The sequence below is a fragment of the Passer montanus genome, unplaced genomic scaffold (genome assembly GCF_014805655.1).
Source record: "Passer montanus isolate IOZ18808 unplaced genomic scaffold, ASM1480565v1 scaffold27, whole genome shotgun sequence".
Classification (NCBI taxonomy): domain Eukaryota; kingdom Metazoa; phylum Chordata; class Aves; order Passeriformes; family Passeridae; genus Passer; species Passer montanus.
This window is the reverse complement of record NW_024367372.1, coordinates 319,549-461,868: the sequence shown is the minus strand read 5'-3', so window position 1 is coordinate 461,868 and position 142,320 is coordinate 319,549. Positions and strand designations below refer to the sequence as shown.

Genomic DNA, 142,320 nt, shown 5'->3' with positions numbered 1-142,320 from the left:
TCATGCCCCACTGCCATCAGCTGTGTCTCCCCCCTCCCCTCTTGGATGCCCTGCTGCTTTGTCTTGTCACTTTGGTTTCATCTAATCAGCTTGTTTTAATCATATCCTCTTTTTTAATCATCAGTTAAAGCAATTCTGTTTTTCCATGGCACATTATGACCCATCCCTGCAGATGTTGCCTGGTTTCCAAATCCAGCATTGCAGCTTCATTCCAGAGCTCCATCCTGCCACTGATGAAGGTTCATCCATCACCTTTCCTTTTAATAAATCTCCACCACAATCCCCAGACCAGTATGATAATCTGGCTCTGCCAGGGATGGGGGATCCTCAGCTTCTCTGAGCCCTCTGTGCCAGGGCCTCACCACCCTCACAGTCAAGATTTTTTTCCTGATATCTACTCCAAATCTGCACTCTTTCAGCAAAGGAGAGCTGGTTAAAGTGCAGAAAATAAGGAAAAGATTGATTATTTTCAATCAGTCTGTATATACCAAGCAACCTGTCCTGTTCCATTACAGATTTCATCCCTTTCTCTTGCAGGTTGAACTTTTTTTCCCCCAAATGAGACTTGTGAGAACAATTTGGCAGAAATGCTTCGTGCTTCATCTGCTCAGCTCTGACAACTTAATGGCACAAGGGTGCATCTGCTCCTTTCCCTTAAAAAAGCACAATTTTCAATTTACTTACTAGCACAAATAAATAATAAAGAAAATGGCATCTGCCTGGAAGGCAGCATATTTTTAATTCCAGAACAACTACACCTACCTGATGGGAATGCTGATGCATGAATTGCCCAACAGGAGAAGACTTGAACAGCTGGATAATCAAACAAATGTCAAACTGACAATTACCATTTATGTTCTCAGATAAAAATTTTGCTTGGGTGAACTTTGAATTAACCCAGTGAACTTTAACAGCCACCGTGGCACTGTCTGCTCCCTGACCTGCACCATCCACCCCCTTTTCCCTGCCTGGCCAGCTGCAACCCAAGCCTGGTTGCACCCCAAGCCTGCCTCAACCTGCCCAAATCTCTTGGAAAAGAAATGGACATGGGGAGACAACTCAGCACACTCATCCAGAAAGCAGGAACTAAATTTGGCTTCCCAACTCCTTCCCTGACCTTTTGACACTCCTTTCCCCATGGCATTAGGTCTGGTTCCTCCCTTTCCTTTTCCCTTGCACTTTTTAAGCTGTTTTCCACTTTATCTTCCCACAGTGAGTAGCCCCTTGCTGAGGCTGGCAAAGGTACTTGTGCCTTGGCATTTCTCTGTGAACTCATTTCTTCTGTGGGGTCCTCAAAACACATTTTTACATCTGCACACTATTTGTTTCTCCCTCAGTGGCCCCAGGCAGGCACAAGATGTTAAAAGCAAGGCAAGGTACAAAACCTCCCGTTATCCAAAAAGGCATCAGTAGGATGCTGCTGTGAACTGGCTGTCACTGTTTGTTGTATGATTAAATATTTACTGATCACGCTGTGTTCAAAAGCTGTGTCTGCTCTGGGAGAGGAAATGCAAACTTTGTTTATGGAAATGGCAACACCTCTGCTGGAGCACACGTGGGATCAGCTCCTGCCTCTCTCTGCCCTGGCACAGCTCCTGGAGCAGCACAGGGAGCTGCCAGCAGTGAGAACCCACCCTGCCCCAGCTCATGGGCTTCTTGTGTGCTGAAAATGTTCATATTCACCAGCTTTCAGAGGAACACAGGCTGGTCTGGGTTACAGGGACCTTAAAGACAGGCTTGTTCCACCCCCCCCCCTTCCACTATCCCAGATTGCTCCAAACTCCCTCCAGCCTGGCCTTGGACACCTCCAGGGATGGGACAGCCACAGCTTCTCTGGGCACAGAACCTGTGCCAGATCCACCCCTCACAGCCAAGAATTCCTTCCCAAGATCCCATCTAACCCATCCCCCTGGCAGTGTGAAGCTATTCCTTGTGTCCTGTCACTTCATGCCCATGTCTCAAGTCCCTCTCCAGCTCTCCTGGAGCCCCTTGAGGGGGCTCTGAGCTCTCCCTGCAGGCTCCTCAGCAAAGCTGTATCCTGCTGAAGATGAGAAATCTTTCTTTACTCATGGGCCTTGATTTTGCAGTTTCAATAACCTTTTTTAAGGTGGCATTTGTGTGCTGTTTATTTACGTACCCCTACCCAAATGGAACTACCTAGAAGCAGCAGCTGAAGAGGCAGGTTCTGTGAAAGAATGCTCCCAGGCTTTTCCAGAGCCCTGATACACCTCTTCCAGATTTCTTCTGATCCCTGCACTCTCAATTCTAAAACTCTGCTGTACAATTTATTTTTTTTTCTCAGAGGTCTCCAGTAAAAAATCAATTAATGGTTTATTCTTCCTGTCATTCATCCACTGCAGCAGGTGAACCTCAGTCAGTTTTCTTAAAAAGTCTGGGACAAGCACCATGGAAAAATCTTGGTCCAAACAGTAAAAATTTGGTAAAGTTATCAAGAACTAGAATACAACAGAATATAAATCAAACATATTTAATGACTGCCATGCCTTGTGCAGAGTTACAGGGCATTGCCTTGAGGGGAAGCATTACCCTTCCCCAGCCAGGGCAGTCAAGGCCAGGTTGGACAGGGCTGTGGAAGGTGTCCCTGGCCACCACCCTGCAGAGGGCTGTGAACAGAGAGGTCTTCGAGGTCCCTTCCAGTCCCAGCCACTCTGAGATTCCACTATCTCAGCCCTACTGGCTGATTTTTGGAGAAGCTTCGAGGTGCACTGCGATCCTCAGTCTGCAGATCCTTAGATCCTTAATTTCCTGATTTGTACAGGAAATGACACTGCAGCAGCTGAGGATGTGGCCCTGGGAGAGAAATCCTTCCTCCTGCCAGCAGGCTGTGTGTTGTGCTGTCAGTCTGCCCATGTCCCCTGGGGATCAGAGGGAACCAGCAGGTGAAACAGGGCATGGAGCTGCTCGGAATCCACGGGGAAATCTGCACCATCCCATCCCAGCCACCAGAGCTGAGCTGCACAGGCACTGCGGGCATCTCTGCCCCTGTATTTTAGCTATTTCTGGCACCAAGTCCTCCTAAAATCACTGCTGGTTTTGAGGGGTGGCTGGATGTGGGAACTCAGCACATCACTCCGGATGTCCAGAGCTACCGAGACAACCCTTGGGGGGCTCGGAGGCCCTGGAATGTTGCCAAAAGTACCTGGTGGCTTGACTTTGATCCTTTTAAAGAAAGGACACCTGAAGGTGAGGAAATGAGAGAATTTCAGGTCTGAATGGTGAGGGGATGTTATTCACTTGTTAGAACTTAGAATGCACTGTACAGGAGGGTTTTATGTGTTGTACAGGGGGGTCTAGAATTCTGTGCATGGATCAGGAGTCCCAAGATGGAGGAATTTGAGCGTGCCCTGTCCTTCTTCTTTCTTCTCCTTGGCATCCATGTTCAGGATGATGTTGGCACGTGTAGATTGGTTCACAGAGAAAGTACACTTGCCAACAAGGGCAGAAAGTATTGGGAAGTAAAGGTAAATATCTAATACGTAATTTTCACTATAAAAGAAACAACCGCCTCGTGGGCGGGAGAGAGTGCCTTTGGCTGTCTTGCTGATCAGACCTCAGCTGGACAGACAGAAAATCTTTGTAGATAAGAAATAATAAACTCGACTGAAGACCTAAAAGCAAGAGTCCAGACTCCTTCTTCGAGAGCGCGGCCTACCCAGAACCACTTTTTCCCGTGCTGGGGCAGAGACGAGTGACAGCCGACCCTGGCAGCTGGAGAGTTTGACCCTGTAACTTTACAGGAAAAAAGCCCAAGATGGAATTTGCTATCTTTTAAAGCCCATTTTTCTCCAAGCCTGTTTTCTGCTCCATAACCCAGCAGCCACTCCCATAGTCAGGTATAAGACTGAGCACATTCTGGCAAAGACAGGATAGATTTTTGCAAATCAAAACTAAATGACAGGTTGCAGTGAGGGGAGGCATGGAAAAGGTGGAGCAGCTGCAGGTGGAGAGCACCTCATACTTCCCTGTGCTCCAAGAGCACCTCAGTTCAGCTGGAGGACAGCAGCAAAATGGTGATGCCTTGAGAGTCTGCCTGGAACAGAGGCTGGGCAGAGGAATAAAGGAGTATAGGAGGTGTTTATTAAAGGCCCTCAAAGGATCCTCCTTGGGCAGTGCAAGAGCCCAGCTGTGGCTCTGCGACCCCAAGTCATGAGTTTTCACACTTTTATAAGTTCTGGTCCATTTCCAGATTGGGGTTAATTGTCCAATTACAGCTCCAGGTTGTGCAGTCCCATCCTCCCAGTTTGCTCTCCTCAATTCTCTGTTGTTTGCACTTTTTGGGGCTGAAGCTGCAATGGTGTCCTTGGTTCTGGGCTGGAAAAGGATTGTTTTGTGTGACTGAACTGTCAGGAGAACTTGCTAACACTCCATATGAAGTTCAGAGTCACACACTAAGACAGTAGAGAATCTGAAATATATGAAAGCCAAAAGTTAAGGCATCAATTATTTGATTAAATACCTTCCAAATCTTCAGCTGAAGCCACGTGATACTCCCCTATACTGAGAGGAGAGGGCATTTCTCATTGAGCCCTCTCTAAATGCAAACCACAGAGATCTTCCTGCCCTCCTGGCAGAGCTCATGGCCTTACCTACTTTAAAGGATCAGCAGCTACACTGCAAAATTTATTTTTGTGCTTCAGTTTATGTCTGATATCAATCAGGCTTGGAAAAGATTCTTGGTTTGCTTTTTTCCCTTCCATAAAGAACAAAAGTAATTTTCAGAATCCTATTTGCTGGGGACACTGTATGAAGGATTTGCCAGCAGTAAGGGCTGAAATAGGGGATTTTCCATTTTTGTGTTTAAGAAAAAGGATGTATTTTTCTTATTTCAAGTTTTGGCCTTTATTTCATCTGTCAAGATGCAGCACTCCCCATGAAATGACATAAAGATCAATAAAGGACTAAATGGTTGGAAACAAAAATGATGGAATTGACCTTTGAAGGAAAAAACAGGTATTAGACTGTGTTTTCAGCCAACAATTATTCCACTAATTAAACCACAAAGCCCTGAGCATCGATTAGATGCTAAAAATAAGATCTGATTATCACAGAGATTCATTTTCCTGCAAATCCTTGTGAAGAGCAGCATTGTCCTGTGTCAGTCACAAAAGGAAAATGAACATGCTTATGTCTGCTAACAGGACAAGTCCCATCCCACATCCCTCCTGCATCCAGAACTGAGCGACAATTCCCACTGTGATTCTCTTGTGATCAAACACCAAATGGAGCCTTAAAGTTCCTGACACCTGCCCCTGACTTCTTGTGTAACTGTGGGCAAGTAAACTGATCTCTTAGTCCATTTTCCACGCTTGTTATGGGAATATTAAAGATGTAACAGATCACATCTAGTAGGTCACTTATGTTTCTTTCCCTTGTGTCAGAGCCTCTTCCTTCACAGTTTAAGAGCCCCTACTGTAACACCTCCCATCTGGGTGGGATGTGCTGGGAGCTAAGACAGTACACATACTAAATCACAGTAAAATGGGATTTTTTGGAAACAAATATTCTTTAGGATGTCATTATTTTAAGCACCCTGTTCCATCCCAGGAAGTTCCACTACCCCAGGTTGCTCCTGGAACACTGCCAGGGATGGGGCAGCCACAGCTTCTCTGAACTGGAAATTCAGTGCCAACCAAAACAATGGCTCTGCTGTCTTTTGTGTTGTGAGAGTCATGACAAGAAGATGCTGTCCAGAGGGATCTGGGCACCTGGAGCACTGCTGAGTGCTCTGGGAAAGTCACTTCATGTCTCTGAGTTGGCTCCCCAAATGCAGAAGAGGTTCAATGGCATCAGCTGCCTTTGTGCAAGACCTGTTTGGATACTATGACTTGTAGACCCCTCCCTGGAGCTGCACAAGGGGGATAATTATTCATTTCTTCTATTTCTAAACATGCCAGTGCTTCGTGAGCATTGGAAAATGATAGTATCTTGTTTGCCATAAATGCAGTAATTATAGCTAAAACTCTTCATTTACATGGAAATGACAAACAACAAATTAGAATCAAGCATCTACAATTAGGGTAAAAAGCCACGGCAATTTGTTACTCTTTGCAAGAAATCATTTTTCACATCATTTACTGGGAAGGAGGTCTCATTATATAATGATATTTAGCTCTTCAACTACTTTTCAGCTTTGCAGCTTTATTAATTGCACTCACAACAGTTCTCTAATATAAACAAGCATCTTCATCTTCTGGCTGGGAATCCAGAGCTGACAGCACTGACAGGATGTGGAAACCCAGAGCACTGGGAATATTTCTCTGTCTGCTCTGGGGTGTCCTGGCCCCCAGGGGAGCACTGATTCTGACCCTCATTCATGGAGAAAGTTTCCTAGACTTCAAGATAGACTGGAATCCACAGAAGTGTGAAATAGAGAGTAGTGCAGGTGTATCACTTGGTGAGAAATTTATGTTTTGGGATTTTTAGTATGTTGTGGATGGGAGCAAGATGGAGGGCACAGGCTGTTGTCCTGGGTTTCTTCTTCATGCTTCTTCTTCCTTCTTCTTCATGGGTTTGGGTGGCATTTTGTAACTGGGCAGAAAAGTCTGCATTGCAGCTCTGTGGGATCAATTATTGGGTTAAAAGGGAAAATAATCCAGGTGTCAGTTCTTAACTGGATAGTTTAGTCTTAAAAGACCTTGTAACAAGAGATTGTTGGCCATTTTGTGCCTTGCTGCCACACTCATGTTTTACTGATAAGAAATAATAAACACCTGAGTCCAAACATGAATTACTGTCTCACATGCCTTCAATCCAGACCTGGAGAAACCAATAACAGGATGTACCCAGCTCTGGGGTGTCCAGCACAGGAGGGACACTGACCTGCTGGCGTGAGTCCAGAGGAGGCCACCAAGATGATCAGAGCTGAATTTATTTACGGCCGAATGGAGACCTAAAGCCAGCAAAGAAAACAGAGGGAAAACCTGCAAATATCTTCAGCACAGCAGTAATTCCATGGGTATTTCTCAGTAATAATGCCCCAGACACCTGACGATGGCAATCAAACAAAATGGTTTCACTGAGCCTGTGCTGGCTGAGGAGAAAGCAAGTTTGACAGACAAAAATTCTTGCAGGAGGCAGAATGTGACATACACTGGTCTATCCCAATGAAGGAGCTACAAATACAAGGAGCTACTGTCTGTTTGGGCAGATAAAAGGTGGAGAAGGCAGCTCCATTTTTAGCTTGTGTGGGGAAAACTGGCTGATTTCAAAGACTTCAAAAAAACTCTGAAGGGAAGTGCTTTGAAGAAGAGGAGCAATTTTGATAACTGGCTAGATGGGCAGCTTCCAGGTGTGGGTTATGGCAGGACCTCTTTTGATCTGCTCTGCAGAAGAGCACAAGGCCAAATTCAACCCCAGACAAGCAAAGCTGGTTTCATGGGGCTGATGGTGCCAAACTGCACTGGCAGGGCTCAGCAGCAAACTGGAGCAGTGCCTGGACATCACCTGGAGTCTGCAGACCTGCTTCCCCCTCAGATTTTATCCACCCTGAGAGAGGTGGCTTGGGAGGGTAAACACCAAACTAAGTGTTGGAATCTGAAATGCAGGGAATTCTCAGAACTTTGGGCCTGGAAGCCAAAGCTTAGAGTTAAACACAGGATTTGATCTGAGACCTTGGAAGAGGCTTCCCAACTTAGGTGCTAGAAGTGGATTTATGGTTTGAAGCAGAGACATGTTAAGTGGAGGAAAGTTTAGAGTTTTAGAGTTTAAGATACAAAAAAAATAGAAGTAGTTACAAAGGTAAACAAGGAGTTTAGAATGCAACACTGTAAGTTTGTGTGTCATAACAGGACTGGCTAAGAAAGCTTACACTGTAACACGAGTCCATACGAAAAAATACTTAAGGATTGGGTCCAAAACATAAATAACCTGTTGGCAGTGTTTTATTGGTGAATAAATCCTGAAAAGGATTGTAACTAAGGGTCTTGTGACCTTCTGAGCCATGCAGTGAAGATGTGAGCAGAACTCTCCCTCCCTGCCTGTGTAGAAGATAAGAAAAATAAATCGCATCATCTAATGACTCAGAGGTCCTGTCTCTAACTCATTCAAAATTTCATCAAAAATCCCCATAACTAAGCACTAGCTCTATCTCCACATCCCTCTGGTATTGTACCTCCAACCTAGGTCCTCATAAATGAAGTTTGTTTGCAGTGGAGAGGCTGTTCCAGGGACTGCTGTGAAGCAAAACCTCTCTTTTCTCTGCAGCACCTATCAACAGTTATGGGTGAGGATTTGCAGACAAATTAATATCCCAAAATCTTGGTGACGTTTGCTGCCACCCACTGAACTTTATGAAATTACCATCACCTCCCAGACAAGCTCTGCGCAGCCCTGCAGTGAAGAGCTGATTTATCCTCAGATCCTCTGCTCTCCACACTTCCTATTTATTCCACACATGGCACAGAGCACTGCTCCTGTGTGCCTCCAGCCTGTGTAATGCAATACATCCCAAACACACACCCAGAGCTGTGGCATCCTCCCATCCCACTCTTTCCACTCGGAAATGAATAAATCTGGAATTTCTCCAAGCAGATTAAGATAATCAGTAACAATTTGCTTACCCTGAAAAGGCATTACCCTGATTGGAACAGGTCAGAGCCCACTCTCTGATTAGGACAGTGATGTGATGTGATGTGATGTGATGTGGCTCTAAGATATTTTGAGTATCTCTGAGTGAACTCCTGATTTTGCTGCCATCATCTGTTCAAATAATGAAGAAACAATTTGATGCAAGAGAACCTTCACAACATTATCTGGACAAAGCCTCAGAGGCCAATCTGCCTGCAGAGCAGCAGCAAATGTTTATGATCTAAGTGCTGAGGGCCACTTGGTCCTGCTTGCTTTCCAAAGACCACCAAATGGGCCAGAAAATTTTCTGTTGGCTTGGTAAGGGTGGTCTCACACCTCTAGGAAAGCAAATTCTGCAACTCTTTTTTTTTTTTGTAGTGACCTGATTGCACTGTGGTTTTAAAGGAGATATTTAGATTAGATGTCAGGTAGAAATTCCTGATGCTGAGGGTGGTGAGGCACTGGTGGAGCTTGCCCAGAGAAGCTGTGGCTGCCCCACTCCTGGAATGTTAAATCCAGCTTGGATGGGGCTTGGAGTAACCCAGTCTGGAATGTGTCCCTGCCCATGGTAGGGGGTGAAACAAGATGGGAGTCTGTGATTCACAAGTGAACTGCTCTTATTTTAGCCGCAAGACTAACAAATATTAGCAAGGAAAGAGGTTGGCGTTGTCAAAATCTCTCCTTAGTTTTCTAAAGAAGTAGCTGCAATTTTTTTGATTTTAACTGCAAATATTCTGCACAGGGAATTCCCAGGGGGAAAGCTGCCTTTTCCACAGCACAAACAAAACCTCTGAAATCTGAAATTCTTTGTAGGTACAGAAAACAATGAAACTACAGAGCACTTCTGAAATTTAGTCCTAAAGATGAGAAGCAGTTTACTGGCCTCACCCTGTAATACTGTAAATCAGTTGACAGATTTGGGCAATAACTGAATAACCCAGGTACAGATTTGACTGACAGACCCAAAGAACTGTTGACTCAAACCAGTTCTTCACAACATCCTGATTTATCAATCTCACCAGACTGAGAAATGCTATTTGTCCCCTTGAACCCAGAGGGATACAGGAGCTGGGGTCTCATTTTTAAAGTCCATTTCAAAGAGACAAACAGATCCACCAAAACCAAAGGAGCAACAACCCACACATTTCCATGTGAGCTGTTGGACCCATAACCAGCTTTGGGAATCCACAGGTAATTTAAGCATTCAGGAAAAATTCCATTTGGTATCTGGGAACAGCAAACAGGACCCTGGGAAGCTGAGCAGAGCAAACCTGGTGCCTTGCTGGAAATGCAATGACTTTCTGTGCCATTGCACCAGCTTTTCTGCCTTGAAGGCCTGAGATAAAATCATGCAGGAGGGAAATTAACTCAGCCCAACAGCAACAGCAGGGCAGCCTGACCACAAAAGAAAACAGGCAAAATTTTCATCCAGGGAAGGGGATGACACAGACTTCCACTGAAATCTGCACTCAGCTGCCTGTCTTTGGTCCCTCAGTTAAATTATTGACAAGGTCACATCTCTGATTTTTATATAAAAGTGCTTTTTATGTGGAGCCTGGTTGTGGGAAATGGATTTGTAGAGAATTTTTCAAGTCTGACAGAAGGCTTACATAGTATGTATTTGTATGTAAACTTTGAGATAAGAAATGCTGACTTAGAAATGGAATAGGACAGATATTGTTGGGAGAGAAATGGAACTAGAAACAAGTGTCAAAGGATGGCCTTGCAAGTAAGACTGGATACTTTAGAGAAACAGAACTATGAAAGATGCATTGCAGTAGGACCCAGGAGGGGTAATTTTAGATGACTGGCTTTAAAGCATTTACAGCATGGTGTGGCTAAAGCTGATAGGCCAAGAAACACTTATAATGTATTGTAATTAGGAAATAGGTAGCTTCTGTTTGCAATGGCATGATTTATAACATCTGTATTGTCACACCCTTCACATGAGACTGAAAATGGAATAGAAGTTTTTAAAATGCCTCTCAGTTGCTCCATCTCTGGCTCAGAAAAAGGCGTAATCTGACAAAATTGGTGTTTTGTGTGAGGAACAAAATTGGTTAGTTTTGTGTTGTGAAATTGTTTAAAGACATGAAAGCTGGTGAATTCACCTGGTGAATTTGAAAGTGCTTCAGAAGATCCCTTCCCTTCCTGAGTCACAGCTCCCTGCCAGTCTGCAAAACCAGACAGGTTTTGGGTTTTCTGTCCCCAGCACGTGGTTAAGGACTGCAGGGGGAACCTCGTGCCAAAAGAAGGGAAGTTAAGGATGCACTGGATCAGCTGAGCCCCACATCCCATCTCTGAAAGCAGATGCTCCCAGAGAAAGGCAAACAGAGCTGACACTGCCCTTCCTCCCTCTCCTGCCTGCACCAATTCACTGCTGACCCAGGGCTCACAGCTTCCACTTCTGCAGGCTTCAATGCAGATTTTTGTCCCAGCAGCTGTGAACATTTAATGAGCAAAATGTAATACAGGACGGAGAGACTGAATTTCTCGTTACTAATTGCTGTTGTTGTCAGAGCTGAAAAGCCACCTGAGATCACACACACACGTGATAAATGCTCTACAAACAGGTAAAGAAGAGTCAGTGTCTGCCCAAAAGCAGCTGAAAGAATGAGCCCCCCCAGAGCACTGAACCGTCCCATCTGTGAACACCAGGACCCAGGCACAGGGTGGGGAAGTGATTTCCTCCAGGACCCAGATGAAAAAGCAGCTCTGGCTGTGATGAGATGAGGCAGTTTGGGCCAGAGCAAAGGTCAGGCTGGCTCAGTGAGGCTGGCAGTGACCAAGAACATTTTTCCAGGAAAAGTTTGTGGATGGGGACAGTGTTGTATTTGCAGGGATCCCCGTGGCAGGGAGGAATGATGAATCTGACTCCATGTTCTCAGAAGGATAATTTATTATTTTATGATACTATGTTATATTAGTGAGGACTATACTATACTAAAGAACACAGAAAGGATACCTACAGAATGCTAAAAAGATAATAATGAGAATTGGTGACTCTTTCCAGAGTCTTGACAGAGCTTGGCACTGACTGGCCAATGAGCCAAAACAATTCACAGCAGAAACCAATGAAACAATGACCTGTGGGTAAACAATCTCCAAACACATTCCACATGAGCACAACAGAGGCGAAGCAAATGAGATAAGAACTGTTTTCCTTTTCTCTAAGGCTTCTCAGCTTCCCAGGAGAAGAATCCTGGGAGAAGGGATTTTTCCAGAGAATGTGAATGTCACAGGCCAGCACACAGCAACACTCCCCTTGCACACCCTCCTGGCACTCTGGGGCTCTGGACAAGATCTCTGCAGTCACTCCTTGCACAGAATCCCATCTCTCCTCTGGTTATCCATGTTAATTTATCCTCTTGGTTATCCTCCTTCTTCCTCATACTCTCTTCCCATCTCTGCTGTGTTCCTTTCCAGATGCACAGAGGGGCAGAATGGCACAGAGTATTCAGAGATTTTAAAATGCTGGTTGTTATTTTTCTCTGTTCTTTATCCCTCCACATCCCTCCAGGCCAGTGCTCCTACTTTATCATCCTCCCTTTTCTCTCATAAGGATTTGGAGCAGAGGCTTTGCTTTAATTTCTCCTTTTTTACCACAAGTCCCCAGTTTGCCATTCAAATTCACTCTCTTGTGGTTACAGGACTAACAACAAAAACAACTCTCAGCCTAAATTTCCCCCTGGAACTTGACTGTCCCTTGGATTTTCTCCAGAAATTCAGAAACAGTACCAAGGCTTTCCTACTTACCCAGGCATAAATAAGCCCTATTTTCCCCAGGTATTTACCCTGAGCATTAACACCCACCCATCCCAAGCTCAGAGGGACTGTGGGGAACATCTTAGGCAGGGAACATCTCTGCATCCCTGCTCAGGGCTGGGGACAGGGCAGGATGGGTCCAACACTCATCACCTGGGAGCCCTGTAGTGAAATCTGCTTTTAGAACCATAGAACTATTGGATTGTTTGGAAAAGCCATCATCAAGTTCAACCAGCACTGCCAAGCCACCACTAACCCATGTCCCCAAGTGCCACATCCACAACTTTTAAATCCCTCCAGGGATGGGGACATCACCCTTTCCCTGGGCAGCTGTGCCAGTGCTGGACAATACCATGGTTAAAGAATATTTTCATAATATCCAATCAAACTAGAGAGCAGAGGAGGGAAACACCTGAGCTGTCAGGCCATCAGAGGAGACTCCAGCACCCCCAGGAGCAATCCAGGTGGCTGCAGACCTCTCCTGGCTCATCCCAGGGAGATGAGGACAGGGGAACTCTCCTGCCACCCACACTGTGTAATATATCCAGGGGAACTGCTGGCAGCAGCTTGAAGAACATTCAGATTATATTAAAAAATGGAAAATCCCATTGTTTTTAAACCCTCATATTCATCGTCAGAGCCCACACAGAAGTGACTAACCACAGCTTAATAAGTAATCACTGCTGCTGTTAATTAGTGCCACTGAATGTGCTTTTTCTCCTGCAGCTGACTCCAGCTGGGGGCTGCCTGCTCTGCTTTGGAGGAATGGTGCTGCAGCGTCTTACAGAACCAGCAGGGTTGGGAAAGACCTCTAAGACCACCAGTTCCCACTGTCTGTGCCAGGCCATGGCCATGCACTGCCCCAGGAGCTGCCACCAGCTGCAGCCACAGCTCCAGGGACACCCCTGGGGCCAGAATCCCCTGCAGGGCCTTGGGAAGGACTCCTGGAGCTGCATCCCAAGCCCTGCACTGCCCCAAAGGCATTTCTGTCTGCTTGGTGCTGCCAGGGGTGATCTGGCAGGGCTTGAGACATTCAGCCGGCCCAAACAACCACTGTGGCTCTTGCTCTGAGCTTGCCAGGAGGCAAAGGCTGAAATCACACACAAGGAGCCACTGATGGTCCCAGAGAAGATCACAGATCCCTCTGCAGCTCCAAGGCTGTGGGATCAGAGCGTTCACCAGAGTAATGCTGAGTTTTGTCAGCTGATTCTGACTTTGTCTGCTCCATTAAGACCTTAGCAAAACATGCTCCTGGCTGCCTCTGTCTACCCAAAGTTAAATTAACTCCCTGCCTCTCCTGCTCCAGACTGCAATGAAAGAATCACAGGATTGTTTAGGTTGGAAAAGTCCATCCAACTGCACTGGAGCAGGGTGGACCCACCATGGAGTCACTGCAAACTGTGACTGGAAAGGTGAAACAGCACACAGAGGAACATGTTGTGGCTATGGGAGAGCAGATAAAACCAGAAAGCACTGCTTCCCTCAGGATACTCACCAGGTCTAACACGATACTTTACCCTCTACCCAACACTCCTTAAAACCAAAAAATCAAAAGAGACTGAACCAGAAAATTAAATTGTATTTGGCAGAAAATTGCAAAACCCACAAGGAAGTTATTTTCCTGACAGGACATTTATACTGAACCCTACCTTATAATTTTCCTGAATTTTCTTATGGATAGTTGTAAGGAAAGCCAGGATTGAGCAAGGCAAAGAAACTCCCTCACTCCCAGGAAGAAACAGCTTCTGGTGGGACTGGAAGGGCAAACACTGAGAGCTCTCCTCACTCCTACACCAGAGCACACACCAAAGCCATTGAGGGGTCTTGGAAATCCTCTGCAGGTGTCAGACTTGTCCCAAAGTGTGCAGAAGGAAATGCTGCAATAACTGGCACACACACAAAGGCACAGGAGGGTCCCCAGGATGCCACACGTGCCAGGGGTGGCTCCCTGGGCTGCGCTCCTGGCAGGGACCCTGGAGCAGCCTCTGGATCACCTTGGCATGGGCAGCTAAGGTGGTGTGAGGGGAGCAGCAGCACATCCAGCCCAGGGGGACAGTGACAGTGGCACAGCATGTGACACTGCTAAACAAACAGGGACAAGAAACAGAGGAGTGAGCAGCCACTCCTGCAAAGCCAGTCCATTCACACGCCTGAGTGCTCAGAGGGGAAAGGGGGATTTGGGAAAAACAGCCCCAAAAAGGACTCAGGCTGGAGAGCCTCTTGGCTTCACTCACACTGATAAAGCCTCAAGCACAGATGGTGCTGCTGGTATATTAAAATAAATGACAGGCTATCAGTTTCAGCCTGGCTGGAACTCTTTATTACAGCCCAGGCTCGGATGAGGCTGTGATTAGAATTACTCAAAAACAAGGTGGGGGGGAAGAAAAAAGAAAAAAGAAAGCAAAATCCTCCAGTAATTCTCACCATATCGACCCCTGTCTGTGATTCATGTTGATGTTCAGCATCTTTGCAAGGCAACAACTGCTGGGGGTTTGAGGTAATTATTTTATTGTCAGACAAAAATGTGACCAATTTGCTTATTTCCAATATATGTTGCTAACTCACTCTTCAGGTAGAGCAGAACTTCTACACACACATATATATATATAATATTACATATATAAAAATATATACTCTATATATATAATATAATATATATAATATTATATATTAAAGATAATAATATAATTATATAATATATAAAAATATATTTATATTATATAAAATTATTTTATATATTTATATACAGATATATAGATATAATATTTATATTTTATATATTTTTTATATATATATGTGTGTGTGTGCTATATAAAATTATTTTATATATTTATATACAGATATATAGATATAATATTTATATTTTATATATATTATATACATATATATATATGTGTGTGTATATATATATATATATATTCAGAGTTATTTCCAGGAAATAACTTGGATCTCCTTCGATTCTTAAGGGATCTTAATCAGAGTGAACACCAGAGGGGAGACAGGTTTAGCATCAGTCATTTGTGGTTTGCACTGTCCAAGCAGAAAGTGCATCTACATTCTCAATAGGAAGGAACATTGTAAAATTACCCTCTCAATAAATTACTCTCTCTCTCCCTGCTACTTGTTGCAAAAAGCTCTTTTCCTCCATTTTTCTCCCACCAGCTGTGCCATGGGGCCAACATTTTAACCCCAGAGATCAGCCTCTGACGTAAATCCCCAGAAGGACAGAGGCAATTCAAGGCTGATGAACCTTCACACTCCCCTCTCTCCATTTGCTGAATGCCATGAAAACATACAGATTTTTGCACTGCAGTATAGATCACTATTAGAAAATAAATGTGATTTCTCCAGTGTAAGGACAAGCCTCTTTTTACATGGCAAAGGCCACCCAGACAGGCACACAAAGGAAAAACGAGTAACTCACCCAGGGAAGGCACAGCCCTGCCTGTGCTCTTCAATCAAGGTAAGTGACTGCTGAAATCTAAAGGGAGAGAGGGGCTCAAAACCAGCTCCTCTGCCTAAATGGAACCAAGTTTTCTGACATGTAGAAACTGAAGGGTGGCAGAAGGGCACTGAGAAGTGACACGTGTGAGGATGGGATGGGACAGCATTACTGCATCTTGTATCTCCCAAATGAAGTAAGGAATGATGAATCTGACTCCATGTTCTCAGAAGGCTACTTTATTATTTTATGATCTATATTATTATATTAAAGAATACTAAACTATACTAAAGCATACATTCTCAGAAGGCTAATTTATTATTTTATGATCTATATTATATTAAAGAATACTAAACGATACTAAAGCATACAGAAAGTATACAGACAGAAGGCTAAAAAGATACTAATGAAAAACTCCTGACTCCCCCCAGAGCCTCAACACAGCTTGACCCTGATTGGTCATTAAGTCAAAACAATTCACATGAAACCACTGAAACAATCACCTGTTGGATAAACAATCTCCAACCACATTCCAAAGCAGCAAAACACAGGAGAAGCAAATGAGATAATATTGTTTTCCTTTTTCTCTGAAGCTTCTCAGCTTCCCAGGAGGGAAATCCTGGGGAAGGGATTTTTCCAGAAAATATGACTGCCACAACTGCAGACTAAAGAGAGAGCAAAGACACCATGATTTTACATTCCAGTGGGGCCGACAGGCAAGGGGACAGGCAATCCAAGGCAGCTGACAGCCCAGAAGGATTCCTGTCTCCCCGTGCTGTGCAAGAACCCAGATGGTGCTTGGGCAGCAGATGCAGCCCAGCCTTAGGAGCACAGAGCTCTGCTGGCTAATGGACCCTATCCCCGAACCCAGGCAAAAAAAAAACCCCAAGATAAATTACCTGGAGCAGCAAATGCAAAGTCATGCTCCAAGGCACTAACTTTGACACATCCTAACTTTAAAGGATGTGTCAAACAGATGGATAGAGGCAGGCAGCTGGGGAAGGTCAGAAACGCTCACACACGTGCCTGAGTTTTCCAAGATTGCTTTCTTGGGCTGACAAGAGCAACTGGAGGTGCAGCAAAAAGCCTTTTAGGAGTCTTCCTGTGCTGGGAAATCCAGAAGCCTGGTGCTGCTGCAGCTGCCCTTCTGTGCTACCCAGCAAGCCAAGAAGGGAGAATTTCATAGAACCATTAATGCTGAAAAAGGGTTAATGATGACAAAGATTATCAAATACAACCACCAACACAGCATCAACCACCATTTCCATCCCTAAACCATATCCATGAGTTTTTTGAACACTTCCATGAGTTTTTTGAACACAATCATTTCTCTGGGCAGCCTGTTCCAAAGCTTAACAACTTTTGGTGACTCTTTTTTTTAAACCCAGCAAGCCAAGAAGGGAGAATTTCATAGAACCATTAATGCTGAAAAAGGGTTAATGATGACAAAGATTATCAAATACAACCACCAACCCAGCATCAACCACCATTGCCATCACTAAACCATACCCACGAGTTCTCTGAACACTTACAGGGCTGATGACACAATCATTTCCCTGGGCAGCCTGTTCCAAAGCTTGACAACTTTTGGTGAAGGATTCCCCTTAGTAAAGCTTCCCTAACACTGTACACAGATATCACCCAAAACTCCCCTACCTGAGCTGTGCAGGGGAGTCTTCTTCTGAGTTTTGGGGGTTTTTTTGTTAGGGTTGGGATTAAGTGTGTGAGATGGTATTTCTTGTTTGGATTTAGATGTTTATTAGTTCTTATCTATATTACAATTTCACAAACGGTGAGTTCTACAGCACTTCACTGTAACAAACTAAAAATTGAGCTGTATCTTTCTCTTTAAAAGGATTTTTAAGGATCAACTGTCTAATTAAGAAAAGACACAAATTATTTTTACTTTTAACTCAATAACTAATTACTTGTGGCTTGCAATATGGACTTTTTCATCCAATTACACAAAACCACCCAAACCCATGGAGAAGAAATGGAGAAGAAGGATCAGCATCTGCCCTAAAACCTCCATCTTGCTTTATATATTTATTATTATATTCTGAAACCTTAAACTCTAAGTTTTACACCATGTGATATCACACACTTCTATTCAAACTCCACACCCACAATCCCAGCTCTGTCATTCCATTTTGGAAGCTTCTCCTCAGCCTCAGGTCAATGCAGTGTTCTCTTGGGGGTCAGTGGCTGACAGCCCAGAAAGTCTGAAATTCTCAATAACCTGGGTTCCAACAGTCTTCCACAGATGTTTCCACCAGAGAAGCTGCTGAATCCTCCTTGCAGGTATTTCAGGGAATTTGTGCCTAGCAGGGTAGTGGGGATTAGGGCAGGCAGGACTGGCAGAAGCCCTCAGACTTGGATTCATCCATCAGAAACTTTCCCCAGTCACCGGGACCTCTCACACCAACCATAGTGACCAAAATTCCCTCTCTCCTCCCACAGCCTGGCAGATGATTTCTCCATGCCTTCCTGCCAACTCTCTCTGTGGGGATTTTTGAAGGAATTCTGAATTATTTAGAGATGGGACCTCTGAGTTTTTTAGATTATGAGATTTATTTTTCTTATCCTCTACAAAGGCATGAAAGGGGAGCTCGGCTCACATCTTCATGGCTCAGAAGGTCACAAGATTTTTAGTTACAAGACATTTTAAGGATTTTTTTATTCCCCAACAAAACACTGCCAACAAGGATATTTATGTTTTTAACCCAATCCTTAAATATTTCATCTTATGGACTCATGCTACAGTGTAAGCTTTTTTAGCCAATCCTGTTATGATACACAAAATTCCAGTACTGCATTCTAAACTCCTTGTTTACCTTTGTAACTGCTTTTATTTTTAACTACATCCTAAACTCTAAAACTGTAAACTTTCCTCCACTTAATGTGTCTCTGCTTTAAACTATAAATCCACATTCTCACTTCTAGCACCTATGTTTGGAAGCCTCTTCCAAGGTCTCAAACCAAATCCTGTGTTTAACTCTAAGCTTTGGCTTCCGGGCCCAAAGTTCTGAGAATTCCCTGCATTTCAGATTCCAACTCTCTCCACACTGAAGGAAAAGAAGCAGAAATGCTGTGGATGGGCAGGATCTTTTCACTTCTCCTGCTATAGCCAGTAACTTCAGTTTAATACACTGTCTGATGGGGTTCCATCTTCTCTGTGGGCAGGCAGAGCCAAAAATGAGAAAATGCCTCTAAATCCTCCCCCAGCCCCCGGAGGCAGCACTTAAAGGCTGGTAACAAATGGGCTCAGTCTTCCTCTGACACGGGTTTTACTGGATGCATAAACATTGTGGAAGAGCTGGTGTTTCAAAGTAATATATCCAAGGATGTTTTAGTGCTGCTGTTTCCTGATACACTCCAACAAAAACGTCAGGGTAAAATATCAGCCTGATTATTGTGAGCAACAGCTTTGTGTCACCTGTTTCTGATAGCTGAGCTGGGAATCACCAAGACACTCTCCAATCTTCTGATTTACTCTTAGGATCACAGCACTGTTTAGTCTGAAAAGCCCCTCAAAGACCAAGACCAACCATTTCCTCAGCACTGCCAAGCCACCACTAACCCACGTCCCCAAGTGCCACATCCACACAGCTTTCAGATCCCTCCAGGGATGGGGACTCCACCACTTCCCTCATCTCTGTCCCTTCTCTTAGCTTTGATTTCTGCCTTGAGGACAAGAGCTGAGGTGTTGCCAAGAGGAAGGACGTGGCTCCAGCTCATCAGGGGTTCATGCTCCATGGTTGGAATCTCCTCATCCCAGCTCACAGGGCAGACACACTGCTCCTGTCTTCCCTTTGAAACACACTGGCCTCATTCCCAAGGGCACAGCAGTCTTGTGCTGGATGGAAAATGGGAAGAGCACCAAAGGGTGGTAGGTCAGGACTGTCCAAATTCTGTGTCTCCTGGAAGGTCCCACCGACCAAGATCCCAGCACAGGGCTGTGCAGGTTCAAGAAATAAGGAATATTAGAGAGACACGCTCCCCAAACCACCTTGGAATTAGATTTGATGAGGAGCAAAAGGCATCTCAGATGTGAATTGTCCCCTCCTGGGAGCTGCTCTGTTGTTATAGCAGTGAATGTCACCCTGAGCTGGCACAGAGGATCATCACTGCTCACAGACAGCACGCAGAATTCCCTTGGACAAGACAAGCCTGATTAAATATGAGTCTGCTCCAGGATTAAGATGCAAGCATGAACAATCTCTTAAGTAAAAAAGAAGCGATTCCAAAGGGAGTGCACATCCCTCATGAGGGACAGAAACCTGAGTTAGGCACAGATTGATGGTGGGAGCTTCACTGCTGCTTGGGAGAGAGAAGGGGAGCTAGCAAGGAACATATGGAACTGTATAAATTATTTGGAGCACCCAGAAAGACAGGAAGAATAATCATCTCTGTTCCTGAGACTGCTCATTTCTGTCTGCAGCCATCTGGAAGCCAGACCCTGCATGGCCACAGAACTCCCCTAAATACCTGTGATGGGGCAAGGCCAGCGAGGGCAGGATTGCTGCAGGCAGCTCCCCTTGGAACATGTGGGGAAGGAAAATTTGCTGGTTACACTCCTCATCCTGGCTCCTGCCAGCCTCTCCCACCTGGGATCCCTATGGACTGTCAGGATGGTGACTCTGAGGCTCCATTCCAGGCGGAAATGCAGGTGTGCACATCCTGCCTCCAGAAGGGAAAGGCAATGCCCAAGCACTAATTTAATTCCCCTCCTTCAAATCCCCACTCTGCAAAGGCTCCCTTGTGAAACCAGAGGGGTCACTGGGCCTCTCTGTGGTTTTCTCACCACCTTTAAAACACAGATAAGCCTTCCCAGGATGATTAAGGAGATAAATGCATTAAAGATTAAAAACACTCTCATGTTCCAATGCCACGAGCTGTAAGAGTACTTAAAATAGATCCATTTGGGGCAGCAATTAAAGAACATATTACTAATTTCTGAGTCTCAGCTCCTGCCTTCCTAATGCTGGTTATTTTTGCCCATAAAAGCATTAATCCTATCTTCCTGTAAAAAATGACATTTCAAACATTCATCATCTTCCACTACTGTCCTTCTGCTCCTCTGCCTCCCCATCATTAACCAGAGGCATCTGTTATATGGTTTATGCAGTGTCATTTGTGACCACAGATCTGCAATAAAACGAGAGCTATTTTCTCTGTAAGTAGCTGCTCAGAGCTGCAAATATTTTGTATTCATTATATATAATAAAAAAAAAAATCACATTCCAGAAGTGTGTTTATTATGCAAGTGCCTTGTCATTACCTGAGAGAGTTATACAACCTTCCATTATAGTAAGAACTAATATCCTCCCCACAGAAGCACATGAAACACACACATGGTTTCTATTTTGGAAACTACATGTTGAGAATTATATTGTCACACTTCATAACTTCTTCCTAAATTGCTGTTTGTTTGTTTGCTTTTTTTGTTTAATCTCTAAATCCTATCCACAGGGATGGTCCAAACTCCCCTGTGTACAATTCCTCCATGGGCAGATGGAAATCAAAAACAAATGCTGTGGAACCAGGAATCTTCTCACAAGCTACAGCCCTGTAATAATGTGGCATTGCCATGGAGAGGTGGATGCAAAGAACACCCCAATGGGTCAGCTAAAGACAGGCAGATCTGGACTAAAATGGATTTAGGTTGAAACAGAGAATAAAAAATAGCACCTAGAATACACACAAGCCACCACAGAGAGGAAATTCAGATGTAATATGGAACTTCAGGTTGATGAAGACAAAGGTGCAAAGCCAAGTTAGCAAACATAAAAAAATTACATCAAGGGGACCCTAAATGGAGAAAGAATAAAACACCAGCTCCATACATCTTAAATGCACAAAGCAAACAGCTGCATGCCCCAGTGGGGTAAAATTAAAGGCTTGGTAAATTGCCCTAAATCTCCTGCTGCTACCTGCTGTGGAGAGCAGGAGTTACTCACCTTGGGATGTGGAGGATAGGCAAGCACTAAGGCACCAGAAATAGCTTGGAAGTCTGAGGCCATTTTCCTCTTGGCTCATTCTTGTTAAATTAAGAATTCTCACAGAACTGAGATAATAAACACTCTTGAGAACTGGGAGAAGAAGCCACCACCAACAGAAGCAGAGGGGTTTGATCTCCTTGGAGTTGCACAGCAAAGTCCACCTGCTCTAAGATGCATGAGGACCATAAACTATACTAAACTAAAGGACCATAAACTGTTCACCAGCTTTGAACCCACCTCAACCAACTGCAGCTCTCCTGGTAATGCATCACTAAAGAGGGAGCAGGGGAAGATCAGGTATTTTTATTTATTCCCTGAAAATTCCAGTCATCCACCTGGTCTTTGTGCTCCTCTGACACACTCTCCAGGTGTTCAGTGTTTGCCTACCACACACCACCTACACACAAATCAAGAAACAAGTACAGAGACACCAAAGGCACCTCACAGAGACTGCAGACAGGTCCAAAAGTGCTGCTCTGTCCTTCACTGGCAACCTGTGGAAGCAAAGCACTTGAACAGGACACCAAACCAGATCCCAAATCACATTCAGACCTTGCTTCCCCCGAGCTGCAGGGCACCAGGATGGCTTTTGGAGGGTCAAATTCTATTTTATAAATGCACAGATTTTCTCATTTTCTGCTTTACTCTTTGTCTGTACATTGCTGGTTAGAGCCAGTTGATGGGCTGTAAAACTGTCAGCCTCGTTACTGGCACTAATAAATGGCTTTTGCTCAGCTGGAGTTAATGTGGGACCATCTGACTGCCCAGAACTGACATTTTTAATGATTCTGTTCCTCCAGTGCCTTCTCATTGACCACTACAAAAATCCAAACTGTCTCTTGCTCTGCCAAGCTGTTTAGTGGATCAAGTTCCTTGTTCTCCAGGGATCTGCAGTTGTGTCAGCCATCAGAGCAAGCAGACTCAATAATAACTGGCCTGAGAACAGCTATTCCAACACTTCTGGGCTCTTCTGCACCACAGATTTTAGCATTAAATGTCAAATTTCTGAAGGCTAGAGGACAGAAGCATCCCCAGGAGGAAGACACGTGTGCAAAGTGTTTTAAAAATGGAAAATTCCAACTGCAAAAGTTTGGTGCTTGGATGTTGTCCCCTCACCCTGTTCTCTGTTGGGTGCTGTCACCTTCCTTCAGGTCTCCCTTTCCAATGCTGTATCCTAAGTGAAATAGAACAACTTCCCCTTCCAAACCCTGCTTAATTTACACAATAAGGGAAATTCTTCACATCTCAGTGCTTTTAGGGAAGGAAGAGACACACAGAGCTCTTCTGGGGATGTCCAGCAGTTACAAAGCAGTCCCCAAATTAAAAGAACTGGATCTTCAAAGATGAAAATCACCTGGAGAAAAAGGCTTTCAAAGAAAAAATAGCCCAACCAGCAGATCTAAGGCTTTGCAAGTCTTTTACAGAAAGTCTGGTCTCTCCAGGTGCTCCAGCACAGCAATGGGAGCAGCTCCTCCAGCTTCCTGCCAGGTTTGGGGGGATTTCTGCTGTTCTTAACAACCCACTTCGTGCTGACACAAGCTGTGTGCTTTTTCCCACCTTTCCTGTTCTCCCAAACCCACTCCATCAAGAAGGACACAGCCAGGACCAGTATGGACACAGAGATAGCCTGATGTGTGCCCATGAGTCCAGAGCTGGCAGCAGGGCAGAAATTCTCACCTGGCACAAGCTGGAGAGGGGAAGGGCTACACTCCTGCAGAAACATCTTCCATTCCTCACTCACTCCCAGGAAATCAGCTCTCACCCCTGGGTTCAGCTCCTTCCTTGGCCTTAGGTTATCAGTGAGCTCATGCAAGCCCTTGGTTTCCACAGAATCATGCAATGGCTTGGGTTGGAGGGGATCTTAAAGATCATTTAGCTCAAATCTCCTCATCTAGTTTTCCATTCTCTTTGTGCCTCTAAAACATAAATAATTTCCCTTTCTCTTAGGAGTACTGTTGAGCAGCAGCACACTGCAGATGGGGAGGAGCAGTGTCACAGAGCCACTGAGGTCACCCAGACAGGGAAGGAATAAATGGCTCTTTCCATAAGTGTCTGCCTGCTGGAGTCAGAGGGGTGACTCACAAGCAGAGAGGCTGATCCCACTGTGTCCCCTCTTTTTTTGCCAGCACAGCACTGCACAAAAGTCCCACCTAACTCCTAAAAATGATCTCAGCTCAGCCACGGCCTCATCCTCTCTCTCATGGGTGTTGGCACTGGCTGCAGCAGCCTAAAAACAAAAGGCAATCCCAACTGTTGGATCTGGTGACTTCCAGAGAACACCAAAATCCCTGTCTGCCCAGTGCTCCAGGTGCTCAGAGCCATCACTCTGATGCTGACCCAGCTTCACTGGGGCTCCTCCAATGTGCATGGAAGTCAATAGAACATAAGCTGGGGAGAAGAATCCTGCCTTTTACCATCCAGTCTGTTTATTCCTTGTCTGAAACTTGTGCAAAGATGCCCTTTCAGGGGTCAGCCCCTGGCCACTGCTTTCTCACCTGCCTGCTGTACCCGACATGCAACTCCTGCCCTGAGCCTCTTCCTCCAGCAGCTGGAAATGCAGCAGTGACTCCAGTCCAGACCTGCACAAACCATGAGCTGTGTCTGACACAGAGCCTCCTCTGTAACCCCAAAGTTCGTGGCAAACATTGTCACACACAACAGCACCACACACCTCTTTCACCCAGCTTGCCAAAGACAACCAGAAACCCTTAAGGACTCAAATTATTCCCCTCACACAACTCCAGGGGGGACAGCAGGACATGTGAACAGCCCTGACACAGCAGAGTGCTTTCCAAGCAGGATTTAGTGTGACAGGGAGGGATCAGTCCTGCTGCAAACTCAATCTCCCCTTCAAAGGCCAACCCTCCCACAGAGGTCTGGAAATGAAGCCTCCCACACAGTTCTTGAAAGACAATCTTTGATTCAATTAAGGAAGCCAACATCACTAAAGCAGGCTGGAAACTGCATCACAGAGGAGAACCTCCAGGTTAAATCAGAATTATGCTTTCAGGGGAAGTGATAGAAATCACACAGGTATATGTGATGGACAACATATAAAAGACTTGGGGTTTTTTTATTTGATGGGCTTCTCAGAACAGCTCACTCTAATAGTCCCACATAAAGACCTTCTGTCTAGATGTGGTTCAGCTCCCACAAATTCACCTGGAATGCTCCCACTGCGTTTGACAGGGCCTGGCTTGGGAATTGAGTGTGCTGGGAAATTATCCCAGAGCCTTTGCCAAGCTGGACAAGTTCCTTTCTCAGATCTCCCTTGTCCCACACAAGCTCTGACCTGGACTTCACACACACAAACACTCCTAGGTGGAGGAAGTCAGTACAGACATTGAACACACAGCCTGTATTTACAGCAGGAATAAATTTTGTAAACTTTATAGAGGCTGCCAGTATGAAACTTTGTCTTCATACTGGCAGAACAGCTTCCCAAGGCTGGACCATGCACCTCTTAAAATGTCAGAAAAGTGGAACTCAGACAAATGCTGCTGAAGTAGCAAACAGGCTGAAGAGCAAATACCCAACTCCTCTGTCCCCACAGGACAAATATCCCTGCACCAACCCATCTTGGGCAAAGGGAACTGAGATTTGCCCAGGAATCTCACCTGAGAAGTTGGGAATTTTTTTTGTCCAGCCTTGGAGCAAGACAACACTAAGCTCTGGGAATGAATGATCAGGATTGGAATATCCATATTTTCCCCAAAATGACAAATCAAGTCACGCTGTCTGGGACACACCCCAGTTTCACCAGTTGTCCCTGGTGAGCTGGGATTCCTCAAGAATGAACCTGCTCTGTGTTTAGCTTGAGAGCCAGCCCATGGCTGGCAGGAGGGACTGCCCCGTGCAGAGTGAAGAACAGGAGGGGTGAAGGGTGAAGGAAGAAGGGACTTTTCTCTTACCCAGACCCTGGTTCTGCTGCTCCCACTCAATGGTGTCAGGAACCTGGTAGGACAACCCAGCCAGCTGGGCCACAGGGTTCTCCAGGCCAGCCAGGGGCTCCTGGGAGGTCTCTCCTGGAAGTGTGAAGCCTGGCAGATCCGTGTCACCCTCCATGCTTTCATCCATCAGGTCTATGTCTTTGTCCTCCTCATCTTCCTCTTCCTCCTCTTCTTCTTCCTCTTCCTCCTCTTCATCCTCTTCTTCTTCCTCACCCTCTGGCCAGGGAGACAGAAAAGAAATGTCAGGGAACATCTCAGCAGGCAGAAGTTTCACAGATCTCTAGGTGAACACCAGGCTGAGCTCCTCCAGAGGCAGAGCAGCTGCAGGAATTGTGCCTGTTCTCTGGCAGGAAAAACACCCACAGGGGCTCATCTGGAGGAGCTCATCACCACTGGAACTTGCTGGGGAACAAGGAGATGTCAAACTCTCAAATTAGTGGGAAATGCAGTAATTTTTTGCCTCCTAGCAGCAGGGTGCAAACAGAGATGTGCATGTGTACCAACACCTGTGCACCTGCATCTACAGAGCTCCCTGCTCAACCCAACCCAGCCCAAGGGAGAGCTTTTCCCCTGATCTCCAGTCTTGGAGCAGCAATGAGCTGGTTCAATGTTTAACCCTGACTGAATCTTTCCCAGCTCTGGAAAGGGCTCTGTTTTCAAGACCAGGTTGCTCCAGGCCCCATCCCACCTGGCCTTGGAAAGTGCTGGAAAGAAGGCAGCATAGCCAACAGTCCACAGGAGAGCTGGAAAATGTGGCTCTGAGGAAATTCCTGTGAATTCAGTGCAAGGCCTCCCTGCCCATGGAAGGGATTGAAACAAGATGAGCTTTAAGGTCCCCTTTCAACCAAAGCCATTCTGTGATTCCATGAATTCTCTGCTACAGCAGATACTCATTTATTCCAAAACTGTCCGCACTGTTAACATATGGAAAAATAAATATTTAAGCCATAGTTCATCACTGGAATCTAAAATGGCAACACAGAAACCACTGCACTGGATCAAACCAAAGGGTTTTTCCCTATTTTTTCCTATTTCCAGCCACAGCTGGCTGCAGATGCTGAAGGAAGTCCAGAACAGGGCAAATAGAGAGCCACAGTTTCTTTTCCCAAGTTACATTACCAAAGTCTCAGGGACACCCTATCCAGAATTTACATTGGAGCTATTAAATAGCTACTGATGGAGCCACCCACCAGGGGAAGATAATATCTGGAACAATGGCATGCTTTGAATTTCTCACGGTTCTTTTTTCAAGGCTGAGAATTGAAACACAGTATTTATGCACTTTTATCTAATTTACACCAGCTCTGCCCAGCCCCGTAGAAAAATTCTCTCCTGGTGCAGTCAGCCTGGGAGAGCCCATCACCTGCATCCAGGCATTAAAAACTAACACTCCAGCCAAACCACCCTTTGTTACCCAAATCCTTTATTTATTTGTTACCTAAATATCACTTTATTTCTGCTGTAGTTGTACCTCATACAGGTCTGGTGGCAATCCAGCCTGGTTTAAATGGCCTGCAAAGATTGGGATATCACATGAGAGGTGGGAATATGAGAAATCAAGGCATGTTATAAACCCACTGATCCCCTGTGCTGTGCCATGGCATCTCCCTCCCCTGTAATTCAAGGATTTGCTCCCAACCACTGCATGTTTTCCTCAGCTCACCAGACAAGACAATCCCAGTGCTGCCTTTCAGTCCTGCTCCCTGTATTCCATACAAATGAGCTGCTGCTGGGATTTAGCTGCATCACCCTGCTAGAGCCTGGCTTTTGGTACCTGGAAAGATCATTCCTACCACAGAGAGCATCTAATGGAGCTCCCAGGGATGTAGCTGGCCCCTGGAATCCCCAGTGCATTTTACAGGCAGTTTCTGTATTATAATGTGCCCAGCATTTACAATCAAGACAAGAATTTCCTCTGTCAAAATGCAAGTTTTCATGCAAAACACACAGCTGTGAAGCTGAGAGTGGCACCTGGAGAGTGCTCACTGCAAAGACAAGTGAATGTAGGTCTTGTCCCTCTGCTGAGAGCAACACAGCTATCAACAATCCCAAAACTTGCCAGCAGACACTCTGAACAGCCAGAACCAGAGGAGAGGAACATGAACAGAGCTCTTCCCTACACTGGGTGGGAAAACCAGCCAAGAGAGAACAGGCATTGGATTTTTATCTCTGCAAAACTACTCTGGGACAAGGGTTTTAGAAGCTTCTTGTGATTTCTAGCAATCCAAGTGACACACACCTGCCAGGATGGAGGGCTGAAGCACAGATAGCCATCTCCCTGTCTCCAAAACCTCACAGGCAGCCAAGCTGAACACCCAAATTGAAAGTGCTGAGACTACTTATCACATCTGATGATCACCCAGCTTCATCAATCACCAGGCAGGCACAGCAGAGAGCTGTGAATAATGAACCCTTGCAGCACAGCCCCTGCAAGGGGGAAGGAAAAAGCTCTCAGCTTGTTCCCTTCTCCTCTCTGGCTCATTCCTGCACCTGAAATCAGCTTTTTAAGCCCCATCCCGAAATGCCAACAGCGTGCCTAGCTGCAAGGTGCAGTGCAGAGCACCACTTGGTGGTCACAGGGAGGAAGCTGCACTTCCAAAAAAAACCCCACAAACTTCCCAAGTGTGGGATTTCAGCAGAGGGGGCTCAGCAGGCAGCGTGGGCACTCCCATAAACTGGGAAATGGAAGTGAGCAGCACACAGCTGAAGCTCAAGCTGGAGGTTTGTGCTTCACACAAGAGCCTTCTACTAAAGTCACATTTTTTCCTCCTAAACTGGCACCTTTTGGCCTTCAAAAGGCCTCAGCAGCAGCTTGAAAGAAAACTGTTGGGAAAGAGTGAATGCAGCAAGGAGTGAAAGTGCAAAGCCCAGCACATTCAGAAGTAATCCAGAGTTTCATGTGCAGCTCAGTGTGAACTATTTCTGTGTGACATGGAATGGTTTAGGTTTGAAAAGCCCTCTGAGAGTACTGAGTCCAACTGTTAATCCTGTACTAAGCCCCAAGTACCACATCCTCACGTCTTTTAAACCTCTCCAGGGATGGGGACGGGGCAGCCCGGCACAATACCTGAGCATCCTTTTATTAAAGAAATTTTCCCAAATATCCAATCTAAACCTCCTCCCCTGGTGCAGCTTGAGGCTGCTTCTCATTGTCCTATCATTTGTTACCTGGGGAAGCTGCAGGGGAGCCCCAAGGAAAGAAGTCTGAGATAAAATAACACATTTTAAGCAGAGCTTTTGGGGGTTTCCAGCTTTATTAATAGAAACAGGCATCAGCAGCCTTTATCATGAGACTCTGAATAGATCCATTAGTGACAGAGGTGAGATCCAGAGGATGGGATTTGCTATTTCAGGGGGGCAAAAGCACCTTGTGCTTGCTCCAGAAGTGAGGCTTTTCACCACCCAACTACACATCCACGATGATTCCTGGGGCTGAGGCAGGAGAACTGAGACCACCTCACACCTCCCTTGTGAGGCACGTCCCTGGCCCAGCAGGAACCCACAACCTGTGCAATCTGAAGCCAACCAGCAGCATCCAGCAGGTAAAAACCTCAGAATCAATTTTTGGGGATGTGATGGCTTGGAAGAAGCTGGAGTTGAAGCCACTGTGCTCATAACCTTGCTGAAGGCAATGGAGCTACAGCAGGTTTTCAGCTGAAGAAACCTTCAGTGAAGAATGATGTTTCTATATTTAGCTATTTTCCATTAATGTTTGCAAACACTTGGATTGCTCAGGAGAGCCAGGAAAGCATCATTCTGTCAGGCTGAACACACAGCAGAAAGATCTTGCTGTGCCCTGAGCAGTGAGAGGCTCTCAGTGGAAGAGGACAGATTCACTCAGAGGCACAAAGTGAATTCAAAGTGCAACAAAAAATAAAACCCAAGAAACTCCCAAAAAATAAAAAAAAAAAAACTACCAAACCCCCCCAAAAAACCACCAAAAACACCCCATAAAACAAACCAAAAAACCTATTAAAAAACCCAAATAAATTTAAAACAGAAAAAATCCAAACAACCCCCCCCCCCCGCAAAAATACAAACAAACAAAAAAACTCCAAACTAAAAAGGAAAGCAGTTGCAGGGCAAAACCTGGAGCTGTCATTTGCTCTCTCCTTTCCCTGCCCATCCTCCCTCACACCAAACTCAGGGGATGGAGATGTCTAAATGGTACCACAGAGGATTGCTGTGACCCTTGCCAGTTTAAGCTGTGGTTTTATGTGGTGCTCAGTGCTGCAGGCTGACCCCATGTGCTAATACCACTGTGTAAATATGTAAATAATGCTGTGTAAACAACAACAGGATTAGGGATGGGGGGTGTGTGTGGCTCCCATCTCTTGCAGAGCAGGAGGGAGAGGCACTAAGGAGCCTCTGCCAAGTGTTTTCTCCCACTGAGGTTCACTTTCTGCACTGCTTTTGTGATCCCAGCTGATTGTCAAGGCAGGGAGGCCTTTCTAGGACAAATCCTTTATTATTAATGCGTTGCCTTCATGTGATCAGTCAATGTCACCATCCAACAGCCCCAAAATATTGCAAGAGCCTTTGCCAGCCTGGAAGGAGAGCTGCAGGGAAGGTGGACAGGCTCTCACCAAGCAGTGCTCCTGTGCTGGGCCATGGTAGGGCAACAACAAAGGCATAGAAACTCTGCCAAAAATCAAAGTAAAACCCCCTGGGATGAGCTCTGCAAGCCCAGTCACCTGCACTGCAAAGCCATCCAAGGGATTTGCAGGATGTGGTGTTGTCTGTGCTCTGGAAAAATCAATCTTTTGGCAAGTTTCAGCATCTGAGAAATTGCACAGAGACAGGATGCTTGGAGGAAACTTGGTGGGTCAGATCCTACACACAAAGCAGGATGACCTAACCCCAGCCACAGAAGAGATTTACACATCACAGAATCATTAAAGCTGGAAAAGCTCTCAAATCAGAGTCCAACCATTCCCCCAGCACTGCCAAGGCCACCCCTAACCCCTGTCCCCAAGTGCCACCTCCACACATCTCTTAAATCCCTCCAGGGCTGATGACTCCACCACCACCCATTCAGATGATAAATTTTGCTCTATTATCCAATCTAAATCTCCCCTGGTGGAACTTAAGGTTGTTTTCTCTTATCCAAATTCAAGGATTTCCTCCTAAAACAAAAACAAGATGTACCTCCAGCAGCATTCACCTCAAAATTGCTCTCACACTGAGCCAGGCTAGAGACTCAGTTTAGGAACACAAGACTATTTTAAAGGGGAAATTATACCCAAAATGCTGCAGAACACGCTGCATGTGCTACAAAAGGTTTGCTCCCTGGCTTGCTGCAAACAGCTCTTCTGCCCCTGGGTGTACAGGTGTTGAACCAATCAGCATAAAAATCAAGACAAAAAAGTGGTGCTTCATCAAGTGAGGGCAGTCAAATCAGCCCAGATTTAATAACCATGACCTGTGAGTGGACAGGGCAGGACAAGACAGATGAAGGCAGATAAAGAGCTTACAACATCCTTTAACAAAATGCTTCCCCAGGAAAAGGGCTGGGCACATAGGACTTTGTTTTTCCAAACCACAAAAAAGTCCCCAAACAACAACAAAAAAAAACAACAGCAGAGACACTAATTCCATTTTCATTGGAAAAAGCTGTTGCTGTTTTCTTCCAGAAGCATTCAATTCAATCCCACTGCAGGGAACAGAACAACCAACAGGCCAAGAGTTAAGTTCAGCTTCATTTTCTAGACAAAGCCAGCCTGGACCATCACAAATGATGTATTTTGGGGAGTAGGTCTGGTTTTATATGCTACAGTCTCCAGGTTTTAGCTCAGATCCTGAGAGGACTAAGAGGAGCCAAAGAGAACACAACTGAGTCCACTCAATCATTTCTAGTCTGAGCTCCTGCTTCTTCCCCATCCTGATCCCCCTCCTGCAGCACCCCAAAAGCTCCCAAAATAACCCCATGGGTGCCACTCTCCCACCTGCTAAAGGACCCCAGCCATGAGCAACTCCAGCAGAAAATGTTCCTTGCCCTGCTTATCTGCACCCACCTCCCTGGAGCCACGAGGGCAAACTGCTTAATCCTCAGATTAAAACAAACAAACTCATTAAAAACTCTCACTCACACAGCCCAATTACATTTCAATAATAGCAGCTGTGGGGGTTTATCTGTGGTTTTCCTTCAAGCTTGGAGATAAGCATGGGAAAGCTACAACACTGAAGTGATGTTTAAGTGAACTCTCATTTTTTGGGGGGACAAATCTAAACATCTAATTCAGTTCTGTATTAGAAACATCTAATACAGCTCAAAATTCAAACAAAGCCTGGTCAGAACAGGAAACAAGGTGGGTCAGACTAAGAAATACCTGCTGGAGGTAGAACAGTGGCAGAACATCACAAAGAACAGAGGCTGGAGAAGGAAAGGCTCCAGGGAGACCTCAGGGACCCTTCCAGTGCCTAAAGGGGGTCCCAGAGAGCTGGAGGGGGATTTTGGACCAGGGCATGGCAGGAGAAGAGGGATGGCTTCAATGTGACACAGGACAGGGTTAGACTGGAGACTAGGAAGGAATTCTTGCCCATGAGTGGAGTGAGGCCCTGGCTGAGGCTGTACAGGAAAACTGGGGATGTCTGTATCAAACACTTCCAGGACAGAGAGGGGAAAAGAAAAAAAAAAGTTGGGTTTGATCCAAAAAGTTGTCACTTTTTTTCACCATTTTCTGCTACAAAGGAAAAGGAGGGATGAGGCAGCACCTGCTGTGAAGAAGATAGAGGTCAACACAGAGCAGTTCCCATTTCAGTGGGAGCAACAAACAAGATGCAAGAGAAAGGTGTGTACCAAAACCATTTAATAATTCATTCTGCACGTGCTTTAAGGCTTCTGTTCCTTGCCAATTTAGTTGCTATCCAAAGAGCTGGTGAGGAACAATAATATCAGGCTAGTTAACCATGCTGGGTTAAGTGCCTGTTTTATTTACACCTCTGCATCCTAATTTAAATTTTTAACAGGGTTGTAGAGATTTAATGAGGCAGATCTTAATCCATACAGTCAAAGTCCAAATAACAATCCCCTTCAGAGCCTTAATTTCTGAGAAAAATACCCTTCACATAAAAAAAAGAGGTTCCTTGTACTGTGCCACAGCTCAGAAGAAAAATGGGGAATTGAAGCATCTTTTATAAATTGATGTAAGTAGCTACAAGTTCTGAAGTATTCAGGAGGAATTTCTTCTCAGAAAGGGTGATTAAACATTGGAAGGGGCTGCCCAAGGAGGTGTTAGAGTCACCACGGCTGGAGGTGTTTAAGAAAAGACTGGATGTGGTCTGGTTGACACAGAGGTGTTTGGTCAAAAGCTGGACTCAGTGCTGAAGGTTTTTTCCAACATAAGTTGTTCTGTGGTACACAAAATAGTTCACAGCAGGCTGCAAATGCACATGAAACTCCAAATCCAGCCAGCTGAGAGCCATCCTAATTAATTGGGAACACTCCACACTCAAGGGCCACTTGGTTAAGGCCTCCTCCTCGGGAGCCACTGATTTTAAGTTGCCATTGTCAGAGCCTGGCTGCTCCTGACACCACACAACAGGCACAGCAGCTCCTGCTTTAATCAGAGCTCTGAGCACCCTCCTGACCCCTGAACTGTGTGAGCAGCTCTCTCCCAGCAGGAGATCAGAGGGAATTGTTCCCTGGGAAGGTGGGCAGGCCCTGGCACAGGGTGTCCAGAGCAGCTGTGGCTGCCCCTCAGTCCCTGGAAGTGTCCAAGGCCAGGCTGGACAGAGCTTGGGGCACCCTGGGGCAGTGGGAGCTGTTCCTGCCATGGCACAGGGTGGGATGAGAAGGTGTTTGAGGTCACTTCCACCCCAACCCATTCTGTGGTGCCACAATTCTCTGCTGTCCAGGCAGGCTGGTGGCACTCAGGAGAACCAAATCTGGAGTCTGCAGGGCCAGATACACACTCACCCTCACCCACAGCACCAGTCTGGCGTGCTCTGCCAGCAGGTTCCAGCTGGAAGCTGCACAGATTCTGCAGAAGATGGAGCATGACACATGTCCTGCCACCTCAGAAAGTCCCACCTACCAAATGCTGCCAGGCTGGGGATGTGCAGCCACCTCTGCCAACACCGTGGCAGATGTTACAGCACAAGAATCAAGTTGAAAAGCAATGTGGTTTCTTTGCAGAGTCACTTTTTGAAGGGTGTTGGGAGGCTCCCACAGTGGTCCTAAGCCAGCTGAGCCAGTAGCTCTTTGTACCAGAAGCCCTACAGAGAAAGCTGCAGTGCTCAGGTTGCAGGAGAGACAAAAATTCTAGGCACAGAGACAAAATACATAATCAATTCCCCCAGACAAGCAAGCCTTATCCTCTGCTGTGTCCTGTCCCCACATCCTATAATCCCTTTACAGGATTTCCTCTGACTAGGAAGGGCAAGTAGAACCAAGCTCACCAAGGAGTCAAGGCAGGAGGAAATTTGTTACCCAGCTCATCCCTCCAGAGTCCACCAGAGAGGAGGATAAGCTCATCTAGACATATTTTCATTTTGCCTGTGCAATTTGATTTTTAAAACAGTTTTGCATCCAAGCCAGGCAGGTGAATACACAGATGCAATTAACCACAGGCAGTTTGGCACAGATGGTCCCCAAGAAACATAAAATATAAACCCTGAGCAGCAGGGGTTTATATTTAATGATGAGCCAGGCCTTCAGTGAGGCAAGTCAGCAGGACCCCACTGCAGGCAGCAGAGCTCACTCAGCTCCTTGCACTTCTTCCAACAGGGAGCCCCTCCCAAAGGGCCAAGATCCCTCATTAGGGACCCAATCATGTGCCTGCCACAGCATCCCCCAAAAAACTGAGTGTCCTGGGCTGGAGCTCCATATAGCTTTAAGGGAAAACACCCCCAAACATCTTGGATCTGGCAGCATCTAAACATTCTGAAAGTAAACACCAGGATCTGTAATTTTGGGAGCTAAGCTTGCAAATGCCACTCCACCATGAGCATGTGATACCTCCCAATTGCCATTAAGCAAAAAAAAAAAAAAAAAAAAAGATGTTGAGAGAGCAGAGTTGTAGCTCAAAAACCTTCCTTTGTGCTTAACTGGGGCAGCACCATCCCCAGGCAGAAAGCCTTTCCCCAAATGATAACTGTAATTGTCCCATTTCTGGGGCAGCACCATCCCCAGGCAGAAAGCCTTTCCCCAAATGATAATTGTCCCATTCTACAAGATGTGGATTCGTGACCCCCCAGCACCAGGGAACCTTCTGGCTCCCTGCACAAAGGTCGAGGCTGAGCAGAAGAGATTTAGACCACAAAAGCTGTGCCAGCTATCAAATTTACACAGCACAAAGAACCCCATGTCCCTTGGAGAACAGGCACCTGCAGAGCCAAGAAACCCAAATTTCCACTTGAGTCCTCATCATTGAGGGCACCTGGCCCCAGCTACAGCCCACATTTTCCTTCAGAGGAACCCAGAACAGAGAAAACAGTGCAGCATGAATCCAAGAAAGTTGCATCAATCCTGTATTGGAGCAGAAAGATTTTTTTTTTTTAATGCTTGTGCAGAAGGTCTCATTAAATTGAGAGAGACCAATGCCCAGCTGAAACTGAAATCCCTCTTATCTTGCCATGCAGAAACCCAGGCTTCTAAAGGAGATCCCAGAGGGCTATAAAACACTTTAGCCTCCTGCATCACACTGCTCTTGCTAAGCAGAGACCTTATTTCCCAGCCTGAAGGATCAGGTTTTCCCTACACACACGACCTTTCCTTCCCCTGCTGCCACTCTCCCATTAGCCACACATCCCTGCCTTGCCACAGACATCCAAGATTCATCCTGGCAAGGGCAGAATGCTGCAGTTGGAGTCCCAGAGAGCTCAGGGAAGGCTTCAAAGCCAGCAGCAAGCCAGGCACATGCAGTGGGGGAGACTCCCAGCTTCTGCTGCCCTCTAAACTCCACAGGAGTGAGTTATTGCTTCCTGCAGAGAAAAGATGCTGATGAGCTGTAGTCTAGAGCACCCCACCTCTACTCAGAGGAGAAATACCATCTGGCAATGCCACCCCTGGAGAGCTGCCAACCTTTGCAGTAAAATACTAAGGCAAGAGAAGGTCAAGATAAAGGAAGGAGAGCAAAAACAGGCAGAAAGATTAATTCCTGCCAGGTGGTATCAGCCCAGAGACTGGAGCACAGAACTGGATGGATGAGCAAGCAGAGAGGAGTTCAAGTAGGAAAAGGAGCAAGGAGCAGCTCTCTGCAGGAAAATTGTGGGTGAGGTGAACAGGAGGCAGATCAGAGCTGCAGCCCAGCTCCACGGCAGGATCTGCTTTGCCTCAGCACCCTTTGGTGGGTGTTCCCTGGCACAGTGGATTACAGGTGTGCAGAGCCAGACCCAGCAACACCACTGCTGCTCCCTAGCCAGGAGAAAACCCACCCCCACCCACCACAGGCACGGGAATTTCAGAAATCCTCCAGGACACTGCTCACTGCTTGCTTCCTGTGCCTCCTGAGAGAGCACAGGCTGTCCAACACCTTTATTGGGAACAGTGCACACAGGCGTGAGGCAAACAGAGAAGCTGGGGGCTGTCAGGGCAGGGGGGGCCCTGCACAGGAAGCCCCCTGGGGCCCAGGGGTACCTTCAGACTCCAGGCGCTCCAGCCCGTAGGTCCCAGCTGTGCTGGTCCTCCTGGCAGAGGGGACAGATGTTCTCCTGGCTGGGGAGGCCACTGATGCTGGAGTCACCAGGACCACAGTTCTGCTGGCTGGCTCCTCTGTCTGTCCAGCTGGGGTGGAGGACATCCCACCAGGGGCTGGGACAGCTTTCTCACTGGTGACCAGGATCCCATCTGTGAGATCTACAGGAGACAGCAACCATTCAACATTAACAAGATCTTATGAAACCCAAAAAAAATTCCTTAATGAAAACTTAACTCAAATGAAGTCACTAAGCTTTTGCTTCCTTTGAGATGTGACTCTGCTGTAATGAAACCTTCTCCTCAAGGGCAGCCAGCAAAGGAGGTTCCCCTTAATGAGGGGGGAACCCTTCAAGGTTTAATTCCATTGCTTTAAGGACTATTGATCACCACACCCTTGCAAGATCAGAGCACCAAGCCACCAGCTGAGAAGTGAGCCAAGTGACAGTTCTAACAGTTCATTACAAAGATAAAAGTTGGTTGAATTTATAATTAAATCCCAGAAGCAAATTCAATTAGTGCAAACTGCCAGAAGAACCTTCTCCCCCTTACAAACAGACCCTAAATTCAGAGATACAATGCAAACAGCTTTTTTTCTCTTTTTCTCCTGCAACACAAGAATTGCCAGCAAAGCTGCCCAGCACCATTTTCATTACAGTGGTCCCCAGTAATACAGAAACACACTCCAGCTCAAAGCCAGCCTCGTGCTGAGGGAGCCCTTGCTACACTCCTGTCAGAAGACAGGCTCCAACAGGCACTGCCAAGGTGACACCAAACCAGCAGGCAGCAGCTACATGAACATGACTGCTTAAAGCACTTCTGTATGAGCTACAGCAACCTGAAAACATCCCCCACTCCTCAGGGGAGGTGAAATCACTGCAGGCTTCCACACCCAAGGGCTTGCCAGGCTCTGGCAGGAGGGTGTCCTTCCCCCCCCACTGGCTCCCATGGAACCCTGATGCAACATTTTCATCCTCTGGACTGAGCATCAGCAATCTGTGACTGCCTTGGGGTCCAGAAGTAAGAATTCTTCCTTCATAAATCAAAAACTGTTCAAGTGTCTAAAGCTAAATGCAGATTGCTAGCAAGGACAGGTAGGGGGGTTGTTTGGTTAGGGGCATTTTTTTTTTTTTAAGCTCTACTCCACTTATTTGGGGCAAAAAATCCATATGCTGGCAAATTCCAGTGTGGTGGATCTCATGGCATGGGCAGAAAGCAGTGGCAGCCCAGGTTTAGAGGGCAAAAGGCTAGCAAAAAAAGTCACATAAATAAGGATGCTGCATTGAGACTGGAGTGTGACACTGGTTCCAGATGAACCACCCCAACTTGTGTGGGAGGGAGTCCTTGAAGCAGAATCCTACCTTCTGCATCCACAGGGCTCCCTGTGGAGGAAGCTCCAGTTGCCAGCAGCACCTGGGTGGCACTGGGAGCTGTCAGCATCTGGGTGTCCTCCCCGCTGTTCTCCTGAGGAAAGCTGGCAGCCCCTGCTCCCTGGGTGCCACCGGGCACCTCTGGCACAGCTGGCACAGCAGCAGCCTCTGTCACAGCCTCCTGGGCAGCTGTTGTCACCTCCTCAGCAGCACCTACAGCAAGAACACGTGTCAGGGCAGGCTCACAGGACAGCTGACAGCAGCAGAGCACACAAATGAAGCGATATGAAAGGAACAGAACCCCATGCTTTAACAACTCCAGAGCCACAGGGCCAGCAGCAGGTCAAGCTCCCAGCTATGCAGAAGGGTTTATTTTGGAGGCACAAGCCTTAATAGACAGTGCTGTTTCCCCAACATCTGGGAAACAGCAGAGAGGCAGCCTGCTGACAAGTCAAGTGCTTATAAATTAATCGAGAAATTAATCAGTCAGGTTGCAGCACCAGCCTGCAATTAGCTTCCTTTCTTTTACAGCAAAAATTAGGTCTTTTGGATGCAGTGAAAGGAAATCATCCTTTTGCATCTGCAGCCAAAGAGGGAAGAATAAAGATGCCCAGCAATTAAAAAGTCCTCATCAACCTAGAAACATGCCCAACACCTGACCTGCCTTTTTTTTTTTTTTAGCATTTCCTTTACATTTTTAACACCAAGTAGGAATGCTGTCATGAGGCTGAAGGTGCCACCTCTGGACGTAGGTGCAGGGCAAGGTGACACCCTCAGCCTGTGGCAGGCTGTCCAGGAGTTCTGCCTGCAGGTAAGAGTGGGGACAAGCACTGGGCAGCCACAGTCTCACCATGAGGTGAGGGGACAAGCCCAGGAGTTGGTCACAAGGGCCAGGAGCTCTCTGCACAGACCCCTAGACCTGAGCACTCTTGTCAAGGCATTTAAGACATCAGTGGCTCACAGGCTGCTGGCACAGCTCACTTTAAATCCCAGAAATGAGAGGCAAGTGTCTGTAACAGGCAAGTTTTACCTTTCCATGAACTCTCCAGAGTAGGAGAGAGCTCAGGCTGGGTATCTGTCACCACAGCAGCCTCCGGCTGTGACGGAGGGACGCTCCTCTCCTCCTCTGCTGGGACTGCACTTATGTTCTCCAGCAAGCCAAGATCAGCTGTGCCTGCCTCTGACAGGCTCCCAGGGTGGAAAGCAGTGCTGCTGCCTGGGGAAGTTGCTGGCAGCTCCTCCCCTTGCACTGGCACTGTGCAGTTGCTCTCCTTGGCAAGCTCAGGCGCTGGTGGAGGGGACACCGGGGAGGGCACTGCTCTTGTGGCATCCTCTTCCTCACCTTCCTGCGTGGTCTGGGATGGTTCTGTTGTCCCCAGCTCCTCTGTCACCTCCTCATGAAACATGCTTCCCCCTTGAGTGATGTCCCCCAGTTTTGTGTCATCCCAGTCAGGTGGCACAGTGTCCATAGTGGGGATGGTGACAGTGCCAGCCGTAGTGGGCAGCTCCTGTTGTGTGACACCTGTCCCTGCTTCTGGGTGAAGGAAGGCCTCAGTTGCCACAAGGGGATGTTTGGCAGCCACAGATGTTGGTGGAGCCAGGGATTTCAGAGGGCTCCCTGTGTGGGCTCTCAGCATCTCCAGCCCAGAGGTCACACCTGCAGCCTGGGCACTTGGGGTGACAGGGTGGTCACCTTCTGCTTCCCAGCTGGGAGAGCTGGGGCTCAGCATGGGCTGGGGCACAGCTGAGGGCTGTGAGCTGCTCTCTACTTCCTCCTCCACAGTGGTCCCAGAAAGGGGGTTTGCTGAGAGGCCAGCAGAGCTGGGCTCCACTGCCACCCCACCCTCTGTTGTGGCCTCACCAGCGGGGCCACCAGACTCCTCCTGGACTGGAGGGCTCAGCGTGGTCACAGCTGTGGTCAGCATGGCCCTGAGGGCTTCATCCTCATCCAGCTGTGGCTCAGTGGGAGCCAGCTCCTGCTCATGCCCAGCAGAGGGGTGTCCCCCCAGGCCCTGGCTGCTGGGCACAGCACGGCTCGGGCTGGCAGGGAGTGCTTCTCCTGCAGTGACAGCTTCATCCAAGGGTGTCCCAGCTGGCTGCACTGACACTGAACATGGCTCCTCAGAAACTGTCTGCTCAGAAGGGCCCAGATTGTTTTTCAAGTCCACCATGGCTGTCCTTTCACCTTCCAGCCCGTTCCCTGCCCAGGGGCCATGCTGGACCTTGGTCACATCCCCCTCCTCCAAAGGTTGAGCAAGGCATGGCAGGCTGGAGGACAAGAGCAGGATGCTGCAGGTGAGCACACAGATATTAAATCCTTTTGATCTCCTCATGGCTGAGAGGAGATGTGTCCAGAAGCCTCCAAGGCTGACAAATCCAGAGACCTAGAAGGGGAAAAAGGAACCAAGATTTCACATATCCATAACCAACCACAGAGCCAGGGCCTTAAATAAAGGGAGACCAAGTCCATGGTCAGTTGTAAGCAGACCCCTCCCACACATTCCAAGCAATGAATTTCCCCATCTGTTTTACTCTTCTCAGCCTACCCTACCTGAAAATGCCAGACAGAAACCAAATGTTGATCTGAAGCCCAGGACAGACCTTGCCCAGCTCCCACCCCAGCAGCAGAGTGCTATGCTCTACCCAGCAGGCATCAGACCTGCAAGCAGTGGTGTGGATCATCCTGTTTGTCCTGAACCAAGTCCAAAAATGATGCCTGTCAGGGCCATGAAGGCTCAGGTTTCTCCTGGCCAGCCCTGTTGTGTGCATTGGCACAGGAGGAGACCACGGAACAAGGGTCTGTGGGGGACAACACAGCACCAGAGCCACACCAGGAGGCTCTAGGGCTGCATCAAGCCCTGGCTGAGGTCCCTGGCCCCACAGAGGAAGCTCCAGCCCAGAGAGCAGCACTGCAGCACTAGCACAGTGCCCATGCTGCACTGCACCACGGAGGCACTTCCAGAGAGTTTCGTGTCCAGAATCACCGTGCGAGCCGAGGGTTTCCAAGAGAGCCCTGAACCTGGAGGCCAGCAGTGATGCAGCCAGCTGACAGCCTGCCCTTGGCACGCTCTGCTGCCTCCAGGCACACAGCTCCAGACACCTCCCTTGGGCATGTGCCTCAGTCCTGGGCTTGCTTCTCCAACTCCACCACTCCAGAGCAGAGGACCATCCCATCCAAGGTCCCTCTCAGTGGTCACACCAGTGCCATGCACACAACCAACATCCCCCTGTCACAGCAGGGCTGGCAGCTGCTCAGGGGCACAGCCAAGCCCTCCTGCAAGGGCCTCCAGCCATCAGCAGCTTCAAGTGCTTTCTCTCAAGTGTTCCCCCAGTTCTGGGACCCCCAACATGAGAAAGAACTTGACCTGTCAGGATAAGTCCAAAGAAAAGTCACCAAGTAGATCACAGGGCTGGAGCACCTCTGCTACAGACACAGGCTGAGAGAGCTGAAGGTGGAAAAGAGAAGGCTCCAGGGACACACTGGAATACCTTCCAGTGCCTAAAGCAGTTCCAAGATAGCTGGAAAGACACTTTGGACAAGGACATGGAGGGACAGAAGAAAAAGGAACAGCTTTCAACTGCCAAAGAGCAGGTTTAGATTAGATATTAGGAATAAATTGCTGACTGAGGGTGATGAGGCACAGGTTACCCAGAGAAACTGTGACTGCTTCTGGATCCCTGGAAGTGTCCAAGGCCAGGCTGGATGGGGCTGGGAGCAGCCTGGGATAGTGGAAGGTGTCCCTGCCCATGGCAGAGGATGGAATGAGGTGAGATTTTATCATTCCCAAGTGAACTATTCTTCCCTTTGGGCCGCAGGAATAACAAGTATCAGCAAGGGAAGAGGTTGGGGTTGTCAGAACCACCCCTCAGTCTTCCAAAGAAGAGCACAGGTCACCCTGTGCAGTCTCACAGCTAATGGGCACCAGGATAAACCCCTGAACTTGCCACACTCCTCATTTCCCCACCCAGACACCACATCCAGAAGCATCACTCGCATTTGTACCCAGAGAGAGCAGCAGCACAGCTCAATTAACCACTGCAGGCTCCAGCATCTGGCTGAGCCTTCAGGGCACACTGAGTCACTTTTTCCATTCTCCCTGAAGCCTCATCCCAGCAGTTTGAGCTGCTGGAATAATTCCCCATCACAGGCCACACACATGCACCAGGTGCTCAGGGACAAGCAGAAGCCACCAAAAAACTCCTCACCAGCCTAGACACCTTTATTTTTAGCATCTTCTATCTCTGAAGGATGGGTGGCCACCCATCTATTTTCTATATCCTCTCCGTAGAAAAATAGCTGAAAACTGACAATATTTAGCTCTTTTCCCAGGCTAATTCTTTATGCACTTTTGTAATTAAAAAGCACTAAGAATATATTATGCAAGTTAAATTGTTAGTGCCTAACTACACGCATCTGCCTCACCATGCAGATGAATATAAATCATTTCACCTCAACACCCCTTTAGCAAGTGCCTGTTAAGAGCAGGAATATTGAAACATCAAGAAGTTGGGTTTCCTCTATTTAAAAAATAGTTTTGCTTTAAACACAGCTTCTGAAGAAGTCAGGAGCATTTAAGTGGCACAAATGCTTTCAGCAATGCTTAAACATAACACAACTCCAGCTGCACTTGAGAAGCACTTCTCTTGCAGTCATATACATTATACATATGTATATACACATCTGTACAGATATTTTGTAGCTTTCTAGCTCTAGGCTCTCAAACAGCCCATGATATTCAAGACGTGGTTAGCCAAAGAACCAAAATGATCATCTCCTCCCAACAAGCTTATTCCATATTTACCAGAACCTTTCCTCCTTCTGGGAGTAGATAACATGGACACTCAATACCAGGCTGATAAAAGAGTTCCTAGGGTCCTTCAGGGCAGCTTCATGTTGTTTCTACCAATCTGAAAAGCCCTGCTGGTCATAATCCTATATTTCTATAGGGCAAAAATCATATTGGAGAGCTATTTGCTCAGGAAATCCACAACAGGCAGGTGTGAGCTAACCTAGACCTTCAGACTCAGTGAAAGCTGGAGATAGTGGCACAGAGCTTGCTGCAGGATAATGGCACAGGTTCACACTTCAGAGAAGATTAGTCAGGGCTTAACATCTACTTAGCTTTAGGAAGAGGCTGGATTAGAGAGTGTATGAACAGCAGTGACCTGGCTAGCTCCTTAAGCAGAGTTTGACACCTTGCTGAAGCACTTCCACTGAACGCAGAAGATGCAGGTACCTGGCTGCAGAGCAGGCTGTTCCTCAAGCTGCACCGAGCTACATTTATCCTCCCATCTGGCTATTTTTACAGCCAGCCTGCTCTCCAGCCCCAGCCAGGCTGGAACACACTGCCCTGACCAAGCACCTCCTCTGTAGTAAGCCTGAGCTTTCCTGCAGGTAGTAACTCAATATTTCATACCACAGGAACTCCCTGTCCCCAGATTTCACCTGGCATCCTCAGAGCTGAAGCCCTGGAGGCAGCTGCCAAGCACTGGCCAAGCTCTCAGTGGAAAAACTAATCCTTGCTTCCAATGGGAAACACACACTGAGGGCAAGAGACAGTGCCAGCTACTTCCCCTGCACTCGATAACAACAAATCCCAGGAGATGCAGTTCCTCCAGCCGCAAAGGCAGCGCAACTGCAGGCAGCCAGGGAGCTTTATCTTCAGCACAGAAAATAATAACTTTTCTTTTAACACCTGGGAGGCTGGAAAAAAACACACAAAGAACTGCTAGACTGAAAACAGGCCAAAACTGGACATCTCCAGGAGCTACCCACAAGAATAAGAACCATCTACCTCAGTGGGGAAGTCAGGAAGCTGAGGGACAATAAATATAAATTGGTCACCAGCTGAGGCAGTCTCAGACTCAGTTGGATCTTTCTAAGCCAGGCTGCTTGCCTGCTCCATACAATTAGCACTTGCAGTAGTTATTAAACCATTAACCCCTCTGAATTCTGGAGACTTCTTTGAGATCAGCTCTTGGGGGGCCCAACAAAAGCCAGCCCAGAAGGAGCCCCAGCCTGTTACGGCCACTCCAGCAGGGCAGGCTTGCAGGGGACCAGCACAGAGCAGAGCAGATGTCTCTCCTTCAATAGCTGCTCCTTGCATGGACCAGTGGTTTGTGGAGACATGCTGCAAAGGATTAAGCTCCCCCTCTGTCCCAGCTGCGTGCAGTTACTCCCTCCGAGAGCTTTTTAAGAGCTTCACCCAGCCAGCTTACTTAGAGAAAACAACTCCCTTCCCGCCTCCCCCCCCCAAAAAAACAATTAAAAATAGCTATTATTTTCTGTCTTTGACAAGTTATGGCTTTGTTTCTACCCAAGTTGTTGAAACAGTATGGAAAAAAAACAAGTACCAAGTTTTAAACTGAATTAATAACTCTGCTCTAACAATCCCTCTGACACAGAGAGGACACTCTGCATGCATCATAAAGCAGAGAGCAGGAGACGAACAGGTCAGCCCCAGCCAAGGCTGCCTTGCCTTTGAAAAGAGCTTCTCACACCTCCAAGCACAAGCGTGGTGCCAGCCCGGGCTGCCTGAACAGTCCTGGGCGAGCTCAGCTCCGAAATTCACTGACAATTCGTAAGGGAACCGGACAAAAAAAAGCTGCAAATCTTTTAATGGGAAGATTTAGCCAAAACATACAAGTCAAACAACTGCCAGCCGTCAAGTGCTCTGTTAGAGGGTGCTAATGTATGCCATCCAAGCCTCATTACTTGTGCTGAATACAAAAGGCAGCAGATAATACACTGCAGAGCTCCAACTCCTACTTTTGTGCACAAGCCCAGAAAAATGCCATCATCTCATCTGGCTTTATGTCCTTGCCCAGCCCAGCCGAGAGGACTGGGGAGCTGATGCCCTTCCAGAACACACTTCAGGTAAGCAGACCTCGACCAGTTCGACCACCTCCAACAGCTCAGTGAAATCCCAGCAGCGGCACAACTCTACGCCTGCCGCCAACACAAAGTCAGGTGAGAGAAATTATGTCGAGACAAGCACACAGCAGAGGGGCACATCCTCGCCTACCCTTGAGGACGCATCCTTAAAGGCAAACAAATGAGATATTAATATTCTGCATGGCCAGCTTCCCACCAGTCCCAGTGAGGCACCTTAATACATAATACATCACCTCCACTTCCAGCCTCGGCATTCCAGCTGGAGTTCTTTGAGGAGCCAGAGGCATGACATGTTTTAGGCATTATTCCCCCAACCACCAAGCGACCGCTCGCTTTGTTCGGAACGGCACACGGACCACCTATGGAAATCCCTGCTCGCATTTGCCAGCAAAAGCTGCATAGTTCTCCCTGGCTTCTGACCCGTGCCAGGTCCCCGGCACCACAAAAGTCTAAGGTCTGCCGAATTCCTGAGGGATTAAGACGGGGAGGAGGGGGTGTTGAAGAATGGGGCCAAAGGGTGCAGCAGTTTCCAGGCAGCAGAAGGACAGAAACGCCGCTCCCCAGCCTGCCTGCGAGCACGGGGACAGCGCTCGGATGCCAAGCAGCAAGAAACGCTCCACAATTTCAGCGCCTCACCTAACGCCGAGAGAAACACCGCACAGGAGAGCTGGAGGATCGCGAGTGAAGGTTTAAGAGCAGATTAAATGCACCTTGCCGGGCCCTTTGGCTTGGGCAGAAGCTCCCCAGAGAAGGGGATTAGGGCTGGCTCAAGGCTTGATGACACCCAGCACGCCTGGGCACAGCTCCATCTCCCCGTCCTCCTTAGTCATGTTTCCAGGTGACTTTACACCCCAGAACTGCATTCTCTCCCCACCGGGCAGGGGATGAAGTGCGAACAACCACCCGGGAATTCCTCCCGCCCAGGCCCGCAGCAGGACAGAGGGACAGCGGCGGTCACCCCCGAACCACCTCCGCGACAAACACGCACCCACCCCCAAAGACCTCCGGGGGGGGGGGGGGGGAAGCCCACCGGGACCCCCACCCCGGCAGCCCCCGCTGCCCCTTCCCCATCCCCCGGGGCTGCAGGGACCAGCCGCCCGCCGCGAACAAAGAGCCGCGCCGAGGATGCGCTGCCCCGCGGGCAGCCGAGCATCGTCGGAAAAAGCCACAAATCAATTTTTTTTTTAAAAAAAAGCGTAACCCCGGGGCAAACGCGGCTCGGGGGCGCGATGCCGGTGCTGGTGTGTGCGTGTGTGTCCCGGCCTCACCTGGCTGCCGCCGCCGCCCGGTGCCTCGGCGCTGCCCCAGCCCCGCGGCCGCACGGGCGGAGCGGAGCGGGCCCTGCAGGGACCAGCCGCCCGCCGCGAACAAAGAGCCGCGCCGAGGATGCGCTGCCCCGCGGGCAGCCGAGCATCGTCGGAAAAAGCCACAAATCAATTTTTTTTAAAAAAGCGTAACCCCGGGACAAACGCGGCTCGGGGGCGCGATGCCGGTGCTGGTGTGTGTGTGTGTGTGTGTCCCGGCCTCACCTGGCTGCCGCCGCCGCCCGGTGCCTCGGCGCTGCCCCAGCCCCGCGGCCGCACGGGCGAGAAGAGCAAACAGCTTTGCTTGTGCTTTCCTCCTCCCACCTATTTTTTTCCCCAGTAAAACACCCATAACTAACACGAAAACCTTTAGACATCAGGTCCATGGCTCACACATCAAATCACTCTGCCAAAGAGCAGCTCAGAAGCCCTACCTATTTGACCAGTACAGAGAAGAGCAAACAGCTTTGCTTGTGCTTTCCTCCTCCCACCTATTTTTTTTCCCAGTAAAACACCCATAACTAACAAGAAAACCTTTAGACATCAGGTCCTGGCTCACACATCAAATCACTTTGCCAAAGAGCAGCTCAGAAGCCCCTACCTTGACTCCAAACCCCAAAGATGAAAGCAGCTCAGCTTCCTCTCCTTCTCCCAAGCCCAGTGCCAGGGGCAGTACAGGGGCCCTGGTGCACACAGAGGGTTTTATACTCCCTCTCAGGCAGGACTAGCAGGTGCAAGGAGTTTGAGCTGGGCAGGGACAGGTGAGGAGAGACCAAAAACAATGATCTCTCACAGGAGGCAATGACTGGGGTGGGGGAATTTTGGGGGGTGGAATTGCTAGGAAGGAGTAGAGGGAAGGTGTAGGAGAGGAGAGTTAAAATCTTGACTTCTTAATGAACGTGGTCTACCACAAAGCTAATCAGGGAATCTTCCAGTTATGCTAGCAAACTGAAAAATAAACTTTTTTTTTCTACACAAAGGGAGATATAACCTGCTGACACGGGTCACTTAGCTCTCTAAATAAACAACAGCACTTGTGGAAGAAAATGAGACATTCCTTATCAACAAATTGGTCATTATTTTTTCTGTTCACTGTGCTACTGGTAATAACATTTATATTAGTGTCTCTAAACACATCCCAAAGTCTTATTTGTTTAATTTTAGAGGAACAGTGTGTTTTCTACTGGATTCCAAACAAACTGGCTTCAACCCAATTCATTTGGTTGTAGCACTGTGCATCCAATATTAAAACTTTCAAAAGACAGATTTGTTGCAAGTTAGGGCAGTTTTTTTTCAGGGAAATATTGCTAACCCCTGCATGAGTTGAAAATAAAGTGTCAAAGTGCCTGTGTCAGCAATAAAGACAGCCAGTGACAAAAGGCATCAGAAAGAACTTCAGAGTTAGGCTTGGGGGAGGAAATTGTCACTTAAAACCATGGGGAAAGTCCTTTTTGGCTTTGCCTCTCTGAACTGTAAAATCGGGGGAAATTATTCATTAATCAATATTTCTAGTGCTGTGGCATCTTCATAAATAAAATACAAATATGTGAAAAGAAAGGATGTTTCCTCTTGGGGAGATGGGGTGGGAGGGAAGGAAGAGGTAAGAGCTGCATTTTTGATGTGTTTTAAACACCATTAACTCCCGGATTAGGGACTCAAAACTCTTCACAGGTTCAACTTCTGTCCTGGCCAATTCATTTTGGCCAAGGGCTCTGGCTGAGAGGAGGGGGTGGCTCAGCCATGCAGGAGGTGCCACCTCCCAAGTTAATGGGGCAGCCAGATTTTCCAGGAGACCAAAATCAATTCTCAAGAGCAGCACTGCACCTTGTGGTGGCTCTGGGATTGATTCCCAAGATGTTCAGTCATTCGTGTGTGGGGAAAGAGGCAGGAAAACAGGGCCCATTCCAGCAGAAATCAGAGCCCTCGGGGATGAGTCCAGGGGCTGGGCTTCAGCAGCTGCACAATTCCCCCCTAAGAGCTGGCCTGGGATTCAGAACAAGGGATCTTCCAGTGGAAGGTGTCCCTGCCCATGGCAGGGGGTTGGAACAAGATGATTTTTAAGGTTCCTTCCAACACAAAGCACTCTGTGATTCTATGACTGTTTTCAGTCCCATTTCTATCTAACCTTTACAATTATTGGGAAAGTTACTTAAAATGTAAAGCATGTGTAGGGGATGATTTAGTGTTCTCCAAGGATGCAGAGCACTTAATAGACTGGAGAGGTTTTCACTTCCCCCTTGCCATCGACTCCCAACCCAGACTGGCACTGTGTCCTCTCAAGGTTAAATATTTCACTTCTAAGCACTGGAACCAAAATAGCTGGTTATCTGTGGTTTTTTTCCCTGCCTAAAATTGCACATTCCCTGTACGCTGCAAGTTTCTCTTCCCCGCATAACCTGCCAAAATCAGAGGCTTCTGCGTTATCAACAAAAATATCTGCAGACTGAAAGAAAAGGCATGATGAAAGAGGCAGAAATCAGAAATCATCAGAGAGCACTCTTTTGTTATTCCTTTCTATGGTTTGTTAGTTGGAAACACTGATTTCTAACTCAGATCAGTATGCCATGGAGCATACCTGTAACCAAGTAAAACAGGCCCCACTTCCACAGCAAGTTAAGAAACATCCACTCCTCTCCTCTTTCACCCTTGCTCTGGGTTGAGACATTTCAGTACAATCTTCTATTGTAGGTCTTGTCCTTCAGAACTTCTCACCTGAGGTGAAGTCAGAGACTAAATTTGGATGTAAGCAGGCTCATTCTTCCATGCAGGTAGCGTAGCTGGGAAAGAGTGGGACTCATGTCCCATTCCCAGCTCTGCCTTTTTAGAGGATTTTCAAACAGAATTTCACTGCTCTCAGCCTCCACTTCTTCTGTAAAATAACAATACCTAATTTTTGTAAGAGCCTCTTGTAAAATCTGTGTATTATTACAGCAGCTGGCTCTGTTGTACAAAGTAATGTTACATCAGATTTCTTTCACAGGTGATATTCCTGTCACTGCCTTATTGCAGAACCCAAAATGTACCAACAGCATGTCCTAATTAAGAGACTAGGTCACATAAAAATTTATATGAAGATATATTTTGCCTGTATAAAATGAACTAAAAAATCATTGTCCTGACAGCAGAATGCTGCACCTTATGCTGCTACTCCTGGCACCTGTGAGGAGATGTTTCAGCTCTCCTAAGTATGTCAGGACATGCCACAGAAGGTAAAGGCAATTTTAAAATAGTTGCCATTAATTTTGCTGCTGAATGACTTTCCCAAATTGAATATTGGGGACATCCAGCACACAAATCAGTGCACATCTCCATCACAAGACTCACCTTTACACTATCTGTTTCAAGGGGTGTCTCTCTTCCTACTAAACAGCAGTCACTGGAATAGAGTAGCCATGAGTAATTCAGGGAGAGTGAGAACAGCATCCCCTGCCACAGAGAGGGAAGTTTGTTTTAAACAACTCCACTTTGAAAAAGTTTGTGACCAGTGAATTATTTTGAATGTAACCATGTTACGGATGAACAGATTTCTTCTTCCTCCAACTGCAAACCTGATAAATGTCAACTGCAATTGAAACTCAGTCAGGAGAATCTACTTGGATTCCTTTATTCCATGTATCTCGCTGCTGACACTGACAGGAAAGCTGGGCAAGGCCAAGTGGTGCCAGTGCAGCCCCACTGCTGGCTGGGATTTACAGTAATCAATCCTACAAGGAGGCACGGGATCCAGCTTCTGCTTCCCAGCCCTCGTGTTCCTGAACAGGAAAGCCATAAGAACTTATTTTTGTCACCAAAGTCAGCAGATGTGACTTGGAGAGCACACAGAGCCCAGATCTGCTGAGTAGGAAATGCCATTTTTACACACTCACTCTTCAGAGTAGAACCAGGCTTCTGCTGACTGGCCCAAGGTCGCTGGAATCTGTTGCAGTTGCTCTGGGAATAGAGCCCAGGAGGACCAGGGCTCACATCCATAACGGAATCACGGCACAGCCCTCGCTCTTCTTCACATCCTTCAACAAAATCCATGCAGTTAATGCCAAGGTACACCACATATCACAATTTCCCCAGAGATAAAGTGCTGAGGAAGCCCTCCACGTGCATATTGGAGTCTCAGCTAAAACATGAACCATCTGTCAGTTCCCTTGGATATTTCCCCCCCATCCTACAAATTCCACTACAAAATTGGGCTGACAATAAAAAATAGCACTGGATCCATCACTCCAAAGCAGGCTGACTCTAAGCCCTGCTCTGACATTTAACCTTCAGCTTCACAGATTCACAGAAACAGAGAATCAAACACAGATTTCCAGGATCATTGAGTCCAGCCTCCATCATCTGAAATGTGGTTGTTCACACACATAAATAAATATGGTTGTTCACACACATAATACCCAGAGGGACTTCAGGGACTGCAGCTTTCTTTTGCTTTTCAAAACTTGAGGTTAAACTAAACCCTCAAATCCCCAGGTTTTAAAGAAGTGCAGTGCTAGTACTGCCAGTCCATCCCTCCCTGTACAGCCCATTCTGAAATAGCAAAGAGGGGCTGAAAGCTCCCACCACAGAGACTTTTGGGGTCTTTCCCATGGATAACACATGGAATTGGGATGCCTGGGTGGGAAGAGCACTGTGTTTTAGAATGAAACAGCCATGCTCCAGACACCACCAGTGTTTTCATTTTTCTCCTTGAGGATGGTTAAGAGCAGAGAAATACACATTTTTGTTTTGGAAACATTCAAATTAATTAAGCCAAAATCCCACAGCAGGAACCAAATCCAGCTGTTAGCAGAACCCCAAGCAGGGGGTTTTCATCCTTCTTCTCCCTTCAGAGAGCTGATACATGGATCCCCTTGAATCCATGGATGGAAAGAGGTGAGGAAGCACTCTGTGATCTCCAGAAGGTCTAAATCTGGCCCTAAGTATGCAATTCCCTGATTTTGTGAGGAAGGGATGGGCCCGTGCCTCAGTTAGTCTGTAGAGATTAGGGAGACCTAATAAAAGCAAGTACACAAACTAAGCCAGCCAACACAGGGACACAAAAGAGCGCTTATTTTATGACCAATTAAAAATAATAATGCTCTGCCGCTGAAATCTGCCTGGGTGCAGCTGAAATCCCAGTCCCTGCAGGGGTGCAGGCGGGCATTTTGGCTTTCAGGGAGCAGAGCATTAGCCGGGCGCGCTGTGTTTGTGCTGCAGGACACATTCCTTTATGTTCGCAATGTTCGCAAGCGCTCCGCGGGGATTAATTCAGCTGAGAGCTGCCTGTTTCGGGGCGAGCACAGGGAAGTGATTTTCTTTATGAGAAATATTCCCTTTTAACCCTGCGGGCGGGCTGTGCAGCTGGCACCTCGAGGCGGCAGCGCGGAGGAGAGCGCAGCGCTGCGCTGTGACAATGCCCCCAAAGGGGCTTTCTTCTGCCAGCCAGCCGCCTGAATACCAGCAGAATCCCGAAAAAGGGCAGAGGAAAAGGACTGCGTTAGGCAAAAGGAACTGTCCTACAAATTTTGTGGTGTTGGAGCGAGTCTAGAGGAAGCTACCGAGATGAGCAGAGCTGTGCTGTGAGGAAGGGCTGAGATAATTGGGATTGCTCGGCCAGAAAAGAAAGGAGGAGGCTTTGGGGTGACCTAATTGTGGCCTTCCACTGCTTCAAGGCAGCTGAGAGAAAGTCGGAGAGGGACTTTTTACAAGGCCATGGAGTGATGGGACAAGGGGGAATGGCTTCAGACTGAAAGAGAGTAGGTTTAGGTTGGTTATTAGGAAGAAATTCCTGGCTATGAGGGTGGAAAGGCCCTGGCACAGGTTAACCAGAGGAGCTGTGGCTGCTTCTGCATCCCTGGGAGTGTTCCAGGCCAGGCTGGATGGAGCTTGGAGCAACCTGGGATAGTGGAAGGTGTCCCTGCCCATGGCAGAGAGTAGAACTAAATGAGTTTTAAGCTCCCTTCCAACCCAGACCAGTTTATGATTTTATGATATAAGAGTTTTCACTGATTTCAATGGGCTACTGTTAATTTCTTGTATTTTTATGTCCTTATGCGACCTCTTCCTTGCCTGTCAGAGGTAGCACCACTCTCAAGAGTTGCATGAACTGGCTGCACTCAGAGAATAATTTCTTATTATGTTATGGAAATCCTGCTTTTCACTCTGCTGGACATTCTGCTTACGAGCTGGCTTAATTGTCCCACTGTCTCCTTAGACTGTGAATAATTATCTCCATTTATATTGTTATCCTGAATGTATTTATAGCCTGATTCTTTTGGGTTAGCATCACCATCTGTTTCCTCAGCAGTCACATATTCGGGGGAGAGCGAGTGCTCTTCACATTATGCAAGCAGCTTTCTTGATTAAACCAGCCCGGCGTGGATGGATTTTGTTATGAAACCCTGGCACATCTCTAACTCTCAGGCTCCTATTATCAATAACTCTGAAAAGCCCATCCATTAAATTAAGCCACTTTTAAGCTTCAGCTCGCATTTCAGAACTTGTGTTAACGGTGATTGATTAACGTAATTTAAGAGGAGATTTCCAATGGACTATAAAGACGGTGATGTGATTAGCAGGAAACTCTGATCATTCCTAACCCAGGGATAATACGTTCAGGAGGAAGCCATGGGCTGTGGATTTCAAGTAGGGTCCCTGATTTTTGCAGAACATATCAAAGCAGTCATTTTACATAAAACATTATATTAAAAACGTAAGCATAGTGCTGTAAATACGTAATCACAGCATGGAAAAATATCATAAATGGGTGGGATATGGGGATGCAAACAGATCATGCAAACATCACACTTAGATTTTAGTCATATATTATCTAAATTACCCCAATTTTTAGACGCAAAGTATTTCAAGAGCAACAACATTAAGTATAGTATATTATGTCTTTGTAGGACCCCTATTACAGAGACACTCAGGAGGATTTTACAGATTTGAGAGGAGGAATATTCACACTCCAGTGAAAGCATTCTCACCAGGCAGTGACTGCACACCTTCCCTGTGCTATCCTTGAAGAGCGAGGGCAGACAGCACTCCAGAATCATGGAATACCAGGTTGGAAAGAATCTCAAGGATTATCTGACACAACTTTTCTTGGCAAAATCACGGTTGAAATAAGATGGTCCAGCACCCCCTGCAGCTGAATCTTAAAGTGTCCAATGCTGAGGGGTCCAACACTTCCCTGTGGAGACTATTCCAATGGCTGATTGTTCTCATGCTGAAAAATTTACCTTGTGTCTGAAGAGAAACTCTCCAGGAGCACTTGGGAAATACTGGGATTGTTTCCCTGAGAGAAAAACCAAATACAGAAAAGTTTCTTGAATATAATTCTCATCTCAGTCGGGTGTAATTACCACTGCGTGCATGTTCTTGGTGCACTGGGGAATTGCTCAAACATGGCAGAGTTAAGGTTCTGTTGTGGAAATGACATTTGAACATATTTTCATGCCTCGTTGTTTGCATAGCCTTTAAAGTTCAGCTGCATTTCCATGTTCTGGAAGGCCATAAAATACTAACCATAAAAAATAATTTAAAAAGCCATTAAAAACATAAAACCACACGAAATCATAAGGCAAGTTGAAGCCGGTGTCACAATGTTTAATCACTGCAGGGTTTTGTTTGCTTATTTTTTCATGTGTCAGCGTCCTCCACTGCTGCCTTGGCAATGATCCCTCCTCCTCCAGAATTCACGGGGTGTGTGCTGGTCCCATCAGTGTTTCTGTGTCTCACATCACCACTACAGCCTTGTCCTTGCTCCTCAGTTTTCCTCTCCTAGGAGAGGACGGGAAGCTGCTGATGGGTTGTTTAAGAGTGCCTGAGCTCGTATGGAGCTGTGGGATGGTGCCTGAAGGAGAGATAGCAGGGATTTCAGAGGGACTGATTTATTATGATCTCCTTGCTTTGAGAGGAGTCTCCCCTGAGTTTGTCACTGCAAAGTTCCCTTTCTTCACACCCTTCCTGCATTCTCTCTGCACTGCCTGGATTCCCAGTGCGTCCTCCAAGAGCCCCTCCAGGATGCCCCAGCTGCTTCAGCTCCCCCAGTCAGCACTTCTGCTCCACCCACACCGGGACCTCCTCTTCTCAGTGCTGCCTCTTGACCCCGCTTTGTCACCTTGATGACTTCAGGGTGACCAGAAGGGGGGAACACGGCAAGGCTGTGACAGGAGCAGCAAAGAAAGCATTTGTGCAGAGCTGCTAGCCCATGGGCTAGTGAGGGGGCTGGCCCAGGCGACACAGCAGATGGTGGCAGTGACAGCTTTCGGCGTCTCACATCACTCCCACTCGTCACCTGACTCCCACACACCTCCACCTTCAGGGACTGCAAATAGGAAGGAAGTGTGGATGTGGGACACGGCAAAAAGCACAGCTCCACAAGCTGCTCACATGTCAGGGGGTTGGGTTCAGTGACAACAGAGCACAGCAGTGTCACCTCAGCCTTCCCTGAAATCCTCTGCCTTCATTAGCACCCTTGTCCTCCTCTGCACAAACCCTCGGGCTCTCAGCCTGGCCTGGCTGGCAATGAGCAAATGCCTAGACCCAACTCCCCATTTGTTCAATGCTTATTTTGCTTCCGTGAAGAAGAAATGGGTCTGGTGCACTTGGCTGAAATAAATACCCAGGACTCATCTTTTGGGGGTGTGAGCAGGGCCACAGTCACACTCCTGGACATCACAACTGCCTGAAGAGCAGCAGGTTTTACAGGTGTGGTTATTGTGGGGAAGGGGAGTGTGGGTATGAGATGGATGACTATGCAACAGGTGATTATTTTTAAGGGTTAACCCTCTGTTAGTGTGTCCTTTTTCGGGCTTATTTTGCTCAGAAAGAGGTACCTGGACTGTCCATAACTCTCTGTTTTTATTGTATCGTATTGTCCTTATCCTAATTGACCATTTTTTTATTACTCTAATTATATTGCTATTTTTATAACCATTTTATTACTATTAAACTTTTAAAATTTTAAAAACAAGTGATTGGGGTTTTTGACAGGGAGGATTGGCGGGGAAAGAAGATGGTTGTTGGGAGTGGGGCAAATGCTGCCTTTGGAATCTTCCACGAGTAATCCCAAATTTGCATTACACTGACCAAGATCTGTTAGAAATTCCCTTTTCCCAGCCAGGGGATCCAGTCATGGGGAGACACATACCACCAACAATATTCATCAGAACACCTTTTATTGATTAGGTTCTTTCTACTAAGCACAGCTGATCTTCTGCCTCTCTGATCACCTGTCTCAGGCCACCCAGTCTGGAAAGCACGGATTCCTAGAAGGTCCTGAGCTGAAAGGGATCCACAAGGATCACTGTGTCCACCCCTGGCCCTGCACGGGTTGTTACCACCAGGGGGTTTATCATTTCTATCCTCACTGTATTTTGAGCTGCGTGAAAAATGCCAATCACTTGTTTTTAAAGTTTAAAAAGTTTAATAGTAATAAAATTGTTATAAAAATAACAATATAATTAGAGTAATAAAAAATTGGACAATTAGGATTAAGACCATACAAGACAATAAAAACAAAGAGTTACATATAGTTTCAGTATATAATTTTAATATAATATATATCATAATATAATAAATCAGCCTTCTGAAACATGGAGTCAAGATTCAGATCTCTTCCCTCGTCCCGGGAGCCCCGTCGGCTCAGCCATACTGGGGCAGTTTTGGGACAATCACAGAAGGACATTGGGGGGCTGGAGCGTGTCCAGGACAGGGAACAGAGCTGGGGAAGGGTCTGGAGCACTTGAGGGAGCTGGGAAGGGGCTCAGCCTGGAGCAAAGGCGGCTGTGGGGCGAGCTTGTGGCTCTGCACAGCTCCTGACAGGAGGGGACAGCCGGGGGGTCGGGCTCTCTTCCCAGGGAACAGGGACAGGACAAGGAGAAATGGTCTCAAGGTGTCCCATGGGCACTTTAGGTTGAAAAATTGGGGGAAATTTCTCCACAGTGAGGGCTGTGCAGTCCCTGCACCGGCTGCCCAGGGAATGGAGTCCCCATCCCTGGGCGAATTTAAAAGCCATGTGGATGTACCACTTGGGGACACAGTTTAATGGCGCAATGCCTGGACACGATGACCATGAAAGGCTTTTCCAGCCTAAACGGTTCTGTGATTTTTACAATTTTACTGCAGCGGGAGCAGCTCCAGCCGCGCTTCCCCTGCCGCCCTCAGGCCGGCCCCGCCCCGCCGGCCCCAGCATGGCTGCCCGGCCTAACGCCGGAGCGGGGCTGAGGGGAAGCCGCCTCGCACCGCGCCCGCCGCCGGNGGCGGGCGGACAGGCGCGGCGGGCAGCCCGGCGCGCCGGGAGCACGGAGGGCCCGGGTAGCGGCGGCTGAGGGAGGCGGAGCGGGAGGGGAACGGGGAAGGGAACGGGAGGAGGGGAAGGGAGAGAGGGGGAAAGGGAGGCCGCGATGCCGCTGTACGAGGGGCTCGGCAGCGGCGGGGAGAAGACCGCCGTGGTGATCGACCTGGGACAGGCCTTCACCAAGTGAGTGGTGGGGATTTGGGGGTGTCCGATGTGGAGAAGGGGAAGGGGCAGGGAGAACTCAGAGCCTCTTCCTGTGCTTAAAGGGGCTCCAAGAGAGCTGGGGAGGGATGTTGGACACGGGGCTGGAGTGACAGGACTTCACACTGCCGGAGAACAGGCTTAGATGGGATATTGGGAGAAAAATCTTCCCTGTGAGGGTGGGGAGCCCTGGCACAGAGTGCCCAGAGCAGCTGTGGTTCCCCTGGATCCCTGGCAGTGTCCAGGCCAGGCTGGATGGAGCTTGGAGCACCCTGGGACAGTGGAAGGTGTCCCTGCCATGGCAGGGGCTGGAATGAGATGGTTTTTAAGTCCCCATCCCAACGATTATTCCAATAATAATTATGTGAGGTTTCCCCCTTTCTGTGTTGGTCTGTGTGGTGTGGAGCTGGCAATGAACAGCCTACGTTTTTAATCTCACGTTTTAGATTAAAACAAGATTTAGCTCGAGTGCTGGAGCGGGAATGCTCACTGATTTTTCAGTATTTCACCTCGTGGGCCAAAAGCTTGGTTACCTGGGAATGGAGGATTTTACAGAGCCTTCATGGATGGGGACAGGTGATTCCCATGGGTGGCTTTTGTGGATTCACACTGACAGCTTTTCCAAAGTTTGTGGTGTTTGTGCGCTTTTATTCCTTGGGCATTGTTTATCCAATAAAACCCTCTTTTGGAAGTGCTTTTTTCCCTGAATAGTGTGTTTTAAACATTTCCAGCCTTCATTCTGATAGAAGTAATAGCAGCTGAATTGTGTGAGAAATGTTTATTCTGTTCCAAATAAGGCTGAAATTAGCTGAAAGTTCAAGGAAAACTGCCTGTACGCACTGGGACTGCACAAGCATCTGTTTGAGACAAAAGAAGAAAATTCTGAGTTGTGGCTGTTTCAAGATTTTTTTTTGTGAAATGATCCAACATGTTGAAGTTGCCAAATATCAGAATCAAGCATTAATTGACTTTTTGCATTAAAAGTGCTCTAAGTCCAGCAGCTTTATGGAAAACTGTAGTTTTCCTCAGAGATTTGTTGTTACTGGGAGTGACGGGGTGAAACAAATATCAGGCACTGAGACTGAAATAAACCTTGAATTAATTTTGCTTTTAATTTCCTCTATTCAAACCATAGTTCTTGTGAGTTTGAGGAGGACCAGGTGGGTTTCTGAAAAGTTTGGTTTGGGGTTGCTGCTGTTTTTTATCCTTTTGTTGAGGGAGCCAATAAAAAAAGATACAAAACCTTTTAGTCCATCTTTAGATTTATCTCCAAGTGGCTGGAGAGAAGAACTGTGCAAAACCCCTGTCTGCAGTAGATAATTCCCCAATTCATTACTCTAGGCCCAGGGGGTCAAGTGGTGGCTTCAAATAATCAGGTTTTTAACATTTTCTTTCAGGTGTGGGTTTGCAGGAGAAACAGGACCAAGATGCATCATCCCCAGTGAGATCAAGAAACCTGATGTCTCAAAGGTGAGCTGTTTGGTGTGTTGTGGCATGGAAAGAATTTGCTTTTTCTGTCCATCACAAGCCATTTTTCACTGCCTGAATAAAATGTTATGAAGTACTATTATATTTGTCATTATTTTAGCTGCTGCTGTTAAAAACTGTGGGTAGGTGCAGGTAAGTGTGATGTCACTGCTCAGCCCCCATGGAGCTTGTGTTTTGGGGCATTTATTGAGAAATTGCTTTGCCTAGTTATGCTTCTTTCTTTTCATTTAGTAGAGGTTGGACAACTAATTCTAAGTTGCCTGTATGAAAAATTAGCATTAATTAACTGTGGAATTCAGCTAGAGGGTGGGTTTATGTGGTGTTTTAAGGACAAAGAGCAAATCAGACAGGAGTGAGTGTTTATATATCATGTCAGATTGAATATATATTATTTATGTATCTTATATATTTATATATCATGTGTGAATATATATATATGTGTATAAGTAATCACTGCCCAGCATTTGAGCTGACTGTGGATATTTTCCCTTCCCAGCCTGTCAAAGTGGTTCAGTACAACATCAACACAGAGGAGCTGTATTCCTACCTGAAGGAATTTATCCACATGCTGTATTTCAGGTAAGAGACTCCTCTCAGGAATCCAGTCCCTCCCTGAGCACTTCCAGGGCTGTGAGCAGGGCATGGACACTGCCTGGTTAGATAAGAAAACTGAGATAAAGCTTTGCAAGGGGTGTGCTGGTGGTGCTGAGGTCCAGCTTGTCTTACAGAGAGTTCCTGTGCTGCAGTTGCTCTGTAAAAGCAGAAAGTGTTTGATAAATTTCCTTTCAGCTGAGGGATTTGTAAAAGGGAAGGCAGTACCTCAGGAGTTGCATTGATTTTGGTGGGGCTGAAGCTCCTGCAGTGCAGAACTCTCTCCACAGTGGTTTGGAAGGAGGAATCTTTACCTGTGGAATGTTTTTACCTCAGCAATACATCCCTTTATTCTGTTTTTAGTACCCTTAGAGAATAATGAAATTGGGCTTGGTGTTTTTTCTCTGCTTCCAATCCATATTTTTATACAGTGAAAGCCATCACAGGGAAACCAGGATTTAATTTCTGTGCCTCAGATCTGCTGTGGGCTGGGTTGTTTTCTTCTCCTGTCCTGGGCCACCACTTTGCAATTGAAATCAGGACAATTTCATCCTCTTCCACTGAAATCAGAGCATCAGAGTATTATCATTCTTATGTGCTTTATGACACTGGACAAGCCATTGATGACTTATTTTTGTATTACTTCATATTCATTTAGAAATGTATAATGAATTTCCTGACTTCCTTTTAGGAAAGCATTGGGGTTTTTAGATTTGTGAAAATCTTTAGGGTCTGCTGTAGCAAATGCTATCTAAATGCAAATCTTGAGGATTTTTGAGGAAAATGGAATATGACTGTAGGATAGTTCTCATAATATCTCCTTAAACTTTCCAGTTTTATTTTGCATTTCTTGTCTTTTTTTAGGCATCTGCTGGTGAATCCCCGGGACCGGCGTGTTGTGATCATAGAGTCAGTCCTGTGCCCCTCACACTTCAGGGACACCCTCACCAGGGTCCTTTTCAAGCATTTTGAGGTAAGTGTTTGACAGAAATGTGCACATTTGCTCCACTTGCCAGGAAGAATTCTGCTTACAGTCAGTACCAGATGTAGGAAATAAAAATGGAAATAGTGGCAAAAGAGAGAGAGGCATAAAGAAGGAAAATCAGATGAGGAAGTAGGGCATGAAAGTTGGATTAAAGACCATTTTTGTTCCATTCTGACTCTTGATCAGGCCACAAAGCAGCAGCAATTAACAAGGCTCTGCAAGGTTTCCCTGGCTTGTAGATAATACAGCTCACAGTGCACTGTCCCAGACAGATCCAATAATCCCCATTGAGCTCTGCCTGGAGCCAGGATTTATATTTAAACACTTCTTAGTGCCCTGTCAGCAAGTCTCCTGATTTCTGCCACAGTCAATATCTGCCTAGCACTCAGCTGTGCTCATTTAGAGAAGAACTTACCTGAAATCAAATATCTGCTCTGCCTAATCAGTCCTTTTGAAGAAAAGTTGTGGAGGGAAAAAAAAACCCTGTGGCTCTCCCATCCCTGGAAGAGTCCAAGGCCAGGCTGGATGAGGCTTGGAACAACCTGGGATGGTGGAAAGTGTCCCTGGCTGTGGCAGAGCTGAAACTGATGATTCTTAAGGTTCCATCCCCCCCCAGCCAGTCAAGGATTTTGTGAAAAGTCTGAACCTAATTCTTGCTCAGTTGTAGCAGGAAATGTTTTAGAAGGTGACTCCATGTTTCTTCAGTCCAGACAGAAGAAAGTTTAAGGTTTTTCTATAAAAAGTAGTGAAACCAGTTTGACTGCAGTACTTCACTGTCCTTCCACAGCACAGTTTACCAACTAAGCTCAAACTCCTTCATAATTCTTTCTTACTATTGGTAAAATTTTCTGATGACTTCAGTTTGCTGAAAGATTTGAGTTGGTTTTTTTCCTAATCCCTTTTGCAGCAGTGAAATGTCTCAGCTAAAGCACATCCCATGCAAAAGGGTTTGTTGAAAATGGCTCATGTATGCAGTCATATTTTGGTGGAGAGACTTTGTAACGTGTTAAGAAGCCAGTTAATACTGATAGAAATTTAATTATCTCTAGTTTCTATTTTTCTACTTGGTGCAAAGAGTGGTTTATTAATACAGGGTCAATGTTTTACCTTCTGGCTCTGGGTTAACAGTCAGTATGGTTCCTGTAAGTGCAGGATTTATTGAAATTTCTCATTTAATTCACACTTCAAAGTGTTCTTTTAATGGAACTGTTGTTTTCTAGGAAACTTGATTTATGGAATTCTGGGAGAAGAAAGTCATTCTCATGTAATTTCAACTTGAGTTTCCACATTGTTTTTGTGAGAGTGTTTCAAACAGCCTCTTCTGTTTGGGTGCAGCAGTGTTTGTCATAAGGCACACTTTTATGGATTTTCTAGCTCTTTTATTCACATTTCCAAGTTTTTACAGCTTTTGGAGTAGCTGTACTTCAGCTTCTTTCATTTTTTTCCAATAACAATAAGAAACTGGACCTGAGTTTTATAGCTCACAACAAGAAAATTGCTTTTCTTATAAGCCCATTCCAACATCCATCATTACTGAAGTACCTGGTGTGCACCACAAAGATGGACACAGAGTTTGGAATCCTGTTGTATTTTGTTCATTAGATTAGTACTGGAATAATTCAAGATACAGATGTTTGGGTTTTGCTTTTAAAATGCCATTCAGGGAAGGCATCAGTGCTTTGTTTCTTTTTTGTTTCTTTTTTCCCCCTTTTGCCAACTTTGCTTTTGGTTTTTGTGTAGGTACCTTCCGTTCTGTTTGCTCCAAGTCACCTGATGTCTCTCCTGACACTGGGGATCAACTCTGCCATGGTGCTGGACTGTGGATATGCAGAAAGCTTGGTGCTGCCTGTATCCTTTCATTTGCACTGGGGCTGTCATGAAACATGAGATTTTTTTAAACTGAAAATTAATTTTGGACAAAAGCAGTTAGAAGGTGGCTGATGCAATGGATTGTAGAAAGGAAAAGGCATTTAATTCCAGCAGACTGAAAACTAATGAAAAAGAGGAGATTTTCCTGATCTTCCTGTAGATCTATGAGGGAATTCCAATCCTGAGTTGCTGGGGTTCCCTTCCCCTGGGAGGAAAGGCCATCCACAAGTAAGTTCATAGTCATCCATTCCAGGTTACAAATTATTTATTTGTGAAAGTTCCTCTTTGACCATGAGCAAAAAATCCTCTTCTAAGTGTGAACTTGCTGTAGCATCATCCAGTTTTTGGAGTTAAAACTGTGCAGCTGTTGCTGATGTGGTAAAAACTGTGGGAATGGGATCTCCTTAGATTTATATTTAGAAGGATGTAACTGCAAGGAGTGAATCCTGTCCCTGGAGTGTAGTCCAGAGAGCCAGGCTGGTTCATGCTGTCTTTCCCCACCCTCCTGTGCTCTGTTTTAGGGAGCTGGAGTATCAGCTGCTGGAGCAGTGCACGGTGGACACAGGACTGGCCAAAGGACAAAGCCTTCCCTCCGTGATGGGTAAGGACTGGGATGGGGCATCTGTGCTGGGAGCTGCTCAGGGGAAAGGGTGTTCATCCTAACAGAGACTAAAATGGGTTTAGGATTCACTGTGTCTGCTGTGGCCTGCCTGCATGAATTCTTCCTTGGCATCCTGGCCTGGATCAGGAGCAGTGTGGCCAGCAGGAGCAGGAGGTCATTGCTCCCCTGTGCTTGGCACTGCTGTGCCCACACCTGGAGTGCTGTGCCCAGCTCTGGGCCCTCAGCTTGGGAAGGACATTGGGACACTGCAGCATGTCCAGAGGAGGCAGCAAGGCTGGAGAGGGGCTGGGAACACAAACCCTGTGAGGAAACCCTGAGGGAGCTGGGGGTGCTCACCTGGAGAAAAGGAGACTCAGGGGTGCCCTCCTCACTCTGCACAGCTCCTGAAAGGTGCCTGTGCTCAGCTGGGGCTGGGCTCTTTCTCCAGGCAGCACTGACACAACCAGAGCACTCAGCCTCCAGCTGTGCCAAGGGAAATACAGGTTGGATATCAGGAAAAAGCTTTTTCCAGAAAGGGTGATAAAGTTCTGGAATGGCTGCCCAGGGAGGTGGTGCAGTCAGCATCCCTGGGTGTGTTTAGCAAAGCCTGGATGTGGCACTGGGTGCCAGGGTTGAGTTGAGGGCTTGGGGCTGGGTTGGACTCGATGATCCTGAAGGTCTCTTCCAACCCAGTGATTCTGTGATTTCACAAGTGTATTATTTTTATGATAAACCTCTTCTCACAGCAGTTTTTAGTAAAGGCTGAGAAAAAAGTTCTATAGTAATTTTTCAGTCTGTTTTGAGCAAAGACAAACTTATTTCTGTTCTTAACATATTTTCTGCTTTGGAAATCTTTGAAAGCTGCTGTCAGAGTAAAAGTTTAATATATTAAATGTAATTCAAATTTAGAACAAAAGTTATTTCTTAGTAGGAAGATAATTTAAGAATGAAACTAAGTTGTTTTTTTGGTTTTTTTTTATTTCAGGCTCAGTCCCAGAAGACATAGTAGAGGATATAAAAGGTAAATTTGTTTGCTTTGTGTAACTCTGATGTATGAAATTGTGCAGTGTGATAATAACAAGTGTGCAATATTTTGCATTTAGGAGTTTATTTCTCTTCTCTGATGTATTTATTACCTCTTGGATGAGCTTGGGTTGTTCTTCCTCTTTGAAAGCAAAACCAAAACCAGGTTTTGAATTTCTCTTTCACTTTAACCTCTGTGTTGTTGAGTTGCAACCTTTAGATGTATTTAATAGGTGGGCACAGAAAGAGGATTGCACTGTTGTGTAGTCTTGTTTATAGATTAACTAGAAAGGCTCAGTTTGCTTTAAAGTTAAAAGAAAGTATTTATAAAAGATGTTTTAGTGTGTTAAGGTAGGCAAGAGGAGACAAGAACTACATTTACTATATCAGAAAAAGTAGAGTATTTCTTTGGGCAGAACTTGGATGAATTCCCATGTGATTGTTACATGTGCAACAGATAGAAAAAGGTGTTTTCCTAGGAAACAGTAACTAGCATGTGTCCTTTGGGTCAAAATAGGAAGAAATCCTTCAGTCAAATGCAAAATAAATACAGCTGATGCTTTATGAAATGAAAGTTGCTTTTCTGATTCCTGGACTTTCACACCTTTTCTGATGAGTTGTGTTTTCTGTGCAGTCTTTTGGAACCACAGACCCCAGGCTAAGGATGAAATTGTTGCTGTCTGTGTGTTGAAGAGCTGTTTCTTTGTGACAGCAGTTTATGGGAAGATGCTCACCTGTGCCAAATTCAAATAATTAAGTGTATAAGAGCAGTAGCAGCTGGGATACAAATGGGACTGTGCTCTGTCAGTGTTGTCTGGAAGCAGAAAAACCCTCTGGAATTCTCAGGGTGTTGAAGAGTTGCAGTGAGGAAAATGTTGCATGGTAGGAGCTTGTTTAGGAAATGAGCAATGCCTCATTTGAAGCTGTGGTGCAAAGCCTGCAGTGAAGGCAGGATACAACCCCTGGCAGCTCGAGGCACCATTAGGAGCATCCCTCTGGCTTTGAATCTTGTGTGGTTTGTGTGAGAAGGGACAGGCAGGATTTCCAACATAATTTTAGGGTCAGCTTTAACTTGTGATCTAGAGAGCACCTGAACTCTGCTGGAGAGTGGAGACTGCTTCTCTTTGCATTTATTTGATAATATCTTGGACCAGCAAGGGCCTGGAGTGTGTGTTCTTCTCTAACTTAAGAAAATGACTGGTTTTGGTGGTGATGAAAGGATCCAGCCAGGCCTCACGCGTGCCCCTCTCTTCTTCCCCTCTGCACAGTCCGCACTTGCTTTGTGAGTGATCTCCAGCGAGGGCTGAAAATCCAGGCAGCCAAGTTCAACATTGATGGCAGTGCTGAGGTGAGTGGAGGATGAAGCTCTTCCTGCTCTTTTGAGGTGGCTGCAGCCTTTCTGGGCTCTAAAATAATCATACAAGTCTGCTTTTGTTTCCAGCGTCCCTCACCGCCTCCAGACGTGGACTATCCCTTGGATGGAGAAAAGATTCTCCATGTGGTTGGCCCCATCAGGTGAGAAATGCCATGGTAGAGTATTTGTCATTACAATGATACATTTCAACTCTAAAAGCACATGAATTTTCATTAAATTGGATTTTAATGAGATACTTGCATATGCTTTTAATGCCTCTACAATGAAAGCTGTGTGCTGGGCACAGTGCAAGCCCATCGTGGGAGGGGGTGCTTCTCCAGAGCCCCAAGAGGAAGATGAGAGCAGAGAGATTGGAGGGATGAGGGAAGAGAAATGAGTGTCAAAGCCTGGTAATAGGGCAGTGATGTGAACAGGGCATTTGAACCTGGACAAAAGGAGGCTCAGAGGAGACCTCACTCTGCAGCTCTGCCAAGAGGATGCAGCCAGGTTAGGGTTGGGCTCTCCTCCCAGGGAACAAGGGACAGGATAAGATAAAGGACCTCAAGTTGACTTGGGGAGGTTTAGATGGGGGTATTGGGGAGAATGCCTTCACTGAAAGGCTTGCAAAGCACTGGAACAGGCTGCCCAGGGCAGTGGTGGAGTCACCATCCCTGGAAGTGTTCAAAACACATGGGGATGTGGGGATGAGGTTTAGGGGTGCTGATGCTGGGTTGAGGGCTGAATAGGATGACCTTAAAGGTCTTTTCCAAGGGTTCCATGACTGTCCCAAGGAGTCCATGATTGTCCCCTCCCTGCTGGCACTGCTGGGTGCATGGGCTGTGTGACAGGAGTGACAGAGTGTTGGCAGCAGAGGGCTGGAGTTCTCTGCAGCTCTGCTGTGCCTGGGTTCAGCTCAGTGTGTTCTGCTCATTAACACTCCCTTCCTGTGTGTGCCACAGAGACTCCGTGGTGGAAATCCTCTTTGAGCAGGATAATGAGGAGACATCTGTTGCCACTTTGATCTTGGATTCACTGGTTCAGGTATTTTTATATTAGAAACAGTTTGGGGAAAGCCTCCAGCCTTAGACAACCTGCAGTTAAACATGACTCAAGACTTCGAGTCCTGCAGGCTGCTGGTTTACCTGTGCTAGAATAAAATTAATTTGGACATCTTTATTGCAGGCAGTATATTAAATTTATTGCAGAATTTTTTCTTGACTTATACCAATGCTTCACTTCTTATTATATTTAGGAAAAAAAATGCATTAGAAAACCACTATAAATGGAAATTTTCATTATGTGGTGGTGTATATATGTTAATTAAAGTTGGCTCCCTGTAGCTATTGGTGCCATTTAAATAAGTTTGCTGAGATGCAATTTATTGGAGAGCCATGGACTTGGCTGATATGACAAACATTTCAATTAGAATTCTTTATGAAAACAAATTGTTTAAGAAGTTCTGTGCCTGGAGCCTTCACCTCTGCACCTCCAGGCATTTCCCTCCTTATGTTGGTTATTTTCCAGCTAAATATGAGAAAACAGCAATTGAAGGGCATAGAAATGGACTGACTTTCTAAGAGACCTCTGAATGGCTTCAAGCTCAGGCAGCTTGATTTATTTGGGGTTTTTTTATGTCTGTTTGCATTAGTGCCCCATAGACACCAGGAAGCAGCTGGCAGAGAACCTGGTGGTGATCGGGGGCACTGCCATGCTGCCAGGCTTCCTGCACAGGCTCATGGCTGAGATCAGACACCTGGTGGAGAAACCCAAGTACAAGGAAGCTCTTGCCACTAAAACCTTCAGGATTCACACTCCCCCTGCCAAATCCAACTGCGTGGCCTGGCTGGGAGGTGAGAATGGGAACAACTGGGAAGCAGGGGTGGGAAAAAAACCCTTCCGAGTGGGATTTGTGGTGAATAAAACCTTTTATTCTTAGGGTTAGCAAACCAGAACAATTTCTGTGCACCAAATTCTGTGATGCTTTTATTCCCTGGCCAGCTGCTGTGGGCTGAATCTTCTCACAGCTGGTGTGAATTAATTTGTGGTGCAACTTTTTGGGGGTAAAAATTGCCCTGGACACAATGGGGTTTGGTTGAAGTACTTCAAATAAAAACTTTGTTGTAAGAAGTGGGTCAACCAGGCCAGGTTTGCTGTCAGTATAGAGCAGATAATTCCTTGTTTTCAGTTACTTTCCAGGGATATAAATGGAAGCTGTTTGGGACTAGCTGGGCTACTGAGAAAGAAAGCAGCAGTGTCCATTCATCCCTTTAAATTTAGGGGCAGAGCTAAAAAATCCCAGTTGAGATTCTCAATGGGATGAAGTAGAAAGAGAAATTCTATGTGGCATTAATGCAGATTTTTTTTCTTTGGCAGGAGCAATTTTTGGAGCACTCCAGGACATCCTTGGGAGCCGCTCTGTGTCCAAGGAGTATTACAGCCAGACTGGCCGCATTCCCGACTGGTGCTGCCTCAACAACCCCCCCCTGGAAATGATGTTTGATGTTGGAAAAGCACCCCCACCACTGATGAAAAGGGCTTTTTCCACAGAGAAATAAGCACTTAAATGCCACACAAGGATTCTGCCCCATTTCAACTGCATCCATGTGCTTTGGGGTTTGGTTTTTGTTCATTAATTTGTGTGTAACACTATTAAATATGAACAGTGTGGGTGTTGTCAGGGTGTAGGCACTAACACTATTTAAAACCCTGTCCAGTTATAGTTTACAAACCTAACTCTGGCAGCTCCTCTGCTCTCTTGTCTTGTTTTGGAGAAATTCTGTCCCCTCACGAGCTGTTCCCTACTGAGTTGTCTATTATTTATCTGTATAGTAAATGGCATTGCTGAGAGAATTTGGTTTAAGATATTTTCATTTTAAGCATGTTGAGAAGAATGAACAGCACTAGGGAAACATCTCTGGGAATTTTTAGTGCCAAATTCTCTATTAAAATATTCCACCCTTGAGTCACATGTGAAGAAATGGTTTGGGGCTGTTCAGCAAAGGTAGTGGAACATTATTTCCCCTGTTGTAAGAGTTTTAGCAGAGAACTCTTTTGCCTGTAATCCTCTCATCATGCTGAGCTAAAACCTCTCCCTATGTCTCCTCCAAGAAAGATTTCAAAAGTGTAAGATTATAAATAATTATAAATTAATTATAAAACAGGTTTGAGGTCAAACTTGACTCAGTGGCTACATGATGACTGCTAATATCTGCTGGGTACTGAGCTGTAAATCCTACCCTGGGGAGCAATTTTTTGTCTCAAATTTGGGAAGATAAATATAACATTTTCTGGGGTGGTGAAGTCTTTTATTGGCACAAACATGCTGTTTGTGACACATCTCCCTGTGCTGCCTGCTGCCCACCTGCTGTGTGCCTGAAGCACGACTCTGCAAGTCAAACAGATATTTAAAGAAACCCTCTTGTGCTGAACCCTGGCACAGGGAGTGTGCTACAGCACTTGAGTGACTCCTGCATGGTTTTGTCAGTGTGTTTTACCTTAACAGGTGTGCTAGTTTTTATAGCTGTGGGACGAGGTTGGTGTTTCAGGGATCATCTCCTGGTGCTGTTCCAGGCTGGATAAACAGACAGAGTCTCATTGCCAGGCAGAGAGAGGCAGGCTCAGGTGTACAGAGCATGCAGCCCAGGCTGTGCTGCTCATTTTCAGTCACAGTCTGGGTAATTTGGGGTGCAGGTTATGCTGTACCTCAGTAAGAGCTGAGCCAGAGCTTCCTGAGAGAGGAATTTGCCATCAGCACGAGTCCCATGGAGCTGGGAGCTCCTTCCCTGCTCAGTGGGAAGGAGTCAGGAGCTGGAACTCCTACAGAGCCTGTGGTGGTGCAATGATGTCATTTTCCTGAACTGCAGCAGACTGCAGCTGAGGAAATTCAGGATATTCTTAGCCCTTCCTTTTCAGGGGTATTTCTGTGCTGCTCTGCACACGTACCCTGGGACCTCTCCCGGCGTGTTCTGCCACCTCATCTTCCTTCTGCCCACTCAGATCTCCTCCCGTGGGGTTTCTGCATCACTGAACAGCCTCAGCTGCTTCTCTTTCTGTGGCAGGGACAGAATTCCTGACTCCCATTTACTGCTGGGTTGAGTGCAGAGTCCCAGGAGCTGCTAAGGCAGATTTTTATTTCATTGAAGGAGTGAGGAACACCCTTAATGGTGTGCCCTGGAAAGCCCTCAGAGATCACGCCCCAAATGTGTGATGGTGTAGAAGTGGCTGGGTTTTCACCCTGACTGCTGTAGTTCTGTCCCTGGCACAGCTGTGGGATCCATGGATCCTCCCAGCAGACAAATTGGCAGTGTCTGCCTGGTTTAGCAGGAAGGACAGGGACACACAAACCCCTGCAGTAAGGGAGGATTTCCCTCTGAGGTTCCTCATTCAGGACTGGATGCCATTCCTGCAGGCTGGTGTTGGCCAAGTGCAGACAGCTCCAGGTGAGTCCTGCCGACTGGAGGAGGATTTTGGAATATGCACGAGCTCCTTGTGCCCTGCCTGTGTCCTGCTCCATCAGCAGGGGCTGCTCCCTGGGGGAAGTGCCTTTGTCTCATTCCCTCATCTCCCTTTTCATGGGATCAGATTGTCTCAAGTCAGAGGGGACCCCTGAGGCTCATGGAGTGCAGCTCCCTGCTCCTTGCAGGACAACCTGAAGTAAATCCCATGGCTGAGAGCATTGTCCAGCTGCTCCTGGAGCTCTGGCTGGCTGTGAGCACTTCCCTGGAGAGCCTGTTCAGTGATGGACCGACACAAACCACAGAATCCCAGAATGGTTTGGGTTGAAAAGGACTTTAAACCTTACCCAGTGCCACCACTGCCATGGCAGGGACACCTTCCACTATCCCAGGCTGCTCCAAGCCCTGTCCAGCCTGGCCTGGGACACTGCCAGGGATCCTCTGGGCACCCTGGGCCAGGGCCTCACCACCCTCACAGGGGTGAATTTCCTGCTACCCTAAACCCCCCCCAGTGGGGCTACTCTGGCTGCTCTCCTGTAGTTTTCCTACAGTTCCTGTAGTTTTCCTGTAGTTCTCCTGTAGTTTGCTTTCCTGTGTTTAACCAGGGTTGCCCCATGCTAGATGGAGAATCCCACCCTGCCTCTTGTTACATTTCCTATGCAGGTGCTTGCCCAGCTCTCTGCTTTATCCGGGTGTCTCTAATTCCTCTTGTCTGTGAGGGAGCCCACAGCTTCTACTTTATTAATGTCTGTTTCCTGCATTGTTTATTAAAAAATAAAATAACATGGTATACACTGTTTAGTGACCACTGCCCAGCTCCTCACGGCTCCGACTTCGTTATGCACACGTTATTCCTGCCTGCAGGTCACTTACAAAAACTCATTTTCTCACTGATTTACCGAGGCTTTCCCTCAGGAACGGGCGTTTTCCCGCCTGGAACCCTTCGAGGGGTTCAAAATTAATGCGCCCAACGTGGGGCTCGAACCCACGACCCTGGGATTAAGAGTCCCATGCTCTACCGACTGAGCTAGCCGGGCGCTGTGGCGAAGCCTCCAATTACATACTATTTAATATAGCGTATGGTGACGTCACCCCGGGAGCGCGGCGCGGCGGCCAATGGGAGCGCGCGTTGCTGGGCGGTGGGCGCGGGACGGGCTGGCAGCGGCGCCGCCATGAGCTCCATCGGCACCGGGGTGAGTGCGGCGTGAGGGGCGGCAGCGCCGGCTCCGCCGCGGGCACAGCGCGCCCGCCCGCGGCTGCGGGGCGCTGCGGGCGGCTGAGTCACTGCGGCCCGGCAGGCCCGGGGAACCGGCGGCGGGGCGGGGCGGGCGCCGGGATAATGCACTGCTTGTAGCCCTCTGTGTAATACACATTGTGCATTTCAGATACAGTCCTGTGGTCCATGCGTTTAAATTAAGCGGGGGCTTGCGGGGAGGCAGGGGAGGGACTCTGGGCCGGGAGCTGTAGGGATATGGCAAAGAGGAATAGAGGGACAGAGGGGTTTGGTATTGGGAAGGAATTCACCCCGTGAGGGGCTGGGGCCCTGGCACAGGGTGCCCACAGCAGCTGGGGCTGCCCCTGCATCCCTGGCAGTGCCCAAGGCCAGCCTGGATGGGGCTTGGAGCAGCCTGGGATGGTGGAAGGTGTCCCTGCCCTGGCAGGGGGCTGGAAGTGGGTAATCCTTAGGGTTCCTTCCAACCCAGACCACTCAGGGATTCTGTGAAATGTAAAGGCAGACAAAAGCTGCCATAGGTTTGGAGTGTTGTGTAATGCTCAGTGATTTCACATCCAGGATTTGCAGTGTGGCTACGTGCAGCACTGATGAAATGGCCTCTCCTGCCTTTTTGTCTCTGTTTTCTTCTGTTTCTACATCTCATGTAAGGGGTCAGCCTGCTTTGGGGACTTCATCTCTAGCAGTGACAGTCTTGACTTTTTTAAATGAATAGGCTTGATCTGAAAATGCTGTGATTCTGTGTGAGTTTTTCTTCCTGAGAATTGTGTCTTTTTCTTCAGTATGACCTGTCAGCTTCCACGTTTTCTCCAGATGGCAGAGTGTTCCAAGTGGAATATGCTATGAAAGCTGTGGAGAATAGCAGGTAAGATACAAATATCTGCATCAAATATCTGCTCTTTTGGCCTCTTTTGAAGCAGAGCTGTTGGACTAGAGAAACGTGAGGGTAAAATTGTGGTGGTGAAATGAGCTCTGATCTAAAAGGCCATTTTAGGGATGTGGATGAGGCATGCTCAGAACCTTCCTTGGAAATGTGTATCAGCTGCCCAGGGATTCCTCAAGTCATGGAGGACATCCAAGAGCTGCTGAGCTGCTCTGGGAGTGCCTCTGCTCCCTGGAGTGTGTGTGAGGAATGTTGGGAAGTGGAAATCCCAGCTGTGCTTTAGGGGCAGCAGGATGGATTGGCAGGGTCACCCAGGGGTCTCTCTGCTCCACATCAGGATTAGAATCACAGAATCCCAGGATGATTTTTGGGTTGAAAAGGACCTTAAAGACCATTTATTTCCACCCCCTTGTTGTCTTCAGTGCTGGAGTTGTGACCAACCTACCTTGGGAGAAATCATGTCCCTGTTTCTTCTGCCTTGCTGATTGTCTGTGAAGTATTTTACATTGTGAGGAACTGACATTTTTCTTGTCTTCCAGTACAGCAATTGGGATAAGATGCAAAGATGGTGTTGTGTTTGGAGTAGAAAAATTAGTCCTGTCCAAGCTTTACGAGGAGGGGTCCAACAAACGCCTCTTCAATGTGGACCGGCACGTTGGGATGGTAAGTGCCACTCCTTTGTAAGGTGGCCCCCTCAAAAGGATAAATTTATCAATCAGACAATCAAAAATAAGTGGATTAAGAAAGTAATGTTGATGTGTCTGTGTACAAAGTCAGAAATGCCAGTGGTTTTTTTACTCTGTTCTGTAATTTATTCTTTGCATTAAAACATACAAATTTATCAATCAGACAATCAAAAATAAGTGGATTAAGAAAGTAATGTTGATGTGTCTGTGTACAAAGTCAGAAATGCCAGTGGTTTTTTTACTGTTCTGTAATTTATTCTTTGCGTTAAAACATATATAAGTAAAATCCAGACTTAAAGTAGAATATTGAGGCTGTTCTAAATTGTTAGGAATGCTTTTCCAGTTGTTCAGACTTGTATGTAAATATAAACACAAATGTTAAAATGGTACTTTTTTACACAGTTACCACATAAGGTGTGTTTAGGGAAAACCTGCTGCATACAAGGTTTTCTTCTCAGCAATGTGGAAACCACCAGAATTCCTTAGGGACTGGTGTGTGGAGGACAGGCCTGTCCATGACAGGAGTGAGAAGGTGCCAGGCAGGGCTGCAGTGTGAGAGAAGCCTGTGAACACACGGGATGTGAAGCACTGGTTGGGCTGGGGCAGTCTGGTAACCCATGAGGTGCTAATGAATGAAGGTTGATAATGAATGATGACGACTTCGATTATTGGCGTTCCTAAGGAAAGCTCTATCAGCACACGCTGCCATGGGCAGGTTCAGAGGCTGGAGGCAGCTGGGCAGCGCGGGTTGCTCCGTGCAGAGCCCTGGAGCTGTGTGTGTGTGTGTGCTGGCTGTGAGGGCAGCTGTGCTCTCCCTGCAGGCCGTGGCGGGGCTCCTGGCAGACGCGCGCTCCTTGGCAGACATCGCCCGCGAGGAGGCCTCCAACTTCAGGTCTAACTATGGCTACGACATCCCCCTGAAGGTGAGACAGCAGGGCAGCTCTCAGGGCTTTTGGCTTTTATTCTTGACATGAGAATGAAGTTTTATTCCTCGTTTCTGTAAATAAGGGTTTCCAGTGTTTTATTTTTCCTTTTTGCACGCAGCATCTTGCAGACAGAGTGGCCATGTATGTGCACGCCTACACCCTGTACAGTGCTGTCAGGCCTTTTGGCTGCAGGTGAGTCTTGCAGACACACTCTCTTTGTAAATGTCTTTTGGTTCACAGTTGCTAGAATTGCTTCAGCTGTCTGAATTGTTTTTTGGAACCTGGACTTAGTAATCCACAGTTAATCTCCTAAAGAATCCCTTCCCCTTTCTTTTTGTGCATGTCTAACACCTCAGGTGAGGAATTTATATTCTCATAAGGCTCTGCCAGGCTTTTGCAAAGCTGGTTAATTTGTCCCAGGTTTTTAAAGTTTGAGGGTTTGTGCTGGTGGTGAAAGCAGAACTTCCCTCTGCAGTCACCCTGCTTGCCCTGACACCCCAAGAGCAGGTTACAGCTCCTGTGTGATTCTGGTACAGAGGGACTGATAAACAGACATCTGCCAGGTTACTGATCAGTAAAAGGTTTCTGGCAATGTGCGGGTGCTGTTGTGAGGCAAATTGCTCAACAGAGTGTAGCAGGACAGGAGGAGTTCTCCTCCAGGAAGGGTGTAGGAAACCTGAGCTGGTGTAGCCTCTCTAGTTCTGGGTGTGTTGGTACAAGGAAAGGTTTTAACTTCTCTTTTGTCCTCCAGTTTCATGTTGGGGTCCTATGATAGTGATGATGGTGCACAGCTGTACATGATTGATCCATCAGGAGTTTCATACGTGAGTGTATCAAAAATATTTCCATCTTAGCACAAGTTCCTCTTTTAAAAATTTCTAGTTGGGGAAATAGTAAGTGTTGGTCCAAAAGAGCTGCTGTTGTTTTCTCCTTTTCCCTGGGAAGATCTCTGCTGAATCACTGCTGCTCCTTTGCACATCCTTGTTAAACAAACATTGTGTATTTCTTAGAAGTGCAGTCTGAGAAATTAGTTTAAAGCTTGTCTGTCAGAAACTGGGAGTTCATCCACGTGGCTGTGTCCAGTGAAAACTCCCATGCACTGCTCCAAAAGGCAAAAATTGTGGTGATACCCCTTCTCTAAATACTTAGGTGAGAGAGGGCTGTTCCTCTGGCACTGCCTGCCAGCAGCAAACCAAACCAAAATAGAATTGTTTTTAAATGTTAGTGCTGCATTTTCAGCTCTGTGTTACACACAGGTTGATGCACACCCATACTGCTGGATTTCTTAAAATGTTCTTGCAGTATATCCAGTACCATGGCTGTTGAGAAAAATAGAAATGCTTAATTTTTGTGTGTTTACACTTCAAATACATTTGCACAGTAGGTGGGTTTAGCTTGGGATTTGCTTGGATCCTGCAGAACTTCTGTAGTTCATGTAAAACTTATCTCTTCCAACTAATTCTAGTTCATTCTTCCATTTTTTGTAATAGCAATTAAAAAAATCTGTTAAAACATTTGGAGCTGATAAATTTCTGTCCAGGAATTACTGGACAATTTCTATCAATAGTGGTGGTACTGATGTAGTAATTGGGCTCTATTCAACAATTTGGGGATGTGCCCCAAGAGAGAACAATACCAAGGTCTTTTGGCCTCTCTTTATGACTAAGGTGGGGTTGTCATGTGCAAAGTGACAGTAAGAGATGTAGAGGGTCTAGTATTTAATTACATTTGCATATTGTTTGTTTCTTTTTTTTTTTAGGGTTATTGGGGTTGTGCCATTGGTAAAGCCAGGCAGGCTGCAAAAACAGAGATAGAAAAACTTCAGGTATGGTTTAACAGTGTTGTGCTGTCTCAAGACAAATATTCCTGGCTTATCATGTTACCTGTTGGGTGCCTGAAATATATAAAATGCAGGAGAAGCAGGTGAAATATTTCCTTGAACATTTGCCAGTGAGCCAAGTGAGTGAATATAAAAGTATAAATGTATTTTTAATTCTGAACAAAAACCATAGGGCAGAATTGTGCAGGGTGTTGTATCTATTTTTTCCCAAAGGTTTTACATGATTCTTTTGTTCAACAAGTTCAGAAAGGCTGCTCTTGCTAAGGAAAAACTGGTCTGTGGAGAGAAGGCCAAAACCAAAAAGTACTGAAGTGTCCCTTTAGCTGATTGAAGTTATGGTAGAATCCTGAAAGATTTCCACTTTCCTCATGTGTTTTAATATCTCACACCCTTGGAGGTGGAGACAACATGGAAACAAATCCTCCTGGTCTGTTTCATGTACTTCTTATGTGATACTCTGTTATGAATATATCTTATTTTGGTCTGCACAGGGATGTCACAGCTGCTCATGGAAAGGTTCAGAGTTTATATGATTGTTGTGTTTTTAAGAATAGCCTATTTATGGTGTTGTAGCACCATGAATGAAAAATTACAGGAAAAATTGAAATGTTCTAGACTTGATTCACTCAGTTTTGAATCTGGTTCAGTTGCTTGAATACCAAATTAAAGGTAAGAAGCCTGCATGATCATTTGATCTTTATACTGGAACTGTGGCACCTGGGGAATCATAATTTCAATTCCTGTGTGTGCACATTGGCAAGAGACAGTGCTGCATTGGGTAACACACAATTTATTCCAAATAGTTAATTTTCTGTGCAGAGCTGGGATTTTCCAAAACTTCTGCAGTTACTGATGTGAATTCCTGAACAGAGGTGTGGCACAGGGCCCAGCTGAGGTGCTCACTTAGGGGGGTGTGCAGTGTCCCCAGTAATGAAGTGTGGGATCCTGCCACAGCTCTGTGGGGTGAGTCCAGCCCCTTGTGCCTGTGGCTTTTGTTCATTGTGGACTGAGCAGGTTTCCAGGTCACAGCTGATTTTGATAATGTGAATTTGTCAAAGCTAAGATGGGAAAAACCAGAAGTACAAAAGGTTTGTGAGGTGATTCAGCTGATGGTCAGCTAAGGTTTGTTTGTTGGAAGAGATGAGTGCAGGTGGAAAGGGAGAGGCAGGCAGGGAGTCAGGACTTGAACCCTGCCTTGGGGGACTGCAGAGCAGCTCTGGCTGGGGAGGATACAGCGTGTGAAACTCTGGTTAGCTGAGGGGGCAAGAGGAAAACCCTGCACTGATCACATCCTTTGCATTTTATGTCTGAAACTCAGCTGTGGGAAAACTTGTAGTTGTGTGGAGACTGCTTGAATCTCTTCATCTCCTGCAGCTCTGATACTAATACAACTTTTTGATATGTGGACATGATCATGATTAACTCCTGGGATAAAAGTGTTCACATTGTTTACTTTCATTGTCTGCAGAATTTACATACCTGGATGGGAAAAGGATAATGACGGGAATGAAATTGACTTCAGTTTTCTCTTTTGTAAATATACATGGCAGTAGTAGAGCTTTAGTGTTTCCTGTTTGACTGCTGACTTTATAAAATGCATGAATACACATCATCATTTAAATGTTTGTGTGACACAAGCTACATTTCTGTTCTGGACTGAGTGTCACAAAGGCAGTGGGTCTCTGTTTAGGGAACTTCTCCAGATGGGATTGTGGTGGCACATTTGTCCAACCAGGCACGGGCATTTCTTCTGTGGCCTGTTGCTTCACCCCAGAAAGGGTTGTGGCATTCCACATGAACTCTTGTCACCTTCATCTCTTCACCAGTGCCTTACCTGCCATACTAAGAGTTTGAAAGTGTTTGGGGAATTGGAAGAGATGGTTAATTGCATTATAGAAATATAGGAAAATACATTACTGCTTCATAGGCCAGAAAAGTCAATCTATAAAACACAAAGTTTATTATGTCCTGGAATTTGCACCAGCCTTTGTTCTGATTAACTGTGAAGCTGCCAAAACACTGTGCTATAACTGAGAAAATGTGAAATGAGATGCTGATGCCTTGCTCAGGCAGGCAGTTGGTTGTTAAACAGTATTCTCCTCTTGGGGCATTACTTAAAACCCAAAATTACTTGCATAAAATGTTGGTAAGACCAAAAGTATTCCTATGCTGCCTAGAAGGAATAGCAGTATTACATGTGAATATATGGTGCTCTCCCATGTGGTTGTTTTATAGCAGTTGAGCATAAAGCATCTAGGAACAAGTCAAGCTTTTAGGATGCCAGCATCACCAGTGTAGCTTCTAAGATTTCAGCTGATGAGTGCTTTAAACTGGGGGATTTCCAAGTAGTATTTTTTTCCTAGAATCTTTCAGTTGTAATATTCTTCCCTGGAAGAATGACTTGCACAGAGCAGGCCAGAAGATGCATTGTAGAGAAGAAATGTGGTTCTGGCCTTTTCTGTTCCTTTGACTCCTGAACATGAAGCTCATCAGGCACATGCACAGCCTCTCCTGTTCTGACCCTGTGGAAGATTTATATTCTCTTGATAGAAATCTTATAGCTGTGTGTCTTTTGCCTGCAGATGAAGGAAATGACCTGCCGTGATGTTGTTAAAGAAGTTGCAAAAATGTAAGTCTCCAACCTGTTTTTCCAACTTGACAAAAATCCAGCCTGGTGAGCTTGCTTTGGTTTGAAACTGAGGCTGTTCCTTTTAAATTGGCTGTTGTGTGTTAAACTGTCTGACTCTAATCCCTGGTTTTAAAATATTTAAACCAGGTGACAGATGAAGGGAAACTTCTTGGTTGTGCTGCTTCTGAAGTAGGAGTTGTTTGAACAATGACCTGATGCTTCAGAGAGAAGCTGCCCACAAATGATGCTGAAATCTTGGACCCAGCCTAAAAAAAACCTCAAATACCTGGGGAAGAAGCAAAATAGTACTTCTTTAAAGGAATACATTCAGTATAGCTGTATTATTATTAGACATTTAAAAATAATTTATAATAATGAAAATACCTCGGTTCTAGTTCTGCTTCAGCTCAAACTCAGCAGCAGCTCTAGACAGGGCTCTGTTTTTCAGCTCAAATTCATCTCCTTAGTAGCACTGAGTGAGGTAGCAAAGATTTTAATAACTTTTAAACCTAAAATACTAGGCACTGTCCAGAGCAGTGATTTCTTCAGGAGCTTGTGAAGGTGTACACTTTGTTGCAAAAGGCTTGTAACCAGCTGAACCATGAGAAAGGCCTAGAGATCACCTCAGCTAGCAGACAGGAGGGTCTGTAAGGACAGAGGGGCATTTTCCTGGACACCAATGTTCACTTCAGTCTATATTTGTTTCACAATACTTCCACTGGAAGTGTGCTGCTGAAGGTATCCTGCCTTCCTCCATTATCTCCAGGGTTTCCACACTTGGTAGAAATTGCTGGTATTTTTCAACTTCTGACTTGTTAGTGCTTTCTGAAACAAACTAAATACAGACTTCTTAAATAGTGAAGGCACAGGTTATTGTGAGTTCTGCTGTTTTGAGTGTCTCAGCTCAGGATTGTTCCACTTTGTTTGCATGTTCTGCCACAGGATGAATCAAATCAATTTTATTATTGCAGTGTTAACATTTCTGTCCCACAGGCTAAGCTGTGATTTTACTGGTCTGGGTGGCACTGTGTATGCTGGGATACCACTTGGAGTTTAAATTCCCATTTCCATGTTTGCCATAAGCACCACATAGGAAATCTTATGTACAGACTTCTGATTAGACACAAAATACTGTGTCTAATTTGGGATTTAGTATTAAGTGTGAAGTGCAGTAAGGTTTACAGGGGAAATGCAGGACACTCCAAGCTGTGTTGTAACTGCTCTGGCAGAAGCAGGCAGTGATGATGCAGCCTTGGTCCTGCAGTATCTAAATCTCAGTGTTTGTTCCAGTCAGGGCAACTTGAACATCTCAACCTGCATCTTGCTGTAATGATTCAAGGTGTTGTTACATTAGTAGATTTAAGCTTGAAAAATTCTCTGATGGTTTTTGGTGGGGGAGAAGGCACAGGGAGAGCGTCTATTAATCATGAGAATAACAGAAGAAATCTGTGACAGGAACAAAGTATATTTAGCCTGTTGGTCAGTCTGTTCTAATCTGTTCTTTGTCTGTTCCTTTCAGAATCTACATAGTTCACGATGAAGTAAAGGATAAAGCTTTTGAGCTGGAACTCAGCTGGGTTGGAGAAAGTAATGCATTTCTGTAATTTCTATAAACACTCCAGAAAATTTATAACCTTTTGTAACTAAAGCAAAACATTGCTTCTTAAATTCACTCTGTATGTCAGGCTCCTTGTGTGAATTGTAATTAAGATATATTCTTTTTATTGGCAGTAACCAATGGAAAACATGAAATTGTTCCCAAAGACATCAGAGAAGAAGCAGAAAAATATGCCAAGGTAAGTTATGACTTGGGTGTTGTTGCAGTGCTTCACCTGACAAACTGCTGAGCTGCCTGGAAATTGTATCATCCCAACACACATCCCCTCGGGGGGAGCTGGTGTTGCTGGGAAGGGACAATAGGGAAGGCTACAATGTAACCCAGGGATAGTTCTTGCTCTCAGAAACTGTTAATTCACTGCCGGCCACAAGTGGGGTCTTTCTGCTTCAAAAGGAAATGTACTGATGGGAGCTGTCCTGCTCACTGCAAGGGTGTGGACACAGTGAGAGGGGGGATGAAGCTGCAGCAAACCTCATTGTGTTTATTGCAGGCTGAATTATAAAACAACTGTTAGACTGTTCTTTAATTACACTTTCTTCTTTTAAACAGGAATCTTTGAAAGAGGAAGATGAGTCAGATGATGACAATATGTAACACATTGTTACTCCAAAACAAGTCCAACTTTTCTTATCTTAGACCAGGTTTGTTTATAATGCATTATGCATGGGATGCTGTTGTGTACTTGTTGGAAGAAACCAACTGACCAACTTGCACTAATAAATTTTCCATTTTACTGTCTGTTAGCTTTTATTTCAAAATGTATAGGCCAGCAACTGTATCAGAGATATTGAGAAGGAAAGACATTATCAGGCTGCTGTTGCTTCCTACAGCACTCCATTTGAGCCAGGCTATGCACAGAAAAACAATCTGTTCAGACACCAGACAAGTCTCTTGCTAATGCTGCACATTTTAATATTAAAAACTAGTACTCTGTTCTTCCTTGGTTAAACAGTTTGCAGTTTGTTCACAGCCAGTCTGTGACTGCACTTGGCACAGAGATGAGAACATGGCCAGCTCCAGCAGCAGGTTATAGTTTAAGGTGACGTGCACACTGACAACTCCTAACAGCCCATGTAACAACCAGGAGTGCAGCAAAAGGAATGTTAATCTGAAGTACTCAGCCTAGGCTTAGTGGAGGAGTAGGAGGAATTAAGAACTAATTCAATTTAAAACAGTGCTTGTGTTAAGTTCTAAAGCTGTGAGATCTATTAAGCAATGTAATTGGAATTAATGCTTGAAGAGGCAAACTATTTTTAAACTCTTTTATTCAGCTGCAGTTAATCTTAACACACTTCTGAATCAGCTTCATCAATTGTTGACCTTTCCAGAAGAGAAAAACAAGCTTTGCTGCTGTCATTCCCCACTTCCTAGGAAAACAGACTGCCTATTCTAGTCACTTCAAAGTTTTGAAACAGCAGGTTGGATGGGGCTGGGAACAGCCTGGTCTGGTGGAAGGTGACCCTGCCCACACCAAGGGAGAGCAATGAGATGATCTTTCAGGTCCATTCTAACCCATATGATTCCATAAGGTAATAAACTGTTCTGTTCACCACCTTAAAACTCAGTTAAATTTTGAAGTCTTGTTTGTACATGCAGTTAAAATTCTAATGGCCCTGCTAATCTAAAATGCATACCTGTGTAATGAATCAAACTCCTCAGCTTTAGGACTGCACACTCATGTTCACCAACCCTTAGAACAGCAGCTTTCCCTTACAGGTTTATTTTTATAGAGGTAGTTTGGAAAATACCTGGCCTTCTCCAGTCTCCTTTGTACCAGGATTACAAAGCACAGGTTCTACTTCCTTTTTGTCACAGGGGAAGGTCAGCAGAGGGAGGTGGCTCTGACTGTGTCAGTTCAGGCTACCTGAGCTCCTGCTGGGACAGAAGGGACCAGCCTGAGCCAGCCTTAGTCACGGCCAGGACAGGCAGCCTCCTTCAGTGCCTCCTCCTGAGGCAGCAGTAACAGCTGCTGCACTGAGTCAGCCTGGAATTCCAGGCCTCCAGACTGAATTTACTACTGCAGCTTCCTGCTGACTCAGCTCTTGCAGTCACAGGCCAGTGCCAGTCAGGAAACTCCTCAGCAGCACCTTAAAGCATCATCTGAGGCTGATCTGCCACTCCCTGGCAATGGCAGCAGGGAAGTACCTGATTCTCTGAATTGTGTCTTGATTCCATTCCTAAAATCACAGAATATTCTGAGTTGGAAGGGAGCCACGAGGATGATCAGGTCCAGGATCAGACCCATGAGCTTGGTGGTTGTAGCACACGGTGTGAGCTGCTAAGGGAAACTGCAGTAAACCTCGTGTGGCTACACCATCAATCCACCCTCCAGTCCTGTCACTGACAGCCACTCACAGCTGGGGACAGGAGCTGTGACAACACTCACTGCCACACTTCAGGGTACAGCGAGAAGAGCAGGACCAGCTGTGTATATTTAAAAGACAAAATTGAAGGAATATGAAGAGATAAGAGGTGCACAGCCACCTCCTTGCTTATCCAAAATTTCCAAATAACTACTTGGAGAACATGGCAATTTAAGCAGCTCCTTTGAGGATAAACACATAACTTTTCTATACCTTTTCACAACAAACAAGAAGTTCCATGAAAAGCAATTTCAAGAGGCTGTAGATAGCAGTACATGCAAAGTGCTGCCCAGTGTCTTGCCTGTCATAGCAAAATTTAGTTAAGTAATACCAAGATGATTATTACTGTCAGGTTGTTTTCCAAATTTAATCCTTAATTTATCAGAGTATAGACTCAGCCTGTTGATGGTAAGGGAAAAAACTTACTTTCATTTCCACTGACTGTAGATGGGGAAAGAAAAAAAAAAGAGCATTGGAAGGTGAGAAAAGACATCTGCTTTTTTTTGGGAGAGGAGGCGGGGAGGTCAAAGAGGAAAAAGACAGGAGAATTCTAAACAAGCTCCCTTAATACTGACATTGCCCTTTACTTTAGAAACAGAAAACCAGTAGAATTTTTTTTGATGATAGGTTCAGCATTGCTACTTCTTGTCAACAAGGCCCAGGAACATTAGAACAGATTTCTAGCCCAGAGACTCATTCCAGCAGAAAAGCTACTGCAAGTACCCTGTGACAGCTATTTTTGTAACCCTGCAGTTCCATGAGGCAACCACACTGTATTTAACAAGTAACTTACTAATTTTAGTTACTTAAAAATTAACTAATTATACAGCAGTGTGTTAGTCATCATAATGTTTCACTAATTTACTCCACAGCTGATAGGCTAAACAGAAACTTCAATGAGTTTTGCTACTGAGAAGTATTTACTCGTTGCTATGTCAAACAATGCAGTTGAGAAGGAAAAGAAATCTTTAAAAAAGAAGGAAGTGGCTGCTTATGGCCACACTGACCAAATGAACTAAAAATGCAGTGGGACAGCAAAGAATGATTAAACTTTAATTAATGCTGAAGACCATTTTCTTCTAAATGTACAGAGCTGTCTGAGGGAAATCACTTTATGAACAAGCTCCAGAAGGGCTCAAGCTGGATCTGAGATTATTTAGATGACAACTAGATCTGTTCCAGAACAAGACAAAATAATATTAAATTGCAAACAACCAAAAAGCTTGTATTTTGCAGAGGCTCTCTTTTAATTACAGGACTAGGGGGAAAAAAAATTGGCTCTGTTAGAGATACTCCCATATCCTGCAGGCTTAAACATCTAAAGACAGGAGTTTGACACCTGATCAGGCAGCCAACATGAGGGTTTGAAAGGCAGCATGCATTCCTACAGAAGTAAGGCTGGGATCCCCTCCCCTAAAATTAAAATTAGCTTTTCCAGCTGGCTTGAAAATAGTCAATTATAACAATTTAGTGTAACTAAAATGTGGAAATGCTTTGCAAGGCAAACAAATGGCAGGGTGAAATCTTCTGAATTAGAGATTTGAGCAAGAGGTGATTCTGAGAGTCTCGCTTGGGTTATTTCTGCCCAAAGCACTGGGAAGTTTCAGATCTAAAGATAGCAGAAAAGCAGCACTGCTTGCTTCAGGCTCCACAAGTAACCTACTTTGTGCTACTCTGGCCATTTATGGGAACACATAACACAGCAGAAAGTTAAATACCCACTTGGAATGCATAACTCCAGTCCTTGCCATGCTGAAACACTTCAAGCTCAGGGTTTCCATGGTGTGTTCTTGCTCAAGACCCAAAGCACAGGGCTTACACAGAACAGCAGGAAGGAAGAGTCTACAGACCAAGTCACCTCTTAGCTCAAAGTCATCCCTCCACCCAAGGAGTGTTTAAGAAGCACAGATCCACCAATGACACAAGAGCAGCCTGTTCAGTGAGATGCTTCCTCTTTAAGTCTCACGCATGCACTGGCTGTTACTCAGCGCCTCATGAATCACCACTCTGCTGTTTATTGAGGCTGGATATGTCACATTCCTTGTTACAATTATTTAGTCAGCAGGTCCACACACAGCAGCTTTGCTCAAGAGAATTAAGAAGGGGACTAGGTGAACTGCAGGTGACAAATTACAAAACAATAGGCTCCAGTATCTGGTTTACTTTATCCATCTCCATGACTGCACCAGGGCAGATTTTAGAATATGAAAGTGCACTTGCAGAGTTCAAAAAGCAAGTTTAGGCTAGTGCATCAAGATTATTAATTTTATGTTACTTTAATAAGGCCATAAAAGTTACTGCCTTGGATAATAGCCTCTTTACAACTGCTAGTACTGCTGATGAAATAAATGATGGCAAGATTGTTAGAAGTAACCCATATATGAAATTTCCTGTGTGGCAGACGTCCACGAGGCCATCTCCAAAAGAAATACTACTCCTCTGTATTTGGTGCTGACTCTCAGAAAGGAAACATTCCAAGCAGAACGTGTCTCATGCAGATCCGAAGTATGCCAAGCATTGGGTCATTCATTTGTAACTTCTCATCACCAAAAATAGCTCCATGGCCTGAGGTTAAAGCCCCACATGCTGAGAGTGTGATGTCCATGTGGATGCAGCACTGCTTGGGATGCTCCTGCCTGTGCAGTCCCAGGCACCCTTAAGGAAAGGGATTTGGAACAATTCCAGGGCTGTTTTGCAAGTCTCTTCCTGAAGATAAAACCACAGCCATAGAAGGGAAAGCAAAACAGCAAATTCACTAACACATCTCAGCATGACCTTAAAATGAAGTACACAGTTGAAAGATTACAAAGAGAAAAATAGTTTTGATTGTCATGACAATTCTGATGCTGTAATTGCACCAAAAATACAGCACAGAGTCTGTTCTCTCCCCCTCATTTCCTTCTTTCAGTTGCATGTCTGTAAGACAAGGACCAGCTTTTCCTCTGCCCACCAGTTTTTCAAGTTGCATGCAGCAAGGAAGTTACTTCTACTTAAGAACTGAGAGCTATTTTGAGATACCAACTGTTTGTAACTTTCCTTTCTAGAGCATCTCACTGCCTATTATGTCTAATTACCCAGAGTTGCAGAAAACAAGTGGTAGCAGAGTTAAGCCTTGCCTTACTGTAAATACATTCTAGTATTTTAGAACACAGGCTCTACTACCAAGCTCAAACCAAATCTCCTTTTTCCAGATGGATGCAGCCACCCCCACACAGTGCTCTTTCATCTTCAGTACATTGCTATTAAAGGACTCTGAAACAGTTGTTTAAAAATGGCTCTTACGAGTTGCTGTGCCAACCAAAAATGGACAACTAGAATGAAGCAGGCAGCAGCATCACACAGTTTGTAGTCCAAACACATGCATATCTTCAGATACAGGAAAAAACTGAAATCTCCTCAAGTCGCCCCTAAAAACAGTGTAGGAACTGCCCACTGACAATACCATTTTAGGCAATGTGATAAAACAAGCCAATCAAGGGCTCAGAAAGAACATGGTGTGCTTTATTGCTGCATAAAATTAGATAAAATTTGGTACACATACTGTCTGCATCTCCAAAATCAGTCATTAGGATTCCAATTTCACCAGATTAAGAGTAGCTTCAATTATAGTGAATTCACCCAAAAACTGATGCGTTCCAAACACCCACACACCCCCAAAACCCACCCAAGTGATGCCTAAATATTTGTAAATTAAAATTCATCTTGTTTGATGGGATTTTAGAGAAGCAGGAAATCTGCTCCTTTCATTACATCCAGAAAGAACAGCGAGCTCTTACATGAGACTGCATTAACAGGTGACAAGAGCAGCACAGGCAGCACCAGCTACTTCAGCAGAATGTTCAAAGCTCAGTTTCAATTCCAACCCCAGGTGCTCCCACAGCCAACAAAGCCCACCAAGGGAGAGCCCATTTCCCCCAAACACTTCTATGTACATCAGGAACAGAAACAAACCTGAAATGCTCTTTGAGGCTGAACCAAAATGTAGCTCAATGTGTTTTCCATCAGTTGGTTTATCAAGAGCTGCCTCCCCCAGCCAAGTGCTCGTGTCTACCCTCACACCAGCATATCCTGTTGTGCTGCTTGCAAGGACACGACAGATCGCTCCCACAAGTACACCTTCCATTGATCCAGAATAACAAAACCCTCTAAAAAGCCATGTATTGTGCTCTGTCAGAGTTCTGAATGTAACACAACACAGCTCTGTTTATGGCTGTAGCTAATGAGGTGACACTACACAGGAGCACTGCAGGGGAAAGCACATCCCTGAAGGTACCAACTCCAGCAAACAGCACAGGCTGGCAATTAATTAACAGCTTAAGTGCTGATGGGGCAGCCAACTCCCTGGCCACTTGGAAATGAGCTACCTGGAATAATATCCTCCAAAAGACAGAGACAAATGAAAAATAGCTTTGGAAAAGATGGCTGAGCAGGAAAAAAAAAAATCAGAATTTAATCACTGGCTGAACTGTAGATTCTCACCAACAGCTACTTACAGCTCAAAACATTTAATTCAAAAGACTGAAGGCATTAATACTTTTAACTAAGAATCAATACTGACCAACTGCAGTCTTATTAGCTGAGGCTGAAAAGTAAATTAACCTGCAGTGATTGAAATAATTTGGACAAGCAAAAGCCCTGGAAGAAAGGCCATGTAACCACTGCCCTCCCCAGCTTTCTTTTGCTGAGCAGCCATGCTGAACAGCAGTGCTGCTGCTCCCCTCTTTGTGCCAGGCTGCAGGCAGTGACACACAGACTGCAGTGTCACACACACAGTGCTTCTGGAGGGTTACAAAGAAGGGCTGGGAATCCACAGTCCTGATCCTGCTGGATCACGTTGCTCTACACTCTGCATCTGTAACAATAAAGTATTTTAATCACCAGCTTATCAGTGCTGACAAGCCTGAGACACCCCTGTTCTGGCAGGTGGACCATGTCCAAGGACTCACCATCAGTGTTGGAACCCTGTTCTTTATCTCCACAAGTATGGAAAGATGCATTTCAGTAAATATCTGGACTCTGCAAGCCACTTGCACAAGCTTTTTCAGACACTGCTATAGGAGAACATGACTTTATTTACTTCTTGCACTTTTTTTACATGGCTACTGCTGCAGCAAAAGTCTTCCCGGGAAGCAGTGGGGAAAAAATCAGTCTAAGATATAAACTAGCAACAGGTAGGATAAAGAGGGAAGATTCTTACTTTGGATTGCCCATGACAGATCACTGACAAAGAAGAAGACCCAGAGAAGATCTAACACAGGTAAAGAAATGAATCCAGCCAGAGCCAGTTCTCTACACCAAAGTGAAACACCCATTTCAGCTCTCCAGTGTCAGCAGCAAGTCACATCTTAGCTGTGGGCAGCATCAGACAGCTCTTCAGTAAACATTCCCTCCCTGTGTGGTATCACAAAAGGCTGAAAAAGTGACCACACTGGTGCTACAAAGTAGATCTTGGAAGTTCAATATTCATGGAGGAGTAGCTTCCATTTCAGCATCTTAATTTACTCAGAAGACTGCAGTAAGGTTTTTCAAATACAGCATGCAGAACTTCAAAGACTTTTTCTCCTGCTGGTTTTCATAGCAATGAAATAAGTAATTGCCACTCCCAAACCCACATGGGTTTTGCTTTCAAGTTTTACCCTGTACATTCGATTTAGATGGGAGTTTACTAAAGCAGCAGTAATTATAAACTAGAGATTTGAGTTTGTTAGGAAGAATACAGACTATTTAGAGATTCAGGTAGAAGTTTAAATTTTTTCCATTTAAGTTTATTTCAAGAATATAAAATAAATTCAATCTGTAGATGGGTAACTGTATTTACCAACAACACTTTTCTTTCATTCCTGTAAAAAAACCCCTGTATTTTCTCCTCCTGAAAGATCAAAATTTTCACAGATAAAGAATTTACATCAGGAATAAAGGTTTCCACCTCAGAAGCCAAGAAAAAAGGCTGCATGCTGCAGAGATAATTTGGAAGCCAGTTAAAAAGCACAGAGAGTTAAAAAATTAAGTTTACAGCACTGGAATGGTTGATGCACTGATGCAGCCTGTACATGCACAAAATACATTTCTGGTACTAACCACTGTCTTGTGCCTGCCATGAAAAATGTTATCCAGAAAGCCTGAACTAATGACAGGCAGATGTAAAGATCTGATCCTTCGCCTTTACTGCTGGCATCCAAAGTGTTCTTTTGAAAAATATGTAAGAACATTCTCCTTCAGCAGCCCTGTGAGCAGTGCTACCCAGAACAGTAACTGAATTCTCATTTGACTTCAAGCACCTACTTCAAGTTTTGAAAGACAGGCTGATCACTTGATTGCAGGTGATGACAGAATCCTTTGCCACATCTAAATTAAAGCTGCTGCACAAATCTTCAGCTTCCCTGCAGTGCTGTGTAGTCGTTTTGCAACACTGCATGACTTCCCCAGGATAGCTGTAACTATCCTCACCAACATGAACTTGCAGTCCTGAGAAATAACACAAGAAATTCAGTGTATTTGTAATCAAATTCCATATCCTGCATCCCTTTATTAGACAACGAAACAGAAATTTAGATTCAGATTAACATAATACCACGTGCCAAAACATGCAGAAACTGGCTTTAGAATCCATGCTGAAGTAAACCCTGGCAATAAGCATGTAGGTCCTAAATTAGCCAACATTAACATTTGATACAAATATGTCAGCTATCATAAAATTCCATACCAGAAAGAATAAAAATAGCCTGTTGCAACACAGCTCTTGTTCTGTCCAAACACAAGATTACCAAATCAGTCTTAAAAGAAGGAACATTTTCTGTCTGGCATTCAGAGGTTGCCTGACAGAGGCCACAGCTCACGGGTGGGGGAAGCAGCAGCTCCATCAGCTGAGAACTGAGGGGGCTCTGGTGGTGCTGGGCTGCCAAGAGCACCTCAGTGAGCCCTGCACTGATCCTGCCCTCCCTGCAACACGGGGGTGGCAGCTCACCTGCAGCCACAAAGCACAGCAAAGTCTGGCCATGGTTTATTCAGGAAAATAAATGGGGCTGCTCCTCCCTGGAGATCAGTGAACTTGGCCAGCTGAACATGGATCACTTTACTGGTGATACTGGGAAAAGCAGCTATGAAGTGAGTATTGTTTTTGCAGAGCTGATAGAAATCCCAGTTCTGAGATTTTTCTCACACAAGTATTTCTGACAGTGCTCTACATCACAAATATTTTCATCATTACTCATGTCCAGAAGTTACTGCACTGCTGCAGAACATCCCCACAACAGATCCAAGAATCAGCACTGAACTTCAGTGGAGAAAGCATCAATTCAGCTTCCTGAGGGCTGCCAGGCTTTGTGTCTTCTCCAGTGGGAACCCTCCCAAGCAATGATTAAAGTCAGCATGAAGTTATGTTTAAATAATTAAATGTCCGAATAATTAAATGTCCATTTTTCTGAACTTGAGCACAGGAATGCCCCAGAGCTGGGGAAAATAAAAGTAAGCATTTAACAGGTTTCATGCAAGTTGGTTTGGCTTTTTTCCCCCTCTGTCTCACATTATAAAAATGAAGGAACTTAACAGTTTAACAGTGCAGCACATTTTTTTCTCCATAACCAGGAAAGGTTTGATCTTCCATTTTTATAATCCAGCTATTACTGGCTGATATTTTTTGCTGTCAATTTCAAATTTATTGGGATTTTTTTCTCTTTAAACATGCACTTCACAACTTCTTACAGTGCCCTTCTGAGCAGTTTGCAATCATTTAGATAATAAAGCTTTGTGGGAAGCATGTGACCTTAGTTTGTACAGAAATTCTGCAGTTCACATAGGCAGAGGATCTGCAGAAGTGTTGCCTATTTAACTACAAAAACATCAAGAGGAAGAGCATTAAAAAAAAAGAACAATGGAAACAGAAATAAAAGTCTCCTGAACTGCAAGGTCTGACAGAGTAGCACTGTACTTCACCACATAGAAAGAAGCCCAGTGTTTAAATAAGATCCAGTATTTTTAATGTTTCTACACTATTTTGGCTGCAATTGTAGGTGTATTCTGAGTTCTTTTAGCTACAAAAAAATCCAGTGTGTCAAGAGCAGTATGTGATTACTGAACAGAATAAAACCATCTTACTTATCCCAGAAATCTTCTTATTTTATCTGTGATCTGAAGGAAGCCACGTGATACATTCAACAGTTGCTTGTTTTGCTGTTCTTAAAGAGAACTGTAAGATACAGACATTTCTAAATTTACTTTTCCTTATCAAGTGCCACATGTATGGAAGACTTTGGGCAAGATTTCTGGGAGAAGTACATTCTGCAACTGATACACCAAACACATTTTCAAGTGCTTAAGTGTATTATTTTTACTAATTTACTTACAGCCATCACTTAGAATTCCATGTGACCAGTGCCGTGCTTAGAGTGCCTTAATACTTTTAATTGTTCTTAAATTAAGAAGCTTTTAATTTGTTCAAGCTAAACTCAAATGCATTTCCCCAGGTAAATCTCCCATGCTGCATCTACAAGGCTTTTGGCACTAACAAAGTACAGATAACCAAGCACTGCTGCTTTGAACACTGACCTAGAAAATGAAATGTTTCTACCTCACAGTGTGTCTGTTTACAGAGGGATTAGATCCTAAAAGGACTTTCTGTGACTGTCCCACTCTGGAGCCTCTCAGCTGCTAACTCTGTGCAGTGAGCACACCAGGCCATGGTAAAAAGGCTCAGCAAAGTGACCTCCTCTGCTCATTTCTTCCACTCACTCCCACAGCTTCCCTGTGAGGGTTTGCACAGGGGGATGGGGCACAGTGCAAAGATCCAGCACAGCCAGGATGGCTTCAAGTTTCAGAGCTGCTTAACAATGACATTTAGGATGCAAAATTTCAGTACCATGGAGTAACTCTTGAGTTCTGAATATCTGATTCCAATGAAAAGATATTTAAATCAAGATTAGACTTTTTTCCTGCCTTGCCAAAAGCACAGTGTTCTCATTCCATGACACCAGACATCACCCCTAAGCTGTGTGAGAACATTTGTGCTGTGCTGAGCTGCCCACTGGGCATTCTTAGTGCTTAAAATACCATAAAAGAACAAGTCACCTCTCCTGCTCACTGGCTGAACAAAAATCAAGTCCTTTTGCTCACAGCAGCTTGGTGGGTGACGTGCCACGAGCCTCCCAACTGTGCTGGCTGTAACTGCCACATCCACAGGGGCAGGATTTTTATGCTAGAAATCAGAAACAAGACTGGTTAGTTCAATCACAAACTGTTATTTATTGAATGGTTCTACACTCAGTACAGACATACAAACCATGCCTCAGGACAGCTCACAATCCAGGCCAGGATTTGCCCAACACATTCCACAGAGGGATCACAAGTTCACATTCAAATGGAATTTTGGAAGTTTTGTTAACATTTGGGTTAGACATAATGCATTCTAAGTCACAGAATCAGAGAATGGTTTGGGTTGGAAGGAACCTTAAAAACATCATCCAATTCCAACCCCAATGCCATGGCAGGGACACCTCCCACTGTCCCAGGGTACCCCAAGCCCCATCCAAGCTGGCCTTGGACACTGCCAGGGATCCAGGGGCAGCCACAGCTGCTCTGGGCAATCTGTGCCAGGGCCTGCTCACCCTCACAGGCAGGAATTCCTTCCTCACATGGAAGCTGAGCCTGCTCTCAGGCAGTGCAAAGCCATTTCCCCCTGTGCTGTCACTCCATGCCCTTGTCCAAAGTCCCTCTCCAGGTCTCCTGCAGGTTCTCCTCTGATACTCTCCAGTTTATCCCCTGCATAAAACAGAACTACAGCACAGAATCAAAGCTCCCTCAAGGCTAAATGAGCCCTCAACCTCTGGACATTTTGCAGAGCTCTTCAACTATCTTTACATTTACAGCCTCGATCCAAACAAAATTCCAGACCTTTTCTCCATGTCAGGCCTTACTTGCAGTCAATTCCAAACGAGTCTTGAGTACTTTGTGCACTATTAAACCTTCAGAGCTTACCTGCACCACACACCTCTGCTCACTGAGCTCTCTAGAGAGCTCTCCCATTACTTGCCCCTTTCCAAAGCATCAGATTTAATTAAAAAAAATATATAAAAGCCACCTTCAAAGCAGAACTTACATGGGAACCATACCTGAATTAACCACCTATTTCTGTCAAATTAACACAATGGTCCCCCACTGTTGCTGTAGGTAACCCTGAGTGATGCCTTTTAGCTCAGTGAGCGCTGTCAAATAGATGCTCATCACTCTGGAATAAAAACTATGGATCTGTTACTTCAGAATAAAAATTATGCATCTGTATTGCCATAAGCCACAGAACAAATTCTGTATAATATGTCATAATGTGAAACTAAATTTAAAACAGTTGGGTTTATCATCGGCTTCGGCCTGTAACTCCTACTTAACAAAGTTAAAGCTCGTCTTTAAGACCAGACTCTCTCAAAGGACTCCCACAGGTGCGGGTAACCAGACAGAACAACACCCCAACACACCTCCCAAAAACCCCTCAGCCCTCCCCGCTGCTCATCCCAGTCCCTGCTGCGCCTTCCTGCAGAGGGAACCGAGGGGAAGCGCTCAGAGCGGCAGGGGCCGGGCGCGTTCCCTCCCTCCCCCGCGTCACGGGGACGGTGAGGGCGGCGGAGCTGCGCCCTCCCCCGCGGGAGGGCGGCGCGGGCCGGCAGCCCCTACCTGCACCCCGGGTGTGTCTCTGCGGGGCGCTCGGGCCGCCCCGGCGGCTCCGCGCCCTCACGGCGGGCGGTCCCGGCGCCTCCATGGCGGCCGCTCCACTTCCGGCTCCGGCCGGGCCCGCTCCTGCGCCATCGCCGCCGCCAGCGGGGCCGCCACCAAGACGCGGCAACGAGATCAAACCGCCGGGAAGAGACGCGGTGCCGCCTCAGCGGACCCCAGGATGAGCCTCGCGGCCGCTCCCTCCGCCGATCCCACCAGCGAGCCCGCTCCTCCCTCTCCCCGCGGCCTAAAATGGGAAAGAGCCGCGCACAAAATGGCGCCGGCGACGCCGCGGCCGCCGCGCCTGCGCGCCGCTCGCGCCGGCTCCGCCCCCCCACCGGGGGGGCGGGAGAGAGGGAGGTGGGGGGGGCGGAGCGGAGCGGGGGCCGCGCTCAGCCGGGGCCGCCGCCGTCTGCGGAGGGGCCCGGGCGGCGCGGGGGCCGCGGAGCGAGGAGTTCGCAGGTAGGAAGGGACGCGCCAGGAGGAGCAGGAGGAAGGAGGGGAGGAGGAGGAGGAAGAGGAGCTGGCGGCGGAGTTGCGGCTGCCGCGCCGCCGTCCCGGGGGAGGGGACGCGAAGCGGCTCCCCCCCTCCCCCGCCCTGTGGGAGCGCACGGGCGCGCGCGCCGGCCCCCTCACGCACCGGGACCCCCGGGACCGCCACCCCCCAACTCCGTCCCGGTATCCCCGGCATCGGCCCCCGCGCTCCCTGGGCCGGGGGGCTGCGGCGCTGCCCCGGGGGGCGGGAGGCACAAGTCCGCGAGGAGGGAAGGGGGGCCCGGCGGGGCCGCGGAAAGTTGAGAGGAGGCCGGGGCGAGTGGGGGGCGGCGGCCCCTGAGCCCCGCGGAACAAATGGCGACGTGACACACACCGAGCGCGGGGCCGCCCGGCGGGAAGCGGCGGCCGCGCTCCCTCGGCGCGGCCGGGACGGGCGGCGGCTCCTTCCCTGCGTCCCTCCCTCCGCCGTGCCCGGGCTCCCCCCGCCGCCCCTCGCGGCGAGCCCCGCGCTCAGCCCTCAGCCTCCCCCGCTCTTGTTTTGCAGTGTTGCCCGTGCGAGGAGAAGTCCTGGAGCTGGAATCGCTCGCGTAACCCTTAAAGATGAAGGTAGGCGGCTCCGGCGGGAGCGGGGATCGCCGCCCTGCTCGCCCGCCGCTCTGGAGATTTCATTTTTAATCGCTCTCCGTCTGGGCACGGCAGCAGCGGGAGAACGCGGGGTTCGGTGCGTGCTGTGAGCGCTGTGCCTGCTCCCCGGCGAGGTGCAGGTGATTTAAAGCTCTCACCGCCGTGCAGGAGCGCTCGGAACATCCTCATCGCCTCTGAGTTGTTGTTGTCCTTCGGGCTCCCGTCTTTAAACGCTTCCTGTATCAGCAGCTGCTATGGCAAGTTTGCAAAACCACAGCTTTTGTCCCGCCTTTGCTGTTGCCGGTTTGCTCAGTACAAAGGCTCAACAATTGCAGTATAATTTACAAAACTTTTCCTTTTCCCTTCAGAGTTGAATGAAATACCAAGTTATTAAAAAAAACCCCGTAGATATCCTATTCTATTTTAGATTCTGCACCCATTTCCTGTCTTTTCAATGTGTTTATTTTGTCCTTGTTTATCAGTTGCAATGAGCACAGTCAAGTGAAGTGTTGAGTATTAAAGTCCAGGTTAAGGAAAATGTGATGAATATTTCTCTTTAAAAATGCACTAGCAATTAAGTTTTAATAAAGGCATTCCAGGAAAGGAAAATAATTGTTAAAGATCTGTTTGAAAGATTGCAACAGATTTCTCTAGAGGTCTCCTTTTAGTCACCAGGAAAAAAAATCCTATATATAGAATGTTACAGACTTAATTGTAAGTGTTGGGATGACACCAATCTCAAACGTTTTAAATAATCTGTGTCATTGGATTGCTTATAGCTGAAAAAATACAGCTGTCTGTTGCCTTTTCGTGTAGAACCTACTTGAATTAATAGTTGCTCCTCTACTTTGTTGCCCTTTTTATAAGCAGATGTCCCAAGTATCAATGAATACCCTCAAAAACATTTCTGGGAGAGGCTGACAATGAATTGACAGGAGGTGTGTGTCAACATCAGTGACAAACCAAAACTTCCTGTAACTTGTTTGTTGGGTTTTTTTTCCCCTTTTGAAGACCTCTGCCATGGCAATCTCAAGGACGGACAATTTATCAATTAAAAAAGCCAGCAGGTCTAAAAGCCTAGGTGTAAAACGAAATACATAATGTTGCAGCTGTAACTATCAGTAAGAGCTAAAGTTTTTGTGCTTTTGCTCCCCTGCAGGCAGCAGATGAGCCTGCCTACCTGACAGTGGGGACTGATGTCAGTGCCAAGTACCGTGGTGCCTTCTGCGAGGCCAAGATCAAGACGGTGAAGAGGCTTGTGAAAGTCAAGGTGAGTGCTGAGGCTGCTGCTGCTCTTGGTAAAGCACTGTGCTGGGAGGGCTCTCACAGGGCATCCTGCTCCTGAAGATTAGAAAATGTTCATCACTTCACTGTATGAATTCTAAACAACACTTAAATGTGTTTTTTTTAATATTTTGTTGTTTGGTTTGGGATGAAGTTTTGTTTTTGGTTTTTTTGGGGTTTTTTTCTTTATTTTGAGGGGAAAATGTTGGTTTTTTATTACATTTTTTTAGTGAGCTGCTGGAACAAAAATGAGCTTTCTTGCTGCTTTTTCTCCTGACTGCATTTGTCTTCTGCTTTCGAGTGCTTCAGTTTCCCAGCAGTAGGTTTTGATGTCACAAATACAAGATTATGGCTTTACATGAATAATAGGAATAAGAGCAACCTCTTCAGAAGCAAAAGTTCCATTTCCTACCAACTGACATTCTCACTTTTACAGTTGGGAACTGAAAAGGCAATGCAAAATCAAGTTTACAGCAAGAGAGATGGCAATAATTTGTTTCTTAGGCCAGGTTTTTTTAGCAATGCCTTGGGTAATATTTAAGTTTTTAGTATCTTGATGCAGCTCTAAAGCAGCATGCCCTGGCTGTAGCTGAATTTTTGTGCATGGATAGTATTGACACATAGCATTCATTCACATTTACAGGGCTTCTGGAAAAACAACCAAAAGACAAAGTTGTCATTTTGATGTTGCAATACTGTTGTAAATGCCACTATTTGAGAATACGAATAAAACATTGTTAAATGCAAGTTAAAACTGAAAGTAAATACAGAAGTTGTTGTTATTCTTTGTTTTGTTAAAATCTTCCTACTTCCTACTTTAGTGCCTGCTGTCCAAGATATGTAAATAAGTCATTAATGACCCAAAATCCCCAACAAATTGAGGTGAAAGTTGCTTTTTGTAACTATACATCCAAGCTTTTGTGTGCTTTAATGCTTAGATCAAGTAGAACAACCCTCAGCCTCTTCAGTTACATGTATAGATCATATCACTTTATCAGAGTGCTTTTCATCAATAGAAAAAAATGTAATTCAGATACTGGAGTCTTTTCTTGTTCTTAATAAGTACTTAGGGAAACTTGTGGTGTTCTTTGAAATGTGTGTTAATGAGGAGCTCTGTAGGAAGCAGCGTGCAGGTCTGACAAGCTTGATTTTGTCTGCATCTTTGGTCTGGTAGAGTATTTAGCCTGTTAATAGGTAGGAGTTTCTTTTTCTCATTAGAATCAGATGCTTTATTACTCCACGATAAGATGTGGAATTACATGAGGCTGCTGTGACTTGGTGGAAATTCCTGGCGCTGGCTCTCAATTATATTATAACAATAGAAGTTTTAACAAGCTAAGCCTGATACTGTAATTAAGAGTGTGTAGGCACACCCTGGCACGCTTGCCAAGAGTGCAAAAAGTCCAAAACGTCCGGTAGCCTTTTCCTGAGCAGCAGGACAACCTGTATTCATCCCTCTGCAATTTTTATTTTACATTTTGCATCAGCATAAAGTGCATTTTTAACCTGAATGTGTGTTAATGCTGCTGCCGTTTTGGCATTCCACTGGTGTTGTGTTTATAAATATAGCTACAGTCTGGGCTTGGAGAATAATTGGGGGAGCCAGAAAACTGGACATCATTATCAAGGCAAGCTTCTGGAGCTGTTGGTTCCAGAAAACAAATAGAGATTTTGGATTTTTTAAAATTAAACTGCATAGGCTGATGCTCACACAGTTTCCTCACTGTTCCCTTCTAGAATGTAGGTTTTTAAAGGGAGTAGCAGAGTTTACTTACACTGTAACTAATCCTTTTTTTCATCACATGGGTGGTGTTCCACATCTTTGCCATAAGAACTTGCTCAAGGTGTCAGAAATGCTGTTATCACAGCCAGTTTGGTGATTTTTTGATACATTTTTAATAAAGAGAGGCTTTTATTTTTGTTGTAGTTTAGTATTGAAAGTGTTGTCAGTGAAATGCTACAGTTGAATCAGAGAGAAAAAAAACCCACTGCTTAATCTTCTCATCTGGAAGCCCAGTTCCAGGTTTGCCCTGGATTGTGTCAAAGTCTAAACTCACTTGAAATGTGTTTGCTGTGGAATGACTGGTGTTCGATTTGCCTTGTTCTTTAATTATGATGTTTCAGATTAAAAATTAAATGTGATACTTGGGGCTTCCTGTCAGTAAAATTGGCCATGCCAGGTGTTTTCTGTTGAGTAACATTTGAGTTTAATTGTTAATCTTAATGTGGGTAATAAGATCTTTATATATGTATATATATATATAGACACACATTTTCTTGTGGTTTTTTGTGTGCTATTAAGAAATTAGCTGCATATTAAAACGTTCATGAATATTTTCCAGGTGGTCTTGAAGGGGGATAACTCAACTCAGTTAGTGCAAGATGACCAAGTGAAAGGACCTCTAAGAGTATGTATATTGCATGCCTTCTTTTGGTAATCACATAAATGTCCTAAAACTCTTAAATGTTGAAGTTGTTTGGGGGCTACCTGTTCTTCAGGTTTGAAATCAACAGAAGGAGGCTCATCACTTTAGATTTGATGGAATCAAATCTGAGGCAAAAATTAGTCTTAATTTTTTTTAGCTGTTTATGATTCTCTGTGTTGTGTACTTGATACACAGCTTTGCCTGCACAGGGATTTTTGTATCTTCTCATAAAATGCAAAACTCCTTATAAATAATGAAATGTTGAAACTTCTCAGAAGTAATTAACAGCCTGAATGTCAAGCCATGTTCAAGTCCATTAGACAAGAGTAAATACAATTAGTCAGTGTTTTAGAATGGTTGATGTATTTTATATAAAAAGGTGTTTGTATTTTTATTCTGTGTAACAGTTGTGTGCTAAAATGCAGAGCTGTGTTATAAGCACTGAATGCAAATTGAGTTCTCCAGAGAAGGTCATCTTGCTGGTGTTTGTCTTTCCTGTGTTGCTCCTGTAGGAACACCAAGGCTGCTACTGAAATTCTGACAGTAGAACTATGTTTAAAGTATAAGAAATATTAGTAATTGAATGATTATCACTAAGGAATTAATGACTTTGGATATTTGTTTTCTGTTGGCTTTTTATTTCTTGAGATGATGAAGTCATGCTGAATTTAGATGTTCTGAGTTTCTCAGTGCTTTGGTGTCTGCTTGTAGTTCAGCCTTCCTGCTGAAGGACCTTTGCTCTTACCTGTAACTAAACAGGGTCTTACAGTAACCAAACTTTCAAGGCAGCATTTAACTACATGGAGTCTTAAAAAGTAAATCTGGCTCGGTGTGGGAGGATCAATGTGTTTTTATCAATTTTCTGAGTGTGGGCTTCCAGGTAACCTTGAGCTGCTCCTTGTTGCAGGTTGGAGCAATGGTTGAAACCAAAATGCCCGATGGATCTTTTCAGGAAGCAGTTATCAGCAAGCTGACAGATGCCAGTTGGTACACTGTAGGTGAGTGGCCACGTTTCTTTTATGGGCTGTAATCTTTGAACAATATATTTTAATTATAGGTAACAATGTCATGAATTACATCTTGTTTTGGACAATCTGAGATAGCTTTTGGAGGGGATTTTTTTAAAACTTGTCCACATCTTGATTTCTTTTCTGTTTCAAGCAGGACAATAATTAATTGTTGTTCAGGGAGGCTTTTGCACAGGTAATTGCAAGGCTGAATAGTCAAGTTTTTTTTGATACACCTGTAATGTACCTGTAATGATAGTGGTTGCACTCAGTGAAATTCAGAATAATTTTTGCAGATTTTAAGACATAAACCTTGTAAAATCATTCTTCCAGCTGAAAATCTCTGGCATGAAATGAATGACTGAAATATATGAGCCTCCTTGCACTGTGTGCAAGCTTGTATACAAGGAAAACATGGATAGAAGACAGAATCGATTTCTTTTTAAGAGAAGAATCACATACCACACAATAAAAAGAAAAGAGGAGACATTCATTTATAATGTGAATAGCTGTTTCCTTTAATAAATTTTTCAAATAATGATCTAAAGTAAAATAGAAAACTACTTTTCTCCTCATGTTGGAGGCTCATGTGGTGTTGAGTGGTTGAAATAGAAAGTTCAGAATGCAGGGTCAGTGAAATGTCAGTGTTGAACAAGAATTCATTGTGAGACAAGTTTCCTTATTTTAAATAATTCTGATCTCCAGGTTTTTTTGAAACAGCTTTAAGAACAGAATGACAAAACTCAAGAACATTCAAGTAATCATACAGGCACAAATATAAAAGGACAGTATTTGAATCAGAGGGCTTTGCAAGCACCCATTCCTTTTTGCACAACTTTCTTACAGCAGTAGAGCCTTCTATTCCCTAATAGTTGCCTAGAAGGAACATACTCTTGTTAATTGTCCTGTACATGCTACTCTTGGGCATTGCTTTGGAGATTAGGACTTGTAAATTTAAACTCTGTTTCTCATTAGCTGCCTTGGGTACCAAATCTATTCAGCTTTACTTCATATTCTTCCATCTTCTCTTGAGGAGTCTTCTGTCCCATGAACTCTTAATCATTTTGGTTCATTAACCCCTTTTTAAGATTTAAGTAAGCTGTTTTCAGTAATTCAGCATTTCCTTTGCAGTAGGTGAGGTTCTGTTGTCCTTGCTGGGATCAGGATGAAGCTCTGCAGATAATTTGGAAGGATTTATCGCTTTATGATTATTATTGTTAGTGGGTGCTTTAAGCTGGTTGACAAAGCTCACTGTTCTGTGCCTTTTTCTTCAGGATTATAACATTGCTGTAAAATTGTAGTGGATGTCAGGTCAGGGAGGAAAGGCAGGATTATTTTGGAGTGCAGAAGATTTAAAATCTGCTTAGTTTAGTACTGTGATGTGACATACTCGAGGTAGAGCACAGGACCTTTAACTGCTCTTTATAGATTTTCAGAGGTTCACCATTCTATTACAGAAGTGATTAGAAACAGTCTTGCACAATTTCATGGTTTAGGAGTTAACATTTTAATTGTAGAACTCCCAACTGATTTCAGTTTTCAAGTAGCACTTTCAGCTAATTCTGTTTGAATTTCATCCAGAAGACATTTGTCTTCTTACATTTGACATGTGAACTTTAAATCTCTTGTTTGGGGGATGAGTTTTGTCTGTGTTTCCTTTTTTTTTTTCTTTTTTACTTTCTTTTTTTTTTTTCCATTTTCTTTTGAGCAGTGCATTTCTGCCAAAAATCTTTAGTTGATGAGCAGGAAATTTGAACAGTGAATAAGTGCTCTGCCCTGTATTAATGGATTGTTGTTTATATTTAACAACTTGTTGAACTCTCCCCAGTTATGTAAGAGAGAAATCATGCATGTCATGATTTTTACTTCACACATTTATTTAAGTGCTGTTGCTCAGAAACTTGAACCAATGGATTAATTAACTATTGAAATTTTCTTTCCCCAAATAATATTTTTTGACAGGCAGAATGCAGAAAAAATGTTTTCCACATGCAAATGTGTTATGACTGCTAGGATTTTGTAAAAGTTTGGAGCTCAGGGGGGATTTAAGTAATTTTATGGTAAATGAACATGCAGAGCTGTTACATGGTGCTTTAACTATGAGAATACAATTGTAATTGTTGGATTTAGATCTTAGGAATATGTTTTGTTGGTTCTGTGGGGAAGGCTGCTTGTTGGAGTTGGAAACTCAGGTAACATTGACCAGAGTAAGCAGATCATCAAGTTTGCATCATGGCTCTTCTGCAGTTAAAACTGGGAAAGTGTTCTAGCTTGAATGCAGGAATATTGACATGTGAAAAATAAGCTTTATCTTCAGCCTGCTGCTTCCATTGTGTCTTTGCAGAAAGTTTTGGATAGATATGAGGTGTGTATTTATGTTGCTGGTAAAGCAAACATTTGAATTGGTTGTTTTTTAGTAGCTGGTGGGTGTGCTGCTCCACAGCCTCCCTGACTGATGCAGTCACTGCTGAAGAGCTGAGAGGGAGGTGGATTAACCAGACTCCAGGTTTACAGGATGCCTTCCTGAACATTTAGGGATGGAAAGCACAAGGGAAAGCTTGTATTTCAGTAGTTTGTGCATTTCCCTTACTATTTATTCTCTCTTATCTAACATGTCTTTCTCAGTGATCTAAAAGCAAACTGATCTCTGGCTAATGAAACCAGGAATATATACAGGCAAACATTTTCAGAGTATTAAGCACAGATGTGTAAAAAACGCCACAACAAACTGCCTGTGTGTCTAGTGAGAAGTGATGATGTTCACTTTTGCATATCCGTTTCTCTGTTTCATGTAGGGATGTCAAGGAGAAAAGTGACCTGAAACAACTTTGCTTTTGTCGATAAATTGAATCAGTGGAAGTGCTGAGCTTGCTATAATAGGCTGCTTTGCCACCACTATAATGCTAGAGCCCAGTGATGATCAGTTTCTCTATTTCCACAGTATCTCCTGTCTATTAATGCTGTTCATGTACCCAGAATAAACAAGGCTTTATTTGTATTGTAGTTTCAACAGGATCACTTTTTGACCTCTTTTTATATGCCAGTGATGTTAATCTAGCCATGTAGTCCTGTTGAACATTTCAGCTGTGATTTGGAAATATTTCTGAAATTACCTTTGAAATTCAGCTTTTCAGTATAGGCAGGTAAAGAGGCAAAAGGTGTTTGGAGTGCAAGTTTAAAACTGTCTGGGAAATGTCACTGCACAAGGTACTCCTCAAATCCAAAGTAATGTGACACTAATAGGAGTTTAAGTTCTTTGGTCAACAAATGGTTCAGTTGGACCTGATGATTTTACTAAGTGATTCAGTGATTTGATGATGTTTTTCTTTAGAATGAAGTTATCTAAACTGAACTTCTTTAATTTACAAATTACAAAATACTGCATTGATGCTTTTGAAGTGCTGAATATATTGCTAGGTGATAATTGCATAGAACTAAAATGGTCTGTCAGATCTGCTTTAGCTGAACAAGGTTTGAACTACAGTTTACTGAGTGTACCAAGCACCTGATTCTCTGTTAACTTGTAAAATGCTTCAGGTGTATACTGAAATAATGTCTGAAATGACTGACAAACAAAGGAACCACAACCCAGACCACACCTTACAAAGTGCGTAGTTGTATTTTCCTTCTCTCACACCTTACAAGCATTACCAGAATTTCAGAATACATAAATCCTTATGCAGATGTTCTTTGAGGAAACACTTTTGTGTTACCTCTGCACAGAACTAGAAGTAATGTAATATATATATAAAAGTGAGAAACAGGATTTCATTTGAGCAAGCATCCAGGAGTTGTTGTTAGAATGGCCTGGTTTGCCCCATGTCATCTCTCCTTTGAAAAAGCTCAGGTCGGTGATCTGTGTATGCTTAGGTCACTTTTTATTATGTAATATAATTTCTACAACTTTAAACACATTTAAACAAAAATAGAACAAATACACTGAGCCTTGTATTTTGCTAGGGAGGCTAATGGAAAAGTGTTTCTAAAGAAAGAAATAAAAAACATGTATTAACTTTCAGTAATGTTTCCTCTGAAATGAGTAGGAAGTAGGAGAGGGAAACAGTGAGAGGTCTTTAGTTTCTAGCAGACCTTGCTGTCAGTTATTATTATTTTATCCCTTACTTGAGACTTATGGCTTTCAGACTCTCCTGAGGCACCTCAGTGAGCCCCACAGCTCTGCTGGTGGCTTCTTCCTCTCATGTAGTCATGGTGGCATTTTGTAGTCATGGTGGCAGTTTCCAGGAAGTGCTGAGTTGAGTCTGTGCTGAGAGGAGTTAGAGACCTGGGTGCTTGTTCTGGGTATGAAGAGTAGTCTCAGCCACCAGCTGCATCACTTCACGTTACTGTGGTGGTGAGGTCACAGAAATTAAAGATACTGAGCATTTGGTTTTAGTCATCTTGCATGTTTCATGGATTTTGAAAATTCCAGTTCATAATGTTGAGGATATTGATCAGCAAATGAACCGACATTGATGTCCTGGGACTTCAGGAGCAGGGTTGCTAACAGGAGCTATTTATAGTCACATTTTCCTATTTTCAAAGAAATGGGTTTTTTTAATGGTTTGTGGAGATATTTATGCTAAGAAGAAGAATAGGCTTGGTCCTGGGTCCACTACAGCTGTAAGCTCTTACTGCAAGGATGCTGGGAGCTCTCAGTGCCCCCACGGCCAGCTGAGTCCATCCATGCCAGAGAGCTGTGTGTCTGTCCCTTCAGAGCTTGACCAGCACCCGTCCTGCTGTGTGCCAGGCACTGGCCATGTCTGCAGGGCTGGTTTGACCAGTTCCCAGCATCCTGCTGAGCTCCACGTGGCAGGAGCATCATCTCTGTGCTGTGCATGTGTCATCCAGGAATCCAGAACCACAGGTGTTTGCCTCCACTTGGCTGGTGTTCTCCACCACCATCACCCACCATAAATTTGTTCTTTTTAAATTCGCTTGTGAGGATTTTGTGGATTTGTCCAGAGCCCTTCCATGGGATGTGTGGTGTAAGTACACCTGTGGCACATAAAACCTGTTGGTTGCTCTCTAGAGAATCTAGGAAAAAAAAAAGAATAGCATTATGTGTTGTGTTTACACATTTTAGGGAACAGGTGAAAGGAGGAGCAAGATTTTGTTGTGAAAAATAGTATTTTAACAGTAGAACCTTGTTACAAATCAACTGGAATCTAACCTTTGCTTTTGAAACCACCTTTGTTACTATGAAAACAGAGTGTTAAAAATATCTTAAAATTGTGTACAAACAATACTGTAGGGAAAGCAAGGAGGTAGATTTTTTCTCTAATCTCTTTATGTGTAACAACAGTAAGATTCACATTTCAGAAAAAGCAGTTTCAAGCAGCAGGCTTTTGTCTGGGAGGTGATAGTTTTCTATGAGTAGCCTCAAAGGCCACTCAAACTTCCTTGTTTTCTGGGATATTTCAAATATGTTTTTGTAAGAGGAACTTGGGCTTACTTAAAATCATTTAAAAATAGTAAATTTGAGTTTTGTGGTGTCTCAGTAGCACAGTACAGTGCAGCACTTGCTCTTTAGTCCTTTTACAATGATGAATCAGTAGTACAACCCTTGTCTACAAGGGCACTTAACAAGCACTGCACAGCTCCTGGTACTTCCTATATTGTTTCCACAGCCGAACCCCAAATATCTGCAAAATCTGCACACATTAGTCAAGATATTCCTAGACAACACCTCTTGTAGTTCATAAATTGCTGCTTGCCAGGCAGCCAGTGAGAATAATTCAGTGTACCAGTGACACTGGAACAGCTTTAATTTGTGGTATGTACTTTCATTTCATTGTGTTGGTGACTTAAAAGTTTCTCAGTGGGTTGGGAAACGAAACAGAATTGTTTCCTTGCAGTGTAGAATCTAATCTCTCTTGGTTTGGGCAGCAGCAGTAACACAGCTTGTTGGATTGGAAGTTTGCAGGATGCAGCTTGAGGGCTGTTTGCCCTGTGCACTTGTGTGTCACAGAACTGCCTTGTGCTGCTAACACTGGTGGCTCTGTGGAAGTCATCTCGGAACTGCCATGAGGATGTTCTCTCTAGAGTTCTGCTCTCTTCTCCTTTCTGTCTTGTTTTTTGTTGGTTTTCTTTCTGTCTTAAATCTATTTATAACACAGCTGTATATATATTTCTAAACGAGATGTAGTCAAACTAATCTGTAGTATTTTGTGACAAGCTTCTTCACAGTTCCTAAAAATGATTTTGATCAGTTGACTGGTTGATATTATGTCTTCAAATACATGAAAACCAAACTTGAGACAGCCTTATTGTAAAGATAGGGTCAGTGGATTTTTGCTGATGGTGTGTACAAGTCTGCCATGGACAGGAAATGGAAGATACCAGCTAATCAATAATGAGCTTAAAGTTGTATTTTTGCAACTTTAAGTAAACCTAAAGTTTACTAACTTCACTAACTTACAGTAAATTATATATTGTATATTTATATACTTTTATATATGAGTATTATAATTAGTTTTATATATTATATATTTACTAACTTATAGTAATTCTTTTGGTTTTTTTAGTTCTTGCAAATTGTTGTATTGATCACTGCTGGGAAGTTTGTTTTTATTTTTCTGTCCTAGATTAGGGTTGTGTAGATTTCCACAAACAGAAAAAAACCAATTCTGTTTCTTTCCTATTGTCATAGACAAGGTCGAGATGCAGCAAAATCCTGAAAATTTCCATTTTCTTGTCACTGTTTCAGTATGCTCTGCATGGAACATATTGGGCTCAGTTCTTGGGACTAGACCAAGCATTATGGCAGGGACTGTTCCTCCAGGTTGTGCTGCTTACTCATCTCTTCTCCCCTTCTGTCAGTGTTCCTCATTAAGGAACGTGTTTGGAAGAAAGGGCTCTGCCCGGCAGAAATGTCACTTTCCTTCCCTTCTTTCCTGTGCTGCTCCCTTGGCTGTTCAGAGCAGTGAGCAGTTCCCTGGCTAGTTTGTATCCTTCCCTTCCCAGGAATCAGCTGCTGCACCTTCTTTCCCCAGCAAGCCCCTGCCCACTGCCAGATGAGGCAATGGGAGGACCTCAAGGGCTTCTGCTTTTTCACCCTTGTTTTTTTGGAAAGGCAGGACTGTAATTTCCTCTTCAAAGATGAGAATGGTGACACTGCAAACACATCCTCTGGTGACTTCACTCTGTGTGTGTGTGGATGGGGAGATGTCTCCTTGTCTTCTGTTCCTGTTTCCTGCCCTCTCCCTGCCCAGTGAATCTTCCTTATAAAACACAACCTTTAGGATTTTTGCTTTTAAAAAATTTGGAGTTGTAGCAATAACCTGTTGAAGGAATGAAGTAATTGATACAAGTTATTCAACATTATTTTAAAAGTTTTTCGTTTGATTGTTAGTTGTAGGCATTTTAGCTAGAGTTAAACAACCTTGCTTCTGGATGAGATTAAAAAGAGGAATGAATTTGCAGCTTAGAGTGTATTAAGTTCTTCTGACACGACTGTTATCACAGCTTCAAAATATCTCATAGCCAAAAACTGTGCCATCTGCCTTACTGCTTGTATTTACAGAATCCTTAATATTTGATACTGTGCCTTGGACAGACATTGCCTTAAATCCTCTAGGACTAGCATTAAAGATCACTCACAGGGTGACATGAGTGTGAGCAGTACTTTGGTGTAGCAGATTTTTCTGAAGAGTGAGATGGAAACCACAAAGCCTGTTTAGTTTAAGAAATGCTTGTATTTTTAAAGGTGCTGAGTTTATCAGTGTGAGTTTCTGATTGCCCTTTCAGTCAGGCACAGTCGAGTGTTTTGCCTAGAGGAGAAGCAAGTTTGAAGTAGCTACAATTATGAAATACTTCAAGCATCATGGTTATTTGGAGAGACTCCTTACTTGGCTCCACCTTAGTAACTCAAATAATTGATATTTTTGTATGGCAAATGGTGCTTCCTTTCTCTATTGAAACTTACTAAAGTGATTGCTTATGTAGATACAGAAATATTTCTGTTTATGCTGTTCTTTTACACTTTGTTGTTCTGCAAGGATGTTTTGCTCCAAGTTCTGCAGCCACGCTGGCAGTTGCAGGTTCTTTGTACATGTCCATGGCATAAATTGTTACTCTTGATTGTCATAATTCCCTTATGTGTCTTAATTTAAGTATATTTTACTGAGGGCATTTTATTTAACCTTCAGTATTTATAACATTTAATCTTTTAAGGATGAAAAACTGGTATATGTCATCTGCTTTATGAACAGTTTATTTGCTTTATCCCTCTACTGGACTAGCTTTAAAGCTAGTATTGTAGAGGGATAAAGCAAATAAACTGATAGAGATAGAGCTTCCAATTGTGGAGATAATAAATTAAAAAAGCAGTTTACTTCTATTGTCAAGTATTGGGTTTTTTTAATCCAATTACCTGTTGCCAGTCACCAGCCATTTGTCCCCTAAAATTATTATTCTTGAAAATTTAGTAGTTTGAGATTTTTAGAGGGGAAAAGTTAATTGTTTTGTGTGTACAAGTGTTCTGAGCCATTAAAATAATTTGGTAGTGAGGCATATGGAGCATACCACAGCAGTATTTACTTTGAAGATGGAGGAAACCTTAAAGCTTATCTTATCCAGCTTAATTAATTTTATAAGTATGCCAAAATTACCATACTGCTATGCACAGCACTTGACACTTTCTTTCACTAGTGCACAAAGCCTGTTTCAAGTAGTTTAAATACAGAGAAGTGTTCTCTTCTGCACTTTGACCCCATACAAATAAACTTGTACCTGGCTGGGATTCCAGCCTGCAGCCACCTGGGCTCTGCTCTTTGCAGTCAGGGGGAGTTGGTAACTTTGCTTTCCTTCTCTTCAAGGAAATTGTCCTGAAGTTTTTTTAATCTAAACTGAAGAATAGTTTATTCTCAGGCAAAGCTTGCAGTAGCTCCATAGTGTCCTAGCCTTCTTCTGCTGTGTATTGATGGAAATTCATGGAACTTCCAATTAATGAGATACAACACAACAGGATGGGTACTAAATATTCCTTATGAAGTGTCAGACCTGGAATTGCAGGTTTCCAGTATCTTGATCTGTTTGTAAGATGGCATTGAAAGTGTAGCAGAAACATGTTTTTCTTCCAATTGATCTTTTTGTGGGATTGCTCATAGCAGGAGGAGAAGTAAAAGGTACCATATTTATTAAATGATGATAAGTAAGGAAGAAATGTATAGGGTGGGAAAAAACCTCCACAAAACCAAACAAACCCCTAGATAATAAGATTGCTAGATAATAGTAACTGGTGTGCAGCCAGGCTTGTGGTTTGAAATGTGAGTTGTATTGGTAAGAAGAATGTCTAAGTTACACTCAGACTTTCATCCAAAGCCTTACATTGGACTGCCTTGAATCTCTGTGTGAAAATCTATTCCAAGACTGAATTCTGAATACTGACTTTCCTTTTGCTTGTGGACTAAAGAGTGAGTAAATTAGGCTTGAAAGTGATGTTTTAGAGAATGTTCTTGATTGTGAGATAAGCAGTAGACTTGGGACTGAGATCTGATCAGTTTGTGCTGCTGTGTTTTCTTGGCTTCACCCTAGTTTTTGATGATGGTGATGAAAGGACCTTGAGACGAACTTCATTATGCTTGAAGGGAGAAAGGCACTTTGCAGAAAGTGAGGTAAGACAATGGTGGACATGGAATTAAAAATAAATAATTCACTTTTTTTTTTTACAACAAGATATTGCAAACCATTGCTGTTTCCCCCTTTTCCATGCAGACACTTGATCAACTGCCACTAACCAATCCAGAGCACTTTGGAACTCCAGTTATTGGGAAGAAATCTAATAGAGGGAGAAGATCTTCTCTTCCTGTGTGAGTTTTGGGAATGTTCTGCTTTTCCTTTAGTGTTCTTTGCTAAAACTGAAGCAGTCCCATTGAATGAATGCTCTGTCACCTGAATTTTGTGCACAGCTGATAGACATGGTCATATGCTGACAATACTGTGAAATTGAAGGGTTTTTTCCCTGTAATATCCTTAGAACATTTATCTTCTTTCATCTGATAGGAAATGTAGGATTTTTAACCTTCTTGATATTAAATACAGTTAAAAAAACAAACCAAATGCTTTTTAATTTTTGGAGGTAGAGAGCATTTTTCTCTATTTCATGTCTGTGCACAATCAAAACCTGAGTCATGTCTCCATTTCTAACATGATGCTGTTGTAAAATACTGCTACTTGGAAAAAATTCCTACAAAACTCCTCTTACTGAGTAAATGCACTTAGTATTTAAGTGTATTTCAAGCAATTTCATCTCTTAAAATTATAACTGTTTTTGAAGCTTTGCAAAATAGGAGGAAAAATCTTGTTGTAAGCTCTTTTTGGTTTTCAAGTAGTACCTTCAGACAAACTTTAAAATATTATACATTTTGATAATTCAGTACTGAAGATGAAAAGGAAGAGGAAAGTAGTGAAGAAGAGGATGAAGACAAGAGACGCCTCAACGATGAATTGCTTGGCAAGGTTGTGAGTGTGACTTGTAATTCAGAGAAGGCAGACTGGTACCCAGCTTTGGTGAGTTCTTTTTGCAGCAAAGCTGTGAATGTAGTCAGGCTAAGCTCTACTCTCATGTTGGCTAAAAATACAAGTGTTTTGCAGTGTCTCTGAAGAGTAGGAAAGCAGAGATTAACATTTATGTGTAAGTTAGTTTCATGGCATTAAAGTGTTTTAGAACTGCATATGAAATGATCAGTGTGTAATGATACTTTTCTTCTAAAAATAAAGTATGTTAGGACTTGCACTCCTAGGCAATTTAAGAGGATGTAGATTTATAAATTTTAATTGCAGTGGGATGTGAATTTTTTTTAAAATGTAATTATCTTTTTTCCTTAGACTTTCAGTTTTATGAAATACTGATTTCTTTGATGCTTGCATTTGTGTAACTGACCAGTGGTCAGTTACTCCAGCAGCAGATGTTGGTGCTTATTTTTATTTGACTGTCAATAAATGATACAGCTGTTCATTGCCACTGCTGACAATAAATATACATTAAATAAATCCAAATTCAAGTAGACCTGTATTGTAAAAGCAGGCACTTTGCATCTTATTGATAGACACAAAAAGTTTACATGTGCATATTACAAGTTGCTTTCTGTAGAAAACTTTATGGTATTTTCAGACATGGTGTAATGTAGGGTGAACAGTTGACACTGCCTTATCCACCTGTATGTACCTCAATTTAAAATGTGCTATTTTACATGTTCTGGTTGTAGCTCCCTTTAGTAATGACAGATTTTTATTTAACATGGTTCTGAACTGGTAGGTTAAGTACTCAGAGGTTATATATCTGCATTTAACTTTTTCTGCTTGTATATGTTCTAGAGCAAAACATAAACTTGTTCTGTTTGTGGTAATACAAATACTGCAAATGTATTTTTACCACTTGCTTTAGACCTAGAGATGATACTGCTATGGAAGGATGTGGTGGATTTCACAGTGGTTTGTATTATCCACACCTCAGTAAACAAAACAAACCAAAAAACCAACTTAAGTCTCAGTTTAAATGCCAAAAATCAGAAGCTAGCATAAAATAAGTAGGTTTGTGACTTTTAAATAGATGCTTTTAAAATTTTGTGTGAACAAGAGCTAAAAAAACAGAGTGAATGAACAGGATCCTGTGATGTGACCTCAGCAGATTAGTTTTCAAATGAAATTTTAGACTTCTTGGCTTGTACATAACAAGTCAATAGTTTGGGGTAAATTGCTTCTTGAAATATGTTGTTGTTGGCCTTAGTAGTATAAATTGAAGTAGGTTTGTTTACCCAATACTGGAAATATAATAGAAGAAACAGCAGTTTTCCTGCAGTCTATCTTTCTTTCCTTTAAAGATCAGCTTTTTGTTTGTTTGTTTGTTTGTTTGTTTTTTGTGTGTGGTTTGGGTTTTTTTGGATAAAGGAATGTTTTATTTGACTCCTCAGGTTGTGTCCCCGAGCTGCAATGACGATGTCACCGTGAAAAAGGACCAGTGTTTAGTTCGATCCTTTGCAGATTCCAAATTGTAAGTGATAGCTCACTTTGGTTAGATGTCTGTGGGAGGAAACTGGGAAACTCAGCACATACTGCTCCTGAAGATGTTATTTCTTCCAAAAGGAGAGGGTTCAGTTTTCTGTAGTGCTGGATGGACACGTTTGGCATCCACAATCTATTTCCAGCTGACTCCTTCTGTGCTTCCTCACCCTTTCCATTGTGTGTAGCAATAGGAATTCATTGACTCAAGAAAGTTTCTGGTGCATCTTCATGTAAAAAATATCAACAGCTTAAATTGTAAACACCTGGATGTTTTCCCCTTTTTTAAAATGTCATTTCTATCCTTTAAAGTGAGTTTTGGTTTTAATTATTTCCCTTACTGCCTTAAATTACCTTCTGTATGGGTGTCAGTTGTAGTAGTTTGGTATCTGCCTCATTACCTTCAGTGCCCAGATGTCCATAGTTGGTTACATAGTTTATAAGGGTTCAATCTACTTTTTTTTTTAATAGAAAAGAGAATTCAAAGAGAATTACTAATGCAAATGTTTACAGAATCTGAATCATATTCCTTCAAAAAGAAGGAAAAGTCCTGTTAGTCCATCCTCCACTCCAAAGGGAAGAGAGAGGAGAGAGAGACAGAGATGTCTTACATGATGAATAATACGTCCTGTTAGTCCATCCTCCACTCCAAAGGGAAGAGAGAGAGACAGAGATGTGTCTTACATGATGAATAAAATGTTCATAAGAGCATGAGGACTGTTTTTGGGGTTTTTTTACAGGCTGCTCCCCTTTATTTCTCTTCATTGTTATTGCATTGCATCTGTGGTAACACATTGTAATTAAAAAAAGTCCTTGCCAAATGCCACCTGTCACCCTCTTTCTTTCAAAGTGAGCAGTTTTTGATTTTTGATAGCCATGATTTTGAGTAGGTTATTTCAGTTGATTACTGAAATGTATTTCAAGTACCTGAAGACTTGGTTCATTTTGGCCTCTTCATGTGGATATGTCATCAGCCTTCTGGATAAGCCTGGCTCTGTGCTGAAGGTTGAGTGTTACTGGTAAAACATCTAGATCTGCTTTGTCTGATTTTTTTTGTTCCCTTCCTATAGCCTAATAGCTTTAACTTCAGAAAATGGCAGCCTCTGGTTCGTGAAGTTTTATTCCAGATTTTCTGAAATACTGAAAGAAGGAAAAAAAATGTGTTAGACTAACTCACTCGTAAGGCTCTCCCTGCATTTTGGTTAGGATTGCTCTTGTAACTCAGTGACTGGATATCCAGTATGACTTTGGAACAGAGCAACCTCCATATGTTTTGCTGTGAGAACACTTTTGTAATTTAAAAATTAAGATCAACTGTCTATCAATGCAAATCTGTGAATTGGCTCCACTGTTGTTCTGTGCTAGTAAAAAGGCATTTTGAAAATAGAGGACTTTTCTGTCCTCTTAGCTAGATCCTTGTTTGGGAGAGCAGCTGTTGATTCTTGTGCATATTTTCAGTTCAGAAATACTTTTTCTTTTTGTCTGCATGTTTAACCTTTGCAAATTCGTGCAGGTTAAGCAATTAAAATAAAGGACATTTACAAAGTTTTCTTGGTTACTTAAGGAAACTCTAATGCCTGGATTTCAAAGACTGGAAGTGTACCCTGGGTAACTTTTGTATTTGGACCATACAATAAGAAGTGCCTTAGGCAGTTGTTAGCAAGGACCTTGCAAGTGAATGATAACATGAAAATTTGAGAAATTGCTGTTTTTCCAAGTTAAATGCTTGCTTTTCTGTGATGTAATCACAAAATCTTATTCTTTTACAGTTACTCAATAGCAAGAAAAGACATTAAGGAGTTAGATCTTCAAAACTTACCAAAATCAGAGTCCTCTCCTAAAAAAGGTAATTTAGAATAAATTCTAGGTGTTTAAAATAAGTAATTTCATACAAAGGTTCGTTCAACATTTGCTGATAAATGATGACCTGTTGATTTCTGATAATTGCTCTTGGATATTTTGTAAACAATTTTAAGTGGGAGAAGTTAGAGAAACTTTGGATATAACTTTGTCTAGTAGAAATCTTCTGTATTTGATTTTTGTTTCATTACTTTGATCCAGTCGAAATTTGTGGAAAATGAATAGAATATTTTCAGTGTAATCTGTTTGACATGTCATTGAGCAGTGGAATATGTAGTTACCTCTCCTAATGCTAAAATTTTTTGCTATTGCTCAAAACACTCTGTTTACTTTAAAAATACCCAGACAGCAGGGTGTAAACAACATAACAACAACAGTGTGTGATTAATATTTAATTAAAAAATATAATTACAGAGTTGGATGGATGGATGGATAGATGACATGGATACCAGAATCCATCAAAACATTAAATGTGTTAAGAAGAAATGTTTTGATTTTATTTATTTAAAATTATGATTAAAAAATGCCACCCAACAAAAGAGAAATCTCCACTCAACAACAGTATCTGGTTTGAGTAAAGGTGTGCAGCAGCTCCTTAACAAGTGAAGATTTAAAATGCTTCAAAGGAAAGGTTGAGGTGGTTTTGGTTGATTTGTCTAATATTACATGATTTCTCTTCTACTTTGTTCTTAATAGCTGTTTCACAGTACAAGAACTTTGGAACAGCCAAAAAAAATAGCAGATGCCAGGTTTGAGATAAATTGAAGAAAGGGACTTTTTTTCCCTGTGCAGAACATAATTGAGTTGTGACATTCCTTGCTACAAGGGAATGTTTTGGAACCAAAGGTACTAATGGTTTATGGTTAAAAAAAAAAAAAGAGTTGAGACCTATGTCTGGAGGTTTTTCTGTCAGCAGTGTTAAAACTGGTGCCCTTTCTTCTCTGGTAACACTGAACAGTTCATTGCAGTATGTTCTTCTTTTGGGTGTTTTTCTGGCTCCTTTATTAAAGTCTTTTATTGTGACTGAGGGGCAGATTTTGGGGTTATCTGGGTTTGTTTTGCTTTGTTGTTTTCCACCCTTGGAGCACCTCTTAAAGAAAAAGAATTTGAGGTATTTCCATTTTACAAATGTAACTTGTGCCTGTCCCATCACTCCTTTGCTCACTAACATGTTTTCCTTCTGTTGCAAACATTAATGTCAAATCTCTTTGGGCAGTGCTCTCTTTTATTTTCTTTTTTTTTTAATCTAAAACATGATATTTTGGAAAGAGCAGAGTAAGCCATAGTGTTTGATCTGTGATGGATTCATTGCATTTAAGTTGGTGTTGTGAGTTACAAGAAGGTGAAAAGGAAATAAGAAATGTTTTGTGCTGAGAATGCTGCAGAGGAGGTAAAGCCAGGGCCCTTTCCTCCCTAGGGCTACAGGAGGCAAGCACCTTTCTCAGCACCAAGGGAGTTCCTCGGAACTGGAAAATGGACATCAGTGAAATCCTGGAGTCCTCCAGCAGTGATGAGGAGGATGGAGCTGCTGCAGAAACTGATGAAGAGGAGCCAAAAAGAGAAGAGAAAACAGAAGAAGTAGCGGTGAGTCTGGACAATTTCAGCCATTTTTGGACAAGCTCAGTCATTTTTCAGGGATAATTTAATGACTTGCTTGCCTGAAAATCCTGCACCTTCCATACTGTTCTCAGACTCAGCTCACTTCAGTGACTTTTCAGTCCTGCTCATTTTGTCTCTGCTACAGTTGTATCTCTTGGGATTTGTGAGCAGTGGCAAGTTGTCTCCTGTTACCTGTTGAGGAAACTGGACACAAATCTCAGAAGCTAAATTCAAGGCAGAAAAGAGTGAAAGTGGGTCCAGAGAAAAGGCAAAACCAAAAAGCTTACATTGAGCCTAATAGTAGTAATTCCACCTTAAATAGAGTATCTATGTATTTTTCTTTTGTAATTTCCTTTTGTATTTTTCTTTGTATGTGTCAGAAATCTAGATATTAGGAATTTTAAACTTTCTATACTAAAAAACACAAACCCTCAAGAGAACACTGCATTTGACCTGAACCCACAGAGAAAGATTCCAAAATTAATAAACAACACTAAAATTACGAGTATATAATTTAAATAAAAACTTGTAATATAACAAAAGAATTTAAAGTTTTAAAATACAGCAATATATTTATATAAAACAAAATAAAAATTTTAAAAGCTGATCCTTAATGAATTTAACTAATATTTTATAATTAAACAAAAAAGCCCTCATTGTGGACTTTAAATAACTAAAGATTAAGCTAAAAATAAGAATAATTTAAATATAATTTCCTAATTAAATAATTTAACCTTAAAAATCTAAAATTACGAGTATATAATTTAAATAAAAACTTGTAATATAACAAAAGAATTTAAAGTTTTAAAATACAGCAATATATTTATATAAAACAAAATAAAAATTTTAAAAGCTGATCCTTAATGAATTTAACTAATATTTTATAATTAAACAAAAAAACCCTCATTGTGGATTTTAAATAACTAATGATTAAGCTAAAAATAAAAATAATTTAAATATAATTTCTTAGTTAAAGAACTTAACCTTAAAAGAACCTCATAAAAATAATTAACCATTTTACAGCTTATTAATAAAATTGAACTCACATGCGTGTCGGTTATATGAAAGTAACTTGTTTCAGAAGACAGTAGTGTGATTTTAAAAAAAGACAAAAATTTCAAACAAAAGCAGGAGGTTGAGTGAAACCATGAGCTGATTCACAGGGCAGTAAATGCTGCTGAGGAGCAGTACAGGACAGACCTTGTGCCTGTTAGGTTGGGAATCACAGAGTGATGTGGTGGATGGACTTCGTGTCTGACGTGCTCTCGCTTGTCCAGACTGGGAGAGGAATTCATGGAGAGCAGCCCTGTGGAGAAGAAGGGCTTGGGGCTTCTGGTGGATAAAAGGCTGGATATGAGGCAGCAGTGAGCACTCGTGGCTCAGAAACTGAGCGTGTCCTGGGCTGCCTCACAAGGGATTGTCCCTTTGCTCCCCTGAGACCCCGCTGGAGCCCTTTGTGCAGCCCCGGGTCTCAGCACAGCAGGGACCTGGAGGAGACCAGGAAACTGCTCCAGGGATGGAGAGCAGGGGGGCATCACCTGGAGGAGCCTCTGGGAGAGACCTGAGAGCCCTTTCTGGACCTTCTCCAGCCCCTGGAGAGCTGGAGAGGGGCTTTGGACAAGGACAAGAGGGAAAGGCTTTAGAGTGAGTGATTTAGGTTAGACATCAGGAAGACATTCTTGGCTGTGAGGGTGGGCAGGCCCTGGCACAGGTTGCCCACAGAAGCTGTGGCTGCTCCATCCCTGGAATTGTTCCAGGCAAGGTTGGACAGGGCTTGGAAGAACCTGTTTTGGGGGAAGGTGTCCCCATGCAGGGAGTTAGATCTTTAAGGTCCAGCCCCAGGAGAGCTGGAGAGGGGCTTTGGACAAGGACAAGAGGGAAAGGCTTTAGAGTGAGTGATTTAGGTTAGACATCAGGAAGACATTCTTGGCTGTGAGGGTGGGCAGGCCCTGGCACAGGTTGCCCACAGAAGCTGTGGCTGCTCCATCCCTGGAATTGTTCCAGGCAAGGTTGGACAGGGCTTGGAAGAACCTGTTTTGGGGGAAGGTGTCCCCATGCAGGGAGTTAGAGCTGGGTGATCTTTAAGGTCCCTTCCAACCTTTAAGGTTCCTTCCAACCCATATCATGGAATGCAATTCCATGATTCTCATAATAACAGTTTTTTCTGCTTTCGAGTATTTAAAGTGGCTCCTTTTGCACGAAGTTAGCCAGTTTCCTCATGTCATCAGAACTGCTTTTACGGAATTCTCTTCTATTTCTGCTCCCTGCTTGTAACCTGGATGTTGGATTTAGAAGCATGGGCGGAGGTGGGGGGCGGGGAGGGGAGGCACTGCGGGATTTATTTGTTTCCCCACCGCGCCATTCTCACAATACACCCCAAAAACACGAACCGCGAGCCCCCGGCGCGGCCTGTGCGTGTCGGCAGGAAGGTCAAAGGCCGCTTCCCTTTCCCCCCGCCTTCCCTTCCCTTCCCTTCCCACACGGAATGGCCGATGGCGCTTGGCGGCCTCGCCGTTCCCCGGGCAACCGGAGCGGGCGCGGCGCAGGCGCGGGGAGCGGCCGCGGGAGCCGGGGCTGGCCGGGGGCTCGGAGATGGGCTGGCCCTTCCTCCGCCTTTCATCTAATGCCTCGCGTTCTCCTTAGCCTTACTAGTTCGTTTGATTAGTTTTTTAATTTTTTAATTTTTTTTTTTAATTTTTTTTTTTAATTTTTTTTTTTTTTTCCGTGCGGAAGAGAATGTAAGTAATGCCGGTTAACCGCGGCCGCCGCGCGGGGAGAGAGAGCGAACGCGAGCGAATATTTTGGAAGTCAGGCTGAAAATATGTCCAGGCAGTGGGCAGATTAGATAGAAAGGAAGTAAAACCATTTTACGTTTGAAAGAATGCAGCTGCTAGGTAAGGATCGGGTGCTTGAATCCGTGATGTGAGCGTGGTGCTTGGGGATGGGGGTTTGACTTGGGTTTCTGATCTGGGAACTGTCTGGTGGAGCTTGCAGCCAGAGATCTTTCCAGGTAAAAATAAATTTTAAAAAAGACAATAAAAATCTGGTTTTAGGTAGGAATTTTATGCTCGGATGTCAGTGTTTTGGAAAATGGAGTAGATGTCTGTGTAAGAGTAATGGTATGATAAGATAAACCTGAGATAAATGTGTGCAGAAATGTAAAATCCTCTGGGTTTTTTCCCCCTCTGTTTGCAGTGAAAAAGACTGAATAGGCCACATTTTGCGGGGTGTGAACTGTTGCAGGCTGTATTGCTCTGTCTGTTTTAACATTGGTTAAAATTTCAGAGTATCAGTCACTGAAAATCAAGGATTGCTGTACTAGTTTTCTAGTATCCATTTTTATTATCATTTTTCATGCCTATTGCATAAAATGCTGTGTGTTTCAAACAAAGAAGGGGGAGGGGGAAGCTTGGTGATTTAAAAAAAAAAAAAAAGAAGCATTCCTGTAAAAGAAATAGAGATTATTTTTAAAGAAAGATGTTAATGTAAAATAGTGAAGCAAAGGATTCCAGACAGGTGGATGTGCTGATAGGAGAAGCTGTGGAATCCATTATTTCCAGGTGACAAGTAGGAATGTAAGGTGAGCATCTTCATGCTGAAGCTGTGTAGCAGAGGGTAGATATGAATCTTTTTAGATAATGTCAGAGCAGAGCTGACATGATGGCCCATTAAGTCAAATTACTGGTTCAGCTGTTAAAATACATATTTTTAATTGTGGGCCGTGCTAGATATTGCAACAGACAACGTTCAGGGAATTTAAGGAATTTCTGGTTTTTTCCTTAGAAAGGCAGTAATACTAGCTGCAGAGAGATTCGACAAGTGAGTGATTGGGGTTTTTTTTGCCTGTATTTGAATACAGATGTTGAATTACTGAAATTTTACAGAGTGCTTCCTTTTATTAATCAAGGTCAAAAATTGCTTCTGTCCATCCTCTCCCAGAATATTCTCAGTGGGCTTTTTGTTTTAGAACTGTAATTAGTTATATTATTAGAGATGGGATTGAAATTATTAAAAATACCTTTTTATTTTCTCCCCCCATTCCCATCTTTTGGTTTGCACAGCAGCTTTGCTGACAAGGCCTGTCCAGCTGCTGCCCAGCCATGATAGGCCATCATTAAATAATCAAATGGACACAGACCTACTTAATGTATAATCACAAGATAAAGTTAGTCAGAAAAGTCTAATTCTGGCATGGAAAGGATCCTATTTTTCTGAAGTAGAATCTTTTATAATGATAATGGAGTAGAGATATCTGCTGTAGCTGGTGTCATTAGATCCTGCCATTTTTCCAGTAGCTGGCTTAAAAATCTGCTACTTTATTTTGACAGAAACTATCTTTCTAAGTGTGGTGCCTTTTGTGACACCTTCAAGAGGTGGTAGAGTTGGTACCACCAGGTTTCCAGGCTTTACATGGCTTTTGTAAGCTAAGGAGGGGGAACAAACATGGGGTTGGTTTGGTGCTCCTCCTCCTCACCCGTGGTGAGTGACTTGTGTGGTCCAGAGTTGACTGGGAAGGAGGACAATGTGGAAATTGCTTGTCATGGATTCTAACAGGGATTGCATTACACAGAGCTACTCAGCATGTTCAAATTGCTGAAATTTTGGTGATACATGGTGCAACTCAGGATTATTTTCCATTAGCCATTAAGATTTTAATATCACATTTCATAAAAAATTTTTAAAATCCATAGGTATTATAAAAATAAATTATTGACTGAATGAAAATTAAAAGAATCATTCAATTAATTTGAATCCAGATAAAAATCTGAATATTTCTTTTACTTCTTACCCACTTTTCAACATGTCAGAAGAAGATAGTGTTTGAGGGTACATTTGGCAATCTATGCACTGCAGCTAAAAGGAAAGAGAAAATCTTAACTCCAGTATCTCCACATGGAAACAAAAGCTTTTGGAATACTGAACATTACCTGATTTTTATTCAAAACAAGTTGTATCTACTGCTGTATTTGCTTGTCTTGAAGTTGATCTATCAGGGAAGAAGAATGTAATCTAAACATAAAGTAGTGAGGCAAAGGATTCCAGACAGGTAAATGTGCTGGTAGGAGAAGCTGTGGAATCCACCATGATCCATCACATTTGATTCTCAAGCTGAAATATTGAAATACTCCCTGTTTTACCAGGGGATGTGTAAGCAGTATTTGGATTTGGCTCTGTCTCCCTGTGAGCCATTCTGATTCCATTAGAATGAAGATCTTAACGTGCAGTTATTTCAAATATCTTCTCAGTACCTCTTCTTAACAGATACATTCACTTAAAACCAGAGTAAAGGCAAGGAATTTCTTCAGAAAAAAATTCCAGCTAGCTGGCCTCCATGGCTCATTGTGGGAAGAGTTGTGGCACCTCCAGGTGTTTGCTAAGAGGGATTTTCTTCAAGGCTTGTTTCTGACAGTCACCTGGAGGATGCATGTGTAGCATGTTTAATGGGGTGCATTCATTTAACCTTTTTAAGGTTCTGCATCACAACAGCATCAAAAAAATCAGTCACAGTTGCTTTACATTGTTGAAAAGGGAAGATGCCAGAGGCATTTTCCAATGTTCCTATTCTGAAAATAAGCAAGGATTTCAGTTCTCATGGTAAGTTATTTCCATATATTTTATTAGCATTAAGTCCATAAAGGAAGGATGAGAAATCCATGATGTGTTTTAGGAGGCTTGAAATTCCTACAAATAATCAGTAGTCAACTATTAAAATATTTACATTTTGCTTCAAAATAATTCTTGTTCCCTGTGTAGGCTTTGCTCTAAGTAACTGTGGGAGATCACATAAAATCATACCCAAATTGCCATGTCTGTTGCAACCTATTTGTATTTTAAAATAACATTGAAATAGCTGACTCTGAAAGTTCAATACAGGAAAAGAGTCATTTCAAAGTTAATGAAGGGTGATATCCAGAAAGGAGTGGTTTATTAGATACTAAGAAAAAATTATTTCCTGTGAGGATGCTGAGGCCCTGGCACAGGTGCCCAGAGAAGCTGTGGCTTCCCCATCCCTGGGACTGTCCAAGGCCAGGTTGGATGGGGCTTGGAGCAGCCTGGGATAGTGGAAGATGTCCCTGCCCATGGCAGAAGATGGAACAAGATGCTTTTTTAGGTCCCTTCCAATTCAAACCATTCTAAGATTCTGTGATTTATATATATAAAACCCCCCAAGCAGCTGTGATGTGTAATGCACAGAATAGCCTTTAAAAATAGCTAAACATTGATTAGCTAATCCTCCTTGTCATGCATGTGTGCATTTGTAGGAGTTCTGGCTACTGTGAAGCACAGCCTGCATCATGCCATGCACAAATGCTCTTTAAAGACTTCCTTGCTCACAGTTTTATGCAAAGAGGCATTCTCAGAATGTCACTCCAAGAGAAGTTGCAAACTGAGGCACGGCTCTGGAGTGAGTCATTGTTGGTTTGTGGAATTTATGGTTTCTTGTTGGTACAAATTAACATTTTAAGACCATGCTCATCTCCACGTGGTTTAAAGCTGTTAACTTGTTGCAATCAGTTTAATTCTTGTCATTTCCTTAATTAGTTTTCAAGCTTGGCATTAGAAAGCAAATGTGCAAGTGATGAAATCTCATTGAAGTACTGTGAAGCAACAAAATTACATTTACTGTAATTCTGGCATCTTGTCTTGATCATCTCTTCCTCTGAACTCCAAATCCTGTGTATGCTGCTCTTCCTCTTCACCTGCGTTTCTTTCACAGAAGCATTTATGGTCTTGTCAGTCTATTTATAACATAAAAGAAAGATCTGTCCCTGGTAGCTCCACCTCAGATTGCCTCAGTTCAGGGTGTACGTGCTTGGAGGTAGAGATTCATTCTTTCTTTTGTAGAAGAAACTATTTCATCCTTTGTGCTCCCTCTCAGCTCTAAAGGTTGGCACCCACAGAAGCTTTAACATCTTCCTGTAGAGTAAATGATGAGTCAGGATAGCAGAGCCACATTCTTGTTGAAAATCATGCTAAGGACAGAGGCAAAGCTCATGGTGAATTAGGTGGCTCGAAACCAAATGAAGCAAAACCAGGTACAAGTGTTGTACACATTTCTGTGTGCTTCATGCTGCTGGTGCTTACCAGATAGTTTTAGAAAATACATTAATTCTGTTAATGTTGTTTGGAAGACCATAAGAAATGGAGATGGGAACATCTCCATTATACAAAGATAAAAAGATAATGTTCATGGTCAATTTTATTGTTTTACTGTTTCCAGTGTTCCCTAACAGATGTGGCCTGCTTGTCAGAAAGATGAAAGAAAATCTCAAACTCATAAAATTTCAATCTTTTAATTAGAAAAGAGGCATCTTAGAGATTTTTATTTATTTTCATTCAAATGAAATTCAGCCTCTCCTCCTGAAACTAAAATGTTTTTCTCATGTTGCATTTAGCTGTGAGTGTTGGATGAAAGGTCTCAGTTTTGAACTCTTGCAGCTTAAAATTTTTATGTTGTTTTGCTTCTCACTTGGACTTACCTTTGGCTATAGTCTCCCCCTTTTTTGCAACATCTGTATAAGAAAAAAATGAAATGGAGAGACAGAAATCTCTTCAGTAACTGGTTTTAAACAATTATCACTGTGAACTTAGTTATGCCCAGTCTAAAATGGGCACAAATGTCTGGACAGTAGCAATGAGTTTTGGAGAGCAGCACTGCCATCCTGGTTCCTGCTGGAAAGCAGTGCTGGGAATTTCAGCTCTCCATTTGCTCTCTGATGGTGATCACAGATTGTGGCATCAGCATTTCTCAGATGTTTCCTTGATTTGGGTGCAGATTTACAGCAGCTTAGATGAACCCTCATAGCAGGGGGGTTGGGACTAGATGGTCTTTAAGGTCCATTCCACCAAACCCATTCTATAATTTTATGACAGCTGATATATTTAAAGTAAAACTTGCTCAGAACAGCAGACACCCTTTGGAATTCTTTAATGTCCAATTCCAAACAGATAACCCTGGTAAAAAAACGACATCTTATCCTCATGTTGCAGTAAGCATATCCAGGAAGGGTTGGTCTTTCTCATTTTGGCCAGAAGCAAAAGAACAGCTGATCCACAAAATGTATTCTGTGGTGGCAGTCACTCAGAGCTTTCTCAAGTGACTTCTCAGAAGGATGTGCTGCCTGTTCTGGCATCAGTACCAGGCACAGTTCAGACTCCCTCTGTCCAGGGGCTCACACACCACCAACAGAGAGAAGCAGGTGCAGACTTTGGGGTGTCTCACACAGGTGGATGCTTATTGCAGCCAGGTTTTATGCCCCCACCCTGTAACACTTTTTATCTTCCCTTTTTGCTTTTCAGCTGAAAGTACTTAGTATCAGTGGAAGGGCTAAATTCTGGCTGCAAGATGGCTGTTTTAACATGCATTTCTGCTGTTCTGACCCACAGTTCTGGTTTGGCTTTGTGCCCACACAGAAGAAATGGCTTTAATTCAGCTATTCAGAAGTATTTCTGGATGTTTACTGTTATTAGATGTATTTAGTTTGCACAGTTTGAGCTGTATTGCCTTCAGCCAGTAAACATTACGGTAGATGGTAGAAATTTCTCGATCTTGAAGTTATTTTGCAGTCTGGATGGAGAGAAAAAAGCTGTGGTTTCTATAGCAATACTTCACTTGATAACCTGGAAGAGCATGCTAATTCTATAGATAACTGTTTCTCCTTATATAATCCCTGTGATGTGCTGAGCAAATGGTAACTGATGCTGTACAGTGTTATGATTACACATTTAATTTCCTCCAATTATTCCAGAAGAAAAATTAGTGAAGTAAGACACAGATATTGTCTCTGCCTGATTGTAGCTGAGCCCTGTTGGGTTTAGAAGCTCAGAATTCAGTGAAGCAGGCAGGGCTGGGATTCATTCTGATGCTGGGCAGATTGCTGGTTAGCAAGGCACTAGCATGTACATCCCCATTTCCCTGCCTATCTCCTTGCCTTGAAGCTTAAAGTTTACAGAATGCAGAGATGACTGAAATGTAAATTGTTGTTCTGGTTTCCTTCTGGAACTGCTTGTCACTTTCCTGTTATTTTTAATAATGTAATGATAAGATTTTCTGACACGTACTGTACGTCTTTCCTTCAAGACAGCTGCAGCCTGCCTTGTGCAAACTGCCAGGCTGGCAGGAAGAAAGTGGCATGTAGAAAGCAGTGCAGGGAAAATGGTTTGGGTTTTTTTTGGTTTTTTTTTTTGGTCTCTGCTGGAATCTCAAAATTCCATGAAGATATGTAGACATTATTTCCTCTGCCAGTCCCTTCCACACCTCCTCCCCCCAATAAATTTACTTTATTTTAATTCATTTTCACTGGAAGAAAAGGAATATCTCTATTTCACGCTGTGGATTTCTTACGATAAATTTATCTCATAGTGTTTATCTCTTTCAGGCTTTAAGTTGTAAAGATGAAACTAAGGAATTTATAGTAATAAGAAATTACAGAAGTGACATTAAAGGTGTTTCCAAATATAAGCTGAAATCTAGTATTGGAGTTTAATTACAAAACAAATACTGTCTGGAGCATCTCCAACAGGTACTGTTGGAGAAAGAATTGTTCTTCAGCCTGAGCTAAAGCTGGGATAAGGAAAATGAGTTAAACAAAAAAGCCCCAAACAAACAGAAAGAACCCAACCAAAAAACCCCTGGAATTCCTGTGAATTCTTTCAGTCTTGTAAATACCAGACCTCTTCTGTGTTAGGCAGGTATGCTGCGTGTATTAGTGTTTTCATTTTGAGTGTCACTCATTCATTCTGTCATGGACTGATGCTTTCCCTGACCTGCATTTTCTTCTTTTCCTCCTGAGGTACCACTTCAGGCTTCCTGAGTAAATTTTGTTTTCTGCCTATTTCACCATTACATGGGTTCAGGGCCAAATGGGAAGTGGTTTGGGTTTAGTTCTTGCTCTTATGCTTTTGTACAAATAAATGGTTACTTTACATATTTGCTGTTTTCATTTATGACTGCATTTATTTTCACAGCCTGAGGAAGAGCTTGATCCTGAAGAGAGGGACAACTTCCTCCAACAGCTTTACAAGTTTATGGAAGACAGAGGTACCACTGAATTTTCTTCTTTTTTTTTATCTCCAGTCCACTTCTTTAATGGCACAGCACTCAAAGGGAACTCAAATCCTCCCTGAGGTGTTTTGGTTTTGTTTTGCTTTCACAAAGCCTTTTTTATGTTCACAACGCCTGTTAAATAAGCCCTTGGTTGATTTCTGGTTGTGACAGCCATGGCTGAGAGCTCTGCTGCTGTTAATCCCAGGCTGGAAGCTGTGGAGTCTGTCCATGGATGGTGAAATATGGAGATGTGCCATCCTCTAATCTCTATGCACAAATGGAGCAGTGATACCTGAAGAGACAACTCAAAAGATTCTCTTTTATCCTGTAGCTGCAACAAGAAAATAGTGTGTTTTAAACATCTGTCTTTACAGAATTAAGTGAGACTTAATAAATTAGAATAGTTGAGGTCTTGGTTTCAGAGCTGTATCAGAAGTGCACATGCTCTGCACAGGGAGCAAGATGTACCTGCTGACTTGGGAGAGCTGCTGTTGCATAAGGCATTTGCAGTTGTGATGAGACTGACATGAAAATGGAAGCTTTTATGCTCCTTTTAAAAATCTATGTTCAAGCCTGCAGAGTTTCATCTTTTGGAGTATATTGGTTTGATAAATTTTACTCAAGAAGTCACCACTTCAATCCTGTATCTCAAATAACATTTTCATCCTGCAGGAGCCTTGGTGTGGAGGTAGATTATAGGTGTAACTACTGCCCTTTTCCCTTTTCATCTTTCTTTTCTCTTGACAGCAGCTACCTGAATGATATTTCCATAGCAGCACAGAGTGCAGCAAATGTTGATGTATTAGAATTTGAAATGACCAGAGCTAAGGGTAAAACATGAAGTACTTGCAGAGTCTGAATATTTGCCCCTTGCTTTTTTTTAGGGGGGCAGGTTGTTAAAATTAATGGGGAAATCAAGCTGCCTTTGTAAAAGAGGGTCTGTATGCCTTCTAAGGAGGTGTCTTCTAGACCACAGAATCTTAAAAGAACAAGCCAAAAGCTGTTCAATGTTGCCAGTTCTTATCATGGGGCTGGAATTGAGCGTGTATTATGGCAAAGTGTTCTGGAGCTCATCCAATATAATTTTGAAGGCCTCCTGTGTATATAATCAATGTTTCTGGAGAATAAGCTGCCTTAGGGGAATAAAAGGCTAAGCTGAGGAGAAAAAAAAAATCATTCTGCTGCTGGGCTAATCCAGAGTTTTCCTTTCATGTAGCCTGATTGTTCCCACTTTCCTGTTTTCTTGCTTTCTCATTCTCTTTCTTAAACACTCACAGACTACAAAACCAGTAGGGCTATCAGGACCTTGTGAAGGTAGAAGAAGAAAGCATTTGTGTGCTGAATTTGAAGACTCAGTCCATGAAATGTTCTTTAAGCCAGTATGTGGATTGAGCAATGTGCAGGACTTCTTCAGGACTTCCCCTTGCCTGTTTGCTTTTTATTTTCCTTCTCCATCCTTATAACAAGATTTCTGTTCCCACCAGATTTGTTCTACATTCTGTTCTCTCAGTATAAATGTTTTGATTCATGGAATCATGACAGTATTCCCAAAGTCCTATAAAATTATTTTAATGATTCCAAATATAATTGCATGAAGATGAGGGAAGATACAAAGCAGCAGGGAAGAGGTTTGGTATTCTTCCTTGCTGGGAGGATTATTGTCTACGTATGCAGCCACTTGCCCTAAGTCACTTCTGGTTTCTCCTTCTGCAGATAATTACTGCTCTTTATGTCACTGCCACTCAGCTGATCTGAGATTTTTTCTTTTCCCTGGAACTGTCCCAGATATTCATGTCCTGTCAGGTCCTTGTGCTTTTCCACATTCTGAAAATTTTCCTGAGTGTCTCTTCCTAATCCAACATCTCTGCTTGTTCCTCGTTCCTTTCAGCCCACGGTGGTTTTAGTTAATCTCTTCACACACAGTTCTGTTCCAGCATTCCTCAGGTGTTCTCTGGAGCTTCCTGCAGTTCTGGCTGTCCTCCCTGCTCACGAGAGGAGCAGTGGGATGCAGCCTGGTGGATAGGGGTTCTTAATAAACCTGGGAGGCTGATAAACCACCCAGAGATAAGGATGCGTTCAAAACAGGGTGAAGCCTTAACTGACTGCTCACGAGAGGAGCAGTGGGATGCAGCCTGGTGGATAGGGGTTCTTAATAAATGTGGGACCTGATAAACCACCCAGAGATAAGGATGCATTCAAAACAGGGTGAAGCTTTAACTGGTCATTGGAATTTACTGACTTGGGAGCATACCTCAATCCATTTAATACAGATTTTAAAATGCAGAGGAATACTTGTAGTGAAATGTGTGCTAAAGGTATGGAAGAGACATCTTGCTGTTCTTTGGGATAACTTGTTTCTGTTTTGTTTTATTCAGGTACTCCTATCAATAAACCACCAGTTCTGGGCTACAAGGACCTTAACCTCTTCAAACTTTTTAGGCTGGTTTATCAGCAGGGTGGGTGTGACAATGTAAGTACTGGATGTTCTCTGAACGAAATATGTCTGTTCATTCATATCTATAAATAGTTGTCCAGGGGATCTGGGGATAGCCCATCCCTGGCAGTGTTCAGGCCAGGCTGGACAGGGCTTGGAACAACCTGGGATAGTGGGAGGTGTCTATGGCAAGGGCTTGGAACTGGATGATTTTTGAGGTCCCTTCCAACCCAAACTGTTCATTGGTTATAAAAGGCTTTGGCTTTTAGCTCTGTTAGATATTATTCCTTAATGTTCTTATTTAACAAAACCTGTAAACTTCCTTTTTTCTTTTTTCCCCTCAAAGATTGAAAGTGGTGCTGTATGGAAGCAAATTTATATGGACCTTGGCATTCCTATTTTGAACTCAGCTGCTTCCTACAACGTAAAAACTGCTTATAGAAAGTAAGTTCTTATATTGGATAGTGGTGAAAGCACTTTTCCTTTCTTTTTCCTAGCTGTAGCTTGTACAATATTCAAGAGGTTTTTGGCAGCTAGAGAGAGCAGTTGATATTCTTCAGTTAATGAACAGTTCTGAGCATTTTCCAGTGCTGATGTGGAGGAAAGGAGGGAGCAGTCAGGGCTGGAAGTTCCTGTTGCTCCAATACATCAGAATTCTGCTCATTTTTTACCAAGAAACTTTCACTTTCCTCCTGTGCTGATGGTATTTCAGAGTACACCACTGAAATTTATAAAATAAGCTTTGGCAGATAGAGTTTTGCAAGTTAAGGCAATTAACAGTAACAGACTCTTTAATCTTTAGATCTCGTATGCATTGAGGAGAATTTTATACCAGTTGCTTTAACTTCATGGAAGGTGTTGACTGAAAAAAGACTTGTTTCAGATTGTACATTTACATGTAATCTTTGCATAATTTGTTTAATAATGGCATTAGGGCTTAACTGTGTGCATTGCTGTGGTGAATGTGAGAGTTATTAAATAGTAAAATCATTACTTACATTGACCAAATGCATAAATCTTTTTCTTCTGACCCTCACTTTTCGGCTGTGTTGTAACTTTTGAATTGGAAACCTTTCAGGAATTACATTTTCCAAGCTCGTTTCCTAGATAAAAACTGTTTTTATTGTTTATCCTCCTGGAAGTTTAACAAGAAACAATTGGGCTTTTTGAGTAAAAGGGAAGAATGAGGTTCTCTTGACTCAAACCTAAGGAAATTTGGAAGTAGGGATGACTAATGACTGAACTCATGCTAATGTCAATGAAGATGACAATGTTGAGGCTCTCTTCAGTGGGATTTGAACTGGGCACATGTTTAAGGTCTGTATTTTACAGAGAAGAGTGTTTATCCTGGAAAGAGTAATTGGTAAATGTGTACTGGGTTGCTGTTAATAGTGGAAATAATGATGATGTTTGGACACATGAAAATGTGTTGTGACAGTGCTAGTGTGTTGTAACTTGCATATTAATTCTTTGAGGACTAAGCTAATTCATGCCTCTCTCACCTATAACTAGATTAGAGTGTGCACAGGCAGTTTCCAGACAACAAGCTCTTGCATGGCATTACTGTCATGAATTCTTAACTGGATGGGGATGAAGTTAAATATGTGGGAAGCACCTCTGTGTACTCTTTTTCAGCATTTGACTTGAAATTGTTTCACTTCAAAATCTTCTCTAGCTTTTATATTTGTATTTGCTTTTATTTGGTTGTTTTTTTTCCTTTATTATTATTTTCCTGAAGTTACTGAGCAGGAAAATAGGTTTTATGCACTTCAATAAATGGAAAATAAAGCATGGAATACAAGTGGGACCTTCCTTGTGTCTGTAGGTATCTTTATGGTTTTGAAGAGTACTGCCGTTCTGCAAACATTCAGTTTAGGACCATCCATCACAATGAACCAAAAGTGGTAGAAGAGACACAGAAACACGTGGAACCAATGGAGGAAAGCGTGAAAGAGGAACAAAAAATGCCCCCAACAGAAGTTAAAAAAGAAGCAGAAGAAAATTATTCCAGCAGTGAAAGTGAGAAAGAAGAAATTGAACTAAGATCCCCAAGGGTGAGTGGATTGAACTGATTTGTGTTTGGTCTTTAACAAAACCCCTTTGTGTAGTGAACAGTTTCCATAATAAGTTTTCCCTGTGGAGCAGCTGCACGTTGGAATTGTTGCACTTGCACAAGTGTGGAGTTCTGTGAGTGTTAACTGATAATTATGTTCTACCTGGACACAGTCAGGTTTGATTATTCCTTCATATTGCACACCTTGCTTGGGATTTGCTCAGGCTCAGTTGGATGTGTTCTGGTTCAGGAATGGCTTGGAGCTGTTCTCATCAGAACAGTGGAACACAGCAGGACAGTCGTGGCTGTGGGAGGGTTTCCACAGGCACATGGAACCTGGAGCCTTCTGGCAAGAAATAGGAATATCAAAAACCTGCTATGCATGTAAGAATCAAAGGAAGACCCATTTCTCTGAGCTAGTTTTTACCACAGTTTCTCTTCTAATAGATTAAACACTCAAATATTAGAGTATGTAGACAAAAGTAGAGGGAGGAACAATTAAGTTTAGCCTTCATTTGTCTCTAAATGCTGTAGAGGTGAGGGTTGTGTTAGTAGCTACATAGATCAGATCAGTGGCCCATCAGCTGGAGGATACTGAACACCATGAGGAATACAGACAGGTATTTTAAAGGTGTTGGAATATGACTGTAGCACTCATTTAATTACATTAAAAGAACATTTTGTGTTCTTCAATAGAGTATGACTACTGAAGGACAACAATTGCTGCTTTTAAATTGCTGAAGTTCTAAAGATTCTGTTTGACTAAAATATCATTCTGTTGGAGTCCTTCTTGCAAAGCAGCTTTTCAAGCAAACATATGGCCTTACAGATTAATAGATGAAAGGACATGGTGTAAACACAGGTTGAGACTTCTATTATGTATTATAGTTCTGTTTAAATGAAAGTGGTTGTTCCAAGCTGCATCAGCCTCAGTGAACTTCCTGACATGACATTAGCTTTGTTCTTAGTTTATTCATTTATTTTTGAGTTCGTTTTTCTTTTTGAGAACGCTCAAAAGAAGGATAAAGAAATGTAAGATTTTTTTTGGTCTTTTTAATAATTGGCTCTTTGTTCTGAATAAAAAGCAGTGATCCTATCAAGAGATTTCTAATAAATCAAATAATAATCCTGTGCTAAATCTCTAAGAATCAGTTGCAGATAGTCCCAGGCAGCAACTGCCTTTGAGTACTCAAGGTGCCTTTTAAAAATGGGATATTTAGAGTTTTTTGAAAGCTGACAGATTTCTATCCCTGATATCCACAGGTGAATGTCAGGATTGAAGGAGCCTCCCCTCAATATTCCTATACAAGCACTTCAGATAATGATACTGCTGTAGCTGAACAAGACATTTTGGCCCTGTCTGTCAGAGTAATAAACATTACAGGTCCAAACAAATGTTCTGAAATCCTCCATCAGTTAATCAGAAACTCATCCTTGTTATTCCAAATGAAGCAGATATAAAAACTTAAAGTTTTAATTTTACTATTTTAGAATATTTTGCACTTTTTTGTAATTTCTTCTCTACAGGAGTTGCATGTCTCACTTTTTGCCTGAATTTGGAGAGGTTATAAGAAAGCAGGGGACATGAGTCCTTACACTGATTTTATTTCTGTTCCAGGGACGAAGAAGACTTGCCCGTGATGCAGCCCCTGCTAAAAAAGATGGTGAAGAGGATAAAACCCAAGACAAATTAAAAGACAGTAACAAAGAAAACAAAGATGTAGAGGAAACACCTGAGAATGCAGAAAAGAAAGAAAATGAAACTCCTCTAGGGAAGAAAAGCACACCAAAGCAAAAAGAGAAGAAAATTAAAAAACAGGAGGATTCTGATAAAGAGTCAGATGAAGAGGAAGAGAGGCAGAGGGAGAGGTGAGCACTAACCTGAATCACCTTCTTTGAGTTTCTCTGTGCCATGATTGAGCTGTTCTCCAGGCAGAAGGACACAGACTTGATCTTACTGGAGTGTGAAAATCAGAAGCCTTATTCACTCAGACAGGCAGGGAAGGGAACATTTTATTTCAAGCTTGTAGACCTGCTGTACTTTCTGGAAGCATCTTTTTGTGCTCAAGTATTTTTCACTGTCACTTTACTTGCCAAGGCTGTGTTGGTGTTTTGTCACACCAATACCTCCAGACACCAAGCTGACCAGGCTGAGAGTCTGCCAGGTGCTGTGAGGGTGGGAACAGCTTGGGGACACTTCCCTGGGCAGTTGAAACAGAAATGGCAAATCCCTCTTCTCCTGTGCTTTAAGGGTTTGCTGATGGCTGGTGAAGCTGCAGGCTCCTTGTTTTTACTGTGTGTCAGGTGATCAAGGCAGCAAAGTTTTCTTTAATCTGTGTGGGTGTTACTTGTCCTCTGAGTTGCTTGCCACAAGATAATTGATCTTTCACTGAAGGCCAACAAATCTGTTTCATTAAAAGCAAACCTATAGTCCTTTTTAGTATTTTATTTCTTGCTGAATTTTGTAGAGTAACTTCTAAATTATGCTAAATTGTCCCTTAAGTAGAGAAGGAATTATAGCTAAAAATAGGTTTGATTGTAGTTCTTCAAAATATGTTTGAGTATAATGTTTAAAGAGTAGCTAAAGGTGTAATGAGAGGTGGATGTATCTAGTAAAGAGCTGTGCAGACACTTTTAAGCTTGGCTGAACACTTTTGTGATCAAGTTTTTTTCCAGTGGAATGGTGTTTGTGTCTATGAGAGGATCACTGTGATGGCAATTCAAACCCATGTGCAGTTAATAAACTGTAGCATGTTAAGCCAATTGTAAAAGTACCTTTTTTATAAATAATGTGTCAAAATCAAATATTTCAGAAACTGAAGTTTTCTTCCTATGTTGTTTAGGAGACACAACTGAGTTAACTTTTATTCCTGTTTGTATTATCAAAATACTAATTTTTAAAATAATATTTAAGCTTTGAGGTAGTTGTATGTTTTATAAATTGTGTTTAAATTTTAATAAAACTTTCTGGATATTTTTGGCACTTAGCCCTATTTTCTCTAAGTACTGTTCTTGATTTAAAAAATCTGTTTCTGAGCAAGCTTTAGAGACAGGACAGGGTGCAGAAATTTAATTTCTTTTTTTGTTGCAGCCTTTTTCTACCTTGACTACTCTCTTAATTTTAAAATAGGATTGTCACTAATTAGTGGGCATTTTAAATACATTTTATTGCAGGGAAGAAATTGAGAACAAAGGAGAATCAGAAGGTGAAGAGGATGAGGAGGACACAGAACCCTGCCTGACTGGAACCAAAGTGAAAGTAAAATATGGACGTGGAAAGACTCAAAAAATTTATGAAGCCAGTATTAAAAGCACAGAGATTGATGATGGAGAAGTTTTATATTTAGTTCATTACTACGGTTGGAATGTAAGGTGAGGATAACAAATTGCCTTTCATTTCTTTGTTCAAAGGCTTATTTGCAAAAGAAATTTTTGTTTTTAAGGAAATCAAGTAAGAAATGGTCAGTGATGTGGCTGCATATTGAATTGTCAACATAATAGGCTCTGACTTCTTCACTTTTCAGTGTTGGTGATTTTGTTCATGGTGTTGCAGTGAAATGTCAGAATATACTTGTACTTTTCCAAGTGTCCATCTGCCTTTAGTGATCCTCACCCCTTCCAGGAGTATCCCTGATATTTATTGTGTCTTTCAGTGTTAGTACTAGCAAACTTTCCCTTAAGGGAGCCATTGATAATGGTGAAGATATTTACAGCTAAGTGTATTAAGCACTGGAATTTTGGCAATAAAATATATTCTTGTATTGAATGTTAAGTGGGATTGTAAAAATGCTTCTCCTGGCAGCCAGTCTTTATAGTAGTTTATATACTTCTGGTATATAACATGTGGTATTCCAAATCCATAAGCAAATTGCTTTATGTGGCAACATGAAGTTTGAGTGTGGCAATATTCTCCAAATATTTGCAGGTTCCCTTTAGCTTATTAATAATACCTTTAGGAGATTTTGAGGAGCATCAGTGTGTTTGTGCTTTTCAGGATCTCATCCAGTTTGTTGCCATAATTAAAAAAAAAGGTACATTTCCTGCTGAGGTATGGTGTGGTGAAAACTGTCTTGTGTCTGATAACTGTGGAATAACTGACACTTTAGAGCTGACTCAGTCCCCTGAGTGTTCCAGTGACAGACAGGGAAGTTTGTACCTTCATTCCCTCATTCCATAAGGTTTTTTTGTGGACTGGAAATGTCATTCACCTTTCTAAGGCCAGAATACTGCATGAGTTATAAATACATGCTCTGCTGTCATGGAATGGTTTGGGTGGAAAGGAAATCTTATCTCATTCCACCCTCCTGCCCTGGGCAGGGACACCTTCCACTATCCCACAGTGCTCTGAGCCCCATCCAACCTGGTGTTGGCCTTTTTCTACTTCATTCATAAATATTTTGTGTTAATTTAATTCTTTTACTCCTTATATTCAAACAATATTTTTATGTGCAGTGATTACAGCATGGTTTCATTCCCTTTCAGGTATGATGAATGGGTGAAAGCTGATCGAATTATATGGCCAGTGGAAAAAGGAGGACCAAAGAGAAAACAGAAGAAAAAAACAAAAGTAATGATTTCAATAAGTTTGTTGTAGTACTGTATTAAAAAAAAAAAAAAAGTTATTCAGGCCACATTCTAGTTTTTAATAGAGCAAAAGGTTTTATAATCAGTGTGAAATATTAATAAAAATGCACTGTTTCCCCTGCAGAATAAAGAAGATGGTGAAAAGGATGAGAAGAAGGATGAGGAGAAACAAAAATCCAAGCGTGGGCGTCCCCCTCTGAAATCCACTCTCCCATCCAACACGTCCTGCAGCCTCCCCAAAACGCCCAGCAGCGAAGGTAAATGCGGCTCCGGAGGTGCAGGGGCAGCCGCGCTCCCTGCACCCGCTGCAGCCCGGGCTGCTGTGCGGGCCCGGGGCCGGAGCCAGCCCGGAGCTCCCGCTCCGCCCCCGGAGCTCCCGCTCCGCCCCCGGGGCGGCCCCGCCGCGGCCGGGAGCTCCTGCTGCTCCACACAAATTAATTCTTTCGATTTTAATTTTAGCAACACCTCGCAGGCAGACCAGACGTAGCTCAGGAATGTTTGATTCTGATAGAGGATCAAACGGTGAGTGATCACAGCCCTGTGTATGCTTTGGAGGCTTTTTCAGTACCTTTTTGAAAAGAAGTTTGGGGTTTTTTTGGGTTTTTTTAACTTTTTTTTTTGGTTGGTTATTTTTTTTCCTTTCTCCTTGTGAATTTTGTTGAGTAAGCAGTTGAGCTGACACTGCTGAGGGGTACAGCTTACTCACAGAAGAGCAGTGACTGTGTCATCCCATGTTCTTGAGCCAGAGCCTTTGAGTCCTGAGCAGACCAAATCCAGTGCTAAAATGATAGTCTTTATTGTGCTAATTAAGTGCTCAACCTCAATACTCCATCATCCAGCAGAGCTGTTAATTATACACAAATGGCAGCACATCTTTGGTGTTTCTAAGCCTCTCTGAACAAGAACTGAAGTGAAATCACTGTCTCCTTTTAGTACAGGTCCCTGAGTAATCTGGTAATGTACTAATGCTTGCCCTTTATGTGGTGCATCATTTGTACAATAGTCAGCAGTGAAATGTCCATATTGGGATTTAGAAGGTTTTTATTTTTGGGTTTGGGTTGTTTTTTCTTCTCTGCATGGAGGGGAGAAATGTTTTTTTTTGGTTTTGTAGTGTCACATGGGAGAGGCAATATCCATGGGATCAGGGGAATCTATAAAACTATTTTTGCTGCAGTAAAATGTAATTCATATGTATTGGCTTATTTGGGAAATAGTAGAAGAATCATAGACTTCAGCTAAATCACCTGAGTTAAGACCATCATCCAGATGCTTCCTGAGCCTTGACAGCACCACCACTACTGCAGTTTCATAGAAATTTTAGGTAAAAATAAGAAGTGTAGCAAGTGTGTTGAGTAATGCAGGATTTTAAAATTTTAAAATAATTACTGTAAACTGATGATAACATCATAGATTACTGAAAGCAGGGGTTTTTGTGAGGTTCAAATAAAAAGTCATGGTGCAATTAATTATTTAGGGTGCTGTTTGCTTCTTTTTAAAATTTTTTTAGACTCTGGTACATCTGACAGTGAAGCAGATGAGTCATCTGAAAAGAATTTGAATGAAGAATTTTCTCCAGAAACTTCAGAACTGGAAAAAAATGAAAAACTCCGTGATGAGAAGCTGGATGAGGAAAACCCAAAGATTTCTCATGTGCTGAAGGAAAACGACAGGACTCAAGTACAGCCACTAGAAACACTGAAACTGGAAGTTGAGGAAAGTGAACAAATTGTTCAAATTTTTGGAAATAAAACGGATCAAGTGGAAGAAATCAAAAGAGAGGTTGAAAAATCACCTAAGGGAAAAGGGAGAAGGAGCAAGACAAAAGATCCCTCATTGGAGAATGCAAAGATTGCACCAGGAAGCCAGGAAGAGGTGACAAATGAATCTCTTACAGAACCTGAAAGGTTAGATGTGTCTTCCTTGGACTGTAAAGACATTTCCAGCACTACTGAAACTGAAACAGAGCCCTCCACAAAAGATAAGAAACTTTTGAAAAGGAAAACTTTGGAACAGGCGTCACCTGAGAAGAGAAATCGGCGGGAGAGCGAGATGGAAGTGCCAAATATTGTATCTGAAGAGAGGACCAATGAATGTAGTGGAGCAGAGGAATGTAAAGGGCTGAATGCTGAGGAGTCCCTCAGAACTGAAAACGAGGAGATGCCGTCCCTGGTGGCAGAGTCGGTTCCGCACGGTCCGGAGCTGAGGAATGACAACTTCCAACGGCCGGCCGAGGCCAACGAGAGCCTTCCCTTGAAAGATGAGGATGACACAATGCCTCAGATTGGTCCTGAAACCTTGCTGTGCCACGAAGTAGACCTGGATGACTTGGATGAGAAGGAGAAGAGCAGCACTGAAGACACAATAGCAGAAAAGCCAGACCCCAATGCTTCCAACTCTGCCCCCTCTGCCTTAGCCCCCGGCGTCCCCTCGAGCTTCCCGGTGGCCTCTCCCCTGGCCCTCAGCCAGGACGAGTCCCGCAGCATCAAGAGCGAGAGTGACATGACCATCGAGGTGGACAGTGTGGCAGAAGAGTCTCAGGAGGGGCTCTGTGAGAGTGAGTCTGCCAATGGATTCGAAGCCAGCACCACCTCGAGCAATTGCAGCATGGCCGGGCAGGAGAGGGAGACGGGAGAGAAAGGTGAGTGTTCCTGGAGGAGTCACTCCAGCTCTGGTCCTTGCTGAAGGTGGCTTGAGGCTGCTGTCACTTGGCTAAAAATTGCTGTTCTGTGTTGTCTGCTGGTTATAGATTCATAGAATGGTTTGGGTAGAGGGAACCTCAAAGCCCATCTTGTTCCAGTCCCCTTCCATGGGCAGAGACACCTTCCACTATCCCAGGTTGCTCCAAGCTCCATCCAGCCTGTCCTGGAGCACTTCTAGGGACAGGGCAGCCACAGCCTCTGTGGGCACCCTGTGCCAAGGCCTCAGCACCCTCACAGGGAAGAATTCCATCCCAATATCCCATCTAACCCTGCCCTCTTGCAGTGGGAAGCCATTCCCCCTTGTCCTGTCACTCCAGGCCATTGTGCCAAGTCCCCCTCCAGCTCTCCTAGAGCCCCTTTAGACCCTGGAAGGGTCTCTAAGTTCTCCCCAGAGCTTCCTCTTCTCCAGGCTGTGAACTCTCTCAGCCTGTCTGGTTTTTAATTTCTTTGTTGCTTATAAAAAGAGCTTTTTAGTAGCAGAAGTATTTGAGGTGTCTTATATTTTATTTTTTATTTTTTTCCCTCCTCTCATAGGTCAAAAAAGACCCAGTGACAGCAATAGTGGAACACTGGCAAAAAAGCAAAAGCGAACTCCAAAGCGAACCAGTGCTGCAGCCAAAAATGAAAAGAATGGAACAGGTATATTCCTGCAGGGAGAGGTTGGGGGAAGGTTATCCTGGCCTGTAAATATGTGTAGAAACCTACTGTTCTCATGTTACAAACAATTTCCAGTGGATGGGGCTTCCCTCTCAAGGTTTTCATTTTTATTCATTGTGATTATTGGTGATAAATGGGAGAGGAGTTCTGAGCTCTGAAGTGGGAAATCTCTTGCCTGTTTTATGTTACTTACTTAGGAAAAATATCTAAATTATTATTCATATTAGCAGCTAGTATGTATTTACCATTATGCTGATTTTTAAATATTGGATTGGTTATGAATTTGGCAGAGGGCACATTTAAAGTCTTAAAACAAGTGTTTCTCCTGGGGAAAAAATAAATATTTTTGAAATACAGAAAAATGTTGGATGCTAAAGAAAAGCTTTTCATCCAAAGGAATCTTGTCTAGTTTTTCTCTCAAGCATCTGACTGTTTTATAATTTGCTATGGAAATCTGAATTTTTGTGTTTCTGTAGCTCATTTTTCAGAGAGTCACAGAGTGGTTTGGGTTGGAAAAGACCTTTAAAAATCATCTTGTTCCAAACCCCTGCCATGGGCAGGGACACCTTCCACTGTCCCAAATTGCTCCAAGCCCCATCCAACCTGGCCTGGAACACTTCCAGGGATCCAGGGGCAGCCACAGCTTCTCTGGGCACCCTGTGCCAGGGCCTCACCATCTTTATAATAAATAATTTCTGTCTAATATCCCATCCCTGCCCTCCTTCAGCTTAAGGTCATTCCCTCTTGTCCTGTCACAGAATTTTTGACATCATTTCATGATTGAATCAGTGGTTTTGGCTTTGTGGCAACACTGTTATATTTTTAAATATCAAACTAAAATACTAATTCTCTGACATACACTATTCAGATATATTTAACATGCCTGTGGAGAACTTGGCAGTTATTGTGGGAATCTAAAATATTTGAATATATGAGCTAAAAATTTTCTGTTACATGTTGAACTTCTGTGGTTTTAGTCATGTTCCAGAACTGTTCCTTTAGATGTGTAAAGCAGTTTGATAACTAAATACAATCATGTGCTACCTACCCATAGTAATACAGGGTTAATCTTTAAGAAAAGGGTTTTAGTGTCTGCTTTATATTAGAAAGCTAAAATAGGTGATGTAATACAGTTTATCAGTGCTTTAATATTCTAGTTTTGGTATGTTTGTTTATTATTTCTGAACAGAAGTTTGGCTATTACTTTTTCACTAGAGCTAGTCAGCCCTTGAATTCTCTGGCATCAATTATGATTATTACACTTGAGAGTTCAGTGCATGTTGTGTCTGATCAGGTTATCCATGGAATCTGAGATCATTATTCCTTGGGTGTGTTTTGTGATCTCCTAAGCAAGAAGCAGCAGGTTTTTTTTAAATTGTTTTCTTTACTATACCCACAATTTTTAAAATGTAAAGGTGGAGATTTTAAGTCCAAATTAATTCTTTTTCCTGCAGGACAAAGCAGTGACAGTGAAGATCTCCCTGTCCTGGACAGTTCCAGTAAATGTACTCCTGTCAAACACATCAATGCATCCAAACCCCAGAAGATTTCCCGCTCCCCTGCCAGGGTGGTTTCTCCTCACATCAAGGATGGAGAGAAGGACAAGCACAGGGACAAGCACCACCACCAGAATGCTTCACCCAGAGTGTACAAATGGAGCTTCCAGCTCAGTAAGGATTCTAGAAATTACTTGATTTCAGGGAATTTGTGAGAACGTTTGTTCTGAAAGAAAAACATGGAAATTTTGGGATACTAAATTAGGTGTGGGCCTTTCTGGCATAGTTACAGAAATGTGTTATCTTCCATGCTGTGTCTTACATCCTCTTAAGAACTGCATTCATTTGTTTAAAATCACCTTGACAAAGCTATTTTTTTTCTTTTCTTTCCACTTGCAGATGAACTGGACAATATGAGCAGCACTGAAAGGATCTCCTTCCTACAAGAAAAGCTCCAGGAGATACGGAAATACTACATGTCCTTGAAGTCAGAAGTAGCAACCATAGACAGGAGAAGGAAACGATTGAAAAAGAAAGACAGAGAAGGTGAGGTTGAGATTTGTTTTATGATTCCCATGAGGAGGTAATTTGTTTGGAAATGCATAACTCACAGCAATTTGAGTTGAATTGATGATATTTTAGAAGGACAGAAAGTGTTAGCATCTGTTTATGTATGTATTTAGAAAGAATATTTGTGGTTTTTTGGAACTTGAACCTGACAGAAACATTTGCTGGCTCTTTTATAACTGTGTGGTAGAAACTTGGACTTTCTAGTGCAGGTGTTTCCATTAGACTCATCTGAGTTACCTTTTCAATAACTGGGTGAGACTAATCCTGTGTCTGAATACAGCACGAAAGCAATTGGAAAAACCTCTCTATAATTTTTTTGTGCTTGTGCTGCTGCTTTGATATCTTTTACACAACCTAAGAACCAAGGAAACCTTCCTTGTGAGCTGTACTTTGATAACCTGATGCTGATCTGTTGTTCTGTCTGTTCAGTGTCCCATACAGGAGCATCCATGTCATCTGCTTCCTCAGACACTGGAATGAGCCCCTCATCATCCTCTCCTCCCCAGAACGTGCTGGCTGTGGAGTGCAGGTGATAAACATTTCTCTGCCTTGCCAGCAGCTCGCTGCCATGGACATAAACCCTGAAATTCAGCCACAGAAAGCACTCAACTGGTTGGACATTGCCAAGTATATCCTGTACACACTTCCACTGCTGGACTGTACCTGTTCCCTCCTCCTACCCTCTTCTTTTGTTTAATTTACTGTTCAGAGAACTTAAGCTCATTGGTAACTGAAGGTTTGTAGGCACAACGTGACATCCTTGTATTGTGTTTGTTTTTTGTTTCTTGTTTGTTTCTTTTTGTTTTGTTTTGTTTTTTTCCTAACACAGAAGAAGGGCACTTATCAAATTTGCAAAGTTATGTCCAATGAAGCATTCAGGTGTTCTAGGGTGATCTTAAAAAAAAAAAAAAAATAAGCAAGTGCACCAAGCAGACATCAGAGTATTATCCAAAAGAACTGAGTAACTGCTGCACTTTCACTGAGCTGTGGGTAACTCTTGGTGAGTAGTTCCTCTTTGTGGAAGCACTTGCTATACAGAACTGCCAAAGTATGTGTTCAGCAATGTGCCCAGTTTTAAAGCTGTAAATGGGACAAAATAAATTGTGAAAGGAAGTGTAGTTGACTGAAAACTACAGTTGTAATAAGTCTTCCACTTTTTATAGGATTTTTGAGCACACAATTATGCAAATGTTTTAATGTTTATTAATGTTTACAGTGGAATTGTGAATAGGTTTTCAGTGGACTATCTTATCCCTTGACAAAAATATTTTGTCTTTTTTCTATGTAATTTCAGAGTTTTTATTTTGTTACAAAAAGACGAAAAATGAAATATATAACAACAATGAAGTTATTTAACAAGATTTCTAAAGCTGAAATTTTTGTGTAAAATAAGGTATCTTGCAACTTGTTAAATATATTTATTCAGACATTGGATGTTGTATTTTTATGTATTTTTTAAAATATTAATAAAATTGGAAAAAAAAATTCTAGGTTAGTTCACTCTTTGGACAAAACATCCTTATCAGTTCTGGCTCTTCAGGAGGAGTTATCCAGTAGCCAAACCTGTACTTCCAATGGGTCTGTCTACATATCCTCCACCACACAGATCTGCCAGCAGGCATCTGGGTTAAAATAAAACTTGATTTGGAAACTTTGGCAGTCCTAGTACTTAACCTTGTTTGGAGGAACAAAATTTATTGGGTTGCCCTTAAGATGCTTTGTCACAAGTTCTTGTGTTTGCTGTACTGCCGAATAAATTTATATCTCCCAAAGTTGAGATGCACCAATAAAGTAAAAGCAACTGTGTGTGCTCTGCCTGTGGATTGTCCCACGGGCAGATGCAGCTTGTAAATAACTCTTCCAAACCCATGTATTTAAAGCAGTTTGCATATACATTATGTATAAAAAGTGATTTTTTAAACAATTTTTTATTCATGTTTGTACATTGAAAGGGGGTCTGAGCCCCTTTTTCTGTGTTTAATATGCTGTAGAGTAATAACATAGATGCTCTAGACTGTATATCAGGATATTCTGGTTCCACACAGCAGAAGGTCAGGAGGAAACACTAGTGATGGCGTAGCATTACTAAAATTGATGTTTCTTGAAATTTCATTTTACAGCATTTGTCAACTTGTGATTCCAATTCCTTCCATTTTCGCAGAAAATTAAAGAAAAAGTACTCTTGTAAATGCACTTTTTCTGTCTTTTCTTAAGCAAAGCAGAACTCTTTCAATGTAAGATAAATATGGAGCTCACTAGACAGCGCTAATAAAGGCCATGTTTTAAACATAGGCTTTATATTCTATTTTTATTTAAGTGATTGTTCTTGTAAATGTCTGGACTTTACCCTAAATAGGAAAGTTAATCTCCATAAATTACTGTAAAGACTTTTTCCAGAGCTAACTTTTACTTGTGAATCTTCTAATAGCTATGAATAAAAAGCAATACTCATTTAAAAGGAAGTAACATGGGTCACATGTTTAATATTTACAGAAGCAGTCTAAAATCCAGGGAAATAACAGGATTAATGACAAATTGTGCAGATCTCTGATATCTAACCTGTGTGCACACTGTGAGATCTCAAACAGGCACAGAGGATGGAGGAGCTGCTGCCCTGGCCTGGATGTTCCCCTCCTGTGTTCTCAGCTGGCTGCTGCTCCTGTCTCTTGGGAATGTTTAAAACCCTGCTTTGAAGGCTCCAGGTATGCTCCCAGGGATCATGGAAACCCATTCCAGCCCACTGGCAGGGAGAACTTCCTGCCTTGCTCCCTCTCCCACCTGCTTCCCTCGCTGTGCTCACCCCAAAACCAGCTGGTGTTACTCTGGCAGAGCACTGAACCTGCAGGAAAAGATGCACTTTCTGCCAAGCCACTGGCAAAGCCTCCAGCATGTCACTGATTTCCTGGGTTTTATCTTCCTGGGAAGGAGCACATCATACTGTTCAGTAGAAGTTTGCAGTATTTTCCTGTGATGTTTAAAAATTTCACAGAGAAAAGAAAATTAGCTGGATTCATTGGGCTGTCCTGGTTAAAGGTGAAATCAAAAAGAAACCCTAATCAAATCTATGATTTCTAACTCTACAATAATCCCCTTATTGAAGCCTTGTTGATATAAATTCCAGAGTGTCTTTTACTGGCTCAGAGTTTGTCCTGCTGAAGACACAGTAACGATGATTATACAGAATTGAGATTTTTTAAAATAAGAAATTAGATTGTGTTTTTGAAACCAAGCAGAAGTAAAGCATCCTTTTGGCAGTCTTTCTGCCGTTCTCATGCTTTCTGATTTCCCAGGTTTTCCTCAAAATGATATTTGCTATTTCAAACTTCCTTAGGAGGTAAAAAAAATAAGTATATGGAATCCAACACTCTTAAAAGGAGCAAGGTTGTAAGAGAATCACTTTTCCTTCATTTTCTGCAATTGATACAAAGAACTGTCAGATTGCTGGCAGATAACTTATTTTTGTATTAGCAAAAATCTGAAAGATGGAAAAACTCAGAATGTTTCCATGCAAGGACATAAGGTAAGATTCATTTCCTTACTTGTTTTAGTTTTCACTTTCTTTCCATCAAGTGTATCAGCTACATTTGTACTAATGAGTTTTTATTTTCTAATGTGAAAGTTTAGCAACACCCAGTTAAATCCCTGCTTGGTTTTGGCTCCTCCATCAGGTTGCTGGTGGCTGGGAAAGTTTCTCCTGTTTAATCAGCCTGAACAGATCAGGCAAGAGAAGCAGAGTTGTCAGAACAATAATAATAACAAGTCATTGTTTTGACAGAGGTTAAGCAGATTTTCAGTAGCAATTATCAGTGAACGAAAAGCATAACAAGGGCAAAGAAATGTTTGTCTTCATGAAGGATGAGATATCTGACCTTCACAGGGAGCAGCAGAAAAGGTGATTAAAATCACTGTTTGTGCTTTTGTGCATGCTTCAATCTAATTTTTTAGAAGGTGCAATATTAGAACAGACAGAAATTTTTTTAATGATTACATATTCTCGTTTTTTTTGTAGGGGGAGCCATGCAGAAATGGCTACCAAAATTACTCAGGATGGCTTTGATGTGGAGCTGGGAAGAGAATGAGAGTCTAAGAATTGTCAACTCCTGTGCCTCAGTCAGAAAATCCACTGCTGAGAGAGCCTTCTCTCTGCAGACAGGTTTGTCAACCAGATGGAATGTCACATTAAAAATTAATACTTTTATAACATGTTCTTTTTTTCCCCATTAAAAATATTCTTGGATAGCTGAGGCAGCCAAATGGATTTTCTGGGCAGCATTTACTGGAATTCTTTAACTGCAGTAAGTCTAAGAAATGCTGTAGTCTTCTTTTTAAGAAAAAAGCAGGTTTGGTTTGATGGCTTGAAAGAAATCTGACATGAGCCAGGAGCCAGATTTACCAGCTGAAATAAAAGATTAATGTGTTCACAAAAGTATGTTGAGCTGTTTACTTCACTGTGCCTCTACCCTTTGCAAAAATTATGCACTGAAATCTTGGTTATTTTTCCTTTTCTGGTCTTGGGATTTTATTATTTGCTACAGTGAGGCTCTGGAGATGTGGGGGACATAACAAAACAGTGGAACCAAAGGGGATGTTGCCAGAGGCTGACTCACTGTAATTCCAGAGCTAAGAAAATGACATTTTGTAATTAGCTCACACTGTTAAGGTATTGCTCTCAGATTTTGAGAAAATCTGTCATTCTCCCATATTACCTCACACCAAATAGGATGGGATTTTAAGAGGTCTCAGTGTTTAAAATTACTCACCTTCATCAGTTCCCACTGAGTAGCTGGGATTTATTTTGGGTCTTTTGTTTGCTCTGAA

General features: G+C 43.6%; 4 protein-coding genes and 1 non-coding gene across 9 annotated transcripts in view; 3 read left to right on the top strand and 2 right to left on the bottom strand.

Moving 5' to 3' along the window:
• Positions 1–46,630, bottom strand: part of ARMH4 (armadillo like helical domain containing 4) — a 59,984-nt gene extending 13,354 nt beyond the window's left edge. For 2 of the 3 annotated variants that reach the window (XM_039712952.1, XM_039712956.1), the window contains exons 1-5: positions 46,552–46,630; positions 38,782–40,135; positions 37,743–37,964; positions 36,325–36,543; positions 25,707–25,961 (exon numbers count right to left, since the gene is read on the bottom strand). In XM_039712952.1, coding sequence (XP_039568886.1) covers positions 25,707–25,961; positions 36,325–36,543; positions 37,743–37,964; positions 38,782–40,084 — 1,999 coding nt within the window. In that variant the 5' untranslated portion in view covers positions 40,085–40,135; positions 46,552–46,630. Of the gene's footprint in view, positions 1–25,706; positions 25,962–36,324; positions 36,544–37,742; positions 37,965–38,781; positions 40,136–46,175; positions 46,222–46,551 lie in introns of those variants that run through there. The other variant, XM_039712955.1, reaches the window with a different exon arrangement.
• A 9,603-nt stretch (positions 46,631–56,233) lies between these two features.
• On the top strand, positions 56,234–67,638 carry ACTR10 (actin related protein 10). Its single transcript, XM_039712846.1, has 13 exons — positions 56,234–56,409; positions 57,825–57,897; positions 58,412–58,494; positions 59,371–59,479; positions 61,232–61,339; positions 61,521–61,588; positions 61,882–61,961; positions 62,947–62,982; positions 64,253–64,332; positions 64,426–64,499; positions 65,298–65,379; positions 65,987–66,188; positions 66,712–67,638. The coding sequence occupies exons 1-13, from the start codon at positions 56,333–56,335 to the stop codon at positions 66,891–66,893; spliced, it is 1,254 nt and encodes a 417-aa protein (XP_039568780.1). The 5' UTR covers positions 56,234–56,332; the 3' UTR covers positions 66,894–67,638.
• Positions 67,639–69,756: 2,118 nt separating this feature from the next.
• Positions 69,757–69,829, bottom strand: TRNAK-CUU. Its single transcript has one exon. It is a non-coding gene; the product is annotated as a tRNA-Lys (tRNA).
• A 78-nt stretch (positions 69,830–69,907) lies between these two features.
• PSMA3 (proteasome 20S subunit alpha 3) lies at positions 69,908–79,343 on the top strand. Its single transcript, XM_039712774.1, has 11 exons — positions 69,908–69,985; positions 70,806–70,888; positions 71,446–71,569; positions 72,414–72,515; positions 72,637–72,710; positions 73,270–73,342; positions 74,278–74,343; positions 76,941–76,987; positions 78,507–78,574; positions 78,719–78,783; positions 79,155–79,343. The coding sequence occupies exons 1-11, from the start codon at positions 69,965–69,967 to the stop codon at positions 79,197–79,199; spliced, it is 768 nt and encodes a 255-aa protein (XP_039568708.1). The 5' UTR covers positions 69,908–69,964; the 3' UTR covers positions 79,200–79,343.
• A 12,689-nt stretch (positions 79,344–92,032) lies between these two features.
• On the top strand, positions 92,033–139,964 carry ARID4A (AT-rich interaction domain 4A). Of its 3 annotated transcripts, XM_039712771.1 has the most exons (26): positions 92,066–92,128; positions 92,706–92,767; positions 92,954–93,042; positions 93,945–94,055; positions 96,412–96,477; positions 97,403–97,493; positions 107,037–107,116; positions 107,217–107,311; positions 107,879–108,011; positions 109,415–109,494; positions 111,272–111,348; positions 112,780–112,946; positions 122,931–123,003; positions 125,385–125,479; positions 125,790–125,887; positions 127,269–127,497; positions 129,115–129,365; positions 130,671–130,868; positions 131,979–132,063; positions 132,205–132,337; positions 132,540–132,602; positions 133,588–134,718; positions 135,314–135,418; positions 136,891–137,106; positions 137,332–137,478; positions 137,932–139,964. In XM_039712771.1, exons 3-26 carry the CDS (start codon positions 93,040–93,042, stop codon positions 138,033–138,035), a joined length of 3,831 nt encoding a protein of 1,276 aa, XP_039568705.1. In that variant the 5' UTR covers positions 92,066–92,128; positions 92,706–92,767; positions 92,954–93,039; the 3' UTR covers positions 138,036–139,964. The 3 variants fall into 3 exon arrangements, with proteins under 3 accessions (XP_039568704.1, XP_039568706.1, XP_039568705.1); XM_039712770.1 differs by lacking the exon at positions 92,954–93,042 and having other exon boundaries at positions 92,033–92,128; XM_039712772.1 differs by lacking the exons at positions 92,954–93,042; positions 132,540–132,602 and having other exon boundaries at positions 92,033–92,128.
• The last annotated feature ends 2,356 nt before the right edge of the window (positions 139,965–142,320 follow it).

Excerpts from the sequence above, each read along its gene's own strand:
- ACTR10 (XM_039712846.1), top strand. The coding sequence starts at position 56,333 with ATGCCGCTGTACGAGGGGCTCGGCAGCGGCGGGGAGAAGACCGCCGTG. Across the intron at positions 61,589-61,881 it reads GGAGGAAAGGCCATCCACAA|GGAGCTGGAGTATCAGCTGC; the intron begins GTAAGTTCATAG and ends GCTCTGTTTTAG. Across the intron at positions 64,333-64,425 it reads ACATTGATGGCAGTGCTGAG|CGTCCCTCACCGCCTCCAGA; the intron begins GTGAGTGGAGGA and ends TTTTGTTTCCAG.
- PSMA3 (XM_039712774.1), top strand. The coding sequence starts at position 69,965 with ATGAGCTCCATCGGCACCGGG. Across the intron at positions 73,343-74,277 it reads ATCCATCAGGAGTTTCATAC|GGTTATTGGGGTTGTGCCAT; the intron begins GTGAGTGTATCA and ends TTTTTTTTTTAG. Across the intron at positions 76,988-78,506 it reads GTTAAAGAAGTTGCAAAAAT|AATCTACATAGTTCACGATG; the intron begins GTAAGTCTCCAA and ends TGTTCCTTTCAG.
- ARID4A (XM_039712770.1), top strand. Across the intron at positions 94,056-96,411 it reads AGAGGCTTGTGAAAGTCAAG|GTGGTCTTGAAGGGGGATAA; the intron begins GTGAGTGCTGAG and ends AATATTTTCCAG. Across the intron at positions 129,366-130,670 it reads GAAGAGAGGCAGAGGGAGAG|GGAAGAAATTGAGAACAAAG; the intron begins GTGAGCACTAAC and ends ATTTTATTGCAG.